This window comes from Carcharhinus amblyrhynchos, chromosome 16, assembly GCF_965287045.1.
Source record: "Carcharhinus amblyrhynchos chromosome 16, sCarAmb.v2.hapA, whole genome shotgun sequence".
NCBI lineage: Eukaryota > Metazoa > Chordata > Chondrichthyes > Carcharhiniformes > Carcharhinidae > Carcharhinus > Carcharhinus amblyrhynchos.
This window is the reverse complement of record NC_137339.1, coordinates 37,731,413-37,875,591: the sequence shown is the minus strand read 5'-3', so window position 1 is coordinate 37,875,591 and position 144,179 is coordinate 37,731,413. Positions and strand designations below refer to the sequence as shown.

The 144,179-nt window shown below is 42.2% G+C and overlaps 2 protein-coding genes across 4 annotated transcripts; one reads left to right on the top strand and one right to left on the bottom strand.

The window, feature by feature from the left end:
- Nucleotides 1-21,088: 21,088 nt before the first annotated feature.
- Nucleotides 21,089-41,943, bottom strand: cyp24a1 (cytochrome P450, family 24, subfamily A, polypeptide 1). 3 transcript variants are annotated; one of them, XM_080204446.1, is made up of 12 exons: nucleotides 41,249-41,943; nucleotides 40,744-40,934; nucleotides 40,258-40,351; nucleotides 39,170-39,266; nucleotides 37,378-37,469; nucleotides 36,425-36,536; nucleotides 30,119-30,264; nucleotides 28,549-28,715; nucleotides 27,186-27,264; nucleotides 25,808-26,005; nucleotides 25,586-25,697; nucleotides 21,089-22,861 (listed from the first exon to the last, which is right to left on the bottom strand). In XM_080204446.1, exons 1-11 carry the CDS (start codon nucleotides 41,468-41,470, stop codon nucleotides 25,587-25,589), a joined length of 1,509 nt encoding a protein of 502 aa, XP_080060572.1. In that variant the 5' UTR covers nucleotides 41,471-41,943; the 3' UTR covers nucleotides 21,089-22,861; nucleotide 25,586. The 3 variants fall into 3 exon arrangements, with proteins under 3 accessions (XP_080060572.1, XP_080060570.1, XP_080060571.1); XM_080204444.1 differs by having other exon boundaries at nucleotides 41,528-41,943; XM_080204445.1 differs by having other exon boundaries at nucleotides 41,590-41,609.
- A 12,437-nt stretch (nucleotides 41,944-54,380) lies between these two features.
- Nucleotides 54,381-121,613, top strand: zfp64 (zinc finger protein 64 homolog (mouse)). The gene is made up of 6 exons (XM_080205004.1): nucleotides 54,381-54,546; nucleotides 75,298-75,531; nucleotides 95,574-95,744; nucleotides 99,560-99,622; nucleotides 102,887-103,138; nucleotides 115,054-121,613. Exons 1-6 carry the CDS (start codon nucleotides 54,504-54,506, stop codon nucleotides 116,673-116,675), a joined length of 2,385 nt encoding a protein of 794 aa, XP_080061130.1. The 5' UTR covers nucleotides 54,381-54,503; the 3' UTR covers nucleotides 116,676-121,613.
- The last annotated feature ends 22,566 nt before the right edge of the window (nucleotides 121,614-144,179 follow it).

Below are 144,179 nucleotides of genomic sequence, written 5' to 3'. Positions count from 1 at the left end.
ACAATGTAACTCAATCAGCACCACTGATTCATTCATTCAATCAGCACACAGCTGATACATTCATTAACCTTCTGTAATGTACTCAATCTCCAGTTGAATGGCTGAATCATTCTACTTTGACCTGCTTTCAATGGGAGAATAACAGCAGAAAAGATTTTGCTGTCTCCTGACCGTGGAAACAAGGTGGCATCGCCTTAAGATAGTATGGAATGACTTACAGCCCTGTTTCCTTAGCTGCCACAATCTTCCTAAGGGCCTACTGCATAGCATCCCAACACTGACTCGACCAGGAGACACATTTAATTTGCAACTTGGGGTTCTAAGGCCTTTGTGGATAGTACTGGAAGGAATGGACACTTTACACATATCCTGATATCAGCTCATTGTCTAACCAAAGATGAATTTTCCTGTAATTATGTGGAATTCAGTGGAGCAGGGTGTTCACTCACAAAACTAGTCAAGGCTATTGCTGCTCAGAGTACATGGGCTGGCCTGTATTGAAGTATTCTGAACTGTTCCAGCACATTTGCCCTCTGTCCATAACCTGCCAATCAGACGCAAAGGGTGTTCAAAATGGAGTGACATCCTGTCAATAAATCCAGGCATCTACATTCACTATTGTCTGAAGTCTGCATCTCACCCCCTCTCTCCGTACAGGTATGAGACAGGAGTGTGATGGAATATTCTCCACTTACCTGGATGAGTGCAGGCTCCAACAACACTCTAGATGTTGGACACCATCCAGGACAAAGCAGCTCCATGACTGGTACGCCATTCACCATTTTAAACTTTTGATTTCTCCCCCACCAGCGCAAGTAGCAGCAGTGTGTGTCATTTACCGGATGCAGTGCAGCAGCTCACCGAGGCTCCTTCCACAGCACCTTCCAAACATGTGAACGTTACTATCCAACTGGCTAGAAGGAAATGGGAATGCAGATGCATTCACCACTGTTCCCCTCTACCCAATACACCATCTTGACCTGAAATCATATCACTGCTCCCTCAGTGTCACTGGGTCAAAACTTGGAACCCTCTCCCTAACTGCACTGTGGGTGTACCTACATCTCAGAGACTGCAGCGTTTCAAGAAGGTAGCTCACCACCACCTTGTCAAAGACAACAAGGGATGGACAATAAATGCCGACTTAGCTAGTGGCACCCATATCCCATAAAAGAATATTTGTAAAGTGCTCAAGTTGTCAGCATGACATTTTTGGGTCTTGAGGTGGAGGTCAACAACTTCAGACTGTAATTTCTCTTTTCCATTTGTTTCATTTACTTTGCATGAGTCAGCCGCTATCTTATTCATCTTTCTTTGTTCTCAGACAGGAGCCATTCATTATCTGACATTCATATCTCCTCTGCACCCATATTTTGTTTCTGCTTGCTCTGTCCCGCCAACTGTTCTGTCACTTAATGTCTCCCATCTTCTACCCTTTCATGGCAACGTGTTCTTTTTTTTACCCAGGCTTCAACCATGTAAAAGCTTTCCAGTTTTGATGGAATATTAATTCTGTTTCTCTCTCCACCGATCTTGCCAGATCTGCTGAGTATTTCCAGAGTTTCCTGGGTTTATGGTTGATTTCCTCCATTGTTAAAGCTACTATTACAAAATGTGATTTTCTCTTTTGACCAGAAAACAAGAATAATCCTGTTACAGTTTTTCTTAACTCTGATTACACCTCTGTGAAAGACTTGAGACACTCTTCTAAATGAACGATGCTATATAAATGCAAGTTGTTGCCATTAGCTGACAGTCGGTCTCCCTATCCCGTACATTTCATTCCACTGATTTAAGGAATTTTCTGATGTATCACCATTAGTTTGGTCCATATATTTAAGAGTTTTTTCTCTCATTTCTGCTAAAATCCTGATTGCTCTTCTTCATTCCTATGAGTTTGCTGTGTTCAAATGGAGATGAATTTTTCTTTATTCATTCATGGGACATGGGCATCGCCGGCTAGCCAACATTTATTGCCCATCGCTAGTTGCCTGGGGGCAATTGAAAATCAATCACATTGCTGTGGGACTGGAATCACGTGTAGGCCAGACAAGGTAAGATGGCAGATTTCCTTCCCTCAAGAACCAGATAGGTTTTTCCAACAATCGGCAAGGGCTTCACGGTCATCTGTAGATTCTGAAATTCCAGATTTTTTTTTAATTGAATTCAAATTCCACCATCTACTGTGGCGGGATTTGAATCTGGATCCCAAGAACATTAGCTGAGATTCTGGATTAATAGTCTAGTGATAATACCACGAGGCTATTGCCTTCCATCACACAATCTCCTACTCTTAATCATTCTTTCCCAAGGCTTTCAAAACAAAATTGCCATTGCTCCCTAAATCTTTCCTTATGTCGATCACCTTCAGCTTTTAAAAAGCCAAGGTTGGCATTGCCAAATCAGCACTGTCTGATTTCTGTTGTCTTTTCTTTAACTGTCTCCAAATTTCATGCTGTCCTGCACTCTGGGCCTTGGCCTCTTCACCTTGGTTTCTCAATAAAAAAGTTAATGAGTTTTTTTCATGTTCACTTAATTGTCCTGTCGAGTTTCTGTATGTATAGCAGTATCAGATAAACCAGTAACCAAGAGACTGATTTTACATCAAATAACAGTCTTTCAAACTGTTTCTCTTATTACACACACTCTGTTTCATTTTGTTTTAAAGGTAACATATTTTAAAACTTGCGGTGTTAAAGGAAGCATAGAGTTCATTGAGTTCATCCTGACTATTTGGAAATGCATTTTTGCATCATCCATCACTTTTAGTTTGCTCCTCCCTAGAATAAACCTAACAGCCTCACTCTTTATCCTGCACTTCAATACTCGTCTTTCTGCAGTTTGTATAATCAGAACTTTGTCAAATTCTCTTTTGGAGGTCACCATAGAGAAAGCAGTAACTGCACAGGACAGCATTCTTCTCCACAAATTCTTTATTGTGCTTATTTCTTCCTAGCTGTGTTCATGGTTTTAAAGTTTACCAACATATCAACTTTATTTTAGATTTTGGGGGTTAAATCAAAGAGCAACTTTCTCTTCTCGCTGATGCCTTGAAGCGAAAAGGGCATTTGTCACAGAATCCTAGATTAAAGACGGGGGGGGGGGGGCGCGGGGGGGCGGGCTGCATGGTGTGTGTGGAGGAAAGACAGAGAGAGAGCAAAGAAAGGGGAAGAGAAAAAGGCTATAAGAGTTAGGGGTAAAGAGAGTGCTTGGTAAAGGATGTGGTAAAGGGAAAGTAAACTGGCTAAGGGAGACATAGTATTATCAAAAAATCCAACATCCACATTCCACATCAGCAGTCTGTTGGTCAGATGAAGGGTTGCAAACATTCTTCTTACCTTCAAATCTCCTATCTTTGTCATCCACCCCTGATTCAAGACTATGTGCCCAGACAACATCTTGGCTTTAGCTGTGCCCTTAATCAAGTTGCTTCAATGCAGCTACGGCACTGATATCTATCCAGCAATGTGGAAAATTGCCCCATGTGTCCAGTCCATACAAAGCAGGGCAAATCCAATCTGGCCACTTAACATCCCAGCTGCTCAACCATCAGCAAAGTGATGGAACCTGTCATCAACAGTGAAATCAGGAGGTACTTACTCAGCAGCAACCTGTCCACTGATGTTCACTTCAGGCTGTGCTAGGGTCACTGGGCTCCAGATCTCATTAAAGCCTTGGTTCAAACATGAACATAATAACTGAGTTCCAAAGGTGAAGTCAGGGTAACTGCTCTTAACATCAAGGCAGCAATTGACTAAATGTGGCATCAACGAGTCCCAGCAAAATTGAAAATCATTGGGAACAAGGGGGAAAAATCTTCACTGGTTGAAGTCATATTTAGCACAAAGGAAGATTGCTGTGATTGTTGGAAGCCAAGCATTTAGCCTCTCACCATTCAGGAGTGGAGATAGGGACACCTCTACTGAGATAAATACAGTGTGAGGCTTGGGGCCTTCACTTACCTTCCGTGTTGAAGACAGATGGTCCTGTGAGAGACACCTCCACTGGGGCTGGGGATAAATGCAGCATGAGTCTTGGGGCCTTTATTTACCTTCTGGGAGTGGAGATAGCTGGACCTGCGAGGGACAACTCTACTGGGGCAGAGGATAAATACAGCACAAGGCTCGGGGTCTTCACTCACCTTCTGGGAGTGGAGACAGCCAGCACTATGAGGGACACACTGTATGGAAGAAGAGGATAAATACAGCACGAGACTTGGGAACAGAGGATAAATACAGCACGAGACTTGGGAACAGAGGATAAATACAGCACGAGGCTTGAGGCCTTCACTCACCTTCTCGGGACCAGAGACAGCCAGCACTGTGACGGACACACTGTACTGGGCAGAGGGCTGAGTTTGAAAAACAATCAGGAGTGACTTGACAGGAAAACAGTAATTTCATTGACTGGCAAGTAACTGTTAATTTGAATGACCTAAGTTGCTTCCACATCATCGGTAAAAGGAAAAATATTATACAGATTAGAAGGTAAAAACCAGTTAAATATAAAAACAAGAAAAACTAATTAAATAAAAGAGGGATGGAGGGCCAACCAATGTGTTGTACCTGCATGATGTGGGAGCTGGTGGACCCCATTGTGGTACCTCGTGACTACATCTGTAGTAAGTGTTGGTTGCTCGAGGAACTATGGCTCAGAGTTGATGAGCTGGAGTCTGAGCTCCAGATACTGCGACACATCAGGGAATGGAAGAGGTACCTAGATGCTGTGTTTCAGGAGGTAGTCACACCCCTTAGTTTAACTACCTTTATTTCAGCCAATGGTCAGGGACAGGAGGGTGTGACTATGAGTGAGGCAGGTAGAGGGACCCAAGAGGCAGTGTTGCAGGAGCCTCGGCCCTTGACCTTGTCCAACAGGTTTGGAATTCTTGCTCCCTGTGTGGATGACAGCAGAAACTGTAGGGAGGATGAATAAACTGACCACAGTACCGCGATAAAGGGAGCCATTCCAGTGGTGAAATAGAAGAGATATGTATTTGTAATTGGGAATAGTATAGGTAGGGACATAGGTACTGTTCTCTGTGACCAGAATCAAGTATCCCAAAGGTTGGGTTGCCTACCTGATACCCGGGTTTGAGAAATCTCAACTGGGCTGCAGAGCAACTTAGAATGGGGGGGTAAAGATCCAGTTGTCATAGTCCACGTAAGTACCAATGACATAGATAGAACAGGGATAGGAGTTCTGCTGAGGCAATATGATCAGCTAGGGGTAAATTAAAAGCACAGAACCAGAAAGGTAATAATCTGGTTTACTACCTCAGCCACAAGTTAACTGGCACAGAGTCAATCAGATTAAAGAGGTAAATGCGTGGCTCAAAGGTTGGTGTGGGAGAAATGGGTTCAAATTCATGCAACATTGGCACCAGTACTGGGAAGGCGGGAGCTGTTTGGATGGGATGGCCTTCACCTGAATCATGCTGGGGCCAGAGTCCTGGTTATTCACATAACTAGGGCTGTAGATAGGGTTTTAAACTCAATAGTGGATTGGGGAAAATTAGAAAATCAAAATTAAAGGAGAATTTAGGAGGGCAGGTTAGTGATGAGGCAGATTCTTACCAGAAAACAAATGGAAGGGAATGTCATTTTGCAACAAGGCGTTATACAAGAGTAAGGAAATTTGATAATAGAACAAGCAATGCGCAAAGCACTTGGAACAAAATTAATCAGTTAATAGCATAAACAGACAAAGGGGTATGAATTGGGGGCAAGGATTACAAGGAGACCAAGTCGGAGAACTGAATATCCAATGGTACTCAGTATTTTGAACAGATAGGAAGAAAGGAAAAGGAGGTGGTGTAGCTTTGCTAATGAAGGAAGGGATCAGTCCTATAGTGAGAAATGATATAAGCACTGGAGATCAAGATGTGTAATCAGTCTGGGCAGAAATAAGAAATAGCTAATTCAATACATTCCTGGTGGAAGTAGACTTTAGGTCTCTAAACAATAGTTCCACAGTGGGGCACAGTATAAACCAAGAAATACAGGGAGCTTGAAAGAAAGGTAAGGCAATAATCATGGTTGATTTTAATATGCACATAGCCTAGATTAATCAAATTGGCAACGGTAACCTTGAGGGAGAGTTCATTGAATGTACTGGGGATTGCTTCTTGGAACAATATGTTGTGGAACCATCCAGGGTGCAGGCTATTCTGGATTTGTGTAATGAGTAGAGATTAATGAATATCCTCATAGTTAAGAATTCTTTTGGGAAGCGTGATCATAGTTTAATAGAATTCAAAATTCAGTTTGAAGGTGAGAAACTGGAGTTCCACACTTGCATTCTGGAATTAAACAAAGGTAATTAGTAGCATGAGGACAAACTTGGCCCTAATGGACTGGACGGGGAGGCTAAACAGTAGGACAGTTGATGAGCAATGGCATTTGTTTAAGGAGGTATTCAATTCCTCTCAACTGAAATACATTCCAGAGTGGAAGAAAGATTGTAAGGGGGGGAGAAACATCCACAACCAAGCAAAGAAATTAAAGACAACATAAAGACAAAAACCAAGGTATACCATATTGAATAGACCAGTGGCAGGCTGGAAAACTGGGAAACTTTTAAATATCAACAAAGATCACTAAAAAAGTAATAAAAAGAGCAAAGGTAAATTATGAAAGAAATCTAGCACAAACTATAAAAAAGGATAGCAAAACTTCTATAAGTATATAAAAGGCTAGCCTCAAGAGAGTAACTAATGTAAATGTTGTTCCCTTAGGAAATTAATAGTGGGGAACACAGGAATGGTTGTGATACTAAATCAATATTTTGTCTCAGTTTTCATGGTGGGGGGGGCATTGGTACTATCCCAGTAGTAACAGGTAATACTAATAAAGAGATAATAGAAAAGGAGGCATTTACAACAATCATTATCAATAGGGAAATAGTACTCAGTAAACTTTTGGGATTGAAGGCAGATAAGCCCCCAGGGCCTGATGGTCTCCATCAAAGGATAATAAAGGAAGTGGCAGCAGAAATGATGGATGCAATGGTTATAATGTTCCAAAATTCCCTGAATACGGGAGATGTTCCAGTGGGTTGGAAAAATGAATACCCTTATTCAAAAAGGGAGGGAGGCAGAAAGTAGGAAACAGTAGACCAGTTAGTTTAACATCTGATGTTGGGAAATTGGAAGTAATAACAGGATACTTGGAAAGCCAAAACGCAATCCATCTGAGTCAGCATAGTTTTATGAAGGGTAATTCATGTTTGACTGATTTGCTAGAGTTATTTGAAGATGCAACAAGCCAAGTGCATAATAAAGATTCTGTAGATGTAGTACATCTGGACTTCAGGAAAGCGTTTGATAAGGTGCCGCATAGAAGTTTACTACACAAGGTAAGATCACAAGGGGGTAAGGGTAATTTATTATCTTGGATAGAAAACTGGCCACATGACAGAAGACAAAGAGTCAGGATAAATAGGTATTTTTTTTGTTGGCAAGATGTAACTGGTAGGGTGCCACAGAGTTCAATCCTCAGGCCCCAGCTATTTACAATCTATATTAATGACTTGATACAGTGATAGAAGATACTATAGCCAAATCTGCAGATTACACAAAAGTAGGTGTGATAGTCAGTTACAATGAGGAAATAAGAAATTTACAAATGGATACAGATAGGTGGAGTGAGTAGGACGTTGTGGCAGATGGAAATTAAAAATGGATAAGTGCAAGGTTATCCATTTTGGATGGAAAAATGGAAAGACAGCTTATTATCTAAATGGAGAGAGTTTTTGGGTGCTTCGGTGCAGAGGGACCTGGGTGTCCTCGTGCATGAGTTTCAGAAAACTGGTATGCAGATATTGCAGATAATAAAGAGAGCAAATGGAATTTTAGCATTTATAGCTAAACAAATAAAATACAAAAATATGAATGTGTTGCTGCAACTGTAGAAGGCATTAGTGGGACTGTAGCTGGAATACTGTGTACAGTTTTGATCCCCTTAATTGAGGAAGATAGAGTGGTCTTAGAAGCAGTTCATTGAAGTTTCACTAGATTTATTCAAGGGATGAAGGGTTTGTCTTATGAAGAGAGATTGACCAGTTGAAGCCTACACTCTCTTGAGTTCAGAAGAATGAAAGGAGATCAAATTGAGGTATACAAGATGATAAAATATATTGACAAAGTAGAAAGAATGGATGCTTCCTCTGGTGGGGCAATCTAGAAAAAGAGGTCATAGCTTGAGAATAAGGAGTGGCAGATTTAATGCAGAGATGAGGAGAAACTACTTCTCTCAGAGGATGGGTGAATCTGTGGAGTTCCTTGTTTCAGAGTGCAGTGATGCCAGGATATTGCATAAATTTAAGGAGGAGACAGACAGATTATTAATCAGTAATGTGTTGAGGGTGTCTGGAAAATAGGCAGGAAAGTGGAGTTGAAGCTGAGGTGAGATTAGTCATGATTGTGTTGAATGGTGGCTCAAGGAGCTGAAGTGCCTACTTCTGCTACTAGTTTCTAATTATTGTTTAAATCCCAGAATATCACTACAGAAGTTCCTTGTCCCAACCACCTTCAGCTGCTTTATCAGTGATCTTTCCTCCAACATAAGATCAGAAGTAGGGATGTTTGCTCTAGTTGCACATTGTTCAGCACCATTCAAACTCACCTCACGTTGAAGGAGTCTGTACTCATATGCAGCAATCCTGAACAACATTCAGGCTATAGCTGAAAAATTCCAGGAAATGACCATCTCCTATAAGAGAGAATTAAATCATCTCCACTTGATGTTTAATGACATTATGATCACTGGATCTCCCACCGTCAATATCCTGAATGTAAATTCTGGAAACCCTCCAAAACCTGTCATCTATAAGGTACAAGTCAGCAGTATGGTGGAATACTCTTCACTTGCCTGGATGAGTGCAGTATCAAAGAACCTGTCAGAAGCTCGACACCATCCAGGGCAAAGCATATCAACACCCCATTCACCACCCTAAATATCTACCCTTTCCATCACAAGTGCCGCGTGGCAGCAGCGTGCAGGAACTAAAAAATGCACTGTGACAATTTACCTGGCATCCTTTGGCAGTACATTCCATGTCCCCAACCTCTATCACCTAGAAGGAACAGCGCAGCAGAAACCTGGAAACACCAGCTCCTGGAAATTCCCCTACCAAGTCACCCATCGTCCTAATTAATAGACCTATATTGTCATTTCTTTCCTGTTGCTGGGTTGAAACCATGGAACATCCTTCCTAACAGTATTGTGGGTATACATACACCAGTGAATAGCAACATTTCAAGAAAGCAACCCACTACCACTCACATGCATTGAATGAATAAAAGAAAATAGATATTTTAAACAGATGTTTATTATGTAAATTATTTTGCAAACTAATCCCAAAGAAAACATGTTTGACGTTGCAAAATTGCCTTCTGATGATGAAGAACTTAAGTATTTTATCAAGGCGACAAATTATGTAGAAATGTGATGTTCACTAATAATTGCAGATCCATTGCATATTATTGCATCAAGAACACATCAGCAACTTTGAGCCACTGAGTTCTTTTGCTGATGTATACAAAATGCTACTGAGTAGAAAAAATATGGCAAAAGCTCAAAGGAAGAAGAGGAGTGACTGTAGATAACCAATTACCAGCTCACTTCCAAATGCGATAAGGTTGTTGACCTGATTGTGATTATTTGAGAACATCATGAGATTTTTGGAAGAGCTGTCCTGTCCCTGAATTCTGTAAGCTATTTTTTTCATAACTGCACTTCACCTGTCTGCACTCTTTAACATCTGGAGAACTTGCTACCCCTGTTATGACAAATGTTTTCAGTGCCTAACTTAAGTCCAGAAAGATCCTAGGCTTCACATCTAATTGTTGAATCTGTTGATCTCAGATGGTTATGAGGCCATTTAGCTTTGTCTATAATCTGCTATCTTTACTGTCTAACATGCAGGTAGCCCTGTGTGTAGCTTGACTGGGTTTGTGCCTTGTTCTAAGGTATGTTTGATTCTATTCCCTTCTACATTCCAGACTGAACTGGGTTGATCTCCCAAATTGCTAATGATGGAGAATTAAGAAATGCGATTGGGTATGACATTACAGATTATGATGGTATACAACTCTGCTGTTGTTGTGGGCTCATACTGCATCACAAATAACTGGTTCTGTGCTATAACATTTATTCTTAGTCAATCTGACTTAGCACTACAAAGTGCATAAAGGAGCTTGTTCTTGATGTGAAGATAAAACTACTTTGTTCCAAAGGATAAGATGACTACTTATATTAGTTTAATATCAGCTCTATTGAGTACAGACATACCTGGAACAACTGGATTGGTGCACAAGTAGATTATACCCTTTTGTTAGTTCCGTCAGGCCCTGGTGCAGGCCTTGATTGGCGTCCCTTCAGGTTTTGGTCAGAATGAGTAACTCTGGATGATGAGCATTGAAATCTCCCATCCAGCGTTCATTTAGTGCTCTTGCTTCTTCTGGCAGTTCTTTTTCCAAGTGATGCTCCATATGATCAAGTATTGATTAATCAGATGAGGGTGAGATGGGCATGGGGAGGCATGCGGAATGAGATAGTTAGGAGGGCATCTTTTCTTGCCTTGTTTGATATGATGTCAAGAGAATCCATGGGATCTGTAATCAATGTTGAGTATTCCCAAAGGCATGTCAAACCAATTATATACCACGATGCCTCCAGCTCTGGTGGATCTATTCTGACAATGATGCAGGACATATTCGTGACTGGTAATGGAGAAACTGAAATGTTGGTTAATACCTATGATTAGAGATGGCCTTGCTGTTCTTTGATTTGGGCACGCCAATGGCCTTTGATCTGGAAGCAGTATGGTAAGGAAAATTTATAATTTCTTTAAAATGTCTGTGGAATCTAAGTGATTTTAAGAATGTTCAAATAGGACTTTTGAAGAGTTTACATTAAGGTGAAGAGGTCCATTGCAATGCTTTTTACAATACATACTAGTCTACATGGCTAGATGAACCCTGACCTGGAAGTAGTACTAACAGGAAGGAAGTTAACAAAGATGCACATGACCAGACACAAAGTAAAGTTACAAACAGGAGAGAGTTGGAGGTTGAAGGCAATAAGTATATAGGTTCAAACACAAAGAGAAAACAGACTGAGCAGAAAGGGGAACATAAAATTTGTGTGAAGAGAAACCAGCAAAACTCTACAAAAATGTTACTTTTCTGTTTGGCAGTAAGAAGAAAACCAGAATTCTGGAAGATCTTACAGAAGCAATGTATGAGTGACATAAAAGAGACTGAATCCTAAAAAGCTCAGGCATGTGAAAGAGCTGGGAGTTTGTATCAGATAATCAGGTCTGTAACTATAGGTTACGTTATTGAAAAGAAATTCTGGAAAGCCATCAAGAGTAACATGACCTGAGTGAGACAGGGTTGGTGTGTCAATGCTAACTGTATCTAGGGTTTGAAGATAGAATACACACACAATTGACCTGATTTATTTAATTTCAGAATTTACCATGGCAGGGTTTAAAGCCTTTGTCTCTGGATCATAAGTCCATTAGCAGAACCATTAGACTCCTGTAACTCTTGTTCAAATTGTGATGTGGGAATTCTACACCCAGCTAAACAGGCAGACAAATTGTGATGTGGGAATTCTACACCCAGCTAAACAGGCAGACAAATTGTGATGTGGGAATTCTACACCCAGCTAAACAGGCAGACAAATTGTGATGTGGAAATTCTACACCCAGCTAAACAGGCAGACAAATTGTGATGTGGGAATTCTACACCCAGCTAAACAGGCAGATAACTTTTCAGTTTAACACTGCCTCCAAAATACACCTGTTGGAATTTTACAGCCTCGCCTGATCCCGCAATGGAGAATGCCATTCTGTGAGCCTCATCTGCCCCAAGTCTGGGGTGGGTAAGATGGTAAAATTCCAGCCACTATCTCCAACAGTGCAGCACTCCTTTGATTTTGTAATAATAGCTTAGATCATGTACTTAAACTAAAGCAGGTGCAGAAGAAGAAAGTCCTGGAGTAGGTCCTAATATATCACTCAGATGTAACATTTCTGCTACTGATTCAAACTAATATGACTTAACATGACGAGTCATCCTGAGTACTCTGTAACATTGTCTGACATGTTTATGAGTTTGAAAGGTGTGTACTTTCACCATAATTGTTAGAAGAACATGTCATGATAATTTAGATTTCATACACAAGGGCTACCAATAGGACATTGCAAATTCACGTCCCTCTTTATGAATTCAACACAGTCATAAATTCTTTCCTACCTAAGTTTAAGGGGTGCTTACTAAGAAAAATCACTGATAAGCTGCAGTACTATGATATCGTTTCATATCTTTATTTACAGGATACTTGTAATGTAGGAGGGATGAGCACGTCATGGAGTTTGAGCTCTTAGATAAACCAAACCAGTTTCAGTTTATTCTGTTAATTTTATAGTTCAACAAGGACAAGGTCATTCAAGGAACTTAAATGTCCATTGCTGTCTTACATTATAACCATGGGAACATTGAACTTTTACCATTGTTTGAACCCCATGACATGTATTTGGGTTTCCCAATAACATTTTTTTTTGCAAAGACTGAAGTTCTCCTGTAGTAGTCTCTAGGAAAACATACAACTGCAGTCATATAACAGCAGTTTTTAAAACATGATAACATGTTATTTTGTCACGGTTCTGAAGTATAATACTTTCATCACCTTTGTTAACGTCTGCTTTCCTTACCCATCATTTCAGGAGAAAAGTGGATTTCAGTTCCCTGCTTTTGATATGACTCCTCTTCATCCAGTCAGTAGCATATGAGTAAGAGTAACCTAACAATTTCACTGTCGTTAGGCCTCTCTTTGTTGGTGAGTATCAAGTCATCTCTGCTCCAAGACCTCCATTTCTCCAACCTGGGAATGGGTTATTTCTCAGTAGGAATTTGAACACGCAGAGTTTCATGCTACAGAGTTTGATGTACTGATTCAGAATACTAAACCACTGTCTGTGTGATGATTTGGGAGATAAATTGTTTTCCCCCTCTCAACTGAGTATCAAGTCTGGTTGGGTTTTATTCTATAATTGCCAGCCACCCTCTGGCACTTTGTACAAATAATGAGCGGTCTGGGCAGAATAGGCGTGGTGAAACTATTTCCATTGATAGAAGTATCAAGAACCAAAGGATCCTGATTTAAAGTGATTGGCAAAAGGATCAATGACGCCACGAGGAAATAATTTTTTATGCAGCGAGTGGTTGGGGTCTGGAATGCGTTGGCTGAGAGTGTAGTGGAGATAGGTTCAATCGATGCTTTCAGAAGAGAACTGGATCATTATCTCAAGGAAAAAGTTAAAGGGCTGTGTGAAAAAGGCAGGAGAATGGTGCTGATGTAAAGCCTTCCCAGAATTAAGATAGTCAGTGTTCCTGAATTTAGTAGTAACATTTTGCATGTTTGTAGTGTCACGTGCTTACAGCAATGATCTCCTCAAGCATTTAATGATCTATTGGCCCCAATATTCTTTGGACATGATTCCAGTGGCTATGGAGAAATTGTGTCCAACTATATCATGCAGTGCTGATCCCACCAGCAAGACTGACATATCATCAGTATTTCTAAGCAGGAACTTGCACCACTTTGGGTACACCCAATGTTCATTTGCCTATGCTGCCTGAAACTTTCAGTGTCCATCTATATGCAAGTGCCACCTCCACCCCCATCACCTTGTCCAAACCTACCATGGTAATAATCCTATCAGCTGCTTAAACAGAGGGGTCAGTTGTGCGTTTTTTTTAATTTAAAACTTAGCAAGCAACTATGCCATCTGCCTGGCATGGGCATCTAATATATTCTTGTGGAGCTCGATGTACCTCCAATCTCATAGGCTACCAGCTATCATTTTGTTAGATTCTATTGGAGAACAAAGGAGGGAACAGATGTGTTAAGTTTGTAACACAAGTGGAACCAGTATGAATATAGAGAGTTCAAATGGGAAGTGAGGAAGGAAGAGCAAGAAGCAAAGAGAGAACAGACTGACACCTAACGCGGAAAGGACTCAAAAAATCTTCTCTATAAATAGTTACAGGATGGGGATAGGGTCAATTAGAGATCAAAAAGGGGATCTTCACCTGGAATCTCAGGATATGACTGAGGTACTAAATGAGTTTTTCCAAGAAAGAAGATGCTGCCAAAACGATAGTGAAAGAGGAGGTAATTGAAATGCTGGATAGACTAAAAATTGACAAAGAGGATGTTTCAAAAGGCTGGCAGTACTTGAAATTATTAAGTGGCTAGGACCGGATGGAATGCTGAGGAAAGTGAGGGTGGGAAGTTAGCGAGATGGTGGCATGGTGGTAATGTCACTGGACAAGTAACTTGTTAATATACAAATTTAATAACATAAGTAATTTTCTTATTCAAAGCAAATCATCTCAAGTTGACTAAGATCTTTGATAAGTTATCCAAAAGGGTTGCTGTTTGGTGAAGGGGCAGCTAACTTGAAGCCCATGAAACATAGGGACAGTAGTAGTAAGGATACTGTTCTTTTCTGATGCTCTGGGGACATCTGTTCAAATCACACAGCAAAGTGGTGGAATCTTAATTGCACTCTGAAATGGCCCGATAAGCTGTTCATTTCAAGGGCAATTAGGGATGGGTAACAAATGCTGGTCTTCTATATCCCATGAAAGAATAAGAAAAATATTGCTGTGTTTCTGGTCATAATTATGCAGTTCTCCTTCTAGACAGGTGTGGTGGGAAGCAGTGGGAATTTGCAAGGATCACACCCTTGTTCAAAAAATGGTGTCGGGTAAGCCCAGCTATCACAAACCAAACAGTTTAACGCTGGTGATGGGAAAACTTTTCACAGTGATAACCCGGGACAAAATTACTAGTCACTTTGATGAGTGTAAATGAATTTGAGCTAGCATGGATTTATTAAAAGCAAATCATCTCAAGTTGATTAAGGTCTTTGATGAAGTAATCAAAATGGTTCATGAGGGTAAAGTGTATGATGCAGTGTATTTGGCCTTCTAAAAGCTGTTTGAAGAAGGGCCAGATAACAGGCATATCAGCAAGCTCAAAGCCCATGGAGCAAATGGATAGTGGCAGCAAGGATAAAAAATTAGCTGAGTGATAGGAAACAGAATTATGGCAAGTTGTTATTTTTGAGACTAGAGGAAAGTATTCAGTGGGCTTCCTGAGAGGCTGGTACAAGGACCAATCCTTTTTTAAAATATATTAATGATTTAAACTTGGATGTTGTGAGAAAGATTGAGACAGACTCGAAAGAGACATAGACAGGCTGGTGGAATAGGTGAACAACTTGGCAAATTAATATAAATGCAGAAAATCGTGAACTGATGCACGGTAGGAAGAATGGGAAGAGGCACGAGTTGGATTGCTCTTGCAGAGAGCCAGCACAAATATGATGGGTTGAATAGCCTCTGTCTGGGCTGTGATGATTCTATGAATCTATGACTTACGTGTGGTCTTAGCTGATGAGTGGACTATGTAATAGTGGTGGACCTCACTGCCAAACTACATCCAATTGCCCAATCTCCATATAGACATATTTTCCAGAAAGGACCACTAAATCATGATCAGAAATGCCAATAATCGCTGATGTTCTCTATCCCTTGCCTAACTATAGTGCCTGCTGCCATGGAACATGCCACTTCATACAGAGTGGCAGACCAGACAGGGAACTTCCTAGCATGTATGGTTTAATTCATGACTGGACAATGCACTTACCAGTTGAACAGTCACGGCAGTTAACTTCAAATAATGTAGAAGTTACCCGATAGTTAAGGTAACTTGGTGTGGCCAACGTTCTGAACAACTAGGCCCGACACAGAATTGGACAATCAAAATTAAACAGCAGTCAGTTCTGATGGGAATTCAGATGGGCCAAGTTTAAACACAACCACAGGTCGGAGGTGAGCAAGGTAAGCCTGGACTTATCCTGGAGTTGGAACCAGAAGTGCTCAGCCTTGACAAAATAAGGCCAGTATTTGTGTGTTCCCCAGTTTTGGACACACTCTCTGGCACCTGAGATTCTCATCGTACCTAATATGGAAAGACTACGTGCACCCCATGCACCTGACAATGGACACCTCAGAGACCTGCTGCCTTCCATTTCTGGAATCAGCAAATCCACAGAGTGCCATGATGCTCCCCCAACCTTACCCACCCTTTCGCACCCCGTCCCCCACCCCCCCAGCCCCCATCCCCCAAAACCTAGTAACCTCATATAAGAACAAAGAACAACACAGCAAGGGAAACAGGCCCTTCGGCCCATCGAGCCCGCGCCGCCATTTTAACAGTATAAGTGCCCTCCTCTACCCATGACCTTTGTCTACACCTATTGGGGAAGATTGAGGGAAGACTAATTTAGGTACGATTTGTTACACCAATCAGCCTAAGAGCATGTTTTTGGGATGTGGGAGGAAACTGGATCACCCAGAGAAAACCCACGCAATCATGGGGAGAACATGCAAACTCCCGCAGACACCAGCCCAAATCCATGTATCTGCATAGCAAACAATGATAGTCACTGAGCTGTCATGTTGCCCGCCAGATGGTCCAGTTTAAGCGTACACTAACGAAGTGAAGCACTAGGCAACTCTCAAAGCAACATCCAAGAGCAGCCCTCGCACTACCCACCGCGTGTAGGCCCCTTGTTGGTCAACAAGGCGGATATGCTGAAGTAAATGTGAGGTAATCCATTTTGATAGGAATTACAACAGACTATTATTTAAATAGTAAAAAAACTACAGCATGTTGCTGTGCAGAAGGACCTGGGTGTCCTAATGTATGAATCGCAAAAAGTTGGTTTGCAGGTGCAGCATGTAATTAAGAAGGCAAATGGAATTTTGTCCTTCATTGCTCGAGGGATGGAGTTTAAAAACAGCGAGGTTATGTTGCAGCTGTGTAAGATGCTGTGAGGCCATACCTGAGTACGATGTACAGTTTTGGTCTCCTTACTTGAGAAAGGATATACTGGCACTGGAGGGGGTACAGAGGAGATTCACTAGGTTGATTCCAGAGTTGATAGGGTTGGCCAATGAGGAGAGACTGAGTAGACTGGGTCTATACCCATTGGAATTCGGAAGCGTGAGAGGAGATCTTATAGAAACATATAAGATTACGAAGGGAATAGATAAGATAGAAGCAAGGAAGTTGTTTCCACTGGCGGGTGAAAGTAGAACTGGGAGGCATGGCCTCAAAATAAGGGGGAGCAGATTTAGGACTTAGTTGAGGAGGAACTTCTTCATACAAAGGGTTGTGAATCTGTGGAATTTCTTGCCCAGCGAAGCAGTTGCGGCTACCTCGTTGAATATTTTTAAGGCAAGGATAGATAAATTTTTGAACAGTAAAGGAATTAAGGGTTATGGTGAGTGGGTGGGTAAGTGGATCTGAGTCCACGAAAAGAACAGCTATGATCTTATTGAATGGCGGAGCAGATTCGAAGGGCCAGATGGCTACTCCTGCTCCTAGTTCTTATGTTCTTATGTAAGCCAGAGAACCTTCCAAATGGACATGAAGCGGGGGAAACACCTGGAGACTACCCCCAGTGAAGACTCGACCACCAATGAAGACTCAACCTACAGTGAAGGCTAAGTTGAGACTCAGTGACAACAGAAGAGGACACGCGAGTCCAACCTTCGCAAAGGAGACCTTGAATTTGAGAGATGACAATGTTCAGTGGTCTGGACTCGGCAGCTAGGTCAAGTTCATCGACTTGGGTAGTGTCAGAAATCTCAGACAGATAGCATAAAATATTGTTATTGTGGGAATTGAGTTGTTTTCATAAGCATTTGAATAATAAGGATTTGTTAAACCACAAATCGACTCCTGTTCTTTGTTTGTCTCAAGAGTAAGGCCATTTGGGTAAATGAGTTTTAATGCAAACTAGTCGAATGTCTTATTTGGGTGGCATAGTTGCACAGTGGTTAGCGGTTCGATTTATGGCCTGGTTCACTATCTGTGCGGAGTCTGCACATTCTCCCCGTGTCTGCGTGCATTTTCTCCGGGTGCTCTGGTTTCCTCCCACAATCTAAAAGATGTGCTGGTTAGGCGGATTGGCCATGCTATATTCTCCCTTAGTGTATCCAAACAGGCACCGGGGTGTGGTGTCTAGGGGATTTAATTTCAGTGTTAATGTAAGCCTACTTGTGACACTAATAAATAAACTTTAATCATTTGGTGTGGCTAGATGGTCTTGATTAAAAAGTGATCAAAAGCTGCTCAGAAGCCGAACCCCGCCGTGGAAAGGAAGTGGAGAATTCAAAAGTCAAAGAAAATAATACAAAGTTGAGGGGAGAGTTGCAGAATATGAAGTAGGAAATAGGAAAAAAATGAGAGTGATGATGATAGAGCAGGAGCAGAGAGGTCAGGCAAATCTGGGTGCACATGGGCCAGTTTCAGACCCAATGCGAAAAGGCATAGAAGGAAGTGCAGTGTGTTACCCGCGACTGGGATGCTACCCAAAAAAGCTGTGCCCGAGCTGACGAAAAATTTCCAGGCTGCAGCTAAAGGCCTGCACCATGCAGACAAATGTAACAATGGCCACAGTGCGGACCAGTCAAAATGGCAGCGTGAGATCGATAAATTAAAATTCCAGCTGTCATTATTAGAAATGGATGATATGCGTGTTCGAGACAGTCGAGTCAGAATGAGATAGTGATTATGGGAAATGGTGAGATATGGAGAAGGAAACCCGTAGGTACACCAAGCATGGCAAAGACTGGGAACCTCAACCCACCTTCCCAGAGGAATTACAACTATTGCCCCCTCCCACCACCCTGCCCCCCTCCCCCCCCACCACTGACCTTTCCTTCCTGATGAATCCTTTGATGACCAGCTGTCAGGACGGTCAGAGTTGTTCCAATCATATTAGCGATGTAACCCCATTCAGGGTAGCACATTTGGCTGTGATAGCGAAAAAGATCCCCACGATTGAGCTCACTGCTGACGACCATACATCCATTGAGAATACTGACCAACAAAGGGTTCTATGCGGGCTTGACTTGTGGAAGAAATAAAATTAATGTTAATGTGCTTGAGTGCCGTGGTCCTTTCTGCCTTACCTGATCCTCAGAACATTGAGGAGGGACTTCTACAGGACATGATAGCAGTGACCCAAATAACGGTTGATTACAATAGGGCAGACCTGATGTGGGGGTAAAACAAATGCAGGCAGGAAAAAAGAACACTTAACAGCTATCCATCAATAGACTCATTTCACTGGAGCCTTTGGGGATATGTCTACATCAACAGGGATGAAATAGAAATGATCGAAAGCTTCAAGGTTCTAGGCATCCAGATCACCAACCTCACATTAAGTTTGTCTTTCTCTAAACCCTAGCTATGATTGTAACACTATATTCTGCACTCTCTCCTTTCCTTCTCTGTGTACAGTATGCTTTGTCTATATAGCATGCAAGAAACAATGCTTTTCACTGTATACTAATAGATGTGGCAATAATAAATCAAATCAAATCAAATAATTATGGAGGATTCCTGCCTCCATGTGCTCCTCCCTCAGGAAGAATCAGAGGTCAGTCCCAGGAAAACCCTAGACAACAGCAGGTGAGCTGTTACAATTGTGGCCTGAAACTGCAGAGAAGCCCACCTGCATTTGAAGGGACAGGCACTGGAACAGGGCTATTGGCCCCTGCCACGAGAGGGACCAATAAGAGAGACCAGAAGCCTCTTCTCCCTGTAGCGTCAGCTGGACACAGGTCCGAGGATATGGTGGTGTTAGACCTCACCAATTTGAGTATGTAACGCGAAGTGGGATAGTGTAAGACAACCCCTAGTGAACAGCAAGGCAGGAAGCCACCCTGTTGAATTCCTGTGGCATACAGGGGGCTTCCACACAATCCTGAACACATCCAGAGAAATTGGTACATCATGGTGCACAAGAAAACTGATCATTTCAAGTGACTTTATAGAGCAATTGCAGGAGGGATCCAATTAGAGTTTGGGTTGGGAGACATAAGACGGGATTTTATGACCTTGCTTGGCTGAGATAGTAAGATCCCACCTGAGGCCAATGGAGATTTCTGTTTGGCAAGCCTCACCTGCCATGATTTCAGGGTGGGCAAGGAGGCAAAACTCCAGCCATGTGAGTGGACCTCCACTCAGAGGTAGCACTACTGAAAGGGCGACATGATAGCACAGTGGTTAGCACTGCTGCCTCACAGCGCCAGGCACTCAAGTTCAATTCCAGCCTTGGGTTACTGTCCATGTGGGGTTTGTACGTTCTCCCTGTATCTGCATGGGTTTCCTCCAGGTGCTCCAGTTTCCTCCCATAATCCAAAGATATGCAAGTTAGGTGGATTGACCATGCAGCGGGATGTTCTGGCCATTCCCGTTGGCAGGATAATCCAGTCCCAATGATGGTAAGCCCCTGCTCTGGGTTCCCTGACAGTGGAGGGAATGAACAATGGGAAACCCCTTTGACTGCAGAAGGACCAGAAAATCCTGCCGCCAGCCAATGGCGGACCATCTCCACCAATGCAAAACATGCGCAGGGATAGATAGAAAATCCCACCCGATGGGTTGAATGGCCTTCTTCTATGCTGTAACCATTCTATGATTCTGTGAACTCCTGGCCACCAGAAGAATTGCATCTCTGACCCCTAACTGTCATTCATCTAGTCAAAAGCAGATCCATCTGATGTCAAACAGAAAAATGTTGAATCTGAATGAAAAACAGAAAATGGTGGAAAATCTCAGCAGATCTGACAGCATCTGTGGAGAGAGAATAGAGCCAATGTTCCTCTCTCCACAGATGCTGTCAGACCTGCTGAGATTTTCCACCATTTTCTGTTTTTGTTCCAGATTCCAGCATCCACTGTACTTTGACTAAATCTTGAACATGCACTGTTTTCCTGCAGCTTTATGAGAGGAAATATAAAAGAAATTTTGAAGAAAATCAGGAACATATCTTGTGCAAGTGACTTGATATTGTCCTAACATCAGAAATATTTTGAACGGTTTGGTAAATGCAGTTGAATAAAAAATATATATATTACTTTAATGCATTTTATTATTGTTTAATAGCAAAGACTTTTACAGATCAAAAAATAAAAATCTCTTCAGCTGTACAGAGTTGACCAATACATTGCCAAAACCCTGAGTTTTTAACTGTTAAGTTTTCTGTCAGCAAAACAAACAATTGAAGTGTACATTGTTATTTTTGTCTTGGGCAGGTGGTTCAATAACTGACAGTTCTTCAATAACTAGAAAGATTAAAACATAATTCTAAACCTTGATTTGTCGCATGAATGTAATTCAAAGAGAAATAATATTCTAAGCCGTACCATTTTTCTATAGCAAAGTTTTTGCTGTAGATATACTGTTCAGTGCAACAAACAGTCAGTGGAGATTTATTCTGGACGGTGTTGCATGGAGTGTCTATTGTATGCCCCATCACATGTTCAATTCTATTGGGTGGTATTTGATGGTCCTGGGAGGCAAGTTGGAAAGTAGAAGAGAGCCGTACAGCAAACGATGAGAGCGGTGACTGTAGCCTTCCTGACTCCTCTTGATTAAGTCCGGAGTGGGAAGGGCTTACCAGCCAGAAGTTAATTGAAGTGGTCACCAAAGACCCAGTTAAGGGTTTTAATCTAATGTTGCTGGTTGTAGAATCTAGCAGCAGGCAGGATATGTGTCATGTGGGACAACTGAGAGGTAGACCTGCTTGGGCCCATGGGCACATAGGAAATACCGCTTTCCTGGGCATCCTGATCCCAACAGAGGGACCTGTCAGTGGATGGAGGGACTCTTGGGAAGCCTGCCCCCGATAGCAACTCCCTTACATCTCCTCTCCAGGACATCCTAAGTGCCCCAGTGATCACGCTCCATCCATCGTGGCTTACAGGCTCTAACAATGGTCCTTCTAGTAGGCCCCTCTGCAGGACCAGAAGTGGCCACTGCTCCCGATGGCACTGTCAGTAATGGAGAGTCACATTCTTGGGATCGGGACATCCATCTTACACCAGGGAAATTATCCGTGGTGCTGTCATGAACCTCAGCAGCATCCAATGGATAATTTAAGCCAAATGGGCTTCCAAAATGGGTTTCTCCCAGCTCCACCAGCATCCCCACCCCCCAGCCATTGTAATGGGCCCATTTCCAGAACTATTAAATTCTGCCTTTTGACTGCAATGTGATTGAACGTTGGGCAGAGAGTACAACAGACAGCCAATGTGATACATTCCATTTTACACTACCAAGACAAATTTCAACACAAATTATATTTTACCATGAACCCCTCCCCATTAATCTGGGAGGGAGAAAAGATCCCAGGAGTTTTCCCCGTGTTCAGAATCCCAAATTTCCCAGATAACTTTTTTCAAAGTTGGCTAGATTATCTGCCTCCAGCTGACAATAGGGAGAAGCCCAAGCAGCATTAGCAGCCCTCACCTCATTTCTGGCAATAACAGAGCACTTCTGCAGTTCCATATGGGAGAACACTAGAACAGCCAAGCATTTCCAGAGCATCAGAGGTCCTTCTGTTTTTTTGTAACATCTATTGGAAAAGTGGCACTAGAGCCAATCATAATATAAATCCTGATTTTAAAGTATATTAAGCATCAAATGCTGCATGTTATAGTGCTTATAGTTTTTCATTCACAGGCAGGGGCCATTGCCCAGTGAATAGGTCTGACAGAATAACTTGCCGCATTACTCAATTTCTTATCAGACCAGCCTTACGGCTGAAAAAGCTGTAATCCTTTGTGGGTCAGTGAATGTGTTGTAATCTTTCCATTCCCACAACATTCTTTTGGCCTTGCAGTGCCTTTTTGACTGATTGTAAAACGCTGACGTTAGCAAAGGTGTAGACTGGGCTGTGCTCTCGAAGAATCACTGTGCTCCTGAAAAGAAAAAGTATGTGATCTGATGCAACAGCTGTACTAATAACAGATTATTAGAACGACATGATACTAGTTTTCTACATTGAAATATTCAGTGCTTTCTATCTATGCTCTTTTATCAGACTAAGACACAATGAGCTGCTTTCAAGCAGGAGGGCTAGAATGTAGGTGAGGGTCCACGTGCACACCCCCACCCTACAGCTCACCCCCACAATATGCTGTAGAGCAGGTGCTGAAATTGACAGCCTGCCCACGATATTCAAATAGGTATTCAAGGAAGGAATTAGGCATGTTATCAAGCCAACTGACCCTGGTAATACACTGTCCACGCCATAAAGGTTTCAGCAAGGAGCAACTGAAAGTCTGATCTTTAAAAATTGTACACTTCAAAAGAACAGATGTAATGGGGGTTCAATCTTCAAGGGCTGCACTCCTCAAGATTGGACCCTACTTTCTTGCGAACCCTACTCACATCCCACAGCCTTAAACTCAATCCTGCTCAAAATCCCACATTTACTGGTTCCATGGATTCCTGGATTTTCTTTCATTTCATCTTGCAGTCCCAGCAATGGCCACCATCGCTCTCTTGGCACTGCCAGAATTGATGCTGTCGACCACAGGCAGGCCTCAAAGGGCAAGATGGCCTCCCCAGTGAAGGGTGTAAGCCCCACATTGCTCTTGTTAAGTCAGTCCGCAGCAAGTTATGGCTGTGTGACAGTCCGGCGTGGACTGGGATGGTCCAACCTGGAGGGGGACAGTCCGACATGGAGCAGGTAGGCTGTACACCACCTTTACCTCCAAGATCAGAGAGGAATGTGGGGGAAGGGGGTGAACCATTCGCCAACCCACACTCCTTTATAATATCCCCCCCACCCCCAGTGCACTTTTTATAGTCCATTTGCCTTTTGTCCATTTCTCTTGTCACAGCAAGTTCTGCACCCTACGTAGGAAAACCTGCACTCTCAGTGCTGCTCTGTGAAAACTACTTCTAATTTTAGATAAGCAAGTAAGTTTACACAACCTTTGGAATCCACCACTGTTTTTTTATGTATGCAGGATGACTCAGAGTTATTTAACAAAAACCCTCTGGTAATAAAAACTACTAAATTTGTTATAGGGAGAGTCACATTTTGAATTTATTTGCCTGCACAATGGACCTTGTTTCTTGGAATGGCGGCATGTTAGACTTCCCTCAGCCATTCCTCACATTGTGGAAGTCAATTTCAATTTTTGCCACTTGGGCAGTAACCTGGCACAGCAGCAGGTCACCTGCCCATTGCGAAAACACAGAAAAGTGGGTCAGGGTTTTCCTAGGCTTGGAGTGGATGGCTCCTAGATGGAGTTTCCCAACAGCAGGACCTGACACAGATCCACCGAACAGAGGAGAGCAGACAATTTCACTCATTAAAAGGTCAGATTAAGACTGCTTTTCCTGGGCTGTCGGTGTTTTGACAGCAGTGAGGTAGCATTCCCCTCAGGTTTGCGATGCCTCTAGCTTCATGGACAAGACCTTCTTTGTGATCATCTTTGACGGGGGGGGCGGGGGGGGCGCGTGAGAGAAGGATGGTGAGGGGGGGGGGACAGTGGTGGAAAGGGGACAGGATAGGTAGGGGTGACATTGGAACTGGAGCTTTGTCCCACAAAATGGGGGATTCAGACAGAGAAGGCTCTGGAGGAGCTGAACTTCTGATGTTAAATTTTTCATTTACCTCTCTCAGGGCACCTCACTATTGAGGTGTTCTCTCAATCCAGAACTGTCTGACCAAACCCACCCCTCTCAGTGGGCTGCTATGGCTCCAGAGATCCCAATCCTCTGACTGAGCCAAGGGCATCTACATCCTGCCCACTGCTCTTAAATGGATGAGAAGCTTGGAGGCAGTGAATGAGTGGTCAGTTGCAGGGAATTTGTTGCACCACTGTCACTGCCGGCAAACATGCACTTAGGACACCCAATTTCTCCTGATGTTGAGGTCCCAAAGCCCATATTCCTTAGGATTTGGAGTAAATAATTCAACATCATTGGCCTGTTCCTCTATTTAATGGAATCATGACTGCTCACAAATGAGACAAGGATTGCGAAGGTCGCACAACAATTTGTATTCAGCTCACACCTTGGATGAAGGAAAAGCATCCTGAGGTGGTTCACAATAGTGTTATCAAACACAATTTGACACAGAGGCATATAAAAGGATATTATAATTGGTAACGAAAAGCTTAATCAAGAAACAAATGTTTTGAGGAGAAACTTAAAGGTAGAAAGGAGAATGAGTGGGCAATTTGCTTTGCCACAGATGATGAAATTAAAAATTACCTCCAGCGATTTTGTGATAAAATTTGACAGAACAGGGCAGAGAAGGAAAGAAAAATATTCAGAATAAAAATCAGTTCCGTCCTTGTATAATCCAGCTGTCTATTTAGGTGCAACATCAGGTATTCAAAGGTACAAAGGTGTGTGGCTTAGATGCATTGGCTATGCTAAATTGACCCTCAGTGTCCTGGGATGCATAGGTTAGAGGGATTAGTGGGGTAGACGTGGGATTACAAGGCATGGGTGGGATTGTTGGCAGTGCAGACTCAGTGGGGCGAATGGTCTCCTTCTGCACTGTAGGGTTTCTATCCTTTCTATTGGTACACAGTATGTAAGGAGAGGCAAAGGAGAAAACTGAAGGAAAAGGGTAACATACATTATTATGTATATGACATTTTAGAACAGTGTAAACATACCTTAACGTATCTGGAAGGCAACTGGGATTTCACGATTAGGCACCAATATCCCTGAATGCAATGTTTCCACTGGATCTACATCAGTAGCCACTATTTTGTACTTTTGAACCAACTGCAGTAAAAGAAAAAACGCTGAGTTAGAAATAGCTGTGACTCCGGTTAAGAGTTGCACTTGTACTTTGTTGGCACCAATAATGATGATGCCCAGCCCACATGACTTACCCAGCAGAGGGCCAACTGTAACTGTAGTTCAGCTAGTCGCCGACCTATACACATCCTTTTCCCAACACCAAATGGCACGTGTGCAAAGGGATTGATCGTATGCTTATCCTGCAGCCAGCGTTCAGGTTTAAACTGCATTCCCTCATCAAAATATTCTTCATTCCACCCCAATGCATGACTGTTTATCATTAAAATAGTCTATGGGGAAAAGAAAACAAGTAATTTCCCCTTATATTTGGTGTAAAAGTATAATTCTGAAAACACATTTTTTAAACTCTGACTTAAGGTTCACATTTCCATGACATAAGTAATGAAATACTGTCACATTTTCATAAATAGTTAGCTCTTCTCCAGTAATATTGTTCATGGACATTTAGAAAGAAAATTTGATGGTCTCTCTCTACATGTGATTGCCTCTCTCTTTACCTCTCACTATCTAATTCTTTCAGTTTATGTCGATCTGTCTGCTTTAGATACATTTAGATAATAAACATGATTTTGGCTTTGAAAATATTATAAATAGTGACATGTGGTGAGTTCCCCCCTTCCCCTCATGACATGTTTTCCAGCAGTGGAAGTGGCTCACCATTGCAACCAGCAGAACCTTCTGGTCCTGCCAATATCTACAGTGTTTTGTATTGCTCTCCCATCCTGCTACCGGGGAATCTGCCAGGAGGGCACAGGGATGGGGTGGGGGGACTTAGCTTTCAATGGGACCAGAAGATCCTGCTGGCAGGATGGGTCTTAAATCCTGCCCATGACGCTAGTTTGATTATTTAACAGAAGCTACTGCTCAGTCACATGCTTCATCTCTCAAAGAAGTACTCAACATAAATTGCGGTCAAGTGACAACTTGGCTTACGTGGCACCACTCTTGGCTCAGAAATCATTGTGGCAAGTTTATTTGAACATATAATTTAGTGTGATCACTGAAATAAGAGCTATTCAGCCTGAGTTGCCTGTACATTGGATGAGATAATAAAACTAGATTCCTTTAGCTTATTCCAGTTCAGGTGACTGTTAAAGGTCCTATATTTCTGTTTGCAGAAGAGCAACAAGATCTTTGATGTCCTGGCCAATATATGTACCTTAACCAGCAACACCAAAAACAAGTCAACTGGTAATTAATTTTACTGTTGTTTGTGCAACACGGTACGCCTAAAATACCTGCTCTGTTATGCCTACATAACAATTGTAGAGTTTCCAGCTTAATTCATTGTCTGGTTGTTTTTGAGATGTAGTAACATTCTGTCTCTTGTCATTACAATAATATGGAAACTCCTCAAAACTGGGATTATGAACGAGTTAAAATGTCAGTGAGTTAACAGCAAAACAGGCTATATTTTGGTTTGTGTCTGGGATGTTGCTTGATACTTACTCCCTTAGGTAGCAAATAGTCACCGAGAACAGTTTCTTCATCCAGGGTGCGACTTGTGAAGGGCACAGAAGGAGTAATCCTAAACAGGTAATTGACATTAGTTGTCATTCTACGTGAGGCATTTAGTTACAGTCGTATATTTAACAAGATTGTGATATTCTCAATAAAAAACGCTTGTTATTTGTAAAAACATGCATTAGATTAATTGGAATCAAGTAAGATTGCATAAGATAAAAAGGCGTGCTAAGTCAAAGTATGATAAAGATATTACATACATAATAGTTCTGAGAAAAAATGAATCTAAATGATCACAGCAGAGCAAACAATAGTGTCATAAAACATGTTGTACATTCTGCACTCTCTCTTTTAATTCTCTATGTATGGTGTGCTTTGTCTGTATAGTGTGCAAGAAACAATAGTTTTCACTGTATACCAGTAGATGTGACAATAATAAATCAAATCAGTTACTTCAGTTCTGGTTTGGTAAAATAATGCTCTACAGAATAGATCCTACACTTTACCAGATAAGATTACCAATTCATGTTTCATTCTTAAAATGATCCAAAGCTATAAGCTGAAAGTTTACCAGTTCGACTGTAATTCAGTGGTGTAATTTATTGTACTTGCTGTAGCATGATAGAATGCATTGTAGAGTGTTTGCTTTCAGGATTCTGCACAAGTTTCCAAACTTGATCAAACTATGTAAGAAAAGTATTGAATGCCTGCTAGATCAAGGAAAGCTGCTATGGTGTACATATCCTTCTAGTTGTGAACAGCTGCCTACTTTTTAACTGGTATTAGATATATATAAATATAGAAAATAGGAGCAGGAGTAGGTCACTTGGCCCATTGAGCCTGCTCTGCCACTCAATGTAATCATGGCTGGTCTTTTATCTCAACACCATACTCCTGCTCTCTCCTTAACCCTTGAAACCTTTGGTGTTTAGAAATCTATTTCTTCCTTCAATACATTCAGCCTGCACAACATTATATGGTTGAGCATTCCACCGGTTCACCACCCTGAGTGGTGAAGTTTTTCCTCATCTCAGTTCTAAATGATCTACCCCATATCCTGAGACATGGCCTCTTGTTCTAGATGCCCTCCACCCCTCCCCTTCCTCACCCCCAGTCTGTCTTGCCCTGTCCGAATTTTATGTGTTTCAATGAGATTCCCTCTCCTTCTTCTAAACACCAGTGAACACAGGCCTAGTTGACCCAATCTTTCTTCATACGACAACCAAATCTGATGTAAATAGATCAAACAAATAATGTGGGATCGGAAATTTCAACGTGAAGGACTGAAATATAAACAAAAATACAAAAATGCTGGAAAGGAAATTAACAGCAATCTGGCCAAGCAAACCTCATAGACTCCTTTAGGCAAGCCTTCAGGTAGGGCATTTTCTTAATATCGTCTGCAGTTGGGGCCCGGTCTTTGGACAGCACACGACATATTTCTTCACTAAGTTTGTTTTGTGCCTTGGGATTGCGTGAGAGATTAAAAATAGCCCAAAGCATACTGTTGGCAGTCTGTAATATAAAATAGCATAAAATTTTAATAGACCTTTTGCAGAGCTTTCATTTGATGACCTTCACTTAGATAACAGTTACTCTTGACAGCATTAATAAGAAGTTGCTTCTTTGTCTAGAATCCATGACCCATTTTATGTAACATATGTGTAAGGACTAACAGAAGAAAAACCTCCATGAACATCCCATCCCATAGGAGAGGCCAGCACATGAATGCAAAAGACACACTCATGCATCTCAATTTTCAGGGTCAAAACAGTAGTTTCAAGAGGAAATCTTAAATAGAATGTCACTCATTCATGTCAAAGACCTACCCAGCGCAATTTTTGAAAGAGCTTCAACTTAGGCGGTCAGCAGGCTAAAACTTCATTAAAATAAGAGTCCTGAAATGTGTCTGTGTTTGTCTTTCTGAGGAGTGCACTTTGTGTCTCAACCTAGTGGAATTGAGCAATCAGAGACCGAACCAGAGACCGATTGTTAGAAGCTGCCCTGAAAACATTCAAGATAGGATTCAAAGGGCTTCCTATGGGAAATGAATGTTCCTTCTCAAAAATCAACCTATCCACTGCTTGTCCCTCCATTCACTCTGCCCTTCCACCGATTTCCCATTTTGCTCCCTCCGAACTCCCAACCCCAAGGTTCTGTAAGTTCAACTGTTGGATTCCTCACCTCCATCTTCCAAGTAGCAAATTATGGGATGGCATGGTAGCACAGTGGTTAGCATGGCTGCCTCACAGTGCCAGGAACCCAGGTTTGATTCCCGGCTTGGCTCACTGTCTGTGTGGAGTTTGCACATTCTCCCCGTGTCTGTGTGGGTTTCCTCCAGGTGCTCTGGCTTCCTCCCAAAGTCTAAAAATGTGCAGGTTAGGTTGATTGGCCATGCTAAATTGCTCCTTAGTGTTGTCAGAGGGATTAGTAGGGTAAATACGTGGGGTTAAGGGGATGGGGCTTTGATGAGATTGTTTTCGGTGCAGGCTTGATGAGCCAACTGGCCTCCTTCTGCATTGTAGATATTCTATTCCATCTATCAATGCTCATTTAGCACCTCCAGCTCAGTGATATTAATTTCATGAGATCTGACCATGAAAATAGATCAGGCCTCCTGCCAGTGACATTGGGCAGGTGATGTAATGGACGTACCCACTGTCAGCCAAATTTCCACTTAGAACAATTACCCCACCACCTTTGTCTATGCAGCCTTACCTTAGCATCAAACTACCTAGATCATGTATTCAAATATCAGGAAAGAGCATGAAATCATTCTGACTCCAAGGTGAGAATGCTAACAGTGTGCCAAGTTGATGTTTAGTAGCTAAGTTTGTCACCAAGTGATTTCTCTATATTTAGCTCTGAGCTTTCTGATATTCTCAACAGCAGCAAATAGATTTCAGTCAGGATATTACCGTTTCTACTCCTCCAATCTGAAGCTCCGTGATTGCAGCGTATAACTCTTTTCTTGATAGTTCACTGCCATTGTAGATTTCAGAGAGAAAGTCATTGGCCGGACAGGCTGAGTGTCTATTTAATCTTCCATCAATGTGGCATTTTGCTAAAATAATGTACACAAGCAAAACTTAGATTATAATCAAGAATCCAGAATAGCAAAACACACAAATTCAGATCACTGTGCCAAACTTCAGATGTTATAGTTGTTTTCAGTTAAAAGTTACCAGGAATAAATATTTCTTGAGAGTTTCTCTTTGTCTTCAGGTACAATGCCCTAAGAGTGCGTTGGTGACCATGGATTTTGTTTTAGAGACATGGTTCAACATTGTTGATATGTTCATCCAATTTGGAGCCTCCTTTTAAAAAAATGTTTTTTGTGTACCTCAATCTCTTTTACCATTGAGCTTTCATATTGGCACCAGACTTTCTACTTCATAAGTTCTTATAATGTGTCCAAGATGTCTCTTTTCCGAAACCTGTCCCAGGTTGTCCTTTGACACACTATTTACCTTTGTTCTGCCACTAACACATTCTGATCTCTCAATTTGCCACTAATGGCACCTTTCTTAGCCATGATCACCACTACTTACATTCCCTTTATCTTTTTGTCTATGATGTACTTGTCGATCTCTCCCTTGCCTCCACCTATCGCTAGCCCTCTATCCAGCCTCCACAGGTCCAGCCATCCTCTCCCCCCATCCACAACACTACAAATCTCAACCTATTTCCAGTTGTCTTCAGCTTTGATGAAGAGTCACCCAGACTCAAAACATTAGCTCTGTTCTCCCTCCCTAGATGCTGTCAGACCTGCTGAGATTTTCCAGCATTTTCTATTTTATTTCTGAATCCAGTATCTGCAGTAATTTGCTTTTGTCTCTTTCCTGAACTTGGTCAGGACAGTTTTTTCAGTCTTACATTTTGCTAGTGCCTCGAGACCATCAAATTCTTTATATATTTATCATTAGGAAAATCTAAACTCTTTCCTTTTCAGTTCCCTTGGTAAGATCAATTTTAAAAACGGGCTTATTCCAGGGATTCTATGATTTATATGTGTTTGAATATCACTTCACAGAGATAAAAGATGATGCTGTAGTTTGATCATTTTCATGAGTTATGCTAAATGCACAATTGCACACAATGTCATTGGTTAGTTTTCTCGGGAAAGCAGATTGACTAGTTTGTTAAATGTATTATTATTTATAAGATAGATTTCAAGAATTCAAAATTTTGAGGAATCTTGGATTCAGACAATTTGAGCAGAATTTTACGGTCCTGCCCAACACAGGAACTGTAGCAGGACACCGGACCATGCAAGGGTCCATTGGCCACGGGGCTTTGGGGACGAGCGCAGCCCAAAAATCCCACCCTCTGTGTGAGTGACCTACAACTGTATATTTTCTATTCTTGTTTATTGCTTTTTTGCCTTCCTGATCTTGCTAACTGTTTAATATTTACTAGGGCTGAAAAACAAGACATACTTTGAACTGTTTCACTCAAACAGTTTTGTTCGATATATAATTATCTTAACAAGTAATAAATGCCCTGAAAAAAAAGCAGTTGTTTGATACAGCTGTGGGAGAGTCCAAAGCTAGGGACCATAAATTTAAGATAGTTACCAATCAATCTAATAAGGAACTCAGGAAAATTATTTTTTAGGAGTGTGGTTAGAAGGTCAAATCTGATAAATTGTTGAGTAGCTGTGGTGAATAAAATAGTTGCATATAAGGGGAAGCTTGATAACAAAAGGAGGGGTAAAAGGAAGCAAAGGATATATTAATGAATGGTTGGGTGAACTATTTTACCAGAAGCCTCAGGTGGAACACTGGGGAGGCAGTGGCGTAGTCACTGGACTAATAATCCAGAGACCCAGGCTAATACTCTGGGAACCTGGGTTCAAATCCCACCATGTCAGATGTTGAAGTTTGAATTCAATAAAAATCTGGAATTAAAAGTCCAATGACGAACATTAAACTAATGTTGATTGTTGTCAAAACCCATTTGGTTCACTAATTTCCTTTAGGGAAGGAAATATGTTGTCCTTACTGGGTCTGACCTACACGTGACTGCAGATCCACAACAATGCAGTTGACTCTTAAGTACTCTCACAGATGTTCAATAAATGCTAGCCAGCCAGACATCCACATCCTGTGAATGAATTTTTTAAAGAGCCATATCAATCTGATGGGTCAATCAGCCTATTTGTGTTCTGTAACTTCTATACAATTATGTGCAGCTATGGTGATTGGATATTTTGGATATGTGGATTTCTTGATTTTAGTTGCCCCATGGGGATAAAAGTTCTCCTTGAACAAAGGTTAACACTATACCCATGGGTGAATTATATTTAACATCCCACTGTTGTGCCAACCTGAGCTGTTCACATTCACTACCTATTGATTGTATCATAACTAGGAGGCACAAAACAGAATGTATTTTCTACATTGTTTTCAAATTGTTCCTTTTGGAGCTGCCTTAGGCAGAATCCCCTGATGAAGGAGCAGCACTCCGAAAGCTCGTGATTCCAAGTTGGACTTTAACCTGGTGTTGTGAGACTTCTTACTGTGCTCACCCCAGTCCAATGCCAGCATCTCCACATCATGTGAAGCACAGGCCAGGTTATTATGGTGCTGCTGAAGTAAATGGTAATTTAGATGGCCTACCCACCCCATCCGGCAGCTGGAGGCACGCTGTGGCATGGCAGTGAAATTCTGACCATAATGGAGGCCTCAGATTAGCCGCAATTCACCAACTTCAATATCATAAGTTTAAATATTTCAGGAACCATGTTTTTGGACGCTCTCCTCAAATAATGCATCATCACGTCTGTGCCTTCTATATTTTGATTTCCCATGAGGCTTTCACTTGTTAATAGCCCAGATTCTCTTCATTCCTCAGAGGGTTATACCTTGTAGACACTCCAGAAGATGTGCTGGGGAACCCTTTGGGAAGACCCCTACACATGAACTACATGGAAATTGCCCAGAAAGTTGCAGTTAGAACCATCTGAAATTCTAATTTAAAGTCAGAGATTTTGAATGGTTATGACTTATCAGAATAGTTCCCCAAGAAAGGTTGGGAGGATTAAAACCAGTTCTAATTCCTAGCTAACTATGGTACTGATCAGCTGCCCAATCCAAATTGGTCCCCCCCCGCTAACATACCCCTCCTGCTCCACACAAACCCCCACCCACTCGACCACAGTCTCTGACCACCTGACTACCACCAAATCACCCACAACTAACCCCAGAATACCTCCCAGTCATCTGACAAACTTCACCATACCTTGACTTCCCCTCCTCCCCTCACTGGATCCTCCCAAACCTGACTACACTCCCCTATCCCCTGACTACCCTCCCTACCTGACCACCTGACTACCCCCCTACACCCCAATGTCCGAACACAGCACAAGCCCCTCTGACCACCCCACTCCAGTTTTTGCAGCTTTTTCTGCTTTTACCTCAGATTACCAGCATCTGTGGTATTTTGCTTTTATTTATACCAGGGATGTTGTGCATTCCAGCGCTTTGGTTGCAAAGGCCACGCAATTGCTAGTTTTCGCATCCGATAGATATAAGGTTAGAGCCATTCTCAAGAGATTAGTTTTTGGGTGCTATGTTAGCTTTCTTGAAGCTGTTGTTCAGAATTTATTAAGTTTTTTTAGTTTTTTTTAGTTTGACATGAATGCTATAGACTCTTAGCAGATTGGTTTCAGAAATTAATGTTAAAAATAAGTTTACCCTATCATTTTTACAGAATTTGAGTGAAAGGAATATGGGCAAGGAAGATGAGAAAGCAAAACAAATGCTCTCTGATGAGTTAATAACAGTCACTATGCGCACAAGTCATGTTGAAAGTGCTTTATCTTTGCTAATCTACTTCAGCTATTTTCACTACTGAAATGGGAAAGTGGGTGTGTCAGTCAATAGTGCCTTGAATGAATAAGCTGTGTGCGCAACAGAGCTGCATATCCCTGCCAGTTCAGTGACCTCAGTCAATGTCTCATGTTAACCTCAGACAGTTATAAACACTTGGCTCTAATGCCAACTCCAGGTCATTCAGTTTACAAGTATGGATCTGATCCTAATGCTTGCCAGTCCAGTGAAATGCAACAGGTTCAGTATTCAATCACATGATCTAAAAAGCCACTTTAAATGTCCTTTTTTTTAGGCTGAATAAAACGAATACTTATTTCTCAAAATATGGTTAGGTAAAATAGTTATTAATTTGGACAGTAATTGCTACTCTGATTCTTTAACAACATATCAATTCAAATGATATTGATTTTCAAAAGGCCTTTGTAGCAGAGATCATGGCATAGAAAATTAAGAAGACTACAGTCAGGGAAATAGTGAAGAGGGGCAGAAATTAAGTTGTGGATGTAAAATTACATTCCTGGTACTGGAAAATGTGACAAGGGGTATTGCACAGAAATCTGAAATGGGCCATGCCTGTTTAGTACATATAATAAAAATTCTAAACTTTGGAAACAGAGAAAGAAGATTGGAATTTACTGCATGCATCAAATTGAAGTATAGAAAACTGTGACAATGACTATGAAAGGTTGTAGTGGAGACAAAAACGTCATCAAGAATACAAATAGGTGAGCTTGAATGTACAGAAAAGTAAGTAAGGATTGGGAAAGGATGTACCATTTTAAAAGTTAAAATTTTAAATAATGTAGAGGAACAGGTGATGTTGGTTTGCATTGATCATAGTCATTCAGATGAGTAGCAGAAGTGGAAAAGGTCATTAAACAAAATGGCAACTGCAATCATGGTTTTGTATCCAGAGGCACAGGGCTGGATTCAGAGCAGTGTTAGACTTCCATCTATGCCGTGTTATCAGCAGATGACCATTATTGTGGTCATATGGTCATTCCTTCACCGTTGTCGGGTTAAAATCCTGGAGTGCCTTCCTAACAGCACGCTGGGTATACCCATACCACATGGACTGCAGCAGTTCAAGAAGGCAATTCACTAACATCTTCTCATGGGCAATTAGGAATGGACAACAAATCATGGCCTAGCCAGCAATGCCCACATCCCACAAATGTTATGTTAGAAAATTCTCTGTTTTTCTTGTTTAAGCTTCTATATTCTTTAGGAATTAGTCATATGTTAAATTACATACTTCTGTTCAACTTCTGAAAACTGGGTTATATCCAACACTGTTTGATTAAATAGAGGTGTCTCCCTGGTTGACAATAAGATCCTACATGTGAACTTGGATTGGGTAATCTGGATTTCTCAGCAACTCCATTTCTATGGGCATTTCCATTTCTGGTATCAACCGCTCTAATGGCTTTTCAGAGTGAGGTTGTTGGATAATGCCAGTTGTACTGAGTTTGGTATAGTCTGGTGGCTACTGATTATCTTCATGGAGAACTGGACTGAAAATCTGAGAAGGTCCTTTTCGTTTTGGACCTTACATCGGTACAGGCTTATGTATAGGGAACTGGGACCAACTGCTACAGAATAATGGTGTTATGGAGTAATGAACCTCCAAAACAATGCAACCCTGTCCATTGCATATCCAACTAAATCATGGCATGCAAGTGTGCAGCTTATGTTGGGTGGAGCTTCGAATAGTCCAATGAGAATGGAATAATAGATAAATAAAAATTGGAATCTAGAACCGCTGCTCTCAAATAACACTTCAACACTACAATGACTTCAGCTATTCATAGAGCAACAGATATTAAACCAACAGTCCTTCACACTCTAACAAATACTAAACTTTCAGTTCACAGAGAAATACTGCTTAGTAACCAGTTTGGTAAATGAGAATCAGTGAGGAAACAAGGACTACTTTCTGTTCGAATTTTTTTTTGCAAGGATGCAAAACATGAACCCTTTCCTACCATACTTAATAAAATTACCAACAATGCATTTGGGTTGACAGTGCCTCAAACTTCCAAAAGTTGTCTGCAAGATGGTGCCCATAAGAAAGCAGGGTGATCCTCATCTAATCAATCTGTATTAAAACTTGAACAGAAAATCCCAAGGTGAAGGGTCATTATAATCCCCTCTTTTTAAGAGTACTGACATTTCAAATTCAATGAACCCAAAGAGTCAGGAATTCCCTTAAAAATGTACTGGAGTTTAAATTTTAGGCATTCATAGCTGTTCAACAATTTCACAATTGAAGAATTACAATTACTCCATGATCTCTAGGACTAAAACATTCACCTTCCAGAACCATTTTGTGAATGTTGTTTCTGCAATAGTTGTCATTACTAATAACCTCTTTAGTTGGGCATGTACCTGTTTTGAATATATTGTCCCAAGCTTCTGTGTGGTCCTTCCATGTCTTTGTATTAAAGCTTTTATGGAGCCCAACTGGTGTCACCATCATCTTACCAAATGTATTCATCATCTGAGATATACAGGACGTAAAAAGAATGTCTGGTCATGTGCAGATTATACACAGGGAAACAAATGCATCCTTTAAAAATAAAATTAACTCCTCTTCATTGTTATATTCCGTTCTTTCTGTTTTAAATCTGATATTCCTGCTTTTAAAATTAATTATTTATTTGAATCAAAAAATCTACAAGGTATTTCCTCCAGTAAGAAAGATGTGGGTGAAGAATTTATTCTGAAAGATGTATCTGGCCAACAGAGATTTGGGCTTTCAGTCATTTTTTTCACATCCCACTTTTTCATGGGGTGCTCATTAATCTCTATTCCTGCACAGTTAGCTGGACGGCTGGTTTGTAATGCAGAGCAACATCAACAGCATGGGTTCAATTCCCGTACGGGCTGATATTGTTCATGAAGGCCTCACTTTCTCAACCTTGCCCCTTGCCTGAGGTGTGGTGATGCTCAGGTTAAATCACCACCAGTCAGCTTTCTGCCTCAAAAAGGGGGAGGGCAGCATTATCTCTTATAATTCAACATGAAACAGAGAACACTAAAAACATCAGCATTTATAAAGAGAAAAAAGGAATAAATGTGGGCCTTTTGCTAGAATCTGTGTTTATTTAGATTTTCATCATTTTTTTCCTTTTTTTAATCATTGTAATTGATAGCTAGCTATTACCCAAAAATAATTATACAGACTCTTGCAGAAAATTCCTCTTGTTACTCAGCAAGATATGAATTCAGTAATATGAATACTAGATTGCACTGTGTAATTAGCGATCATTTTACAGAACCAAATCTTTTTTGGACTAACAGATGATCTGCACTAAATTCATTCATCGCCGTGTACTTACAATTTTAATTGCCTCGATGAAATTCAAAGATTCTTCAACTACATTTTGTTCCAGAAGGCCAAATCTTTTATCATACAACACCAAGCATATTGCTGCAATTAGAAAGTTACTGATAAGTGCACAATCAATTGCCAAACACACATAACATGTGAAATTGTATCTATGTGCTTTAATAAAGAATTAAAAGTAATTATTTTCAAATAAATATAAAATTTAAATATAAACAACTTATTACAGAATAATTAAGGATGCTACGTGGGTACTTGCATTTTAAAATGCTTTTCCTTAGGTCTTTGGGGTGGAATTTTCTAATTTTGTTTTCTAAATGGGGAAGTGCTTAGGAAATCAGAAGCACGAAGGACTTGGGAGTCCTTGTTCAAGATTCTCTTAAGATTAACGTGCAGTTTCAATCGGCAGTTAGGAAGGCAAATGCAATGGTAGCATTCATGTCAAGAGGGCTGGAATACAAGAGCAGGGATGTACCTCTGAGGTATAAAAGGCTCTGGGTCAGACCCTATTTGGAGTATTGTGACCATTTTTGTGCCCCGTATCTAAGGAAGGATGTGCTGGCCTTGGAAAGGGTCCAGAGGAGGTTCACAAGAATGATCCCTAGAATGAAAATCTTGTCGTATGAGGAACAGTTGAGGAAGCTGGGTCTGTACTCATTGGAGTTTAGAAGGATGAGGAGGGACCTAATTGAAACTTACAGGATACTGCAAGGCTTGGATAAAGTGGACCTAGAGAGCATGTTTCCACTAGTAGGAAAAACTAGAATCAGAAGGCACAACCTCAGGCTAAAGGGACAATCCTTTAAAACAGATGACGAGGAATTTCTTCAGCCAGGGAGTGGTGAATCTGTGGAACTCTTTGCCACAGAAGGCTGTGGAGACCAGGTCATTGGGTATGTTTAAGGCAGAGATAGATAAGTTTTTGATTAATAAGGGGATCAGGGATTATGGGGAAAAGGCTGGAAGATGGGGATGAGAAAAATATCAGTCATGATTGAATGGCAGAGCAGACTCGATGGGCTGAGTGGCCTAATTCTGCTCCTATGTCTTATGGAATAAAAAGTAGGGGTTAAAATCTTCCCAGAGAATTTGGCAACGAGACGAGGAAAAGTTGGAAAATGAGTCAATGTTTTTTTTCTTAAATTTGACTATCATCTCTGGCAATTTTTATTAGTTTGTTCCAGAGAGGCATTGGTTGAGAAATCCTTTCTACTGAGAAATAGGGAATGAAAAGGGGAACCTAAAGCTTGGGGGCGAGGAGGGAATTATTAACAAATAGAGGGGGGAATGTCCATGTCAAACACTTCCTTCTTTGTAACACATCTTTCTAAATATAGTCAAATCTTCACAAATGTGATACGTGTCCTTATGCACATTTTCTTTATTATTTGATTCTGATTGAATGGTTAGAATTGAAGAATGCAAGTCATCAAATTTACTTTAGCTCCAAGAAGAAAAACTTGAATTAAGCAACAGTTTAACCCCTTGCTGACATTTTTGAGAAAGCATTATGTGGGTCAGTGATAGTCACATCAACATTAACGTTAAACATTTTGTATGTACTTCAACGGGAACCTTCTTGATGTTTTCATGTAATTTACTGAAAGACATCTTTCCAAAGAGTTAGAATATTTAAATAATCTTGACCCAATGAATCTACTCCAATTTTTAAACTGGATTTTATTCTAAACTTAGTGAACCGAACTGCTAATGAGAATTTGCAACACTATTCATTTATCTTCAATATCCCCGAGTTTTGTCGTAACGCTTTCACAAGAACCTACTTTCAAAGGACCATTTATTCAGTTCCTGGTATAAATCGTCAATCTTTCCTGTCTCGTCACGGAGTTTCTCCATTCTGCTGATGAAATCTTCGAGAACCTGAGGAACATTCAGAAAAATGGAGTAAACACGTGTCCTGGATTGCACCGACTCCAATGGGGAGTACCAGGAACTTGGCAATCTGACCTTTGCATTTCTGTTTTCTTCACTTGTCTAATCGCGGCACCGCATATCTCGCTGTTCCGCGAACACAAGATAATCAGAACAGCTTTATTTACCTATGGAGAACCGATACCGTCTTATGCAGGCTAGGAGAATGAGTCTCTCCCTCCCCCGGGTGTATCAGTATTTGTAAGGGATCTTCCGTGTCACCCATTTTTCAAACCCACTGTCTAAGAAGCTGCTGAACAGACCCTCCGCCCATCGGTTTGAGTTTTTTCCTTCCCTGGTTGAAAGCTAATTTCTTCGCAATGTTTAACCATTCTTCCTCCACTGCTGCGCCGGTATTTCCTTGGCAAGGTCCAGCTATGTTTGCGAAGCTTATTATGGGTGCTTTCCAAGCAAGGCGAAGCACAGATCAGAGACGTTGGGTTCGGCTGCACCGAAAGCAACCGCCCTCCTGTAAACAGGGGACTGAGGAATGCCACCGATTGCACCGTGACCTGTTTACATTGGTAGCAAGGCTCGGCTTCGATTGCACGCTATATGGTTCATTAATATTTCCTGACCCAATATTTCAAACTGCGCGTTGAAAAGAAAATCGCGCTTTATTTTCAAGGTGTGAGCTTTCTGCATGATCTTGCAGAACCCTGTGAGATGGACAGCTCTCTGGTTCCTAAATTACAAACAAACTCGCTAAAGAAAGCGCCGTAACAGGGAAAATTACAATGTAACCCCTGCCACTATCATGACAAAGATTTTCGTGGTACCTTTGCGCTGTTCCTTTCCGCAGAATGTCCCTTCCCGGAATGTCCTTACTCCACAATGTCCCTTCCCCCGAATGTTCTTAGCCCAGAATGTCCCTTCCCCACACTGTCCTTACTCCACAATGTCCCTTCCCCAGAATGTCCCTTCCCCAGAATGTCCTTACCCCGTTGATTTTTCCATCCAGTTTCACCACTTCTGTTGGCTTCATCAACTTTTTCTGAAATATGCTCCGTACCCTTTGCCAATCTTTTCCTTCCCTGGTGTCAAGACAACGAAAAAAAAGAAGCACTCAACTTTGATGCCATGGATCTGACCGCCCGCCACTGGGATTGATGGGCACCGCTGTGTTAAACCTGGCAGACACTTTACTCATCGTTTTGGTCCGAAAACCCTTAACTCCCATAGAACTCTCTCTGATTGCGGCGACTTATTTACACTGTTCGTGCTCGTGATCGCAGCCTGATGCTCAACATCTGTGAATATAGCAATAGCCTTGCAGCAAGTTTGTAACAATTCCAAAATTCTGCCATGTGCAATTTCTCAATGAAATGCACTGCACGGGAGGAATCGGACTATCATTCGTATGTGAATATTTCCACGGGTTATTGCTATCGGCACAGCTGACATGGGCTTTGCCTTTGGTACTCACAGTATGAGCAGTCCATACGCCTCGTCTCTGTAGTCCCGGTAAGCTTTCCACGGTTTAATCTCCAGACGCTGCGGGTAATTGCTCTCTTTACGGTAAAGAGCTTCGAGCAGGCACGGAGCCCCGATGTGTACGGTTTCAAATGGCCCCAATTTCATCTTAAAAATCTTCCCAAATTTCTTGTGAAATTCGACCTGTGAAAGAAGAACATACGCTTAAAGATAACGACGGGGGGAGGAGGGGGACACATCTGGATGACCACTTGGTGCCCAGAGTTTGGGTCCCCATCGTTCCTGTAGTTATATATAAAAAGAAAAAAAAGCTTCGGATAATTGAGCTAGGAATTTTACTGCATTATTTTCTGAAATGGCAAATAAAAAATACTTTAGGTCAGATGAGCTAGGGATTTTGCTGCATTATTTTCTGAAATGGCAAATCACACAGATTCTTATTGCAAATTGAGCTATGGATGAAGCTAGACTTGTTTTGGTCCCAGCCTTGGATTTACCAGTGTTTTGTGCTGTTTTTGGAGCCCTCCTCTCCGGATGATCTCCAGCAGGCTGCCTAGCACGGGCCAGCTGGTGGGACCTGGGATGGAGCTGTGGCCACACGGAGCCATGGCTTTGTCTGCCACACTGCCAGCTGTCGAAAGCGGAGTGCGGTGTCGCAACTTGTCCCCTTGTCTCAGAAACTGCAGGAGCCGGCTGCCGTTCTTGCTCTGCACCCGCATTTTGGAAAAAAAATCTCAACAAGTTCTCAGCCCCCTCTGTGTATACTGGTTTCTTACCGAATATATATAGATACAGAGGCTTGTGTTGATCCCAGCCCCTGGCCAATCAGAAGAGGTACCTGGTTGGTGTGGCTGACAAGCCCATGGTTTAGTTTGTTCTGTCGCAAACACGTGGAGAGTCAGAGCAGATTCTAGGAATCAGGTAATGACGAGCCGCAAAGCACAACTCAACAACACTGCACATTGCAGCCCCAATTCATCCTGGGCCAATCCCACATCGTTAGGGCAAGAGCTGCAGTGAAAACCTGATTGAGGAATAACACATCTGCAAACAAAATCAGGATGAAAGAACAGACTTTTACAAATTGTTGCATTTTCTTATTTTAAAATCTGGAGCCAACTTGAACATTTGGGGTACTGACAGATCTCACATCCAGTCACTGATTTCTTTTCCACGAACCCTAAAATTTACACCCAAATGGTCCGCTCATATTCAGTAACATTCCCTTTCATTTCTTTCTGCGGCCCCATTCGCTCTCAGGCAATTCCTCTGACTATGTCTCAGTGAATGGTTTGCGCGGATGCCAGCATTCTGGAAATATTCGGGAGGGTGAGCTGTGATCAGCCAGGGTGCAAATCCAATTCAAACGCGTGCGTTTATTTTTCAATCGGGATATCAAAATAGGATAATGTCCCGCCCGGCACATCTCCGCCCTATAATCTCAGATGTGAGGCAGACATTGTGGGATGAACTCTGTAGCAGGATTTGACCAGGATCTAGGCTGGCGTTGATGATAAATGAAAGAAGAGCCTCATCCAGCTGTTGAGCCGGACAAAGAAGATCCCAGGGCACGTTTTCTGGAGGAGTGGTGATGCTGTGCCGGAGTTGGGGTTATTTCTCCTTTCAGCAGCACCTCCAGAACAGACGAACTGGCCACTTATCTCACTGCCGAGAGGCTTGCCACTGCATTTGTTTAAACTTGTTATTATTTGACTTCGGGATGTATGATGTGCTTTGTGAACGAATTCACTTTCCTCATCAAAATGAGTCAGGTTTACGCTTCCACATTTGATTATCTTGTTTCTTTCCTTTCTCCTTGCTATTGTTTCGTCTGCTACTGCACCCCCGCCCCATACAACTCTTGGTCTTCCTATCTTCATTTTCGAATCTAATGCTGCGTTTAGCATCCTTCCCTCCAAAAGCTATAATGTTGACCTGTCCAGCCAGTGAGATTAAGTGCATCTTTCTCTTGGTGTGTATGGACGAGGGAGGGTGTAATATCTCAGAAAGCCCTACTGAAAAGGAATGGTATTCATTGTTCAACACGTACACAAGTCCCAGCTTTCTTTTAATTTAAACAATTCATCCAAATACATTACAATTTATCCAAATTTATCCATTATAAATTACAATACATTATAATTTCACAATGATATAATATTAAATGTCAACACAAATATGCCTTCCTTGTACAGCAAGAAACAAACTCCCAATGAAAATGGAGTCCATTGTAAGTTGCTATCTGTCACCTTTTTGGGTTACGCCTTCTGGGATTTTGCCTTCTAGGATACTTGACTCCCAACTGGTACAACAATTCTCACACAAGTCCCAACTGGGACAATAGTTCTACAGGCCCTTCCCGGTAGCTGCCCAGTTCCACTTGATCAGGCCATTGTCTATTATCAAGGGAACTCTTATTCAACAAGCTCCACAGGGCGATCAGTTAAAGATCACCCATGGAAGTCATAGGGATTATCACATGGGGGAAGACAGTAAGAGTTATCTAAAGTCTGTTCTTATTCTATTAGAATCAGATAACTAAGGGCCTCATTTTAATCTCACCATACATTTATCAATTGATTTAATCTGTAAGTGTGAGCACCATTTACTACATAGACAAGACTTTCATCGCCAGCATATAGCAGCTGCTGATACGATAGCTTCTTCTCATGCCTATCTGATATTTTATTTTGTTTCTCAGAATAGTTTTACACATTTTAGTTAGGCACGGTCACACTTAACCAGTAACTGAAAGAGCGCTTCGACAGATGGAAATTAAGGTGTAGTAAATTTTGTAAATTGTTGTAATTATATCCTTTATTAAAAAGCTTTGCCTATAGCATGTAGCATGCATTAATTTTTAATATAGCTGATTAAATGTAGCCTTCCCTCAGAAGGTTGCACATTCAAGTCTCACTCTCGGATTTGAGGACAAAAACCAAGGCTGACATTCCAGAGCACTGCTGAAGAGGTGCTGCACTGTTGGGGGTGCCATCTTTCAGATCCCCCTCTGCCTTTTATCATACAAGATTCCCCAGCACTACTTTGAAGAAACATTGGAGTTACCCTGGTGTCGTGGCCAATATTTGTCTCTCAATAACATTTCCTCACAAGAATTAGGAGACTTTGCTGATTTCATTCCCCCTCTTTAGTGTATTGAGGCCAATTATAGCCTTCCTACTACTCAGTTAACTAAGCACAGACTGGAACAAATCTGGGACTTAGAACAAATAGTTCTGTGTCACAGTGGATAATATATATGGCCTATATCATCTTGAGAACTCTTTTAGAGTATAAAACTAATGAGGAAGTATGACAACATTGTGAGCTAAATTTGGATATGAAGTACTCATTTTTAAGTATTATTTGGGTGACAATCAGGAGCACAAGGAGAACAGAAGGATCAAGAAGGGGAGGAACAGAAAGTACAATAGAAAGTGGAGGAACGGGAAGAGGAGAAGTATAACAAAGACAGTTCCTTTCTATCCATGTTCTACATGATCATGTCACTCATGAACAATGCTGGTAACTCAGTCACATCTCCCCATTTATTAACAGTCCCACAACAACACAAAAATAAACACAATCAGAAAACATACTTTGCGATCCAATTTTGAAGATTCAATCATTACATAATGTATAAAAATTAAACTTGTCACCCTGGCACATTCCCTCTTCTATGGTTTTTGCCTTTCTTAGCTCACCTTATGAGGCACTTATTCAGTGATTGCACGATGGCTGATGGAAGGCTGTTGAAGAATGACATTGAGCAGATTTGTGCCTAGAAGTCTGGATTCTGATGACATGATCTTGTCCTGGGCTGCAGCAGTCTTGGCTGGCTAACTGACAGGCATTGGCAAGGCCATTGTCGGAGCTGGTAGGATGGAAGTGGAAATGCTGTCATTTTGAAAGAGGAAAGCAGTGTTCCATGGAGTCACAGTCAATCTCCTGACTTGGTGGCTAAGCAATCCTACTGACCAATTGGAGAAGAGGTTGATGGACTACTGTATCATCCTGGATGCTGTCCTTTTGAACAATGGTATTCTGAGCACCAATTGCAAAGGTCTGAATTTCTGCTGCAACACTCAGACTTTCGATGGGAATTTTATGTATGCAATGGAATCTGTGACACTAGCCGTCAGACGTTACACCACAATGGATTCACTGATGTGCTGATGGAAATGATCTCCAATTCCATTTGGAAAGAATGGGCACCAAAGTAGGTATTAAGTTGGTGCTGGATCTCTCCATGCTCCTTGACATTGTACCAAGTCTTTCTGGCAGGCTTTCCAGTCTACCAAGCACTTGTTTACATACACCCATCAGTTATTTTTTATAATCTGACTAATCAAAGCTGTCACTGCAGAGCAGAACAAGTGTATGACCTTGCCCTCTGATGAGTTAGCTCCTGTGCTATCCTTTCCCCCAGATCTGGCACAAATACACTGCTACTGGTGTCTCACCACGTACAGATTCCTCCTCCATCTAGGCCTCTAAAATACATGCAATGTTGATCTCTGAACTGGTGGCTGTGAGGGGAAGATCAAGTGATATTGTCCCTTCATCTTCATCATCTCCTCCCTCTTTCCTCTCTGGTAAAGGTTCCAGTTTTTGGATATCTGAAAAGGGACAAAGTTTGGGTGGTTGTGAGGAGTGAGTAGAAAGTAAGAATGCATGTTTACACAATCTGTAGCTTGTGAAGTGAAAATACTGAGGGATCAGGGAGAAGTGGAAGAAATGAGGATGATTTAGCATGTGGTTCACTCCATTGTTGATTCCTTCAGCTCCATCAGTGGCCACAGACTTACTAATGCCTCTTCCCATGATGACCAGCACTGTCTCTCTCTGAGGGTTGAAACATGTCCTCTTTCCTGCTGATTCCTGTTATACACCACTGTCTCCTGAAAAAAGATCTATGTCAGTGAATGTCCTGAAATATGGCTGGATAATATAGCTGTCATTGTTGAATAACAGTCAGTGTATGCAGGCTGTGTCTTGTGAGTGTGAAGCAAGTAATAGCACTAATTGTGCCAGATGAGGTATTGCATGGTTTGGAGTCGAAGGGTTGAATTTTGATTGTTAGGGATTGCCAGTAGATGATCGATGGGAGTATGGTCAATTGGATTGATGTAGTAACTCCATTGGTAGCTTATGTCAATTGATGAATGAACTCTATTATCTTGGCAGTTAATGCCAGTTTGTTAAGCTTCTTCCTGTACTGTTTCCATGTTCTTGAAGCTACACTCTGGGCATTGAACTCCACCATTACTTCTTCCCATTGTCTTCTGGCCTTATTTCTGGAGCTCCTACTCAACTGCAGAAACAGCATTTCTCTCCTTTCTATGTCTTTCACCACAACCTCTAGTGTATCGTCAGAAACTGTGAGTGCACAGTATTTTGCATTTTCAGTCGTTCTTCATAGTATTGGTTCACTTATTGGAAGTCCCGCAGCCCTTCTTGCAGCTACACTGAGCCTGCCATTTAAGAGATGCAGGCTGATCATAACTCATAAAATCATCTGCTGATACATGCAAGCAGTGAACAGTATGTAGAGCATTGACTGCACATTTAAAACAGCAGGTGATATAAATTTAACATGGTGTACAATGAATAAACTGGGATTAATTCCCTTTTGTAATTCTCACAATCATTTTTGGATGTTATTCAATTTAACCCTCATTACATTTTATTTCCACTTAAACATGAAAATGTCTTGAGAAGGTGTTGATTTGTAAGGTCATTAATGGGGAGTATATGCTAGTTACTAAATGACAACAAAAATCCATGACAGTTGTGTGCTTTGACCCTTTCCCTCTGGCAAGACAAAGTGGATTAACAGGTTTAGGAGACGTTCAGTCAGGTCAAAATAGAGTCACTGAGTTCTTTCCAGTAAATTCTACTATCAGAAAATCTCTTTGCCAAGAGAGGTTTGTGAAATTCATGCCAGCGTCATTACCAAATTCGTAATGAACCAGATTGCCCTGCGCAGCCTAGACTTACTTTATTTACTCATCAAATTCAATCAACAGAATTGGGATCTTTAGATTTGACCCACTAACTGCCGGTGAATTATAAATTTCTGATACATAAAAAAGTATTTCTGGTGCATTGAAGGTTCAACCTGGTGGATTTGATTTCTACTTTATTTCCCTTTTTAGTGCTGTGTCAGAAGTATGATAAACAATTAGGTTGAATTTTCAATTGCCCATCGGGTGCATTTGTATGCAGTCAGGATTGGAAAATTGAGCACTTGGGGTGGCATGACTTGTTTACTGACACCTCACTATTACAGCTAGATTTCAAAGGTAGAGTCGGAGTAATTGTTCATTGAGTGTGTTGTGAGCATGGGGAGATGGTGGTATAGTGGTAAAGGTCATAGGGCTGGTCAGACTGAGGGTCAAATCCTAGGATGGCAACTACTGGAATTTGAACTCAAATAAGAAATCTGGAATGTAAAGCTAATCTCAGTAATTAGTTACCATGAAATTATCATCAATTGTCATAAAAGCCTGTTTGGTTCACTACTCCCTTTACGGGAGGAAATCTGTCCCTTAACTGGTCTGGCCTACATGTGACTCCAGGTGTCTAGTAAGGGCAACATGGAGGATCTGACTCTGAGGTACCTTGGGCTTAGCTGTCAGGAACAAAGCAGGAAGCCAGCAGTGCCGAGACTGTAGTGAAAAGTTGTATACAAGGGGAAAGTAAAATTCAGGTGCTCATGCAGTCTTACTAAGTTATCATCATTTGAGCTGAAAGGCTTGACTTTGTGAAGAGAGAATGTTTGGACTCTTGAAAAGAATGCGAGACTGCTGCCATCCAAGCTTATCTCTACTAGCTATGCCTGCTTGGTTTGGCTCGCCGGAGCTCTTCTTCCAGATAGAGGTAAGAGTACAGCTCTCCTCTCTGCCACAGCCTCATTGAAGACCTCAAGGGAGGGATCAGAAAAATGTGGGTCTGCCCAAGGACTGCCACTTGAATCACTCACTGCAGGTCCTCTGCCCACTCATTTCCAAACCATCCATTCATTTATGGCTCCCATCTCCTGGCCAGCACCCCTAATTGGGCATCAAATTGGCCCAGAGCTAGTTAATGCATGGAACTTGTAATAAGTCTTCAGGAGCAGAAGTCCCTTCACTAAAATGCCTTTATTTACAACTGTTAACAGTAGTAACTGTAACTAGTAGTTAGCAGTCTTTCTCCGGGGGTGTCAGAGGAACTGATTGGTAAAGACTCCCTGATTGGCCCATCAATTGGATCTTTAATGAGGGAGTTCATATTCCAATAGGCCAACCTCAATGGCGTGATTGAAGTCATTACAGCACTCAAAATTTGTGATGCTGATGCTGAGGCAATGCGGGGTTGTAACCAGGAAATGTTCCTGGTTTTGAGTTCTTGGTGGCGTGGCACTGTGGTTAGCACTGCTGTCTTACAGTACCAGGGACCTGGGTTCAATTCCTGGCTTGGGTCACTATCTGTGTGGAGTACGCATGTTCTCCTCGTGTCTGCATGGGTTTCCTCTGGGTGCTCTGGTTTCCTTCCACAGTCTGAAAGACATGCTGGTTAGGGTGCATTGGCTATGCTAAATTCTCCCTCAGTGTACTGGAACAGGTGCTGGAGTGTGGCGACTGGGGGATTTTCACAGTAACTTCATTGCGGTGTTAATGTAACCCTACTTGTTACTAATAAACAAACTTTAACTTTAGTTGAACTTGGAATGACAATTCAGCCCTTGGAATTTGACAACTGTTACGAGTGGTCCCTGGGTGAGTTTCCCCAAATTTGTAACCTGGTTGAGGTCTCTTAATTTGTTCCTGTCCAGGTGGGATATCTCCAGATTGTTATGCTCCAAGGTGAAGAGGGATGAACTGGTTCCCTTTCTTTATTCAACTCCCTCTGCCTGTCGCTGAAAAGAGGGTTCCACCCTTTGCTGATCTCTGTTCCTAGTCCCAATATTTATGTTGTAAAGGGAAGAAATTTAATGAAGCTTTCTTGAGTTAAAGATAGTGACTTCATTAACCATCAAAAACAAGAAAATGATAAAACACATGCATATACATTTACACAGGTTAGAAGTGTGAATTGAGCTCAAAGTTATGTAAGTAAAGAAAAGCTTTGTGAAATAGTCCTTGACTTGTGAGGAGTAGATGATTGCACATTGCAGTGTTGCGATTCAAGATTCAGGCACACTGACTACAGCAGGTGAATAGTCAGTTTTGAGATTCCAGTGTTCTACAGTCTGATGGAGAATCTTCCGTTTTCTTTTCAGCTGTGATCTTTGCTGATTGAGCTTACTTCAACGATTAGAGAGAGATAGAAATATACCTGCAAATGGCTTTTGCAGGAGTGCTGCAGCTGCTGGCTTTCTTTTTCAACATTCTGACACCCCTCAGCACTGACACACACACACACACACACACAAACTTAGGACAGCCTTTCAGCTGGCCTTTATCCCTGCCTTTACAAAATCCACAATCCACCTGCGACGTTACACACAAGGTATGTCTTGTTGAGGTGATATTCATTTCCCATTATCCCCCTTTGTTTCCACCAGAGATGGCAATTAATTTCTGGATGCTTTAGAAGTACGTTGTCTCTCAGAGTATCACCCACCAACAAATCAGCTAGTAGCTGACTTTACATCCTCAGCTATCTTCAGTTTGTATGTCCATTATAAAAATCTCACAGATTTTATTTATAGTTCAATATTTCCAGACTGAATTCAAAGTTTTTCCTTCATTATTATGGCACAATGCATAAGATATATCCAATAAGAAAGATGATTCAATGGTGTTTTTCAGTTTATGTAAGTAATCCCAGAAGGGAGTGCCCACAATTTCATAAGAGTTATCAGGAAACTACAAGACACATATAACAAGCACATAATTAGCCACAAAACTTTCCTTAGAGCAACCTATATTTAAATATTTTCACAACAGAATATTCAAAGACACTTCATGGGAAAGGGTGTGGATACCAAGCAAATGGATCCCAAGCAAATTAGAAAAGAGATTGCAGAGGATCAGGACAATGTGGGAGTACTGGTATTCTTCACTGATGGCGAAATGAAGGAAGAGAAAAGATGTGAGCCTGTTTGAAAGAATAGAGGAAGTACGCAAAGATGGAGGGCTGGAGAATATTTCAGTATTAGACTAGAATGAGACCACAAAGGATTTTAAGAACCAGAAGAATAATCTTAAAGCTGACATAATACAGCACATAAATTCAGTGGAGGCTAGTGGGAATGATGGTGTGGTGCAGATATTTGTGGTGGATAGGATGTACACTTGAGATACTCAATGTCATACTGTTTAAACATGAAATTGTAGATGATGTGAGACCACCCTTGATCATTCCATGCTATTATCATCCTATCAAATATTTCTTTCCTCTCCAGGTTTCTTAAATACTCTGTCACAACCCAGCTATTTTTCTTCATTCATTCATTAGATGTAGAGATCACTAGAAATGTTTGTATTTATTAAATGCCCCTCATTTCCCAAGAGCAGGTGGTGGGGAGCCATCTTTTTGTATCACTGCAGGCCAGTACTGTTAGTGAGGGAGTTCCAGAAATCTGTTTGTAAAACAATAAAGGCTGGTGTGTGATTTGGATGGAAACTTGCAGGTTTTGATGTTCTCATGTGGGCTTGGTATATGTTTTTAAAGAAGTCTCATGAGGTTTCAATACTACAATCTGCCTTGTATATGTTACACACTGCAGCTATGCTGCATTGGCTGTAAAGGCAGTAAATGGTTAAGGTTTGGCAATGCGTAACTTACAAGCATTAAGAAAAATGACTCATTGGCCTCATTCAGTTTATGAAAATAATTCCATGAAAGCAAAGATTACCAGGAAACTACAAGACGCATATAACAAACTTATAATTACCCACAAAACTTCCCCTACAGCAAGTTACACTTATACAATGCATTTTCATAATGGGATATCACAGGATCACAGAATTGTTACAGTGCAGAAGGAGGCCATTTGGCCTACTTTGTCTGCACTGGCTCTCCAAATGAATACCATGATTTAGTGCCATCCCCATCCCTTTTCCCTGTACTCTATGCATTGCTTCTATTCAAGTAATCATGTCTAATGCCCTGTTGAATGCCTTAACTCTACTGACACCCTCTATATTCTTCAAGGGATCCACTTGATCCCAGCTGCCCATGCATGTCATATGCCTCCTCTTTCTTCTTGACCAATATCCTGAATCATCCAGATTCCCTACTTCTACAAGCCTTGCCCTTCACTCTAAAAGGAATTTGCTTACCCTGAATTTTGCGTAACACGCTTTTGAAAGCCATTCATGTAGCTTTCAGCCTCCCAAATGTATCAGTGACTCCAGTCACCACTCTTTAAAAAAAAGCTCAAGTTTCTGCAGCTGGCATCATTTCCTGCACATATTTAGGACACCGGTAGAGTCTGGGACTTTGCACGTATTACAGGACATGCATATTCCAAGGCACTTCACAGGAGAGGGAGTGGAAACCAAACAGCAAGTGTTTTAAAAGGTAGGGAAACTTCTTGAAAAGATGTAAATATGTAACAAAAAATTGTGGAGGAATTTGAAAGATAGAGGTTGCAAAGGCTTAAGAAGGAAATGTGAGAGTGATGATGACCCTCATTTGAATATGAGCTACATTTGAATGAGTGGAAGAAGTATGCTACGACACAGGACTGGAGAATATTGCAGTATTAGACTAGAATGAGACCACAGATGTGATCTTACTGGCATGTCACGCCAGTTGATCAGTGTGGTGAGCAGGTAAAATCACTCAGAAGGTGAAAAATTAGGTTTGTGCCCTGTTTTTTGCCTCTTGTGATATTACTGGTCCTGTTCTGCAGGTGTAATTAGTCGTGCACCCGAGAAGGGAGCGAGCCTGATTTAACTATTTATTATCTCATTCCAATATTATTAGTGAGCCTGGGATGCAATTGTCCAGGCTCTTAGCAACATTGCCAGTGGAAGTCCTCACAGGCGAAGATCGCGCATAGTCCTCAGCAACGGGGACCAGATGTGATGCCTCACCAGTGGTATGGGAGCCCATTAAACCCACCCATGTGATCAGGGGCATGGGCAGGCAGTGCCAACCTGGTATCCTGGCAGTGCCCACCAGGCACCTTGGCACTGTCAGCCTGGCACCCTCCAAGTTTATTGAATACATTGTTAATACCCAGCTTTTTTTCTTCATTCATTCATGGGATGTGGTATGGCCAGCAAAGCCAACGTTTATTACCCATTCCTAATTGCCCTTGAGCAATTGTTGGCTATCTGCTTGCTTGAATTGCTGCAAACAATGTGTTGAAGGTTGTCATGACCAGTGAGGATACATTGAATGGCTCCCCTCTTTGCCCTTTCCTCATTTGACCTCAATAGGTTTTTTAATTTTAATAAGGTATACTTGCTAATTTTATGGGTATGTGTCATGATCATAAAAGGACAATAGGTCAGGTTTTATGAATTTACCAAAACAAAGGTTACACTTAAACTAATCTAAGTAAAATAATAAAATAGTGTTTTACACATACGCAGAATTAAAATTAATACATATAAATATAGATTACAGAGTGGGGAAGAATAGGTTGGCCACAATGGATTCTGTAAAAGAAGTAATGGAGTATAGAGTCTGTAATTTAGTGACTTGGCTGGTTTCAGACAGAATTCAATGTTCTTGATGCTTCTAATTTAAGGATGTTGATGACTGAGTTGATTGTTCTTTGGGAGATGGTAGAGCTGGACTGGACTCTTTTAAGAAATCTCTACCTGCAATAGGGTATTCCTGGATAATCACAGTTGCTAAACATGACACGAAGATTACCAGATGGAATAAAGGGATGTCAAAGAACAAAATCAGCCCGGGAAACAGGCCCTTCGGCCCAACGAGCCCGTGCTGCCATCTCAACACCACCAGTCCCCCTCTCCACCCACGACCCCTGTCTAATGTTTTATGTCATTTAGATCTTTCCCTAAGCTGTTTGTCCCCAGTTCTGCTGAGTAAAGATCTGCTTAAAATCAGAGTTGGCTTGTCATGTGATCTTTCTTCTCCAACTGGCAGAGGGATCTAAAAGAAGACCTTGTCTGTGTATTCTAAAGGTGACTTGATCAGCTAAGGTCCAGAAGCAAACTCAGCCTTTGCCCAAGTGATTAGTCTAAAAGTGATTGCTGACCTCCATTGCTACCTGAACCTTGAAGTACCAAACCTAAGTCAACATTCTCATTCCTAAGTGCATCCATGGCCTTCCTACCCCCACTCCCTAAGTTTCCCTGCTACCAAATCCAGAGTCTTAATCACTACTTCTCCTTTTACCTTTAACAACTACTTCAATACTTACATATTCACCCATAAATCCTTAATCTTGTTTTCTGTACGGCACCAGGTTTGATTCTGACCTCTGGAGACTGTCTGTATGGAGTTTGCACATTCTCCACGTGTGTTTCCTCCGGGTGCTCCTGTTTTCTCCCACAGTCCAAAGATGTGCAGGTTAAATGGATTAGCCATGATGAATGCATGGTGTTGTAGGGATGGGGGGAAGGTGGGGCGCATGGGTAGAATGTTCTTTTGGAGAGTCGATGCAGACTTGACGTGCCAAAGACCTCCTTCTGCACTTTAGGGTTTTATGGATTCTAACCTATTCCTCCCTAGTGAAATGCAGTGAAACATTTTTCCACTTTTTTTGTAATTGTAGTTTACTTAGATTAAAAGGAGTTTGATTATCGTTCAAGGTTCAAAAGAAGAACCACCAGCCTAAACAAATGAGATTAAAAAAAAATTTCAATAACAACATTTTCATGCAATCCTGGTCAAGGTCTGGAACTTAAATTTGACGATGGGTATCCTCAATTTTCAGTGCAGTCTAGAACCACAGAATTCGAACAGTGGAGAAAGAGGTCATTTGGCCCATTGACTCCCAAGAGTATTAGGCCCTCCCCTCCACACTATCCCCGTAATGCCGCACATTAACCATGGTTAACCCACCTAACCTGCACACCTTTGTGACAGTAAGGGGCAGTTTAGCATGGTCAGTCCACCCAACTTGCACATCTTTGAACACTTAAGGGCTAATTTACCATGGTCAATCCATCTAATCTGCTCATCTTTGGATTGTGGGAAGAAACCAGAGCATCAGGTGGGAAACACAAACAGACACGGGGAGAATGTGCAAATGCTACACTCTGTAATGGAACCCGGGACCCTGGCACTGTGAGGTAGCTCTGCCAACTCGTTGTGCCACTGTGCTAAAGTCAAGACTACTAGAAAGTTTGAGAGGTCACTTCCTCTCCCCTTCACCCCAATATTTACACTTGTTGGTTGGACAACTTTCAGATAGTAGTTGAGAAAGATTGCAGCTGGAGATAGTGATGCCATTAAATGTATGAAATCAATGTGTTTTTACAGTTAAAAAAAAACTTCGGGGATAGATTTAACGTAGAAAACCCAATAGCACAAACATTTGAAGGGGTGCAGTGCATGAGGTGCACATAACCTCTCTTGGGGTTGGGGGGGGGGGGGAGAGGTGAAGGATGTGCCAGGTCTCCAGCCCTTCGCCTGCACTGGGATTCTCCAAGCCCAGGCGGAAGTGTTGCACAGTCGCTTCCGCCGCGCTGAGCGGCTGGCCCGGGCACACTAACAACCCCCCTTCATTTTGTTTGTTTGTCAATAATATTGTATTTGTGGGAGGGAGTGAGGGGAGGAAGTCGACCCCCGCCCCGGGCTCTGGTTCCTTCACCCTCCCTCGCTGGCTGCGCCATGAACGCGGGCGGACAGAGCGACGCCTTCGCCCCGGTGCCGTGTGAGTATGCCGCAATTCTACTTATGCAGGGGTCGGGGCGGCCGAGGGGACCTGGGCCCAGAGCTGCGCCGATGCGTGGCTGGCCCTGGGCGGGCCCCGCAACCTGGGTAACGAATTACCCGGGAGCCTGGCCGTCAGGGGACGGGCAGGGAGGGGAGGCTCAATACTCAGGTTCCGGGGCTTCCAGTGTATGTGATATACAAAGTCAGGGGCTCCCCCAGGTTCATTCACGCATACAGGAGGGTAAATTAGGTCTCCCCCCCTCCCCCCAAGTTTGATACATTTAAAAGTGAAACCCTAGAATTAATGGTAACCTTTTTTTCTTTTCAGCAACTTGCAAGTTGGTGCACCAGAAGCACTAAAAGGAATATGAGGCATTAAAATAAATTTCTGATTAAAAGATGCACAGTTGGTATTACAATGATTTCAGGTGCCCTTCAGACCAATCCTGCCTTGACTGCAAACTTAAGACCACAAAATTCAATGGCATAGGACCCCAATTTTCAGTGCCCACAGGAGCCATTTCAGTTCCAGAATGATGTCCCCCGCCACGTGCATGCACCTTTTGATGCATCATGTTGAGCAGATCGTTGGTGCAGACACAGGAACATGTGCCAAGAGTATGCAGATTGTGACCTCGGTCAGCATGTAACACTGATTTGACTCTAGCCTGAATTTGTGCCCCGCTTACTTCAGCTAATGCCCTCTCTTAACCTTGCACAGTTGAACATCAGTACAAGCGCCACTTCGCTGGTGCTATTTTAAGGGATCAACACTTTCAGGTTAGTTGCGGATGGATTTCTTCAAGCACTAGTTGGAACTTTATACTGCTTCTTAAAATTGGTGAAGTCTACAGGGTGTGGAGTGTTGCATGGTGAAGGCCTTCAGGGATTCTACTTTAATCACTTGCTCCTAGTCACTGGTTGCTGTAGCTTCTATTCCCCTTGGATCTGCAGCATGGGTGAAGAATGTGTAGATGTGATCCTGAAACGGGCAAGCTGCAATCTACTGACAATATGGCTCATGACTCTGGTGCTCAACCCATACATACTACATATACGAGCAGCATGTGTATAATAAGAGCTGTGTTGCCACACCAAATGTGATTGAGCAGACATTTGTGTTACTTAGGCAATGCTTTCTGTTGCCTGGACTATTCTGTAGGAACCCTACAGTACTTCCCAGGGTATATAGATGTAAACTGGTACGATATAATTGGGATTATGGGGACGTGGCTCCAGGGTGACCAGGGATGGGAACTGAATGTCCCAGGCTATTCAGTATTTAGAAAGGAGAAGCATAAAGAAAAAGGTGTGGCATTGCTGGTTAAAGAGGAAATTAACACAATAGTGAGAAAGGATATTAGCTCTGACAATGTGGATGAGTAGAGTTGAGAAATACCAAAGGGAAAAAAATATTATTGGGTGTCATATATAGATCCCCAAATTACAGTGGTGATGTTGAGAATGGCATTAAACACAAAATTAGGGATGCATGTGATAAGGGAATATTGGTGGTCTTAATCTGCGCATAGATTGGGCAAATCAGATTAGCCACAATGCCTTAGAGGAGGAATTCCTGGAATGTATACAGGATGATTTTGTTGACTGATATGTGGAGGAAACAACTAGAGAGCAGGCCATCTTAGACTGGATACTGTGTAATGAGTCATAGAGGTTTACAGCATGGAAGCAGGCCCTTTGGCCCAACTTGTCCATGCCGCCCTTTCTTTTAAACCCCTAAACTAATCCCAATTGCCCACAATTGGCCCATATCCCTGTATACATCGTGCCCATGTAACTACCTAAATGCTTTTTAAAAGACAAAATTGTACCCACCTCTACTACTATCTCTGGAAGCTTGTTCCAGACACCACCCTCGGTGTGAAAAAAATTGCCCCTCGGGACACTTTTGTATCTCTCTCCACTCACCTTAAACCTGTGCCCTCTATGGGAGAAGATATTGACTATCCAGCTGATCTATGCCGCTCATTATTTATAGACCCCTATAAGATCACCCCTCAGCCTCCTATGTTCCAGAGAAAAAGTCCCAGTCTATCTAGCCTCTCCTTATAACTCAATCCATCAAGTCCCGGTAGCATCCTAGTAAATCTTTTCTGCACTCCTAGTTTAATAATACTTTTTCTATAATAGGGTGGCCAGAATTGCATACGTATTCCAAGTGTGGCCTTACCAATGTCTTGTACAACTTCAACAAGACATTCCACTCGTGTATTCAATGTTCTGACTGATGAAACCAGTGAGAAGGGAGTCATTGCCAATCTAGCTGTGCAAGACCCCTTGGGGATGAGTGGCCATAACATGATCGAATTTTTTACCAAGATGGAGAGTGAAGTGGTTGATTCAGAGACTAGGGTGCTGAATCTTAATAAAGGAAACTGTGAAGCCATGAGGCGTGATTTGACCTTGATAGTTTGGGGAGAGTTACTTAACAGAGATGACAATGGATAGGCAAATCAAATTAGCCACAATGCCGTAAAAGAGGAATTCCTGGAGTGTATACAGGATGTGTTTCTTGACCATTATGTGGAGGAACCAATTAGAGAGCAGGTCGTCTTAGACGGGGTACTGTATAATGAGAAGGGAATCATTGTCAATCTAGTTGTGCGAGACCCTTTGGTGATGAGTGACAAACATTCAAGGAATGCATGGGGGTGCTGCAGCAACTGTTTATTTCTATCTGGCACAAAAGCAAAACGGGTAAGAGCACCAATCCATGGCTTACAAAAGAAATTAGAGATCATATCCGATCCAAGGAAGAAACATATAGATTGGTCAAGAAAAATAATAGGCGTGAGCATTGGGAGCAGTTTAGAATTCAGCAAAGAAGGACCAAGGGATTGATCAAGAAGGGAAAAATACAATACAGAAGTAAGCTTGCAGGGAACATAAGACTAACACGAAGGGCCCGATTTTACCATCAAGTTGCACCCGTTTTCAGGCACGAAAACTTGGTAAAGTTGGGCGTGAGGCAAGTCGTGCTGCCACTCTGCCTCTGTTCAGTGAGAGGGGAAGGGGGAGGTCTGCTTCCACTCTGCCTGTGATCAGTGAGGGGAAAGGGGGAGTCTGCTGCCACTCTGCCTATGATCCTGTGAGGAAGAAGGGATCCACTGCCACTCTGCCTGAAATCAGTTTTGAGGGGGGAATAGGGGGGTTCTACTGCCACTCTGCTTCAGATCGGTCTGGGTGGAGGGGCTGTAGGGGGATAAGGGGGTCAGTAATGTTGGAGTGTGGCAAAGTCCGCAGGGGCCTGGGGAGGCATTATCTGGCCCAGGTGGGTTGTGTCAGGGGAGCATTATTCTATCATTTTATTTTCTGCGCATGCACAGTTGGAGATGCTGATTGGAGCTGCAGGGTTTCAGGTGAGTTAAGTGCCGCCCACAGGCTTGGGCAGCACGATTCAAATCTCTATTTTTTCTGGCAGAGTGCGTTTGGTGGCGACTGAGAACGGGTCTAAAAGTCGGATCTGAAACACTCTCAGTTTCAAGTCCACCCAGCACTTAGGGTCCTATTTTACCATTTTGATTTTAAGAGTTTTTATAGATACATGAAGAGAAAGAGATTGGTGAAGACAAATGTATGTCCTCTACAGACAGAAACAGGGGAATGTATAATAGGGGACAAAGAAATGACTGAGCAACTGAATATATACTCTGGTCCTGCCTCCAAAAAGAGGACACAAATCACTTACCAGAAATGTTGGAGGATGCAAGAATTAGTGAGAGGGAAGAACTGAGGGAGATCAATATTAGTAGAAAAAGGGTGCTGGGCAGATTGATGGGATTGAAGGTGGATAAATCCCCAGGGCCTGATAATCTACATGCCAGAGTACTTAAGGAAGTGGCTTTAGAAATAGTGGATGCTTTGGTGATCATCTTCCAGGATTCCATAGACTCTGGAACATTCCTTGCAGATTGCAGTCACTCCAATATTCAAAAAGGGAGATAGAGAGAAAACAGGGAATTCTGGACCAGTAAGCCTAACATCGGTACTGGGGAAAATTCTCAAATCTATTATCAAAGACTTTATAGCAGAGAATTTAGAAAACAGGATCAGCCAGAGTCAGCATGGATTTATGAAGGGGAAATCATGCTTGACAAATCTGCTGGAATTCTTTGAAGATGTAACTCGTAGAGTTGACAAGAGGGAGCCAGTCAATGTGGTATATTTGGACTTTCAGAAAGTCCTATGTAAAAGATGATCATGCAAGATCAAAGCACGTGGGACTGGGGGAAATGTATTGAGATGGATAAAAAACTGATTGGCAGAGAGGAAATAAAAGAGTAGGAATTAATGGATGCTTTTCAAATTTGCAGACAGTAATTAGTGGGGTGCCAGAGAGATTGGTGCTGGGACCCCAGCTATTCACGATATATATTAATGATTTGGATGAGGGCACAAAATGTAACATTTCAAAGGTTGCAGACGATACCAAGTTAGCTGGGAAGTTGAACTGTGACGAGGATGCAGAGATCCTTCAGTATGATCTGGATAGGTTGGGTGAGTGGGCAAATCAATTGGCAGATGCAGTATAATTTGGGTAATGTGAGGTTATTCACTTTGGAAGCAAAAACAAGAAGGCAGATTATTACCTGAATGGCTGCAAATTGGAAGAGGGGATTGTGCAGCAAGACCTGCATGTCCTTGTGCACCAGTCGCTGAAGGTAAGCACGGAGGTGCAGTAGGCGGGAAAGAAGGCAAATGGTATGTTGGCCTTCATTACAAGAGGTTTTGAGTATAGGAGTAGGGATGTGTTGTTGCAATTATACAGGGTCTTGATGAGGCCACACCTAGAGTATTGTGTGCAGTTTTGGTCTCCTTTTCTGAGGAAGGATGTTCTTGCTCTTGAGGGAGTGCAGCAAAGATTTACCAAGCTGATTCCGGGGATGGGGGGACTGATGTATGAGGAGAGATTGACTAGGTTAGGGTTGTTTTCGCTGAAGTTCAGATGAATGAGGGGGGATCTCATAGAGACTTATAAAATTCTAACAGGACTAGACAGGGTGAATGCAGGGAGGATGTTCCCGATCATTGAGAAGTCCAGTACCAGGGATCACAGTCTAAGGGTACCAGTTAAACCATTTAGAACAAAGGTGAGGAGACATTTTTTCACCCAATAAGTACTGATCCTGTGGCATTTGTTGCCACAGGAAGTGCCAAAACATTGAATGTATTCAAGAGGCAGCTGGATATAGCACTTGGGGTGAATGGGATTAAAAATTATGGGGAGAGAGCAGGATTAGGCTATTGAGTTGGATGGTCAGGTATGATCACGATGAATGACGGAGCAGGCTCGCAGGGCCAAATGGCCTCCTGCTCCTGTCTTCTATATTTCTATATGTTACGATTTGACATGGCCATCAGTATCCTGCACAACTTTGCCACTATGAGAGCACAGCCTTGCCACTAGACATACAGCAAGTTGAGATGGAGGAAACAGAGGAGATACAGTCTCTTGCCAGTTGAGCCGTCCCTGACCAGGTCATCCAACTGTGGTACCCCTGAATGCAATCCCAATTCCTCATGAAGCCCCAATCACGTACCTTCTCTCTCATACTGACCATCAGAATATGTCCTTGGCCATAATGCCAAAATAAAAGTACCACAAAGCAAACATTCTACAAACCATTCAAAACTGAACTATTGCTTTCCCATGGTTCCTGTCTTTTTAGTTCCTTTGCCTGTCCTAGAGCTTCTACACAGTTATCCCAGTGGTTGCAGCCTGGCTGGAGGAATGCTGCAGACTTCCAGTGGTGGAGATTGTAGAATGTTTTGCAGAATGACCTCTCAGAGAGCTGGTCCCCAGCTTTGGCCTGCACCATCTTAGCATGGAAGGCAATGCTGTGGACTAGCTGACTGGTTGGCTGATGAGTTGGAAGTCGTGAGAGGATCAACACGTCATTGTGAGGGAGGGCAGCTGGTCTATGCTCCTCGGAACTACTGTCACTTCCCCCATGGGGTGTCTCAGCAAATCTAGTTATGTGTTGGAGGGCAGTTTACTGGAGTCCAATGCCCTTTGCCATTAGAGATCAGTGCTCAGCCATCTGGACGTTGATGACAGCAGAATGAGGTTGGAGGACTCCAGTGTGAGCATTGACTGCAGTACTTGGATGTTGCGTGGGTTCTGCTTGTGTGATGGAAGTTGGGCAGCTATTAGAGATTGCAGCAGTGCTGGGATCTGCGAGTATTCCCATGGAGTTGACTATCACATTCACACTGGAAAACTCTGCGCAAAACCCATGCACAAAGTTGGTTGCCAGACCTTCCAAGCTTGAAAGTGACCACAAGCTCTCCAGATGGCCTGCAAATTCAACGAGTATTTCTGTGTACATACCCATCAGTCTTTTGCTCCACGCTGTTGCACCAGAGTCTTCATCTGAATCCTGTGCAGCTGAACTCTTGTGTGGTCTCCTCCTCTAGCAAGCTGGCACCTGTGCCACCCTTAGCCATTACACTGGCTGCAGGCTATGCCTGTCTGTTGTCTCTCAATATGTAAAACTCCTCAAAATTGTACACAAAGTTAGAACCTGCGTTGGTTCTGCACGTTTGAGAGCGAGCAATGGTGTTTCTTTATCATCGCGTTTTTTTCAGCCATCTCTGTTTCACCACTGGTTGCAGGAAAAGCAGTTTCGTAGAATCCCTACAGTGCAGAAGGAGGCCATTTGGCCCATTTTCGATAAATGAAAGGAAAAGGGAATTGAAGTGGAGGGCATGGGGAATGAAAACCAAGAAATGTATGCTTAAACCATTTGTAGCTTGTAAATCAGAAGAGATTGTAGGAGGAACTGAGATATGGCAAGGAGACTTCAGTAAGAGCATAACATGATTTTCAATGCTTTCATCCTCCGTTGGTCATGGACTTGGTCATGGCTGCTCCAGTGCTGGCAATCACCATGTCCTCCATGTCCTGCTTTAATTGTTGGTTGAGGGGTGAATATTAGCTTAGGCATTGGGAATACTCCACTTCATGTAGTACTGTGGAAGCTTCTGCATCCATCTGAGAGGGCAGAAGGGGCCTGGGTTTCATAAAGCATCTAAAAGATGGTACTTCTGACAGCGCTGCACTCCTTCGGTACCAAAATGAAATGTCAGTCTGGGTTATGTGATGAAACCTCTGGCATTTGAACCTATGACCTCTTGATTCAGCAGCAATAATGCTACCAGTGAGCTGAACACTATCCAATATCTTGTTGAAGCGTATTTGCAATGTCTCAGAAAATTACAGTAGTATCACCTCCCAAATGTTTATGGATTTATTGCTGAACTTTGTGTTGTATTAACACAAATCAGTTTGTGGAAAATCTTAGTTCACCATGTACTTTAAACAGAGACGATAAGAGTCAGTTGTCTCATCACAAGTCCATTAAGCAAGGGTAGCCTTCATCATTTTGAGAAGAGCAAATGTGCAATTCACGGGTGCACTCCTGAACATAAGATGCGTGGAACACTTTATTGGAGTGAATTGCACTGCTGTATCTAAGATAATTTTTTTTTCTGTGGGCTTTTTATACAATCATTATTAAAACAATATCACAAATTTTAAGTTTAACGTGAACTGCAATGCAGTAGTTGAGATTAGTTTTCATTTCAGCTAATCCAGCCGAAGCACTTTACATGGGATGTACCATTTTAATTTTTTGACTGTATGAGTATGTGGCTATGAAAGTTGTCCCATAAGACTATTATTCAAAAGCATCATTGGGGATTGTCTAATCTTTCATTAGTTGTCATTGTATCTGGCTTACTGGGCAGGTGGGCAGGAGAGGGCAATTAAAGCTGTGATTTTCTTATTTAATTATCTATTTTTTGGTAAGCAGCAACATTAATTCCACTTTGGTCCTTGTAAAATAATCAATTAAAATGTGCCATGATTTAAGTTTTGCAATTGTATCGTAATTATAGTTTTGGGGAAGTTCAGCAAAATATTTATATTGGCTAATTTGGTCCATATTTCATTTTGGGACTGGACACCTCTGTTGTTACCTTCTTGCTGAAATAGTCTTTTTTTGTTTTTGACATACAGCTACCACCAAAACAATGATTTATGTATGTAAAGAAAGAGGATTATTATGAGTAATGGAAAATAGCTGCAACTGCTAATTTAACTATTTCTTGCATGCATTAAAGTCTTCTTGTCCAATGGACAGCATTTTTAGTAGTTTACAAAAATCTATAGCAATGAAATCACCAATATGCTCCATATATGCAAGTTGCCGTAACCAAGACAGAGTAAATTCAATTCAAGTAAGTGCAATGTGTTGCACAATGGCAGTTAAAGGGGAAGATGTTCTTACCCATTTTGACCTTATTAGATTTATTATTGTCACATGTCACTTGTAGGGCGGAGCTGTACAATAAATGGTAGAACCATCAGGAGTATAGACGCACAGAGGGACCTGGGTGTGCAAGTCCACAGATCCTTAAAGGTGGCAGCACAGGTGGAGAGGGTGATAGAGAAGGCATATGGCATGCTTGCCTTTATTGGACGGGGCATAGAGTATAAAAGTTGGCATATGATGTTGCAGCTATACAGAACATTGGTTAGGCCACATTTGGAATACTGCGTCCAGTTCTGGTCGCCACACTACCAGAAGGACGTGGAGGCTTTGGAGAGAGTACAGAAAAGGTTTACCAGGATGTTGCCTGGTATGGAGGGTCTTAGCTATGAGGAGAGATTGGGTAAATTGGGGTTGTTCTCCCTGGAAAGTAGGAGGATGAGGGGCGACCTAATAGAGGTGTGTAAAATTATGAAGGGCATCGCTACCGTGAACAGTGGGAAGTTTTTTCCCAGGTTTGAGGTGACGAACAGAAGGGGTCACAAGTTCAAGGTGATGGGGGGCAAGGTTCAACACAGATGTCAGGAGAACGTATTTTACACAGAGGGTGGTGGGGGCCTGGAATGCACTGCCAAGCAAGGTGGTAGAGGCGGACACGCTGGGATCGATTAAGACTTATTGAGGTAGCCACATGAACAGACTGGGAATAGAGGGATACAAATGAATGGTCTAGTTGGGCTCACGAGCGGCGTGGGCTTAGAGGGTCGAAGGGCCTGTTCCTGTGCTGTATTGTTCTTTGTTCTTTATTCTTTGTTCTATGTATTATTATGCAATAAAACATATTGTTTCTTGCATGGTCTGCAGACAAAGCATACCATTCATGGAGTTAATAGGAGAGCAGGAAGGAGAGGGTGTAGAATATATAGGTAAAATCATAGCTTGGGTGTAGAGAGAGATTAACTTAATGTGAAGTGAGTCCATTCAAAAGTCTGATGGCAGCAGGGAAGAAGCTGTTTTTGAGTCGGTTGGTACGTGATAAGAGTTTGAAATAGGACATTATCAGAGGGTTTGGAAGAGTTGGAGTACAGTTTTAAAAGCAAAGAACGAGAGTAAAAGATGGAATTATGCTGGGGACAGCTCGCAAGAAGTCGCCTCGATCCAGCACCATCTTGAATGACCCTGTAAATGGGGTCAGACTAATTGGGGAAAGTGTTCCAGAAACAGAGAGTTCAAGCAGGTTGTAGAAGATAACTATGGCTGAGAGGGAAGGTGAGGCAATGAAAGGATTTAATCATGAGAATTTTAACAAAAACCAGTGCAGCTTATTCTTAAGGATTAAATGAAAACAGAAAATGCTGGAAATGATCAGCGGCATCCCTTTTGCAGAGAGGAACAGAATGAAAGTTTCAGCCTGATGATCTTTAATCAGATGAAAGATCATTAACCTGAAATATTAACCCTGTTGATGATACCTGATTTGCTGAGTATTTTCTGTTTTATATTTCCAGTATCCGCAGTGTTTTGCATTTGAATTAATTTTAAGGCTGCTCAGCTGAAACTATGCAGCACCATGGTCAGGAAGAGCACTGTGTTCAGATCTGGCCACCAAGACACAAGAGAAAAACCCATGAGCCTGGAGGTGGTACAGAAATGGGCCATTCAGCTGATTCTTAAAGTCCACATACAGAATGATGAGGAAAAGTTAGAAAATTGCAGACTCGAAGGGTTTGTGGAGACACAGTTCTCGACATCTAAAAGTCGCGAGTGAAACACAGTTCCAAGATTCCTGCCTCCAATTCCATTGTGTGGGAATTTTATGGTCCCATGATAAACAAGTCCAAACTGAGCAATCCTGGCTTTGCCTATTCTATTTTAGACCACCTAATATTTCAATAGAGTTTGGCCTGTTAGTTAGAAAACATGGCTCATGGCACCTCAGAGGTCTCATGAATCATGAGGGAAGCCTGTTGTGGAGTTGGAAACCTTTTAAGAGGCAAGTTTAAAAGATCTTGCTAGCTTTAACTGTTATAATTATTTGTAAGTTAATTATGTTTTGAAGCAGTGATTGATGATATGCCTTTGTCCTGAAAAGGCATTTAAATTGATCAGCAATGTTTAAGTCCAAACTGAGACTTAATGGGATTGAGGGTTATAGATAGGCCTAGTAGGTAGGGATACGATCAGTGCAACTTGTGGGCTGAAGGGCCTGTTTGTGCTGTAGTATTCTTTGTTCTATGTTAAGTGTTACATGTATTTGAGTACTTCATCTGATGGATAAATAATCTTCCACATTCAATCTTCAGATTGATTTAGAGACTGTTGAACCTTTGACGCGCTCTTCCAGTCCCATTCTGGGCAGAACTCATGAGCCCAATAATAACATTGGGAAATGTTTGAAAGGTTCATGAAACTGTCAAAATAAACAAACATCCATTCAAACTCCCCTGGAAAAAAGTCTTAATCTTATTAAATGCATATTAAACAGTAAAACAGGTATCAAAATCCACTTCAAAGAAACAAGAAGAACAGGAAGTTACCCGATTTGCAATTCTGTCTCAAGAGTGAAAATCCAGGCTAAAGCTTGGAAAGGAGGCATGTGAGAGAGAATGTTTTAGAAGTTAAAAAAAAATTGAAATTGAGAAGGTAAACCTGAAGTTGTTTTAAGTTGACTGCAGGAAAAGGGGGCACAGGCACAAAATGACAAAAAAACAAATTTAGGATTCACAAAAATAAGCTATTAATATCTTGAATGGTTGGTTGTATTGTATTGTGGAGTTAAATACTCTGGAATTATTTGAGAGAAACTTTAGATTGAAAGAACAACAAGAGGTTGAGATGGAAGTTGAATGAGCAGGTCAGTTAACCACGCTCACTTGTACCAATTGCACAGACGGTGTTGTGCTGTATGCAAGAACACATAAAGCTCTTGGGCTTTCATGCCTTTGTCTTCTTAAAATGCACAGTAGCTTGATCAGTATTTAAAAGAGAAAAAGGTGGGTTAAAGTACTGTGAACAAATAAAACTCGTGCCTTCAGCACTGATCATCCCTTGGTCATTTCTAAATTCACTGCTGCTGTAATAACATGTGCACAGTCTTGTGCCCCCTTGCCTGAACCTTCATGTTGCATCAGACCTATATTCAGTACGCTATTTGATCTGTTAATTTTCTCAAGTTCTTATTCACTTTTGTTGATTGTCTTTCTTGAGATGCATAAAGATGAAAAATTAACCTGAGGTCCCATATGCTGTGTTGGAATGGGTTTAGGTGTGTTAAAGATCCTGTGAAATGTTGTAAAGCAAAGCAGTACATTTTTCCAATAATCTTTCCCTAAATTTTTCACTTATCACCAAAAAAAACCATTTATTTTATAGCTGTTTGTGGAACCTTTGGCAATACTGTTATTTAAACTGAGTTTAAGAGGAGTAATTTTTTGTGAAACACTTTACAATGCAGCACTTTTACATGAAAAATACTGTAGAGCTCCAGAGCCTTTTTTTTGTTTTCTTTGCATATCTGCACAACTGACTTATAAAGCCAGAATAAGAATTGCAGCCTACTAACTCTTTAAAAGCACACCAAATTCCATCCCATGTTGCATGGAGACACCTCTAAGGAAGATTAATGGCTCCCTCTGCAGTTGGAATCAGTACTTGCACAATAATAATAGATGGAACCAGTTGAAAACTCACAATTAGTTTTAATACAAGTGTGTACATTGAATGTAGAGTGGAATCCATATCTCATTTACTGTGATTGCAAAGTGACATTTATAATCTAATTAAAAATATGTATTTTACAACTCCAAAGATGTGCAGAGCATTTGATTGGACAGCTGAATGTTATCTTCTTCTTTCTCAAAGTCCACGATCCAGAAGGATTTGCTAGATAGTGATAGTGATTGGGAATTCTAGTTAATTTTTCCCATCCATAGATAAGGAGACCAGAGACATTAAGCTCACTTAGTTGGACTTCAGTAGTGCCAACAAGATGTTTTGTGAGAATAGTAACTGAGGCCTGATTCTCCACCCTCGTCAGTGGCTGAGGTTCTCTGGTCCCTTGCTGCTGAATAGAAATTAGCCTGAGTGTCAGATTCTCCGTTCTTGCTGGCAGTGGTAGTGGGGTGTGCAAAACCAGAGAATTCCAGCTAGTGTCTTTCTTCTGTTTTATTGTTACACACCCTGCACAACAGATGACACACATTGGCGAAGAACCACAATGCAAAATAATCATTTGCATTTTTTGGGAATTGTAATGAGAGTGTTGCAACTCTTATTTTCAAACATAGTTTTAGATGTACTGCTACGTGGATATCTAAATTGTGATGTATGGAATTAAAAACCACTCTGAGCCAGGAAAATATAAGCCTTAAAGCCCAGGCAGTTTCACCTCCCTCCTCCCTCCTGCCCACCCCCATCCGGAATTTGGGGGTCACTTACAAGTTCAGCATTTGTTGCCCATCCCCAATTGGCCATTTGAATGGGTAGTTAAGATTCAATCGCATTGCCGTGGGTTGGGAGTTGCACACAGGCCAGACCCAAATAAGGATGGCACATTGATGTGGATTGTTTCTGGGACATTGACTAAATTTAAGGAGGAAATAGGCAGATTTTTAATTAGTAATGGTTTGAAGGGTTATGGAGAATGGGCAGCAAAGTGGAGTTGAGGCAGAGATGAGATGAGCCATGTTCATACTGAATGGCGGAGCAGGCTCGAGGGGTTGAATTTGCCTACACCTGCTCCTAATTCTTTCCTTTAGGGAGGGAAATATGTGAATCAGATGGTTTTTTTGTGACATTCAACCAATGGTTTCATGATCACCATTACTGCTAATTCTAGATTTATTAATTGATTATAAATTCCACCAGCTGCCAATGTGTGGATTTGAACCCATGTCCACAGAAGATTGGCTTGGGACTCTGGATTGTTAGTGCAGTAACATTGCCACTATGTCACCAACTCCCCCAAATTTTATTGTGGTGCATTTGAATATGCAGTTCTTGAATTTTGGGGAGTTGGAGATTTGGAAAGGCTGTGTATTTTCTAAAGTTCATGTCTCACTAATGGATAAATTGTAACTTAGAAAACATCCTGGACCTATTTGCGAGGTTTTCAACAAGTCGACTTAGATCCATTCAAGAAAGTCATGAATGATGTTGAGAGTTGAAATTCTGTGTGGGCAATGTATTTGGAATTCAGCAAAATTCTGAAATACTGAATTTCAGCAAAATACTGAAACGCCCCCGCAATTAGTCCACAGGTAGAAAAGCAAGAACAGCAGGCAAGCTTCTGAGGAGATTGATAACTGGCCAAAAGGTCGACAACAGTCACTGCACTCCAAAAAAAGTAGTTAATTGGCTATAAAGCATTTCACAATGTCCTGAGGTTGTGAAAGGTGCTATATAAATGCAAGTTTTTAAAAAAAATTTCCAAGTTGTGGTTAGAAAGCAAATACATGAGTTGCTGTTTTATGAGTTGAGGGGAGAAGAATGTTTTTAAAAATGCTACACAGGGTAGAAATTTCTCTTGTGCAATAACATGCAAAGAAAGGACTGTATTGGTTGGGCCACCTGTTATTCAACCTGCCAACTTGAAGTGAGGGGAACTGAATATGGGTGCAGCTGATGCAATACTATCAGTTTTTCACTGATGTCCAACACAGTTTGCTCCATCGCGGTCTCTGTCCTTCTCATTTCTCACCATTGAAATACTTCTTAGTGTATCTGCTATGTCAGAAGCAGGGATGTACAACCAAAAAATACTGATTAACTGCAACTTTGCTCCTATGGACTCCATTCTGTAGCAAATTTTGTGTTGAACTCACAGCTCCATCTATGGGACTTTGTTTGTTGCCATATCAGTAGAGTACCCAATTTTGATGCACAAGTACTTCTTCTAACATCCAGAAATAGCTGTTAGCGTTCCCCAGATATTTCCATCATGGCAGATAGAACATTCCACGGATGATAAATTAGGAGTGTTTCAAAAATAAGGAACAAATAAAACACTCACAATTGGACCTAGAAGGTGGACCGATATCTGGGAAATGGAATTTTACATGGACAAATGCAAGGTAACAAGACTAGGAAAGGAAAATAAGTTTTGGGAATATACACTAAATACTTTTATTCTATACATTGTAATGAAGGATGAGAGGGATCTGGAGGTCTGTTGGGTGCTCATTGAAACCAAAAGCGCAGTTTTTAATAAAAGCAAACTATAACTTTGGATGTTATAGCCAGAGAAATAAAGTGTAAATCTCAGAATTAATGACAAGTTCACACAAGAAATGTCCTGTTCACACCTTCAGAACTACATATGCTTCTGATTGCCAGATACAAAAGCCTGAGATCACATGCCAACCAACTCCAGAACAGCTTCTTTCCTGCTGCCATTGGACTTTTGAATGGACCCATCTTATATTAAGTTGATCTTTCTCTACACCCCAGCTATGACTGTAACACTACATTCTGCATCCTCCCCTCTCCTTCTCCCCCATGTACTCCATGAACAGAATAAATCAAATGAAATCAGAATAAATCAAATGAAATCAAAAGATATCCCATGTTAGAAGCAGTGCAGAATATACATACTACTTGCATATTGTCAACTAAGTGCTAGATGGTCAACAGATGTGTGTAGCAAGGCCATGCCAAGGTCCATCCTGTGTTGGTTTTTTTGTTAGCAGAATATTCTGGATGGTTTGGAAGTAAAAGCGGTTAGTTATTACCACAACAATTTGAACACTTATTCAGATGTATTGCAGGAAAAGCAAGCAAAGTGTTATCTAGCTTCGAGTAGTCTGAGCTGTGAGGAGAGATGGAATACTCAGGATTTGTTTACTGTGAAGAAGAGGGAACACAGGGAGATATTGTACTGAAATGTTCATGATCCTTATAGGAATAAGTAAATTAAGTCCCAGAACAAGACTTTTTGAGGCAAGGGGACACAGGCTTAGGGTGAAAAGAAAGTTGTACAGGAAACGTAGATTGAATTAATTTATACAAAGTCTGAATGAATACTGAAGCGGTGAATTTATGAAATGGACTGGCTTTGGAGAGAGTAAGTGGAAGCATTACAGGAAGAACTGGATAAATACTTGAAGAAGTGGGTACGAAAGTAATATTTGTTCTTGGCACCAGCCAGATGAATTGCTGTTTATTCTGGTCCTGTGTTTTCAATATTCCTGAGTAAATTGAGATATTTGTAAATTAATGGATTGTTGACTTAATTATTTTTGTGGTCTCAGGTTTCCTGGTACCTGTACAGGTGATTCCCAAAGAGATAAAACTAGGACAATACGTTCTCAAGGTTCAGAGGTATATATGATTGGGAGGAGATTCAGAAGAGTTGAAGCTGTGTTCAGCATCTCTAGATCATATACAAGGAGGGAAATGAGAAATGCTAAATACTCTAATGAAACTGAAATCCAAGTGAAGTATGTATACACCTAAAGGCTTGCTTATGAATAGATGGAATTAAAACTTGTTTTTTTTATGTGGAATGTAACTCCTCAATGCAAGAATTCCAGCAGCATCTCTCAGAATGTTGGAGTTAGAGGATATACTGTTTTATAACAATGGAGTTGTTTTAAAAATTATTAAATGTCACATGAAGCAAGTCTGATGCTCAAAGTAAGCACACATTATTGTACAATATTTTAAAACATTAACAGTTTTAATCGTAAGGATCTAATTTAACTGTCACAAACAGGTTTTCAATGTTTTCCCAGTTCAAAGTTGAGTAAATTTGTTTGGTTAAAATGTTGAAGCAGCTACAACTCTGATTTTCACTTCTAATTGTGCCATGCAGAAGGTTAATACACAAGAAGAGAGCGCATGAATTTGAGAGTAATATATTAGCATAGATAGAGAATATGTTAACAGAAAGGAAGCAAAGAGCACACATAAATGGGATATTTTCAAGTTGGCAGGCTATAACTAGAGGAATGCTGCAAGGATTGGTGTCGGGCCTCAGATATTTACAGTTTATATTAGTGTCTTAAATGATGAGACAGAGATTAATGTCAAAACAAGCTCAGATGCAAACTGTGAGGAGGAACAAAGAACAAAGAGCAACCCAGCACGGGAAACAGGCCCTTCGGCCCAACGAGCCTGCGCCGCCGCATCACCCTACACCTATTCTACCCTGCGTGTCTACGAATGGAACCCCTAACTTAGCCAGATTCAGGGGAGAATAGTGTCAATTTGGTAAAACCAATCAGCCTAAGAGCTGGGGTGTGGGAGGAAACCGGAGCACCCGGAGGAAACCCACGCAACCACAGGGAGAATGCGCAAACTCCCACAGACACAGGCCCAAATCCATGTATCTGCACAGCTAGCAGTGCTAGTCACCGAGCTGTTGCGGCGCCCGTCTACCGGTCCAGGATCAAGCACACACACCAACACGAAGTACTAGGCCACTCCCGGAACTTCCAAGAGCAGCCCACGCACGACCCACCGTGTGCATGCCCCTCGTTTGACACGAGGTGGACCTCCACCTGCGGAATAAAAAGACAAAAACGTTAATCTTACAAGTCTGCTTTTCCGGTGTCTCCCGAGGTTCTAACCTTATTTAATAGCCCCTACCATAACCCTCCATCCTCATTTCACTCATGTGTCTATCTAACTGAACCTTAAACGAGTCCAACGTTCCTGCCTCCACCACCCTACTCGGTAGCGCGTTCCATACCCCCACAACTCTCTGCGTAAAGAACCTTCCTCTCACTTCCAAATTATACCTCTCCCCCCTCATCCTTAAATCATGACCTCTCGTATTTGTACCCAGTCTAGGGAGCAGTCTCTCACTATTAACTCTATCTATTCCCTTCAGTATCTTATATACCTCTATCATGTCCCCCCTCAATCTCCGTCTTTCCAAGGAGAATAGTCCCAGTTTCTCCAACCTTTCCTCGTAACCCAGCCCCTCCATGCCAGGCAACATCCTGGTAAACCTCCTCTGCACCCTTTCCAGAGACTCCAAAGAATCTGCAAAGAAATACAGATAGGTTAATTGAATAGGTAACAAGGTGACAAGGGACGATCATAATGTTAGAAAAATGTTGTAATCAATTATTAAGGAAGTAATAGCAGCAAATTTGGAAAATCAGAATCTAATCACGCAGAGTCACATGGGTTCATGAACGGGAAATCATATCTGATTAAATTAGTAAACATTTTTGAGGACATCTCAACCAGAATGGATAGAGGGGAACCAATAAATGTGTTGTGTTTAGACTTCCAGAAGGCATTCGACAAAGTATCTCACAAAAGGTTAAGTCATAAGGAACAGCTTGGCATTGGCATTGGAGATAGTATATTGGCATGGATAAAGAATTGGCTATTAGGCAGGAAACAGTGAATGGCGATAAGGGGTTCTTTTTCAGGTTGACAACCTGTAGTCAGTTGGGTTCCACAGGAGTCTGTACTGGAACTGGAGCTGTTTACGATATATATTAATGACTTAGAGGAAGTGACTGTACTGTCGGCAAACTTGCAGGCGACATAAAAATAGGTGGAAAGGCAATTTAAAAGAAGGATATAGCCTACAAAAAGATATTGATAGTTAATTAAATAGGCACAAAGTTGGTAAATGGAGTATAATGTGGAAAAATGTGAAGTTCATTTTGGAAGGGGGAACAAAAAAGTATTTAAATGGAAGAAAAAATGCAGAAAGCAGCAATGCAATGGGACTTGGAGATACTTGTGCACGAAACACAGAAAGCTAGGACATAGGTGCAACAGGTAATCAGGAAGGCTAATGGAATGTTAGCCCTTAATTAAAGGTGGTTGGATTATAAGAGTAAGTGAGTCTTGCTGCAAATATACAAGGTACAGACCATATCTGGAGTACTGTGAGCAGTTTTGATTCCCTTATTTAAGGAAAGGTATTTTTTCATTGGAGGCAGTTCAGAGAATGTTAACTAGGATGATCCCTGGAATGGACAGATTGCCTTTTAAGGAAAAGTTAAACAGGTTGGACTTATTGGAACTTAGAGGAATGAGAGGTGATCTCATTGAAACGTATTGGATTCTTTAGGGGCTTGACAGGGTAAATGCTAAGATGCTTTCCCTCATGGGAGAGTCTGGGAACAGAGGGCATAGTCTCAGAATAAATCGGCGCCAATTTAAGACTGACATGAGGAGGAATTTTTTTCTGAGGGTTTTGGAGCTCCTTGCCACAGGAAGTTGTGGGGACAGAGTCCGAAGGGGTGGTTCTCTTAAAAAAAAATTTTAAGTGTCAATTTTGCATAAAACCTGGAATAAATCCACTGACACTTTTCAGCGGGAGTTTCAAAGTGAATCTCCCACATTCTGCACTGCAGAGTGCATTGGCATGAATCACTCCAGAAATCAGTGGGCAGGGCCTATTCTTGTTGGAGAGGCTGGCAGCACAGTGCTGAACGAGCCACTGTGCTTGTGCTGATCTGTCAGTGCTAAGATTGGCACATGTGCAGTGACCCCACACTGCCAGCCTCCAATTGATGACCAGCTCGATTGCTGGCTAGCCCTGTGAACCCGCATTGTTGGCCATGTGATTTCCCCCTTCCTCCATGACCCGTCCGCTGGCCTCCTGGAAATGTCAGCCCCCCCCCCCCCCCCCCCCCCCCCCCGCCCAATCTCCCTCTCCACTCCCTGCAACCGCACCTCCCCCCACCCCAATGGCCAGTCCCAATCACTGGCCTCTTTCCCTTTGTCACTCAGCCAAATGCAGAGTGGCAGCAGTAGCCCCCCCCCCCCTCAATTGCCCCTTTGGCACTGCCCCATGCCAGGTTGGCACTGTCAAGGTGCCAGTGCCCAGGGGGCAACTGCTGCTGAAATCTAACCTTCTGGGGGGGCTTCGATTGTTCTCCCTCCACAGAAGTGGAGTTGGGCCATCAGCTCTCCTCAAGTGGGGAGCTATAGTAAACCCCACTGGAGTGAAATACTCCTGGAGGGGCAGGGAGAGGCTAGCAGGCCCAGAGACTTCAATCCCAGGCTCACTAATGATATTAAAATGAGCCTTTGCTTAAGTTATTCAGTTTCTGACGCAAAGCTGACAGGGCCGGAAATCCGACGTCGGGAGACACGCGGAGTTCATGGCGCCTAGCAGGGACCCCACAAAACAGCCTCCTGGCCTGCTTCAGTACAAAAGCAGCATGATGGGAAAATTGCTCCCCCCCCCGCCCCGCCTTGTGTACATTTAAGGCTGAGATAGATAGATTTTTGATCAGTAAGGTAATCAAGGATTAAATGAAAAATAGGAAAGTGGATGCGAGGTATGTCGGATCAGCCATGGTCCTATTGAATTAATTACAAGGATGATACCAGAGCTCTGACAAATTATTCATCAGGAAAGACTCAATGGAATGGGATTCTTAATTTTCCCTGCAAAGCCAAGGCTAAGGGATGATCTGGTAAAGATTTTTAACATTGTGAAAGGGTCTGACTGTGTAGATGGAGGGGAAATGTTGCCCTCGGCTATACAGAGAATGAAGATTCTAGGGTTAATTTGTGGTGTGTACTGAGGAAGCTGTGAAGCTCTGTATGTCCCTTTCTCAATTTTTCTACCTTTTGCTATTCTTTTAAGGTCTCCTTTTGAATCCAGTTTTTTTGACCGAGCTTTTGGCCGGCCCTCCTGATATTACCTCCTTTGGCTCAGTGTCCATTTTATTTTTCATTACATCTCCTTGGGACACTCCTGCACATTAAAGGCACTGTACGTAAATTACTGTTAATCCAAGCTGGGAATATGAGCACCACAGTTCACCTTAGCATCCGCAAGTTAAAGATGGTAAGTGTAACTATGAGTTTCTCTTTCCAATAATCCTGTTGGGAAGCATGATTGAGAACAGCATTAGTCTTGGCTATGTTGCATTGAGTGATGAAATAGGCTGTAAACAGTCAGTGTGGAGTGATAACACAAGAAGTACTGACCCTTCAAAGAGTAAAGTGGGATGAGGAGGTTGTCGGGCCTGTTCATTAGATTGGTTCTATATTATGTCCCCTATTGTGTACAGTACTAATTAATTTTCTGAGAACATAAGAACATAAGAAATAGGAGCAGGAGTAGGCCATCCAGCCCTTCGAGTCTGCCCCGCCATTCAATAAGATCATGGCTGATCTGTCGCTGCTCAGTTCCACTTTCCCGCCCTCTCCCCATAACCCTTAATCCCCTCTCTTATCAAGAACCCATCAACCCGCGTCTTAAAAATATTTAGCGAGGCAGCCTCCACCACTTCAACGGGCAGAGAATTCCAGAGATTCACCACCCTTTGAGTGAAGAAGTTCCTCCTCAACTCCGTTCTAAACCGCCCCCCTTTTATCTTGAGGGAATGTTCTGCATAGATACTCCCAGTCTTCAGGACTGCTCTTCCCCAGTTTTCTTTCCCCAGGTACAGAAGAGAGCAGATTTTCTGAAAGCGGAGACAAAAGCTGTTCTTCATTATGCTGCATTCTAATTTCTTCTTTCTTTGTAGTTTCTCCAGGGGCCACGGTGTTGGTAGAAGTAAGTGCAGATATCCACATCTGCGGTATCTGCAAACAACAGTACAACACTCTAGATACTTTCGTAGCCCACAAGCAAAATGGCTGCCACCTCGGGACAACTGCAGGCACCGGTTCCGTTCAGTTTGTGGCAGAGGCAACAACACCGGCTACCCAGACTCAGACTGCTACAAGTATGATTACCACACAGACACAGACCATCCCAGGTACGGAATGGGGGGAGGGCGATGGCAAACCTTTTTAGCACGTTTATTTACAAGAGAAATGATTGTTGCATGGTGATTGTCATTAAAACAATATTAGCAATGTTTATGTGGAGTGCAATCACTGCTGAATTGTAATTACTATGTGAATCGAATAAGGCAATTAGGTAAACTAATAAAGATCAGCTTTCCATGTAAATTAAAGTAAGGGTGAAACGTTAATACATATCTAGATTTTTTAAAATGCATAATCAATCTTTGTTCCTTGATCTACCATGTTTGGGGATGAAAATTAACTTCTGAAAAGGGAGGTTTTCAGCAAGGAAAAATACATTTTGACATCCAAGATTTTCCATGTAATATCTGGAATCACACCTAAAATATCTCAGCCTTGGAATAAGATTTTTGTTGTATGGTTTTTATTGGTGCATTCATTTTCTGATTATACATAAAGTATACAACAGTTGATATTTTGTTGCTTTAAATTACTGCTCTACAAAGTGGCAGGGAGGTGCAGCTTCAGTGCTGGTCAAGATGACAAAGTACAGCTTCATGTTATAGCAACAGTGATAGATTGAGTGCAACCTACAAGTATTTTGATGTGGCTCTGGTTACTTGGAATGAGCTGACAGGAAGAAGCTACGTATTATGCACCCCAAATCAATTGTGCAAGTTCCTGTCAAGCAACAGATGTAGAGCAATAGATGTCTGGCTGTGAGTTTCAAAACAACTAATTTAAATAGTTTTGAGATCCTAAACTGCCAAGATCAACGAACACCCCAAAACCACGTTATGACAATAGACTTGCTGGAAGTAGTTTGCTATCCACTGTATTTCACTTTTTGTTATCCTAATTGGGAGCAATTGACAATTGTCAAAACAGTGTTATGTTGTAGATGAAAAAGCAAAGAAGGTTACTCATAACTTAGTGATTGTACGCTTTACATTATGTTGTACATCTAATGAAGAAAGTTAACATAGCTGCATTAGTTGATCTTGACTCATACAGCGGCTGGGTACAAGCATTGGCCTCAACACCCCTGGGTTGGTAAGATTGGAGATTTAGTCAGGATTCTCTTTCTAGATCAGTCGCTCTGGTTAAATGGATATATAGTTAAATGTTAATGAAGGCAGGATTGATACAGTAACTCACTGGACAGAAACAAAGTGGAAAACATTTGGTGGGAATAGGAGTGGATGTCTTTTTATCTACTTTCAGAACAAATACAATATAAAGCTCTTTGTGCTATGCCCTCCACTCCCCCCTTTAACATACTTCTCTTCAAAGGTCACCTCATTCCACCAATGTAAATTTTTCTGTTTCCCTTACCAATTATTGTTGCGTGTTCTGACGGTAGCATTCATCAAAAACCATTTGATCATTTTCTCACTCAGGGTTGCTTCTGATAGCTGTCTCTGTAGAAAGCTGGTATCTGGTCACTGTACTGGTAGCATTAGGGAGACACAAGATGTATTGGAAAGATTTGCGCTGATAATCAACTCAAGATCCTAACCACTTGTATGAAAAAGTTTTTACTCATATCAATCATTACTTCTTCTGGTAATTACATTACATTTAGTTCTCAATCATTCCATCAATGAGAACAATTTCTCACTATTTTTGTTCAGACCCCTCAATTTTGAACGCCACCAACAAATTTCCTCTCAATCTCCTCTACTGTAAGGAGCGCAGCCCCAACTTCTTCAGTCTATCCATTTATCTGAAGTTCCTCATCACTGGAACCATTCTTGTAAAACATTTCTGCACCGTCTCTAACACTTTCATATGCTTTCTAAAGTGTAGCATCCAGAATTGAACACGTACTCAAGTTGAAGCTGAACCTGTGTTTAATGAAGGTTCATCATAACTTCCTTCCTTTTATAAATAGAAGTACTGGGCTCCCATTTTAATCACTTTCTCCTCCTGCCCTGTCACCTTCAATAATTTATAGGGTCATAAAATTATAGAAGTTTACAGCATGGAAACAGGCCCTTTGGCCCAACTTGTCCATGCTACTCTCTTTTTAACTACTAAGCTAGTCCTAATTGCCTGTGTTTGGCCCGGATCCCTCTTTATCCATTTTATCCATGTAACTGTCTATACACTTGTTAAAAAACAAAATTGTTCGCGCCTCTCCTACCATCTCTGGCAACTTGTTCTAGACACTCACCATCCTCTGCATGGAAAAGTTACACCTCTGGACCCTCTTATATCTCTCTTTTCTCTTCTTAAACCTATGCCCTCTAGTTTCAGACTCCCCTACCTTTGGAAAATGATGTTGTGCACGTATACCCTAGATCTCTCAGTTTATACACCACTATTAGAATTGTACACTTTAGATTATATTACCTCCCCTCAGTCTTCCTATAGGTGTATCCCTTAACCCTTCTCTGCACTAAATTTCAACTGCCAGCTGTCTGCCAATTCTATCAGCCTGTCTATATACTCTTGAAGTCTATCACTATCCTCCCTACAGTTCTCTATACTTCCAAGTTTATGTCATCTGTAAGTCTAGCTCGTTAATATCAAGAAAAGCAGTGGTTCTAGTATCCACTGGGGAACCCCACTGCATAACTTCCTCCAGATGAAGACAGGAGACAACTGTTCACCACTAGCTGTTTCCTGTCACTCAGCCAGCTTTGAATCCAAGCTATCACAATCTGTTCTATTCCATGGGCTTCAACTTGGCTGACATGCGTATTCGGTGGCATCTTGCTCTTTGGAAGTCTATGTGCACCATAGCCAGATTATTGCCCTCTCTGTTACATAAGGTAAGCTGTACCACAGTTCTGGGTGGCATATAATTTGAATAGTTACAGTACTGGGTATTCAGCAAAGTATATTTTTAAAAAGACAATGTAACTTATATTTACAGAGCACTTTGTGTTTTTATTAATATAACCTACATGTGTTCTTAGCATTAATGTATTATTTGGTAATGTTGCCAACACACACAGTATGTGCTTAGAAAATTATGACTGTTGCATGATTGCCAAGCTGCAGTGCATTGAGAGGCAGAGGTTATGTCATCTTGGTGTAAACAGAATTTCAGACTTTTTACAAGTGTCATTAGATCTTCGAAATCCAAGAATAGCCTTTTAGCTACTTTCATTTTTTTATATAAAAATGCACTGGGAATTGAGAGGGAATATTATCCCATATTTTGCCATTTTGCAATAAAAACAAAGTGCCATGTTTGGCATCTGTGGCCATAACACTTTGTGTAATTTATTTAAACAGATCCAAAATGGAAGATAATCATTGTGATGTGGTTATTGCAGAAGATTAAGCATGCATAAATTTCTGTTATGTATTAAACTGTGCATTTCTATCTATTTGGCATTATTGCACAGTATATGTTAAAGTGAAATAACATAAATGTTTTACCTAAATAATAGATGTTTGAGAGTATTTCTAAAATAGAAATCTAATTCAGAGAGTGAGTTGGTGTCATGAAGCATATGACAGTCCGCTGGATGAGATTACATCTTTGAAATTCCTTCTTGGTATCTATTAACATCTCATAACCGCTCTCATTTTACGTGGTGAGTTATTATGTCTTTGGTAGTTTTTCTGACATTTAACCACCAAGCAAGTAGGAACATAAAGTTTAAAGTTTATTTATTATTTATTAGTGTCACAAGTTACTGTGAAAATCCTCTTGTCGCCACATTCCAGCGCCTGTTCAGGTACACTGAGGGAGAATTTAGCATGGTCAATGCACCTAACCAGCGCGTCTTACGGACTATGGAAGGAAACCGGTGCGTCAGGAGGAAACCCACTCAGACACGGGGAGAATATGCAGACTTCACACAAACAGTGACCCAAGCCGGGAAACAAACCCAGATCCCTGGCACTGTGAAGTAGCAGTGCTGGCTAGTGTGCCATTAGTAGCAGAAATAGGCAAATTCAGCCCTTTGAACTTGGTCCGCTATTCTGGTCGCAAATCCAACTCCCCACCTGTTCCCCATATACCCTTGTCCTTTTTTAAAATTTGAAATATATCTGTCTCCTTCTTGAAACCATTCAATGATTCAGACTCCTGTAGATCTTGGTGGAATTTGTTTATAGTGCTTTCGGTTATTTCACATTTGTTTTACAAGTTTAACTGTCCTCCTTTCTGTGATTTGAAATCTAGTGAAGTAAAGACCTCATCTTCCTCAGTTAAGATTTCTCCCATGCTAACTGATTCGAGGTATAATTATTTGCAGCACAAATAAAATGCTGCACATGTACCAAAACATTTATTTTAATATTATGTATTGCTTGTTTGACGTTGCATAATAAAGTATTCCTTTGAGAGGCAGTATTGTACCACATTGTGCAATTTGCCTATATAATGATCTTTCATGTAATCAGCCAATTTATTTTATTTGAAAATGATTCATTCATTTTTATGTGCTGGCAAGTTGGCAACTGAAATATGTAAGTATACACTTAAATAAATTTAAAAAAACAGTTTTTGATTAAATTAACGTTGTTAATGATGCAGGTGGTATTACTAGGACAGTCCAAATTACTAATACTGTGTAGGTCAAAATCATTTGCTGTGCATCCTTCCTCTCTTTCCCATAGTGGAAATGGATTGATAAGCCCTCAGAGCTACAGCCAGACTAAAGGCTCTTTTTTATGCTGTGGTGGTAGCACCAGGTTTATAGAATTTGTCCAGCCAAATGTAAAACCTGTGGGAGTAGTTAAGACCAACACCTCAGAGGATTCACTAAAAATAGATCTTTTCAGTGGCCCATATTAGTGAGTCCAAGTGGTTGAACAATGGAGCTCACACAGTATCACTTTCCACAGTAAAAATTCCCCTCAGTTACAACTATTCTTGGTAACTGGAGTAAAAAGTGAAGCTCAGGGGAGGGGGTGAGGGGTGGTAGGGGAACCCACAGGGATAGAGGTGTGCAAAGTTATGTCATAGGAGAAATGTTCTCCACAAACCACTTTTATTGGCTCCAGCAGAATTGTTTCACCTTGTTAGAACACAAATTCACAAAATTCCTAATGGCACAACCCAAACCACAGCCCAAAATGATTGGGAGATTGATGGAGCCTGTTAAAAGTGTTATTGACTGCAGTGTCTGACCGTAACTTATGCTAGGCTGGGGAGATTCCAGTGTAGTCAGTAGTGCTGATTTTTAAGATCTCTGCTCGTCAGAGGAAGGACATGGTAGTTTTCTATCTATTGCTAACTGTTCCATATCGACTATCAGTGAATTGCTGTTGGTTATGAGGGAAATTTAAGTGATAGCTGTGTTACTATTAGTTCTCGGTGCAATTTCACGAATTCTTATTAGTTACTGGTGGAATTAAAGTTCTTCCCAACTCGGGTTTCCCTGCTGTAAATCCCTAAGCTTCCTTTTTCCATCCTGCTTTTGAGTGACTTGCTATTTATTCATGAAAAACAACAAAAGCCTACGTGGGGTAGTTTATTTGACCTTTAGTCTAATAAAACACCCTAAGGCACTACAGCGGGAACATTATAGGGCAAGCTATGACACCAAGCCACTTAAAGTGATAGTAGGTCAGATGATCAAAAGCTTCTTCAAAGAGGTAGGTTTTAGGAAGTGTCTTAAAGGAATATAGTGCAGTAGAGCAGTGGTGAGGTGAAGAGAGGGTATTCCAGAGTGGAAATATGGGCAACCGAAGGCATAGCCACCAGAGGTGGAACAATTAAAATCAGGGATGCAGAAGAGGCCAGAATTTGCTGAGCACAAATATCTCAAGAGGATTATGGGGCTGGAGAAGATTACGGGCAGAGGGAGGGCGAGGCCAAGGAAGGAATTGATATTGAGGATGAAAATTTTAAAACCAAATCACTGCTTGACCGGAAGCTGATGTAGGTCCGCAAGCATAGGGGTAAAAGGGGAAAGGGATACAATGCGAGTGAAGACAAGGGCAGCAGGGTTTTGTATAACGTAATGTTTACAGCGGGTAGCATGTGGGAGACCAGCCAGGAGCGCATTAGAATAATCCGGTCTAGATGAAATGATGGCATGAATGAGAGTTTCACCAACAGCTGAGCTTAGACGGGTGATGTTGGGCGTTGTTATGGAGGTAGAAGCTTTGGGGGGGTTTCCTAATGTTCAGCACTAGTGTTGGGAGTTGATGGCCTAGTGGTATTGTCGCGAGATTATCAATCCAGAAACTCAGCTAATGTTCTGGGGACCCGGGTTAGAATCTCACCATGGCAGATGGTGGAATTTGAATGAATTAAAAATATCTGGAAATTAGAATCTACCGATGACCGTGAAATCATTGCCGATTGTTTTAAAAATCCATTTGGTTCACTAATGTCCTTCAGGGAGGGAAATCTGCCATCCTTGCCTGGTCTGGTCTACATGTGACTGCAGAGCCACAGCAATGTGGTTGACTCTCAACTTGCTCTCCAAGGGCAACTAGGGATGGACAATAAATGCTGGCCATAAAAAACAAAATTTTGCTGGTTACCTGTTCCCTGGTACATCTCTATGGCAACACCTCTACCAATCAGAATCCACTTATCAACCAATCAGCACTCTCCTCATACAGTATAATTTGTTGTTCCCTTTATCATTGGTATTCTTGTGAATCTGACCTAATGATTTCAAGACAAAAAGTTTTGACAGCATGTTTTTATTGTTTGACAGCAATGCTCAAGCTGTGTACTTATAAACAGAAACAGAAAAGCTGAACGTACTCAGCAGGTCAGACAGCATTTTTGGAGAGAAAAACAGAGTTAACTTTTGAAGTCTGTGATCTTCCATCAGACTTGAAATATTAGCTCTCTTTCTCTTTTAACAGATGCAGCTGCTGAACATTTCCAGCTGTTTCTGTTTTTATTTTACATTTCTATGGTCTACAGTATTTTGCTTTAATATCATTTTCTATTTGCATGGCCTGGCAAAATTAGTCTTTTTAAATTATCCCAGCTGATACCACTGGACCCAGAGCAGGACCCTGGCTGAATTGATCATAAATGTTATCTTGTTGTTTTAAAGATGTGGATGAACAGGGTCACAATACTGCTGATTAACTTTTAGCTGAACAATTAATTTTTTTAATCAGGAAAAAATTACCTGTAATATAATCCCCCTTCACTCCCACTACACCTTTGCAAGTCTATACAGATTAATAAAGATTACACAAGTTACAAAATATATCTTGTACTCTAATGTTTTCAGTAAGTACACAGACCATTTAAACCAATAGGTGAAATGCGGTCCGACACACCACACTCTGAAACCTAGTGACAGGTGCTACTCCATTCAACTTCTGTGGATTTCTCATCAAATCCCTCCCTCCCTCCCCAGATGCTCGTGTCACTGTAAGCTAACTGGCTTCACTGAAGTGTTTCTAAGCTCCACTCTCAGAAAAAAAACCTGTCTTGGACTGTTCTCCCCAAAAAAACACTTTCGCTTGGATGCTTTTACCAAAGATCCACTTCCAGGATTTCAGTCTCTTCTTTTCAGTATTCCTCTATATATGTCAACAGAATGTTACTGTTTCATCGGCTGTCTTAAGATATCACCAAACTCTGAATTACCTTGCATGCCTGGCTTATCTTCTAGCTAGCTTTAAATCTGTTTCTTGGAGCTGTTTCTTTAACTGAGAACATTTTCTCTGCTTTTTATTTTAACTTCACCGAACAGGACCTTGTTCAACTTCTTGTTCTTTGTTCTTTAACTTTACTGTCTGCCTGAGACATACTTTAGTCCCAACTCCTGGTTTCTGGACTTTCTTTTGTTCTTTTGGGAAGTCTGCTCCCTGCAGCTCCCATGTCCTGTCCAGTTCTCCTGATTAAAACTAACTCAAAAGTTTTTTTCTGCCTCAGGGTGGCCCCTGGTTGCTAAGCAACAGCCTACTTTTCCTTTAATTCCTGTTTTGTTTCACATCATAATCTTTTATGGCCATTCAGGCAACTGAACCAAACCCTTTCAAGTGCAGAAACACATAATTAAAACTATACCTTCTTTCTAATATCTACAATTGTAGATTATTTCAAATTACTTCTGTTTCCTCACCGTTGTAATCAATAATGTTAGTTGTAAATTTGCTATTTTTACTTACTAGCTGGCTTCATTTTATATTTGCAATGCACTGTAATTTCTATTGCTGTATTCCAGATATTTCATTCACATTTTACAGCAGTCCTGTTTGCTGTTGCAAAGGCAGTGATGCACAATCCTTGACAACCCATGCAAGGAATTCTGTGCATTCTCACTTAATAGAGGGCTTTTGTTTATGGCAGGCAGGCCTAGTACTGTACCTAGTCCTGGCCTATGCTCAGCTACGTCTCGTTCCAACATTGTTACCTTTACTTGCTCTTCCTCTCTTGAACTGTGTATTGTTCTCTTCCTCTCTAAATGATTACAGTGTTTTGTCTCTGATGTTGGCTGTCTCGGGCATTGTGTGTATTGAGTTGTGCAGTGCTAGGTTTGTGGAGCTTAAAGCCACCGTCTCAACTTTGGAAAGACTTCTAAAAGAAGATTGATGAAAGTACGCTTCTGTCTAGCTGAATACTGTCAGTTTAGGATTGTTACAATATTTTCCCAGTTTCAGTGGCATCAACTGCTCTCAAGTGTCTTTCTTTTACAGGAGTTATCTTGCACTGCCATTTATCTATTTTAAGGCTGTATAATCAAGCGATGTGACAATAAAGTTGTCTTGTGATCAGGACTTGTGGCTTTTGTGCATATATGAGCACATGGTGAGATGAGATTTGATATGAATTGTTAAGCTGATTTATTTCCTATTCTAATGCAACACTTGTAATTAGACCTATTTCCATTAATGCAAGGACAGTTTTTGCATGATGTAAAATGGTGAAGTTACCATACCACCCTGTGTCAGTGGGTCATCTTGCTTGCCTTGAAATATCATTTTCTAAATTCCTTTACAATGTATTCCATTCTTCTTGCAACCTTTTGTTGCCTGCACATCACTCTTTCCACTAAAGTCATTCTTGGATTTGATGGTGTTTTTATGTCTCTGTGAGGGCGGGGGGTTGGGGGGGGGGGTGGTGAATTCTGACCTCTTTAATGTGGATGATGTGGATTGTTTTTAGGTTGGAAATCCAGATGCATGAGTAGCAGGCTTTTCTTTTCCAGAAGGCATCCAATAAGGATACTGTCTCCTGGATTGCCCTCCCCCACCTCAAATGGTCTGGGAAAATATTTCAGGCTGGATGCAGAAAGAAATCAACAACTTTCCAATACAATGAACCTGAGGCGTTTATTGATTACCCATCGTAACAAACTGTCTATTATTTGACAGTCTATGAGAAAACACATCAAGTTCTCTCATGAACACTCTGACTTACTGCCTTAATCACAAACCTTTCTTTAATTTTCAGAAATCTATCATGTCTGACAACATTTTTTTTATATATATATTGTTGGATCGAGGGATGGAGGAAGGAAGCCAGTTGTGGGGAGGGAAGCAGGTTTGCTTGGTGGACAGGAGGGAGCGCTGCTGCTCCTCTTGGTCGTTAGTAGTGATAGGATAAACTTGCCTGCAGTCATTCTTTTGGGTACAGACAGCAACCAGTTTGTGCATGACAGTGGCCCTTGGGCAAAAATGATTAGTAAAGCTATTTTGAGTGGTAACGGTTGAATGTTTGGCTAAGACATCAGGAGAAATTTCCTGCCTTCATCGTTCCTTTATATCCAGCTGAAAAGGTCAATGTGACTTTGTATAGGAAATCATTAGCTCGGACTTGCATTGTACAATTCCATGGCAAGCTGCATTGGAACATCAGTACAAGTGCTGCCATAGCATTTTATTTAATATTTGTTGGTTGTATTGTATCAAAAAAGTAAAAACCTTTCCCAGATGGCATGGTAGGTAAAGACACTGCTTATGAGAACACAAGGAAAAACGAGTGGGAGGGGACCATGTGCCACATCGAGTTGCTTCACCACTCAGTGAGATCATGGCTAAAATTCAACATCCACATTCACACTCTCTCCCCTTATCTTTAGGACCCAAATATCTTGAATTTATAGATTCTCTCAGCATCCAGAGTCCTTGGGGTTAGAGAATTCCAGAAATTTGCCATGCTCTGAGCAAGAGCTTGGGAGATGAGTGGGAAGCAACTTATGACATGAGGGAAGCTTTGAGTTACAGGTTTGTGGAGATAAGCTGCAAGCTGGGGAGGCAGTGTGACCAGGAGGACCAAGGAGCAGAAGAAGCCACACCAAAATGGTGCCGGTCAGGTCACACAACCCTGCGTCATACTCAGGGCAAAACAGCATTAAAACAAAACTCCTGATGCTAAATGAAAATACCAACACAATATCTGACTGATAAAAAGAAACAACTTAAAACAAGGTGACTTAGAACAAGAGCTCACTGTAGTAGACACTCATACGGGGAGATGATGGCCTCGAGGTATTGTCACGGGAATAGTAATCAAGATATCCAGGGTAATACGCTGGGGATCCAGGTTTGAATCCCACTACATCATATGGGGAAATTTGAACTCAGTGTTGATTGTCGTTAAAAACCCATCTGGCTCAATAATTTATTGCAGAGCCACAGCAGTGTGGTTGACTCTTAAATGCCCCGTGAAATGGCCTAGCAGTGAAATAGCACTCAGTGCGAGGGCAATTAGGAATGGGCAATAAATGCTGGCCTAGCCGGCAAAGCCCACACCCCATGAATAAAAAGAAAATCTGTTCTCACATTTGAAGAATGGCCCCTGGTGAGTTATCTGGAACTGTAATCTTGTCAGAATTATTGCCTTCAGGAGAAAAAGTTTGTGACATTGTCACGTGGATATAAACATTAGCTACATCTTGCATTTCTGTGGCAGCCTCTGTTCAGTGGGATAGCTCAGAGCACATGACAGGCTGGTGGTATATAAGTGAAAAGGAAGTTGGAAAAGGTCAGGTTCATTGGAAGCATGCTCATGACAAAGAGTATTAAGAATGCTTTCTGAGCCAAGGTTTGAGTTGGCTGGCAGAACAGAAATCAGAGCGCAGAGTTATCGTGCTAGAGGAGTGACTGGATAATGGAAGGGACAATGATGTTTAATGAACAAGTTCCCTCCCATGATTTTGCTAAAAGAAGTGACTATGCTTTGGGTCTTGGGTTTTTCTTTGATTGCTGATTAAATTATTTACTAGTTGCTGTACATAGCTAATCCTGGAATTGACGTTTGTTTTTATTGTCAATGATCCCGAACAAGACAGTTTCTTCTTTTTTGCTGGTAAATTTATTGCTTGGTTCCTGGTTTTAATGTTTACAAAAACAGTTGACATTAATCACAAGTTAGCATTGCCTCCATCAATTTGTTTTGGAAATGGGTTTCAGTGCTAAGATGTTGTTTTCCATTAAGCTGATGGAATATACAGTTGACACTTGGGACCCTTGGGTTGCATGTCATGCATACAAGATAAACAGGATGGTCAAGGTTGATTAGCTTGAGAAGATCAGTAATGAAAGTCTGCACATCCTCGGGTGTCCAGGAAATTCTTCCTGAATCTTAAATCTATGTGTCAGCTACTTAATTTGGAACATGTCGCCAAATTTCTATTAAATACAAGTCCAGAGGAATTGTTGTTATATTTTTCATTTTCAGCAACACAACAAAATGATGACATTTGTCAGCTGTCAGAATGTCACAGAGATTCAAAATTGACATGAGCACATGCACATGTCATTCCACAGAAAATAATGAATTTACCTCCCAACTGTCTTCATCCATCATGAGTGAATTGATCATTTGCTTAGAATAATCCTTCATTTGACTAACTTGAACCTTTTGTCATAACTTCATTTCCGCTCCCCACCCCCCAAAAAAATTTAGAAAATATCTTGAAAGTGTCTGTACAGTCTATCCATTCTATATTTCAAGCTATGTATTTCTTCACACTCTAGCCAATTTTATCCATATTTCTCAATTTATCAAATGAAATGATGTGGTAATGAAATAAATGCAGTGTAAATAATTTTACACATTAAAGCCTGATACAACATTACAGTGAAACACTTCTTATGAAATGAGTGGACCACTGATTTATTTTCACGTTTGGCCTCAGTATCCCTAGGCCAGTGAGGTTGCTATCCAGCAAACCTCCTACAAGTGTTAATCATATTTAAAGATAGGATCAGGGTCAATTGTGAGGTTCAGTGTGGCTGTTAAATTTCGAGACTCACAACCTAGGCCTATAATAAATAACCTTTCAGGTGAGAGCTTCTGGCAACTATAGATTGATAACTGGATGTGAATTATCACTGAGTGAGGGTTAAAATTGAGAGGTGTGTGTGTATGTAAGTAAAATACACACACACACGTATAAAAGCAATGGAACAGACTAAATGTCATGGGCTTAGTGTATTTTGAGGATTGAGATAATTTGCACAAATGATTGATTTCAGTCTCATAAGTATCCAAAATCTCATAACACACTTTCAGCCATCTGCTATCGTAATTTTGTCCTAAAGCATGCACAAAATAAATGCATCTGCTTTTGCTTCTCCAGAAGATTTAATAGGTTTATTGCACTACCCCACATGGAACTCAGCAATTTTAACCTCGGAGATCCCTGCTGAGTTATCTGAATTTGGGTGATCTCAAGGCAACACTTGGGATACTTTAAGTTTGTGCTTGAACAAAAGAGTGGGGAAATCACTTCAGCTTCCATTGCCAGATTGTTATCCGGTGATCATTGTTGGGAAATGTGTACATTTCTGCTCTTCCGAGTGAAGACAGGATGGTGATTAGGTATGATCACCCATTAAGGCTGAATAGCTTGTTGACACTTGCTGTCTAGGCTGATGTGTGAATAATGTGCATCCGTGTGAGGTTATCATCATCTGTGAAACCATAGCTGAGCATGTTTCATTGCCTTCAGAAGGGGAGAGAGAATTGAAAGAAGAGCAGGGAGATGGGGAAGGAACATCACTGGATGACGCGTATATTTTTAGGTAATCTTATACAGGTCTATTACATGAACAATTAATTGTACCATGGTATGTATTTGATGTCAGGACTTAAGGTTTGGTTAGAAGAAAATGTAGAAAATCCTTGATGAGCCTGACATTTGTTGCTTCAATAGCAAAGCACAAAATGTGCTTCTTGTCATTTAGTTTGATTTGATTTGGGAGTATCTCTGTAAATGGAGTCAGGTATTTGAAACTTGCCATTTGATAGCTTTCTATCTAACAATGCATTTTGCTCCATTACCATGTTAATCAACGAAAATAGATCTGAGGTTTGGAAATGGCTCTGTGGTATGAAACATTATTCGAATCAGAGTTCAGTGCATTCTGATAAGATTGCTTTTGTTTTGCAGAAAATATAATTGAGCTTGAGAGAACTGATCACGACAGAGATATGAATTTTGTCAGCCGAATTTAGAGGCTGCTTCATCTGGTAGCAACAAGACCGCACCAGGAGTCCAGACATAAGACACTTGCTAAATTTACACTGAACGATTTGTTTTATCGGTTTGGTTTTGCTACAAACAAGGAATCAGTTGTAATCTGTGGTGCACACCAAGTGTAGAAAATGTGTAATTTTTATCATTCATATACAAACAGTATAATATTCAATGCACATAATTGCAAGATGCTGCACAATAGTGGGAAGTATAAATACCACAATATATAATGGATAGTGAAGAAATAGCTAACAATGGATCGGAGTATGATAAAGAACAAAGAACAACCCAGCACGGGAAACAGGCCCTTCGGCCCAACAAGCCCGCACTGCTGCATCACCCTACACCTATTCTACCCTGCGTATCTACAAATAGAACCTATATATAATATATATATATATATATATATAAATAGATGCTAGGTTTGACATTTAATAAAATCAATAATGTGGTCCCAGCACTTAGCATCTAGTTTTTTAGTTTATTAGTGTCACAAGTAGGCTTGCATTAACACTGCAATGAAGTTACTGTGAAAATCCCCAGTCGCCACATTCCAGCACCTGTCACGTACACTGAGGGAGAATTTAGCATGGCCAATGCAACTAACCAGTCGGTCTTTCAGACTGTAACTTCACAGTAACTTTGTACCTAGATCCATTGTTAGGTGTTTATTCACCATCCATACGAGAGCACTCTCATCCTGCTGGCGGGGGTATTCGCAGACATCGTCAACCTCTCTTTACACCAATCTGAGGTCCCTATCTGTTTCAAGGAGACAACCATCATTCTGGTGCCAAAGAAAAGCTTGGCAGTGTGCCTTAATGACTATCACCCAGTGGTTCTGACATCCATCATTATGAAGTGCTTCAAAAGGTTAGTCGTGGCATGAAATAATTCCAGCCTCCCAGTTTGCCTGGATCCTTACAATTCATCTACAGCCACAACAGGTCCATTGCAGATGCCATCTCCCTCATCCTGCACTCAACCCTGGAACACCTAAACAACCAAACCACATATGTCAGACTCCTATTTATCAACTACAACTCAGCCTTCAACATCATTATTCCTATGAAATTCACCTCCAAATCTGTGGCCTGGGGCTTGGCTCATCCCTCTGCGACTGGATCCTGAACTTCTTAACCCACAGACTGCAATCAGTAAGGATAGGCAACAATACCTCCACCACGATCATCCTTAACATCTGTGCCCCACAAGGCTGTGTCCTTAGCCCCTTACTATACTCCTTATATAGACTGTCTTTGTAATCTCTTCAGCTCTTCACAAACTCTATATTTCCATTTTTTAGCCATTATCACTGGCAAACAAATCTTCAACAGTCCAAGAGCCATTTCGGAATTTCTCTTTAAGCCCTCCATTGTCTAAACCATTCTCTTAAGAACATCTGTGAACATCCTATCCTCTCCTTCGACTGGATGTATTTTTTTTATGTGCCTGTGAGTCGTAATGGGATGCTAGGCCCGATTTTACCAATCGGGGGTTAAGGGCTGGATCTGGACATAAAATGGATCCAAGCCCGGAATCTTCGTTCCAGCATGTCCATACGCTCCTTGCCGGCTCTGATCCAGTCCGCGCTGTGGGTGGGGCTTAGCGCTGCCAGAACGATTGGAGCTCTCAACAGCGCATGCACAGTTCGAAAAAAATCTCAAACAGTGCGCCCGGGCGTGAAAAACAAAACCAGCAGAGAAAGCCGGGGGTGGGGAATGAGCCACAATCGGACCCCCCTGGAAGGCAGGTGCCCCCGGCAGACATCCTTCGATCAGACCCCCCTGCCATCCGATCAGAACTCTCCTGGGAAACAATCCACACCCCACTCCCCCCCGATCAGACCCACCTGGGAAGTAGCCCTCCCCGCCCTCTGCAATGGGACCCCTCCGGAGGCAGTCCCCCCCCCTCAAACTCCAGTGATCCACCGCCCCCTCCCCGGGAGGAAGACGCCCCCCTCAGCATAGCACACCCCCAACCTACCTCGATTGCTGATCTCCCTCCACCATCCTTCTGACCAGCATTTGTTGATGTGGAGATGCTGGTGTTGGACTGGGGTAAATACAGTAAGAAATCTCACAACACCAGGTTAAAGTCCTGTTGGAAAGTCCTTTTGGACTTTAACCTGGTGTTGTGAGACTTCTTACTGCACTCGTTGGACAGCCTGCAGCACCTTCCTGGCCTTCCGCTGGCATCTGTCGGAGGAGGGGGGTGGGCTCAGATGGATGTCTGGTTGGGGGTGGTGGAGATTCTCCCAAGTCCATCCTCCACAGCACCCCCCCCCCCCCCCCCCCCCACACCCCACCCCATCCATCCCACCCAACCAGAGAGCCATCTGAGCCTGCCCCCTTCTCCGGCAGACCCCAGCAGATGGCCAGGAAGGTGCTGCAGGCTGTCCAATGAGTGCAGTAAGAAGTCTCACAACACCAGGTTAAAGTCCAACAGGACTTTAACCTGGTGTTGTGAGACTTCTTACTGTGTTTACCCCAGTCCAACGCCAGCATCTCCACATCAATGAGTGCAGGTCAGAAGGATGGTGGAGGGAGATCAGCAATCGAGTTAGGTTGCGGGATGTGCTCTGCTGAGAGGGGGGGGAGCCTGCGGCCCAGAGGGGGGTCTGTCTCCCAGGGGGTTCGGATCGCGAGCAGGGGGGGTCTGCGAAAGGTGTTCAAGGAGGATGGGCTTTGGAGATTCCCCTGCAGAATAGGAATCCACTTCGGATTTTTATTCTGCAAGTTGATAACAGTGCGGATCTGGAACGGACCCGAAGACGATAAAGTGGGATTTGGCAGTAGAGTTGGGCGCGTGGTTCATTAAGTCGATTTAAATGCAAGCTAATACATTTAAATCATCGGGCTGCCCGATTGGGCGTGGGATGGGTGTTGGTAAAGGCACAATCTGCTTGGTTTTAGGTGTGGATCGCATTACAGGCCCGACGCCTGAATTTACTGTGAATTTTTGGTACAATTGGGCCCGCTATCTCCATTAAAAACATTAAAAAAGACAAATTCATGCTGTCATTTATTCTGAATAAGCGGGTCACAGACATGTAAGAACGTAGCTTCTTTTCTCAGTTTGTGTTGACTTAGTCAATCCCAGGACATTACAGTTGGCATTATGTATCCCTTGGGTTTTGTAGGGAAATAGTTTTAAGGTTCAAGGTACACGGTACTATTGAGTAATTGTGCTAGAACAGGTTATGGTGGATGTCAAAACTGACTCGTTTGTGGGATGCTGTTATGAAACATATTGTCGAGACTCACAAATTAATGAATAGTAGGTGTTTGGTTGAGGTATTTAGCCAGTGTGCATGACCTGTATCCTAGCAGGTACTCAAGCAAGGCGAGAAGGAAGGACAAAGAATTTGTGAGGAAAGCAGAAGGAAAAGATGTTTTGACTTCGCCTTCAACAATTTTCCTTTTCTTTATATTCTTCAGCAAATATAGTCCTCAACAAGCAGTCCCTTAGCAACCAGGCTACTAACAATGAAGAGGTAGTTTGACGTTAAAGCAGTCCCACGAAACCAAATTACAAACCAAATTGGCTGGCGTATTTTCCTTATATTTGCAACCATGGCAACCAATACAAAAGGATTTTTTTAAGCTCCTTTGAGGTTGTCATGCTTCATAATATGTAATTGAGTCAGGTCATCTTCACCCACAGTAAGTTTTTCTCACTTTCTGAATGTTTTTCTGACTCTTAATTTACAGAGTTTGAACAATAATTGCTTTGAGAGGAATTGCTATCCCTTAGACCTGATATTAAACCTAGGTTTGTTTCATTTACTGACTAAGGTAAATATAAGAGATCATATATCAGCAGGGAATTTTTATTATTCAGTTGTGGTAAGGTCATCATTTACTGCCTACCCCAGTTGTTCTTGAATGCGGTAGCGTGCTATTGCCTTCTCGAATTGCTGCAGTTACTGAGATGAAGGTGCTCCTGTTGAGTAGAGAATTTCAGTATTTTGCCCCAGTTGTGATGAAGGAAGGATCGGGTATTTTCAGCTCCGGATTGTGTCTGGCTTTGAGGTGATGATGCTTCCATGCACCTGGTGCCCTTGTTTTAATAGATAATTGTAGTTGCCACTGTGAGACGTGTTAATAAAGAAGGCTTAACGTGTTGCTGCAGTGCATCTTGTAAATAATTCCTAATTTGTAAGTTTGTATGATGCATATTGCAGCCCTAATTGCTAGTGGTGGAAAGGGTGAAAGGTTAAGATGGTGGGTAGGGTGCCAATCACTCGGGCTTCTTCCCTGAATGGTGTCAAGCTTCTTGAGGTATTGTTAGAGCTGCACTCCTCCAGGCAAGTTGGGACCATTCCATTGAACTTCTGACTTGTGTCTTGTAGATGGTGTCAGGAGGCGAGTCATCAGCCCCGGTCTGCTCTAGTGGCCATAGTATTTATGCGGTTAGTCCAGTTAAGTTCCTGGTAATCGATGACCCAGAGGATGTTGATGGGGGCGATTTGACTTTCTTAATACCATTGAATGTCAAGAGGATGTGGTTAAAGTTTAAAAGAAAGTGAAGAATTATGTTTTTCTTGTGTACTGGCCTATATTCTTCCCTCTACTAACACCATAAAATAAATTAGTTGTTTGTTTGCTATTTGTTGAGGTGTACAGATTGCTTTGTATTTGCTAACATAATGGCCTAGAATTTGCTGTACTAGTACCAGTAAGTACGTTAACATTTGTCATTATTCCTGGGCAAAAGTGACAACAGCTTCTTCTACATCAACACACGCGCAGTTAAATCAGAAATCTGAAAGTTGCTGTCTCATTTCTGCAATCTTCACTGATGGAATCTGCACAGAAGTCATTGTCATGGCACAAACAGTGGCAGATCACCTGCTGTTTTTACTTGGGGCCGAAAAAAACTGGGGCTTCAATCAGTAGTAACTGACTTTTTAAATTGTGGATAAAATTACAGCTGAAGAACTGCTGTAACCCTGAGAAAACTAATTTGATAGGTGTGGAGTCTCATTACATCAGGAGAAAATTAATGTGGAATACTTTTTGAAAAAAATAATTCAGCTGTTTTGATCTTTTATACTCACAGAATTCCTACAGTGCAGGAGGAGGCCATTTGGCCCTTTAAAATATTTATAGGATCAAGAGAAATCAGAATGTACTAACTCTCCAAAAGAGCATCTTACCCAAGCTTACCCCTCCTCTGCCCTATCTTTGTAACATATGCACATTTGTCATGGCTAATCCACCTAACCTATACATTTTTGGACACTAAGGGGCAATTTAGCATGGCCAATCCACCTAACCTGAACATCTTTGGACCATGGGAGGAAACAGATCACCCCAGAGGAATCTCACACAGACACTGGGAGAACATGCAAATTCCACACAGTCACCCAAGGCTGGAATTGAACCTGGGTCCCTGGCACTGAGAGACAGCAAAGCTAACCATTGTGTCGCCGTGCCACTCAAATGCAAATATTCTAATCCCATGTGCATGTCTCGATCTCTCTTTTGCTTTTTGTATGATGATTTAAATGTAATTTATTTTTCCTGTTTCTTATTTCCTGCTCTGCTGTCTGCATGTGTCAGTGAGGATTCCTCATAAAGCTGATATCAAAAGAGCAGAAATTTTGGCTGAGAAACTCGCTAAAAGTATTTTGAAAACTGCACAGGAGGTGGACAGCAAAACATTGTCTTTGTCTCAATAAAATCTAGGCTGTTAGTAGTGACTGACCTTCAGAATTAATCCATTGGTTGTAAAACGCTTTGAGGTTTTCTAATAACATATAAATAAATATATTTGTAATCCCAATTATGCAGAAAATTTGATGGGAAAGTATATGTGTTCAGTTTGACTTGATAATTCAGTCAAAATGAACCTAGACTTGTACAGGGCAGCTACTGAAAGACATAAGCAATTTGTCTAGCTCTTAGGCGCTTGCTCTTACTCTGCAGTACACCATCACCTGCTTCTGCTCTGTTTGTCATTCAATGTACCCTCTTTAGCCTATCTTATTCCAATCAAATGGATGTGCAACTGTTGCTACTTGCCATGGGAGGAAGTTGTGACACAAAGTGCTGTGAGACCCTGGGTTCTGGGATTCCATTAGAACCTTCAGGCTGGTCCTTAGGGGTTTCCCTATAAAACAGGAGCTGAACTGATATTGGATGCAAGATGCTGCCTCAGACAGAGTTGCATCACTAAAAATAGAATCATGGGTGCATGCATGCATCTTACTGCTCTCCAAGCATGTAGTATATTTTAATATTTGCATGTGAGTGGGTAAGTAAGGCAAAGTAGACTGTTGGGCTTGGAGAGCAGTAACATGCATGCGTGCACTCATGATTCTCCGCACACACAATTACTGATCTTTGTTAGTCTATCAGGAGTAGTTATTTGCCAATGGAAGCAAAGGTTTTCTCAATAAGGAGAGAGAGGAAAGGTCAGAGGAAAAATCAGCCGGCGCTTCTCTTTGGTTTCGCCTCTTACAGGTCTGGGAGCAGCAATGTACAAGAGGACATATAACAAAAGGGACAGAATGTCCAAAGAAGGTGGATTCATGTTTTTTCCTGATATCTTGAATGTTAGTATTCACTCAATTTGTAAAATGAAGCCCTGTTTTTATAAACAGAGCTGTTAAAGAAATGGAGAACAGATTAATGTACAACAGATTAATATTCCTTCTATTTGCACAGTTTCCAACCGGTTGTCCGAATTTGGTTTTGAACAAGGATATCAAATGTATCTACCCAGTGCGAGCAATGCAGGTCAAGTTTCTAATCCATCCCTGGGACCTACCAGACCCGCTCCAAAAAAATCAAAATCCAATTCATCATCTCAGAAGAAACTAACTTGCTGCTATCCAGGTATGTATGGAACCCTTTAACTGGTTAACCATCTTCAGGAGTTCCAGTACTCAGAACTAGACTTTCATCTTGTAGAATTCCAGTTCTGATGATTATATGTGGACTGAATAATAGGGGATAACTGACAAGTCGATTTAGATGCTGGCTGTGTGGCTAAAACCATTGCCTCTGTGACAATAGTGTCACAGAGTCATAGTGTCAGAGGCTAGGAATCCTGCAGTATGTAACTCTGACTAACCAAAGCCTATCCACCATCCACAAGGCACAAATCAGGAGTGTGACAGAACATTCTCCGCCTTGTCTGGATCAGTGCAACTTCAACAACAGTCAAGAAGCATGACACCATCCACGACAAAGCAGCCGGCTTGATTAGCATCCCATCCACCAACATTGACTCCTTCCATCATGGATGCATGGTGACAGTAGAGTGTACCATCTACAAGAAGCACTGTAGGAACTCACCAAGCTTCATTAGATAACACTTTTCCAAACCTATAACCACTACCATCCAAAGCAGCAGATGCATTGGGAATACCACCTGGAGGTTCTTCTTCAAGTCACTCACCATCCTGACTTGGAAATATATTGCTGTTCCTTCACTGTTGCTGGATCAAAATCCTGGCACTCCCTCTCTAATATAATTGTGAATGTACCGTCACTACATGGCCTGCAGTGGTTCAAGAAGGTGGCTCACCAACATCTTCTTGAGGACAATTAGGGTTGGGCAATAAATGCTGACCTGACCAGTGAGACCCATATCCCATGAACTAATTTAAAACATTAAGAAATCTCTATACATCACAATGCAATTTTGCCTCCTGTTGAACACGAGATTAAGAAATGGAAGCTGTACAGTGGCAGATGATGGAAAGTAATTCTGCACAAATACACTTTATGTATACATTAATGAATGAGTTGCGGATGGAATGTGTCTTATTAAGTTTATTTTTTGTATCTACAGTTCTGCACTGATTTTTTTTAAACCTTTAATTCTTATTTAAAATTGATATTTGAACATATAAAGATATCATAGTAAACAAGCACTGTATAAAATATCGTTGATCTTGGCCATCTTTACGTGGTAATGCAGGTTTCATTTGGGTCCTTAAACTTTGATTGTCCTCCTGCTTGAGGTACCATGGGAACAGACACAAAAACTGGAGTAGGCTACTTGACATCTCCAGCCTGCCCTGCCATCCAAACTGCTCTTCTACCTCAACTCCATCTTACTATGCTATTGTCGTATTCCTGAATTAATACCCAAAAGTCTATCGGCCTCTGTTGTCTTGAATATATCTAATGATTGGCCATCCGCAGCTCTCTGGGCTAGAGAATTTCAAGTCTTGAGTGAAAAGATTTAGAACATAGAACATTACAGCGCAGAACAGGCCCTTCGGCCCACGATGTTGCGCCGACCAATTTCTCCTTATCTCACCTCTGATTGTTTATTCTGAGACTGTGACCACATCCCACCCCCTCTGTTCTACTCTCTGCATCCAAGGGAAACATTTTCTCGGTATCTGTCAAACCCTTATAGGATTTTATGCTTCAATTGGATCACCACTCATTTTTCTAAACTGCGGGAAATAAATGCCTAGCCTGCTAAATCTCAGAGGACAATACTTTCATCCCAAAAACCAGTCTGATGAACCTTCGTTGCACTCCTTCTAGTGTAAGTGTATCCTTCCTTAGACGAGGAGTCCAAGTTGCACCCAATACTCCACAGGTAGAATTTTGAGGATGATAAGCAATATGGTGCTCATCATCTCGTGGCCTAACGCACATCCCACTGAGTCTCTAACTCCCACTGCTATTTAATGCTCATTTGAGCATTGATTGGGCAGTGGGCTGGTCTTCCATCTTGCCCTTGAAAGACATCCCACCCATAAGAGCTTTCGGACAATCTAATTGGCTGACAACTCTTCAACCTGATCAGGCACAGTACAGCAGAGGCCAGAAATGGTGCTGCAGTGCAGTGCCTGGGTCTGCATCTGAGAACTTGGAAGAGGCAAGTCCTGGATGTCTGGGGGTGGCAGGGTAGGGGACTCCCAGGAGGTTTAGGAGGGTGGTGATCATGCCCTCAGGGAATAGGTCAGGGTGTTGTGGTAGGGGGATGGGGGGGGCGCAGAGAGCTCCAATAGCCAGGGGGAGAGAGCACCCCAACTCTGAGGAGAGGAAGGCCCCATCCCCACTTTGCGCCCGAAATTAAGAAAGGCAGGAATGTCTGTTTCCCACCCTCTCCCCACCCTGCCAGTCTAAGAATTGAGGCTGGCTGCTATAAAACCCTAAAGTGGCCACTTATTAGGTGAATGAGTGGATTTCCCACTCGAGGCCCTGCCCAGCCAAGCATGAAATTGTGTCTGAGTTTGGGTGCATGGGTTCTTAGAGGAATCCCATCCATACAATCTTCCACCCGCTCCAGAATCTGCCTTGGGGGGAGCATAGAATTCTGCACCAGGTGTGACCACTTCAAGCCCTGCATAATTATAGTAAAACACCTTCACTTCTATACACTAATCTCTTTGCACAAAAAGCTAACATATCTGACTTCCTAATTACTTCCTGCACCTGCATGTTAATTTTCTGTGATTCATGTGCAAGGACGCCCAGGTTCCTCTGAATGCAAATATTTCCCAGCTTTTCACTGTACAAAAAAATGTTCTGCTTTTTATTTACCAAAGTGGATAACTTCACACTTCACCACATCATGTTCCATCTGCCCTGTTCTTGCCCACTCACCCCTCTATCTATAAAGCTCTGCAGTTTGTCTCTGCAACCCCCACCCCTCCTCCCCTGCCTTACATCCTCACCTTACTTTGTGCCATGGAATTGGATGCAATGGAATTGAACCTTTATCCCATTCATGTCCCTGTAGAGGCAGAGAGGGTAGATTGTTATGAGGGGCCTCTGACCTTGTGCAAGATTCAAAACTCTCTTCACAGCACACTGTGTCTTTCCAACTTCTCAACTTGGATACCTAGTAAAATGGTCAAGAGGTTGAAGCTGTACAGTAGCAGCTCATGGAAAATATGCACTCCAGACATTGTTTGACTCTCTTTTGTTGAGATTAGTTCATGTTCGACATTGTGCTCAATATACTAATTTGTAAACATCATTGTTCATGCAGCAGTTGGATTATTCTGACAGTATTAGTAACTACCACTTAGCCAAAATTGTTTTATCCTAACTGGATTTTTTAAAAATCTGGTCCTGAAATTGTAACTGTAGCCTGGACACTTTTTCAGTGAAACAGCCAGAAGGTGGCTGAAGCCAGGACCTAATCCGTTATTGCCAGACTTTCTGTCTTTATAAATGACCCAGTGAAATTTCAATAGAGGTAAAGAAGACAACGCTTTTCCTGTTCCCTACCAGCATCAAGGGGACATAAGGGCAGAATTTGAAGGCTAAATCTTGACCACATGTGCCTTCAGTGAAAGTCTTGCCAACTGAGAACTGGAGTGTGTCTACTAAGAACCTTTCACTAGACCCAAGAATATTTCAAAGCGAGGTTACCATAAAGTAGAAGTTTGCTTGTTCAAGGAAGAGAAAAAGAAAGTAGATTACTTTTCGTTGAGCTCTTCCCTGTCTTGCTTTTGCCTTTGAAGAGTCATGGCACCAATCAGAGTTTCCTTTGCAATGAATTGGGATAGGTGGTATTGATGTTTGCATACATATGTAGATCACTTGCTCCAGTACACTGAGCAAGAGTCAACTGCTGAATCCTCAGGAAACCCTGAGAGGATTGTTCCATGTAATGTGGAGAAGTTTTATACACCCTACAAAAATACAATATAATGTATTTTCTTTGCCACTAGGTTGTGCATTTAAAACATCCCATGGAAATAAAGACTTAGATCGACATTTAAGAACTCACACAGGTAAGACCTGTTTGTAGTAGCACTACTACCTAAATACTCACAAATTCAAATACATTTTGTGAATTTCTCTCCAAGCCAAATCCAACTGGTAAGGAGTCAAAACCCATAGTTTTATTATCAACCTTTAATTTGAGTCTGTGTACAGAGGAAAAATTTGGAACACATTTCAAAGTTCACTGTTGATTCTGCCAATACTTGTCTTTCTAAATAAAAATTAGAAACCCTGTCCTATAACATCTGCATTTTCATACACTTTGTGGCCCCTCTCTGTCCTTCCAGCAGATATTAGAGTCATAGAAACCCTATTGTATAGAAGGAGGCTGTTCGGCCCATAGAATCTACACCAACAACAATCCCACCCCAGGCCCTATCCCCACAAGCCCACACATTTACTCTGTTGATTCCTCTAACCTACACATCCGGGACACCAAGGGATAATTTAAGAACATAAGAACATAAGAAATAGGAGCAGGAGTAGGCCATCTAGCCCTTCGAGCCTGCCCCGCCATTCAATAAGATCATGGCTGATCTGTTGTGGCTCAGTTCCACTTTCCCGCCCTCTCCCCATAACCCTTAATCCCCTCTCTTATCAAGAACCCATCAACCCGCTTCTTAAAAATATTTAGCGAGGCAGCCTCCACCACTTCAACGGGCAGAGAATTCCAGAGATTCACCACCCTTTGAGTGAAGAAGTTCCTCCTCAACTCCGTTCTAAACCGCCTCCCCTTTATCTTGAGGCTGTGCCCCCTAGTCCTACTGTCTTTTTTGAGCGGGAAGAGTCTCTCCACCTCTATCCTATCCATCCCATTCATCATCTTATACGTCTCAATGAGATCTCCCCTCATTCTTCTAAACTCTAACGAGTACAAGCCTAGTTTATTCAGCCTCTCCTCATAGCTCAATCCCCTCAACTCCGGTATCAGCCTAGTAAACCTCCTCTGCACTCCCTCCAGGGCCAAAATATCCTTGCGCAGGTGCGGCGCCCAAAACTGCACACAGTACTCCAGCTGCGGCCTCACCAATGCCCTATACAGCTGCAGCAAGACCTCCCTACTTTTATATTCAATCCCCCTCGCTATGAAGGCCCGCATCCCATTCGCCTTCCTGACCACCTGCTGCACCTGCAAGCTGGGTTTTTGCGACTCATGCACAAGGACCCCGAGGTCCCTCTGCACCTTCGCCTGCTGCAGTTTTTCGCCACGTAAGTAATAGTCCTTCCTACCATTCTTCCTACCAAAGTGGACCACCTCACACTTGCCAACATTAAATTCCATTTGCCATTTCCTGGCCCATTCGCCCAGCCTATCTAGATCCTTCTGCAGACTCTCCACACCCTCCGCACAATTTGCCTTTCCCCCAATCTTGGTGTCATCAGCAAATTTCGACACCCTGCACTCGGTTCCCTCCTCCAGATCATCTATATAAATGGTAAATAGCTGAGGCCCCAGCACCGACCCCTGGGGCACCCCACTAGTCACCAACCGCCAATCCGAATAGCACCCATTGACCCCCACTCTCTGCCTCCTATTTGACAACCAATCCTCTATCCACGCTAACACCCTACCCCCAACTCCATGTCCCCTGACCTTCTGCAATAACCTCTTGTGAGGTACCTTGTCAAATGCCTTCTGAAAATCCAGAAAGACCACATCCACCAGCTCTCCTCTATCCACTGCCCTAGACACATCCTCATAGAACTCCAGTAAATTTGTCAGACACGACTTCCCTTTAATGAAACCGTGTTGCGTCCGCCCTATCAAGCAATTCCCTTCAAGATGCCTCGCAATTTCCTCCTTAATGACGGATTCTAACATTTTACCTAGTATGGCCAATCGACCTAACCTGCACATTTTTGGAGTGTGGGAGGAAACCGAAGCACCCGGAAGAAACCACCCAGCCACAGGGAGAATGTGCAAACTCCAAATAGATGGTGACCCAAACTGGGAATCGAACCCAGGTCCCTGGAGCTGTGAGGCAGCAGTGCTAACCACTGTGCCACCGTGCTGCACTGTGTTGACTCCAGTTGGTTGAGAAACCATCTCATAAGCTTTGCCAACTCTGTTGACCAGTGCTAGACCTTGGACAATGATTGTTAGTAGGCTGTTCAATTACTGGGGGCTATCATGCCTGAGCCCAGTTCTGCCGTCCTCACTTAGCACCTACCTATTTTCATTATGCGGAAGTTGTCTCTGAATTGCAGTCATGATTGAGAACTCATGCTGACTGTCATATCCCTAAGTCAGGAACACTGAAGTTAATTGAAGGACTCCTACCTACGGATCAGATAGTGTTTAGTTAGCTGATTCTATCTAGAAATCAAACTGGGCACCCTCAACCTTAAATGACCCGGAAACCTGATGCCTTTTCCATCTCTGAATCACTGGAGTCAACATTCCTGGTTTTAGCTAGAAAGCTTTTTCTAACACTGGGGATGTGTTTTTTAAATGGCACGACATACTTTACTCCATTATACCGTTTTTTGTTGGTCATCTGAGGTTGGGAATAGGTTACCACACGTGAGGTGGTTTTGCAATGGAATGCATACCTAACTTTCCTTGTGAAATTTTGCTGCAGCTGTCCCCACATTATCCAGGAAAGTCCTCTCCCTTCAAGTGTCCATGTACTGACCGCCCCCCGCCCCGCGCCCCCCCCCCCCCCCGGAAGCAGGCCCAAGTGTGAATTCACAGTAAAAAGTGGAGAATTTGAATCTGTTCAGTTTGTACTTGCTTCAGCTCTACTCAGCCCTAACTATCCCATGCATGGGTAGAGGGAGTGGATGATCCACGCATTTTTCTTCTGTCTATTTCTCATTTTCAAAATGTCACTAAACTGTTCCTTCAAGTTTATTGCGGCTTATTCTCGTAATGCTCAAAGTGACTGCTATTGCATTCTTACCACGCGTATTTTCTGAATCTGAAATCAGGTTGCTGCAGCCAAGGTGAAAATATTCTTGAGGGAAAATCCACTTTTTTCAAGCAGTGCTCTTAAGCTCCTGTTGTGCATTGATTGTCTCAAACTGTGCCCTAACTAAGGCTGGTCAGTTAATTAGTGGTCATAAATACCAATTTTGACTTGATTCTGATAGTTAACTGAATGTTTACCTCCACCAAGTGAAATGACTTCCTGTAATTCAAGTAGCGCACATTTATAGAGGAAAATGCAAGGTCGGGAAAGACCAGTAGTGCAGTCCAGCGGCTCAGGCCCAAATAGTCCATCAACACAGGCCCAAAATTTTTTTTCCAGGATGTTTTGTTTTTCTTGCAGGTGAAAAGCCCTTCAAATGTGACATTTGCAACAAGAGGTTCAGTCGTCTGGATAAGCTAAAGATGCACAATCGTTCACATACTGGAGAGAAGCCACATAAATGCCAGCACTGTAACTATGCAGCAGCAGACAGCAGCAGCCTGAAGAAGCACCTCCGGATCCATTCTGATGAGCGTCCGTTTAAGTGTCAGATATGCCCTTATGCTAGCCACAGCTCGAGCCAGCTCATTATTCATCTCCGTTCTCACACTGGTAAGACTGCTTACTTGAGGTGCAGTCCAGATTGAAATGACATACATGAAGAGATTGTTATAAGAACATAATAAGAACATAAGAAATAGGAGCAGGAGTAGGCCATCTAGCCCTTCGAGCCTGCCCCGCCATTCGATAAGATCATGGCTGATCTGTTGTGGCTCAGTTCCACATTCCCGCTCTCTCCCCATAACCCTTAATCCCCTCTCTTATCAAAAACCCATCAACCCGTGTCTTAAAAATATTTAGCGAGGTAGCCTCCACCACTTCAACGGGCAGAGAATTCCAGAGATTCACCACCCTTTGAGTGAAGAAGTTCTTCCTCAACTCCGTTCTAAACCGCCCCCCCCCTTTATCTTGAGGCTGTGCCCCCTAGTCCTACTGTCCTTTCTGAGCGGGAAGAGTCTCTCCACCTCTATCCTATCCATCCCATTCATCATCTTATATGTCTCAATGAGATCTCCCCTCATTCTTCTAAACTCTAACGAGTACAAGCCTAGTTTATTCAGCCTCTCCTCATAGCTCAACCCCTTCAACTCCGGCATCAGCCTAGTAAACCTCCTCTGCACTCCCTCCAAGGCCAAAATATCCTTGCGTAAGTACGGCGCCCAAAACTGCACACAGTACTCTAGCTGCGGCCTCACCAATGCCCTATACAGCCTCAGCAAGACCTCCCTACTTTTATATTCAATCCCCCTCGCTATGAAGGCCAGCATCCCATTGGCCTTCCTGACCACCTGCTGCACCTGCGGGCTGGGTTTTTGCGACTCATGCACAAGGACCCCGAGGTCCCTCTGCACCGTCGCCTGCTGCAGTTTTTCGCCACGTAAGTAATAATCCTTCCTACCGTTATTCCTACCAAAGTGGATCACCTCGCACTTGCCAACATTAAATTCCATTTGCCATTTCCTGGCCCATTCGCCCAGCCTATCTAGATCCTTCTGTAGGCTCTCCACACCCTCCGCGCAATTTGCCGTTCCACCAATCTTGGTGTCATCAGCAAATTTCGACACCATACACTTGGTTCCCTCCTCCAGATCACCCATACAAATGGTAAATAGCTGAGGCCCCAGCACCGACCCCTGGGGCACTCATACAGGCTAACTCCTCTCAAGTGGTTTTTAGCTTTCTCTTAATTTGTTTTTACCTCTATTCTCTCCATACCTAATTTGATTCTGATTTACAGTGTTTCCTTTCAAACACATGGTACTTTGCACACTCTAAGGTAAATAAGGGTCAATAATCGTCTGAAGTTACAAGTGTTCTCAATTTCTAGAGGGCTCATACACTTTCTAACCTTTTCAGATAACAAACATATCTAAAACAACAATTTCACTTGTAATACAAATTTCACTGTAAAATTAAATCAACTAATTCCTTCCAGCATTATCTTCATGCATCTTCCTACATGACAATAACTTTTTAAATTCATTTTACAGGATGTGGGTGTCACTGGCTGAGCCACCATTTATTATTGCCCATGCTGAACTGCCCTTCAGAGGGCATTTGAGAGTCAACCATATTGCTGTGCTCTGGAGTCAAAAGTAGGCCAGACTGGGTCAGAATGGCAGATTTCCTTCTCTAAAGGGCATTTGTGAACGAGATGGATTTTTACAATTAACAACAATGGTTTCATGGTCATCATTAGACTTTTAATTACAATTTTTTTACTGAATTCAAATTTCACCAGCTGTCATGGTGGGATTTGAACCCAGGTCCCCAGAGCATTACCCTGGACCTCTGGATGACTCATCCAGTGACAATACCACTGCGTCACTGCCTCCCCATTAATGACCATATTTCAAAAATATTTAATTGTCTGTAAAGCCCTGCAACCATGTATGTCATAATCTAAGTGCAAAGAAGCCTTCAAATCATCTATGTACACCTACCACAAGAGCTTTGCATTCTAGGAATCTTGGCTCAATTTTACAACCAGATGAATAGAAACCAAGTTAGTGTTTTTAGAGATGTACTGCTAATCCAAGGCTAGTAGTGGGTTATAATATTTCATGAATCTAGATACTTAGAAGTCTGATTACTTTTAGTAATGTTTCAGTTCAGCGTGTTCAAACTAGTACATGAGCACTATTTAATAATGAGCTTTAGTGTCACTCATGAATTAAAGACGTGCATGAACTCAAACAAGTCAAATATACCCCAGCATACGTACCTTTCTTCTCTGTCTTCTGAATGGGGATGGAAGGTGTAGGCACTTTCGGTACAGTAGCTGCTCCATTAGCATCAAAGGATTTCTTTGGCTGATGCTCAGGCTGTAGACTAAAAGGACTAGAAGGAACAGTGCTTGGGTTTGTAGTTGGGAGAACCACTGGTTTGATGGGGTGCTGCACTGGGGCAGCTCCACCAGGAGTCTCTGTTCTGGGCAGTCTGTAGTCTCTGTCATTGTGTCTGTTTGTCTGGGACAAAATATTCTGGGAGAGCATACTACTGGCACCACTGGAATGCTTGTCTTCCATTCCACTTGTAAACCCACTGAATTGAAAGAAAATAGAATAAAGCAGCTTGTTATTGTAACTCATTGATTCAAGCCTGCACATTGAACCATGACACATCCTAACACTCTGGGACATTAATCAAATGCATACAATGAGTTTCGTTGTTTCCTGCCTCGTCTTTAGGGAAGGCACCCAACCTGAGAGAGAATAATGCCCTAATAACCTAGCTGAGTTAAGTTACTGGTTTCACTTGGACACAGGTGAGACTGAAAGGTTAGAGCTGAAGTAACACCCTCAGCCTGGTTCATCAAAAAACATTGACTTCAAATGATTCAGAGCCATGGACCGGGATTTTCCTGTCCCGTCTGCCACAGGAATCATAACGAGCAGGACACAGACCATGCAAAAGTCTGTCTTCCTCAGGCAGGATTTTCCGACTGTGGGGTGAGAGTGACCAGTAGAATCCCACCCTTGGTCACAAACCCATTTAACATGATGGGCCTGATGTGGAATCCTGACATTTTGTTGACAGTTAGTGTAGGCCACATTCAGCAAAATAAAAATAAACATTGTTAGTCATACTGGAATGACTGCTTAGTCAAGGTGCAAGCCAGATTGAAATACATGTATAAAGAGATTGTTATGAGTTGAAAAAATACAGTAGTACAGTAAAGCAGCTAAATTTACATAGATTTTATTTGCTTCCACTGTAGACAGCCCTTAAATTGAACTATTGCATTAATATTTGGAGAGATTGACTGGGCTGAGGCTATTTTGAAGCTCTCCTCTTTTCTGCATCTTCAGATCACCAGCTCTGAGAAGTCTCCTTTGCGTGCTGAAAAACTCAAGCTTCTTCAGTCTTTTCTCACACTGTGGACAATGGAGATCCACCTCTTTCCATGGCAACCAAAACTGGATGCAGTGTTCAAAGTGCAGTCTGACTAGAGCACTATAAGGGTTTAACTTTAACTCAAACAGAAAATGCTGGAAAATCTCAGCAGGTCTGACTCCACCTGAGGAAGGAGAACAAAGCTAACATTTCGAGTCTGGATGACTCATTTAAATTAGACCTTTCATATTAATTATTCTATACTCTCCTGATCCAGTACTACAGAAATATACAAACCATAAACCACAAAAAGATATTACAAACTATGAATGATAGAAGTAGTAAATGCTTATCTGACCTTACCTACTACTAAGCAATCAGTTCTCTCCCTTATAGTTTCTACTGCTGCAGCAGGGCAAGACCACTCTCTTAAGATTTCAGGAGTTAGAAAGCAAAGAAAAAAATGCAATGAGTTCCCCTCTGCACCAAATTCCCACTGCATTCCAAGTTCCTGATACCCACGCCTTTTCTGGTTGTGTCTCACTCAGAATGTGTAAATACTCTCCCACTGCTTCTGTAAAAAGCTCACTTTGATTGCTGCTCTGCATTGGTTGATCCTGTTTACCACTGGATTTACAAAGGTGCTAGGTTAATCGTCAACTGTTCCAACAACATTTGCAGTAAATTATATGGCACCTTTTTTTTGGTCCCCATATTGTCTGGTGCATTTCATTTGCTTTCAATTTTATACATCATTGTTGGATTCACCCACATATCTTTGTTCTGCTCATTCTGGAAGTTCTGAGCTTCCTCTTCTGGGTAGCACTGTTTCTCCCAATTTGCTAGTTTCTGTACATCTAACCATTTTCTACTGACTTTCTGATTCAAGTTGGTTTGTACAAATTACTAACCACAGTTGTTGCAGTATTGAGTCATGAGACAAATGGCCTTGATTTTACTGGTACACGCATCCTGAAATCAGCTGGGGGCGAGGCACACAGAGTAGCATTCTCATTGGCCTTGGGCGCAGTCTTATGAGCCTCGGGCTGGTGTGCCGGTAAAGTTCTAGCTAAATGACTCTTTACTTTCCACACTTTGACATAACTCCTTCAAGACATTTCCTCAGCTTCAACTAGAGTTTCCTCTGAATACTTCAATTTGTCCACAATTCAACTTGTCAGCACACCTGTCAGAAACAAGTAGGATAGTTGAAATTCAGAGCAAATGGGTTTTGATGATCATGTTCTGTTATCATTTCAGTGACATCAACCAAGGAGCTCACTGATTGTTCAAACCACATGCTACTCAGCAGTACACAGTCTGAATTAGTATTATGGAACCAATAGAACCATTTATTTGGCATTTTCAGGACAGCAAGATAAGCAGAGTTGCTGTCCCTGCATGTCACTGCTAATATTTCTCCTTTCAATAATGTCCTTTTACTTCCTTTCTGAAATTGTTTCTTTTCCTCATTTTCATGGGACTGCATTCTTACTTTCTGTGTTTTCTCCAATTCTTGCAATTCCTGATTTAAAATCCTCATTCTTGGGTTCACATTCCTCTGAGGGCTCACCCCTCCCCATTTTTGTCCTACAACAACCTTCTGCCTTCTTCTGATTCTGATCTGCTGCACATCCCTGATTTTCATCGTCCCAGCATTGGTAACCTTGTCTTCAGCTGTGTAGATCCCAAGTTCTGGAATTCTGTCCTTAAAACTCCCCACTTCTCTATGCCCCCACTTCTCCTTTAAGACACTCCTTGAAACCTGCATCTTTGATTAAGTTTTTGGTCACTGAGTAAAGGCATGCCTGATTCATAACTTTAAATGTGGACTCCTTTTTTATATTCGTTTGTAGATTGTGGGCTTCACTGGTTGGGCCAGCATTTATTTCCCATTCCAAATTGCCCTTGAGAAGATGGTTGTGAGTTGCCTTCTTGAACCACTTCAGTCCATATGATGTAGGTACACCCACAGTGCTAATAGGGAGGGGATTCCAGGATTTTGGTGCAGCAACAGTGAAGAAACAATGATGTATTTGCTAGTCAGGGCAGTGAGTAACTTGAAGGGGAACCTCCAGGTGGTGGTGTTCCCTGCCCTTGTCCTCCTAGATGATAGTGGTTGTGGGTTTTGAAGGGGTTGTCTTAGGATCCTCGGTAAGTTCCTGTAGTGCATCTTGTAGGTGGTACATGCGGCTACTACTCGGTGTTTGTGGTGGAGAGAGTGAATGTTTGTGGATGGGATGCCAATCAAGTGAGCTGCTTTGTCCTGGATGATGTCAAGTGTTGTTAGATCTGCAACTATCCAGCAAGTGGAGAGTATTCCATCACACCTGACTAGTACCTTGTAGATAGTGGACAGGCAATGGGGAAGCAGGAGATGAGTTATTCACCGCAAGATTCCTGGCTTGTGACCTTCTGTTATAGCCGCAGTATTTATATGGCTAATGCAGTTCGGTTTCTGATAAATGCTAACCCTCAGGATGCCATTCTCATTCATTGCACTGTTAATTTCACAATCTTTGATCTGTTTGATTAAGCAACCATCGGCTGCCCTGTTCATTGGGTCTCGGATGCCCTTTTTATCTTACTGTCCTACTATCAGCATATATTTTCAGTGACTTAGTGAGACTAGGTGGGTGAGCTGAACGTAGCAGGAGAAAGTCCAAAGTGGCAGAAGGGTTAGATGCCTTTCTGCTGAATCTTCCTTATTATTCTTTTGCTGTAAAGTTTAAGTTTAAGTAAACACAGCCTAAGCTCAGTCAAAGTTTGTGGGTTTATTGAGGGAAGTTTATAGGTTGGAAGGTGCTTTGAAATTTCTGGCTTCAGTTGTTTTAAAAGTGGAATGTACCATGTTTTACAATATTGTTTTAATACTTTTGAAGTGTGATGCATGAAAGACAGTCTTCATATCTGTACAATAAATTTGATAATGGCAGTCCCATAAAGAAGTGAGTTATAAATCGTGTTATATAAAAACTGGGGTGAAGCCAGTATGCTGTGACTGAATAGCGAAGCAAACTTGTCATAGAGTTCCTACAGTGCAGAAGGAGGCCATTCAGCCCATCGAGTCTGCACCAAACACAATCCTAGCCTGGCACTATTCCTATAACTCTACATATTTACCCTGCTAATCCCCTGACACCAGGGTCAATCAACCTAACCTTTCAACTGTGGGAGAAAACCAGAGCACCCAGAGGAACCCACACAGACATGGGGAGAATGTGCAGACTCCACTCAGACAGTGGCCTGAGGCCTGGTTCTGTAAGGCAGTGGTGCTAACCACTGCGCCACCGTGCCGCCCTTCGTCCTTGGAATTTTGCTCAGGACAGACCTCGGACATCCCTAATTTAATTTGGGACCTGTGCCAAGTCAGCAACCAGAACAATGAAAGGAGTAGTGTTAGCTCCAGGTTGCCTGGGAAGACCATCAGTCAGGGTTCCAGTTCCTGATTTCTCTTGAGGGAAAGTGCAGGAAGTATACACTTTTGAGAGACTAAGGGTGGAAACAGGCTTGGCTGGGATGTCTCACAGTCACTTGGTCTGCCAGCACTTGTGTTAAAGCTCATATATGAATTAATACTTGCTTGACGAAAGGACTTGAGGGCATGCTGCATATAATGCTGTGTTACAGCATAGCGTCAGTACCTCTAGGAGGTGAAGTCAAAGAAACAATGGAAAAGCGTAAGAAGCTCCTGGGGGTTACATTTTCCCAGTACATTAGTGCACACACCTGAGAATCTAGGGGTTTGAAATGTTTCTGATTTGCCATTAATTGAGTGGATGTTAACGTTTGTCCATGGGTTTAATTGAGTAATGAGTTCTATAACACTCTTTATCAAGCAAACTGTTCTTTGCATTTAAAAGAGCAATTAATAAGGAACGTGCAAATTCATGCAAGCTTCATTTTGTTTCTATATAATTTCTCGCACTGAAAACTGTTTAATTTGAGGTGATGGCAAAATGTCAGCGGTGATCATTAGGGTGGTTTTGCACAAAGGACAAGTTTTTTAATGAACTTGGCAACAAGAGCATCACAAAGTCTGTCAGTGCTCAAAATGTATGAGGAACCACAGAGGCATTAACTGGATGAGATCATGATCTGATATGCTCAAGGACCAAGATGCTTCCAATTACATGATGTAGCGCAAGTACTTGCATTGATTTCCCTACCCGGACCTGACCAAGGAACAAAATATAAAGTAGCTACGCTGTGTCAAACATGTATTAGTGTTTCGGTGTAACTAGAGGAAAATGTCAGTGAATGCAAAAGTAGTTGTAATGATGCACTTCAGGGCAGAACTTCGGATCATGCAGAGCATAAATCGAGGAATTTTCAGTTTGCCAATGCATCACAGAATGCAAAGAATCCCTTCCTTGTACACCAGATTCAGTTGTAACATGCCACGTGACTTAAAGACCAGATCTGATCTATTGTGTTGCATTCTCCACACACAAGATGCCTTGTGTGAAGATGCAGGCAGTAACCTTGCCTTTTATCAACAGAAGTCATCATTTCTTCCAAATGTATGGACGGATTCTGGGAGATTTGGGCTTTCTGCTCCATAATATCGGATTATTGCTGAACCATCATATTCTGCAAGAAAGGGGCTAAAACAAATATGTTTGGAAGGAATCAAATATAACAGCAGATCCTTGCATTGTTAAAACATTCCCAGTGTTTTGACCATTATGGTTGTGCCTTGTGAAATGAGCTGGAGAGAACTAGTTAAAAATGTTACGTAGTGCTGTCATTAAAAGGCTGGCACATACTTGATGCAAACAAGCTGCAGCTAGGTTCCGCACTATTTATGTCTACATGAAGTCCCTGCACCATGCCAGGCAGTGACCTTATCAGACTTTTGCCCTTTCTCGTGAGCCATGTATGGCTTTCCTCTGCTTTGTTTTGAATGGACAATTAAATATTGTTTTCCAATTATTATGCACTGAGTAAATTGGTTCTTATGTTAAAGTTTGCAGCAATATGTGTTCATGCTCAGCATATGGCTGTATCACTGTAAAAGTCCATTTGTGAACTACGTTTATTGCAGTGCATCCTTGTGTTTTGTGAGCTAATGATTAGTGTTACTTTCAGTGCATTACTCCATGTCATGACCAATTGATAGTATGTGTGAAGCATTCCTGTGAGATGCCCTGACAATGTTGCCAGCATGGTCTGGGCATATTCCAGGAGACATTGGCAAAAGCAACACCATCTCCCAGAGCCCATTCTTACATTATGATGAAGTGACAACCTCTATTGATAAAAGACAAGGATACTGCCTGTGCCTCCACACCAGCTGGCAAATGACAGGTAGTAACTTGAGCTATGTACACATCACTGTGTTTCTTACTCCCACTACAACTGGAGGCCAAGTCCAAAGTTGAGCCCTTGATCATTCTGTGCAGAAACTGTTGTTACAGGATCTCTGAAACTCATCTTTCATGCATGCCCATGGCATATTTCCATCCTGGCCTGCTTTATTTCCTGAACTGTGGATCCCATACCTTAATGTAAGTTTGAGAAATGTTGTAGCTGTGCACATTGCCCACGTATCTGTTCCGTAGTTGTTATTGTTACTGCTTGTTATTACTGCAGGTAAGCCTTTGGCATTCTGAAGTTCAGGAGACCTCTGCTAACCAGTATTGCTTGATAAATCTAAGATCAGGTGGATACAAGTTCAATACAGGCCAGCCCATGTCACCTGGTGCAAATAAGGCCGGTTCCTTCATTTCACCCATGACCACAACCATGCTGCGTGGCCACACAACAAAGGCCCATCTGTTCTTCGTCCATCACGTCTGCCTTTCTTTCTCTATCATTAGTAATTCATACTATGTTGTTTTATCAAACACTCTAATACCTGCCAAATTGTGTGTCTGAACTGCCTCTAATTCGCGCGGTTATAGGTGTCAGAATGCTGAGATGAGAGTTCCTCCTTCTTGGTTTATTGCATTCCAGTTTAAAAAGAAATGACATTGGGAAGTGCAAATGGACATTGTTAACCGTTGTTACAATAACAGCACTAATAGTTTAGAAATGTGAAAATATTAAGTTAAAGTTTATTTATTACATTCGCATTGCAATGAAGCTACATTGAAAATCCCCTAGTTATAATTAGATCAAAGGGGGAAAGAAGCTGAGTAGCACATTGAAGCTTTTCACGATCAGCATTCTGCTCAGTGCTACTTTGCTGTGCTCCTGACTGGAACTTTGCTCAGGACATGCAGTCCATTTTTAAATCTGCCACAAGTGAGCTGTTTAGAATTAGGACAACAATCAGCTGCAGTTGTAGGTTATTCTCCCTTCACCATCCCCCTCTCCCAATCGTTTCCCCTTCTCTTTGCTGACCTTGCCAAGAGTATCTTACCCCAAGCAGCTTTTCTTTATGTCTGACCATGGACAAGTTGTTTTATTGTAGTGGGAATCCCAGCCAGGCACAATTCTGTTCTCGGCATCCATATACGTACACATTCCAGCAGATTTCACTCCATAGTGGGCACCATAGCTGATCTTGCGTCTGCACAGACTGGGGAATGGAGGGCCTGCTGCCGCGCCCTCATTGCTGCTCGGCTGGGCTTTGCTCCCAACTTGCCTTCAATCTGAAACTCCTGACCTTTTGGCTCAGTATCATACTGGGCAGGGCATTTACCAGTACGACATTGGAGTGCCTTAATTGTAAATAATTCTGCACTGGTAAACAAAGAACTCTGTTAGGATGTCAGTTGGACTGTGATCACTCGCTGGCAATTCTGAAAAGCCACACGGGAAGCAAATAATTATACGGCAGATATGAGGTTGCGCTGTGACAAAGCAGCAGGCTATGTTTGTGCAAACAGCCATTTCCCAGGAGTAACATGCTGAAGGCACTGAGTGAAATGCCAGGGCATATGCCTCCAGTTGTTACTTATATAGTGTAAAATATTTTAGACAGACTGTTTATGTGCAAAGCCACAGCTGGAGTTTGTCAGTGCTGAAGAATGTTTATGCTGCCACTGTACCCTAACGAGGACCCATGTGCCCAAATTTCAAGCACACTTGTAAATTATATTGCGGGTATAATAATGAGGCAATTAGTTTAGTCATGCATCGCAATCATTAAAGAATCCATTATCTGACTAAATAAATGCAAATAGTATCAGCTGTTTCTATTGTGCAAATTGTGTTCTCTCAGGATTTGCAGGACTTCATCTGACAACATTAAAGATGCGCAGGATTTCTGTAATAATAAAAAAGATAGGAAAATATATCCTGAGAAACAATAGATGAAGTATTTAGTACAAAACAGTGAGCAAAAGCTACAAAAAAGAATCCGCCATTCCAGAAGCTGACTATTCTGTGTCTCATTTTAAAAAGAAATATGAATGCACTCTATTTGCTGCAAAAGGCCTTTATAACTTGTGACAACAGATTTGCTGATGTGTAAATTTATTTTTAAGAGCCGGAAAGCTCAATATTTTGCAGCTGTTGTTCTATGAGATTGTTATCTCTTTCAGATCTATTCATTTGAATTAAAATTGTGTTGCTTTTAGCTAGCCTTTCCTGTTCTCACTGCTGAGTGCTCTCGTGTTTCTCATCTTTTGGTTTTTATTTTGTATGGTTTCTTTGCTTATGTACTGAGATATTCCACCTTGCTGTTCCCCGAACCAAAAAGCCTTCACAAACTGCCATCCCTGTCTGTTCTGTTCTCGGTGACAATCCAACCATTTTTTTCTAATCTTCAGTTACAATGTTCACTGTGCACCAAGTCTTCCTGCTGTGGGTATTTGGACACTTTTGGATGATTTGACATTGTGAGGGTTGCTAACGTTTGTGATACAACATGCATGAAACAAAAAGAAAGAGAATAATACATTCCTTGGTTTTGAAAGATATTGGGTGGGATTTTTTGGTCACACTCGCCCCAAAAACCGGAAGATTCTGCCTGAGGTTCAATGGACCTTTGCATGGTCTGCCCCCCCATTATTAGCCCAGAATAATCAATTGAATTGGTCACATCCAATCTCTTAATGGTAATGAGAATTGACATATTGAAATAAGTAAACCTTTTCTTTGTCAACTAGCTCTGAACAGAGCCTAAAATTGAGAAGAATAATTCAAAGTAAAATATCTCTCACAGATTGCCACATTCCCTCTGTGATAAAACTATTTATCTTGCAAGTGCTGAATAATGAAAGCAACAAATCTGAAAGTCTTCAGAATGGTGTAGAGTTAACTGTAATAAAAATAAATTGTATTTATATAGCACCTTTAACATAATCCACAGGGCATTCAAATTAAAATCTGACACCACACCACGTATAATGATATTAGAGCAGATGACTAAACATTTGGTTAAAGAGGTAAGTTCTAAGGAGTGTCACTAAAGGGGCGAAGAGGTTTACAGAGAGAATTCCAAAGCGTAAGGCCATGCCAGCTAAACATGTAATTATCAGCATGGAGTGATTAAAATTTGGGATGGTCAAGAGGCCAGGATTAAAGGAGGGCAGAAATTTCTAGAGGGTTTTAGGACTGGTAAAGATTAGAAAGATTAGGACGTGTAAGACCATCGCAGAATTTGAAAGCGAGGATGAGAATTTCAGTTGTAAAATGCACAATTTTTAATCTTGTATTTACAACCTTGCTTTCCTCAGGTGATGCTCCTTTCCAATGTCAGCTGTGTAATGCCAAGTTTAAAATCAACTCGGATCTAAAGAGACATATGCGCATCCACTCTGGTGAAAAGCCCTACCAATGTGGCTTCTGTAATTACCGCTGTGCTATGAAGGGCAACCTCCGATCTCACATTCGCGTAAAGCACAGCATGGAGAACACTTTCAAGTGTCCACAGTGCGATTTCCAATGTGGAAACAAGTCTACACTGCGGCAGCACACAAGGACCCATCAACCAGATAAGCCGATAAAATGCTTGCAGTGCAGCTACTCCTGTGCTAGTAAAGGATCTTTGAAGGTGCATGAAAGAATTCATTCTGAAGATAGACCTTTCAGGTGCAAATTTTGCGCCTTTGATTCAAAGCAACGTAGCAACCTTCTTATGCACCTAAAAAAACATCATATAGGTAAGGATAAGGTGAGTGCAGGGAAGAAAGATGTTGATGGTCAAAAGCAAGGCAGTTCACGGTTAGTGGTCAAACTGGATGCCAAAAAGCCTTTTAGGTGTGACTTGTGCGATGCAAGTTTTGTCAGAGAAGATTCACTGCGCAGCCATAAGAATCAACATCGTGATTTATCCCACAGCAGTGATAACAATGCATTGGCAGTTTTACAGCTGCAGATTCATCATGAGGACCAAACCAATGTTCCTTCGATGTCTAATCACCTTCAGCCAAGGTCAGTCACGTCCTTTAACAAAGGAGATGTGAAGATTATAGTTAACCACCAGCTGAATCCAGCCGACAGCATTGTTCAAGAAACCGTGAATGAACATCATACAATAAGAGATACTGTGGTGTCTGATTCAGGACACCAGAACCGGGATGATGTGACCTCTAGTAATCAATTGCAACTTTTACAGCAGGTTAGTTTGATTGCTCCAGCCCAGCAAACAATATCGCAGAATGAAACTGAAACAAGCTCATGTTTAGAGCAGGAGGCCACTTTACTTAGTCCTATCGATTCGAGTGCTACTGACAGTCTCCATCAGGCACTAATGCAAACCACAGCTGTTGCTAGCCAAGCATCTTCAAACAGCCAGTCATTCATCACTGCTTCTACAATCAACTGCTCAGATCTAGATGGCTTAAATGCCCTTATTCAGGAGGAAAGCAGAGAAGTCACTGTAGTTAGTGATGCTAACCAGACTGTTGCAACCTCTTCCTCATCCTCCGCGTCACCCATCTTCTCTTCCCCATCTCCTCAGTTGCAGGGACCTAAACAGACCTATCCTATTGTCCCAGCTGAGGCTCCATCCAGTGTCACCTGCTCAGTATTACAGATTCCATCTCATAGTTCTTCACCTACAGAATTCCCGTCACAGCCCGAGGAAACAAACAGCCTTTTGGTATCCAGCATTGGTATCAGCACTTCTGGAGTGATTATACAGAGTCTTCCAATGGTTGTTTCATCAACGCAGCAGCAGCCAACTGATGACCCGCTTTCTGAGCGGGTCTTCTACTCTGATTCCAGTGCTCCTACAACCTTAGTGCTACAGGATACCTCTCAGCTTTCTGACAGACAGACAATGCATCTTACCTCTAGTGGAGATGGCACACAATCCTCCTGTTCTGTAACTGAAACTCAAGGATGGGCAATGTGAACTTAATATGTTATTAATGTGGGTTCTGAATTGGATTCTGTTTGACTGAAATGCAGTGATAAAGCAGAATCTAATGTTTGTTGAATTCTGTAGACAACTATTGTACTCTTATTTGGGCATGATTGTCTTGCACAGTAGATCGTTAAGATGAAATCCTTGAAGAACAAATTATTTCATTAATAGTCATGTGATTTTGAATGAGCTTCACAGCTTTGATGATAGTTAACAAGATCAGATTCCAGTCTGAACCTTAACTAATGTTTGCAAATATTAACCATTCTATGCATGGGTGCTTCATGATCTTAAGTACCTTATGACAGGAGTGTATTGCAAACTAAGAGGATAAGCAAAATTATTAATGAATCACGTCCTGAATTATGAAGTCTCTCTTGGTTTTCCAATAATTGAATAGCTCGTTATTGAAACAAAACATTCTTATCGGGGAAGGAGAAAGATAGAGTGAGGGACCACAGAGTTGTGATTTCAGTTTGTATGAGTCATCTGGCCACAACTGAATCAGCAATGTTAGTTCCAATCCAGCTTGCTTTCTTCTGTAGGTAAAGATGTCTGTGTGGCTATCATACTTTAACCATACTACTAACACAAAAAGTTAGCCTGGCGATTCAGCGCATAATTAAGAAGGCAAATGGCATGCTAGAGTTTATTGCAAGGGACTGGAGTACAAGAATAAGGAAGCCTTGCTACAACAGTTTTGGTCTCCATATCCACAGAAGGATATCCTTGCCTTGGAGGTGGCATGGTGGATGTTTACTAGATTAATCCTTGGGATATGAGAGTTACCCGTAACACCATAAGACAAAGGAGCAGAATTAAGCCACTCAGCTCATTGGGTCTTCTCCGCCATTCATTCGTGGCCGATACTTTTCTCATCCACATTCCCTTGCCTATTCCCCAGAACCCCTGATCCCCTTATTAATCAAGAACCTACCTATCTTTGTTTTAAAGACACTCAGTGACGTGGCCTCTACAGCCTTCTGCCGTAAAAAGATTCACAGATTCACCACTCTCTGGCTGAAGAAATTCCTCCTCATCTCTCTTTCAAAGGATCATCCCTTTAGCCTGAAGTCGTGCCCTCTGGTTCTAGTTTTTCCTAGTCATGGAAACATCCTCTCCACATCCACTTTATCTAGGCCTCACAGCATCCTCATCCCGCCTCATCTTTCTAACTTCCAATGAGTACGGACACAATGTGCTCAACCGTTCCTAATACGACAAGCTCTTCATTCCAGCAATCATTCTTGTGAACTTCCCTTGGACCCTTTCCAAGGCCAATACACTCTTCCTTAGATATGTGGCCCAAAACTGTTCACAGTACTCCAAATAGGGTCTGACTAGAGCTTTGTACAGCCTCAGAAAGACATCCCTGCTCTTGTATTCTAGCTCTCTTGACATGAATGCTAGCATTGTATTTGCCTCCCTAACAGCCGACTGAATCTGTATGTTAACCTTAAGAGAATCTTGAACAAGGACTCCCAAGTCCCTTTGTCTTTCTAATTTCCTAAGCATTTTCCCATTTAGAAAATAGTCTATGCTTTCATTCCCTCCTTCCAAAGTGCATAACCTCACACTTTTCCACATTGTATTCCATCTGCCACTTCTTTGCCCACTCTCCTAACCTAACCAAGTCCTCTACAGCCCCCCTGCTTCCTCAATACCACCTGTGCCTCTACATATCTTTGTATCATCATTGTATCATAAGTATCAAACTTAGCAACAGTGCCTTCAGTTCCTTCTTCCAAATCGTTAATGTATATTGTGAAAAGGTTTCCCAGCTCCAACCCCTGAGGCACACAACCAGTAACCAGCTGCCATCCTGAAAAAGACCCCTTTATCCCCACTCTGCCAGTCAGCTAATCCTCTATCCATGCAGGGCTCTTAACTTATTTAACAGTCTCCTATGCGGCACCTTGTCAAAGGCCTTTTGGAAATCTAAATAAATCACATCCACTGGTTTTCCTTTATCTAACTTCCTTGTTATCTCCTCAAAGAACTCCAACAAATTTGTCAGACATGACCTCCCTTGACAAAGCTGTGCTGACGCAGTCCTACTTTATCATGCACTTCCAAGTATTCCGCAATGTCATTTTTAATAATGGACTCTAAAATTTTGCCAATGACTGAAGTCAGGTTAACTGGCCTATAATTACCGTCTGCTGCCTCTCCTTAAACAGAGGTATTGCATTAACTATTTTCCAATCCTCTGGGACCTTCCCTGCCTCCAATGATTACTGAAAGATCACCACCAATGCCTTCGCAATTTCCTCAGCTATTTCTTTTAGAATCCTGGGGTATATTCCATCCAGTCCAGGTGACTTATCTACCTTCAGACCTTTCAGTTTCTCCAGAACCTTCTCCTTAGTGATGGCCACTACATTCACCTGTGCCCCCTAATTCTCCTGGAGCTCTGGTGTCTTCCACCATGAAGACTAATGCAAAGTAACTATTCCGTTCTTCTGCCATTTCTTTGTTTCCTATTATTACTTCTTCAGCCTCATTTTCCAGTGGCCCAATGTACATTTTTGCCTCTCCCTTATCTTTCGTATATTGAAAAAAAACTCTCCCTATCTTCTTTTATATTACAGCTAGCTGACACTCATATTTAATTTTCTCATTTCTTATTGCTTTTTCAGTTGTCCTCTGCTTGCTTTTAAAGGCTTCCCAATCCTCTGGCTTCCCACTAATCCTCGTCACTTTGTATGCTTTTTCTTTTGCCTTTATGCTATCCTTGACTTCCTTCATCAGCCATGAATGCCTCGTCCTCCCCTTAGCATGTTTCCTCCTCCTTGGGATGAATTTCTGTTGTGCCTCCCGAATAACTCTCAAAACCTCCTGCCATTGCTGATCCACTGTCTTCCCTGTTAGGCTCCCTTTCCAATCAACTCTGGCCAGCTCCTCCCTCATGTCTTTGTAGTTACCTTTATTTAATTGTACTACTGTTACATCTGATTCCAACTTCTCTCAAACTGCTGGGTAAATTCTATCATATTGTGGTCACTGCTACCTAAGGGTTCCTTCACCTTAAGTTCCCTAATCAAGACTGCCTCATTATACATTACCAAATCCAGAATCCTGTTCCCTAGTAGGCTCTGTCATAAGTTTCTCCAAAAACCATTTCTTAGACATTCCACAAATTCCTTTTCTTGGGATCCACTAACTATCTGAATTTCCCAGTCCACCTGCATATTGAAGTCCCCCATGATTGTTGGAATATTGCCTTTTTTATCTGACTTTTCTATCTCCTGATTTATTTTCTGCCCTATATCCTGACTACTGCTCGGGGGCCTGTACAAAACTTCGATCAGGGTCTTTTTACCTTTGAGATTCCTCAACTCTGCCTACACAGATTCTATGCCTTCTGATCCTTTATCACTTCTTGCTATTGATTTAACTTAATTTCTAACTAACAATGCAACCCCTGCCCCTTTTGCCCATCTGCCTGTCCTTTTGATAGGACACATCCTTGGATATTTAGATCTCAGCCCTACTCCTCTTGCAGCCACGTCTCTGTGATGTCCACAACCTCGTACCGGCCAATTTCAATGTGCGTAACAAGCTCATTTACCTTGTTCCGTATACTGCATGCATTTAGGTATAACACCCACTGTTCTGCATTGACCACCTCCCATCTCATACTTGTCACCTTTTTTGCTCTGCCTGATTTAAACTCCTGCCATCTTCAATACTCTCTGCTCTATCATGTGGTCTTGAAACTTTACTAACCTCTCCTGAGCCCTCGGCTTCTTTAACTAATTGGAAGTCCTCAACATTAACCTGCACTTCTACCCTCTCTAACTTTGATTTTTTAATTTCCATACAACTGAACCCTCCCCCGACTATTTAGTTTAAAGCCCTATTTACCCTATGATGAGAAACTGAATAAATTGGATCTATGTTCTCTGGAAGGTTAGAAGAATGAGAGATTGTCCCATTGAAACACTTAGTACTGAGAAAAGAGTTTCTTCACTCAAGAGCCTATGAAACTGTTCACCCAGAGGCTTCTGGATGCTCTGTTGTTGAGTATATTCAGGTCAGAGGTGACAGATTTTAATTTCTCAGGGAATCCAGGGATATGAGAGCTGATAGGAAAGTGGAGTTGAGGTGGAAGGTCAATCATGATCGCACTGAGTGGTGAAGCAGGCTTGAGATCCGAATGGTCTACTCCTGTTCCTATTTCTTATGTTCTAATGAACTTACAGTTTACAGCCTAGGCTCACAGATGGAGGATGGTCATGTAGGCGAAGTACTGTAGAATGGTCTTCATCCAGCAAGAATTAGTTGCATCAGAAGGGGAGAGAAATGTGAGAAAGAACAGCAGTAGTCTTTGTCAGGCCTTGTCTAACATTTAACTGGCTGAAATAAAGCAAGCAGTACAAACTACACTGCCTAGAGGGAAGTAGCATTAAAGTATGACAGGGAAAAGTTATAAACTTTCCTCTTAATTATGTGTTTTCATCTTCAATGGAATCCAAGAATGCAGTTGCTCTCAGTCATCCTCAAGTGGATTTAATTCCAAACTGTAGTTATCTAACTCAGTAAATTACAGCAACGAAATATTTGACTGTCATTTAGACAAGAGATCACGTATTGAATTGATGAATAAACTGGTTTCATAAAATCAGTCAGCGTAACCAACTAACATTGTAATTTAATTGAGGAACATCTTGTATATTTTTAAGATGGTATTTTGCATAATTTCTTTGAACAAATCAGCAAAGTGCCACAGACAATAAAAGTTAGTCGGTAAAAAATATAATCTTATGGGGCTTGCCTTATCACTTAAGCATCCTTCCAAAATTAAGGGGTTCACCATCGTCATTATGAAGTGTTTTATCAAATGCAGTGAAGAGGGAAAGGAATCAATCCCCAGTGACTAGCTAGGATTGATCACTAAAGGCATATCATATTCATAACTTTAAACGCTGACAGTTTTGTATAGAATTTTCTGGAATTGCCCTTTTTGAAAATGAACATTAAAAGGCTGCTAAGAATTAGCTGACATTAAAATATTTTACATAGACTCAGAAGTATCTCATGCTTCCATAAAATTTCAAACTGAATGATCATGAGTAGCATGCCGCCATATCAAAAAGAAAATCAACTGTGGAATTCACGCACCTCATTATTTGTGGGCTTGCCGAAAACTCTGGATCAATAGATGCCCAAACCTATTGTGGCTAAGCTCGATATGTAATAGAAAGGGCTGCAAAAACCAGTTAAATAATAAATAGGTGTGAATGGTAACCACACATCACCCACTATGTAGCCATGGCTTCGAGCTCCAAAGCGTTCTGTGTGGATAATAGAAACATTGATCAAGAAAGGAGTAGTGGCCCCTGGGATAGTGGTATGTCTCCACTTTAATATGTGGGGGGCTGCAAGCACTAGGGAGAAACTACTCAGTCTGTAAAAAAAAACAGCAGCAGGCAAGGCAGCTACATCTATGTCTTAAAACTAAAGACGGCATCATCATAAGGTATACCAGGAGAGAAGACTTCATAATCTTCTCCCTCTCCTGAGAGAAGCAGGAGGAGTGGGAGTTGAGTTTTGCAGGCATGTGGGATTTCCAATGGTGCATGATGCCATCAGCTGCCCACTTGTGGTTCTACAGTCCCCACGTATTAAAATGGAGATGTACTGCATCCCCAAATGCCACCACTCCATGAAAGTGCAGGTGATATGCAACAATGTACAGATAATAAACCTGGTGCATGTCTGCAACGCTTTTGTCCTGCTTCAGTCAGTATCTTTTCAACCAGCGTGACAAATCAGATCTGGTTGCTTGGTGGTGGGGGCTTTTGACTCCCCTCTGCCACATGGCCATGTCTGGTCAAAACTTCTATGATAAAAGTCATGTTGCAAGAGGATGTGTGTCGATTCACATATTGTCTCAGTGTCTGCTTCCTGAATCCCATGCAAAAATTAATCCCTACAACAATGCTCAGTTTTCCTGAGGGTAGGAAGCAGTAGGAAAGAAATGAGCCTTGACTTCTATTAATGAGCACCGTCTGGTGAATTATATTGGCAAATTGACAGATCAGCATTGGACGAAACCGGGATTGGAATCAGCTGTCATAGTCAAGCTTCTCCTGCCATTGACAGACTGGTTGGTACGTGATCTCAGACTTTCGTATCTTTTTTCCAATGGAAGAAGATGGAAGAGAATATGTCCGGGTGCGTAGGATCCTTGGTTATGCAGCTGTTTTCCCGAGGCAGCAGGGAGTGTAGTCAGAGTCAATGGATGGGGGCTGTACCAACCAAATCAAAAACAGCTTCTTCCTGCTGCCATCAGACTTGTAAATGTACCTACCTTGCATTAAGTTGTTCTATCTCTACACCCTAGCTATGACCGTAACACTACATTCTTCACTCTCTCCTTCTCTATGAATGGTATGTTTTGTCAGTATAGCTTGCAAGGAACAATATTTTTCATTGTATACTGATGCATGTGACAATAATGATAAATCAAATCAATCTGGCCACACAAATGAAGAGAGGTTCACAGGTTCTGTGGAACTATATGCCAGCTTCAGTCACTGCCTTAAGTGGAGAAGCATGGCAAAAAGAAATATTTAGGACAAAGATGAATCTCACAGCAACATACAGCTAGAATCATAAGCTAGTGCAGCAGAGACTGAGGTCGTTCACCCGATAAGCTCCTTCCAAGAGCAATCCTGTTAGTCTGACTTCCCTATATCCCAGCAACTTTTTCTTTCCTTCAAGTATTCATCCAATAATCTTTTGAAGGCCTATCGCCACTCATTGCATAAAACCTGGGGACAATTCTCCCAGCCCGACGTGCTAAGTTTTTAACACGTTGGGCTGGGAGAATTGTGTGTACCTTAAATGGTGGGATTCATGCATGCATTCCCCACACATGCATCTCCAAGTGCCAGATATCCAGCCCGGTCAGGACCATGCTGGAAACTGGCGGGACCAGCAGGTAAATAGTCTTAAACTTATTTTAATGTAATTTAAATGTCATTATCGGGAGTCTCCAGGTCCAACAGCATCTCCCATCCCGCCAGAACAATTTCACTCTGTTGGGGTTCAGACTAACTCCCCCCTTTCGGGGAACTAGCAGCGTGACCCTGCTGGAGTGAAGCGAGGCGGGGGGGGGGGGAGGCAAGAAGGTCGTGCAGCAGGAGGTGGTGTCCCCTGGCATCCTGGCAGTGCCAGCCTGAGCCCCCTGGCTCTGTCCACCGGGCATGGAGCATGCCAAGGGAGCAGGGCCTGCTAGGGGCAGGGCCTAGGGACGGCGCTTAGACGTAATTGTGGGGGTGGGGGAATCCTGCTGTGACTCTGCCAATGGGATTGGTCGGGCTGGGGAGGAGTGGTCTGTAGCGGGGAGTCTGTCTTTCTGTGGGAGTTCTGACAAGGTGGAGAGGGTCTACCCCCAATAGGGGGTTCTGCAGAGGGGGTGAGATTGTCACTGCTGGGGGAGTGGAGATTGGGGCATTGTGGGACAGAGGGGGTTCGGGGCCGGCCTGCAAATGGATTGGGGGCCATTATTGGGCCGTGGGGGGAGGTGGAGGGGCAGCAGTATGAGGGTCTCAGGCTGGCCAGAGATTGAGCTGGTGCAGGCTGACAGTTCGGGGCCACTGCTCATGCTCAGAGGCCCAGAACTGTCAGATTCTGACATGAATAAGCCCCCCCCCCACCCCCCCGAGCTTTTAATAATATTCATGATTGTGACCTCTGCATTGCACAGAGTGTGGGAGATTCTAGTGTGAACTCCCACTAAAAAAAATCATGATTTACATCAACTTTCCAGCAAATTCAGCACTCAGAACTTTCTTGGGAGAATCGTCCACCCATATTTCATCTTGTTACTTCTACAAATCAATTCGACCACTTTGACATACTCTATTTCACAAAAAGAACAATTCTAACCTCCTTTACGTGCTAACAGGAACCATTTTTGCTGCTCAGCTCTGTGTGCTGTGAAGGACAAGAACATCAGAATAGGTGTTGCCTCACTGCTCTTTATAGCAGTAATATAACCTCATTTAACTTGTACTTTTATCAGTCTGCTAGTTTTCACTGCAACCAAGCACTGGGCTGATGATATAGCAGCTCTGTCCTGATCAGTGCACTTTGGGGCAATGCATTTAATGCACAGCGTCTCTAGGTTTGTTGCTCCACTGTCTGGATAGCTGAGTTGGTACCAACAGCATGGGGTTGGATCCCTGATTTGGCTGAGCTGGATCTGGGACCTGTCTCCTTGCCCATGGTGTAGATTGTGATGCTGTGGGTTAAACCTGCCTCTGGGCAGTTTGTTTTATTAATTTGTGGGACCTGGGCATCACTGGCTGGCCAGCATTTATTGGCCATCACTAGTTGCCTGAGGGCAGTTGAGAGTCAACTACATTGCTGTGGCCCTGGAGTCACACGTAGGCCAGACCAGGTAAAGATGGCAGATTTCCTTCCCTAAAGGATATTCGTGAATGAGATGGGTTTTTTTCCAACAATCACAATGGTTTCATGGTCATCAGTAGATTCTTAACTCTAGGTATTTATTTTTTGTTGAATTCAAATTCCAACATCTGCCATAGTGAGATTTGAACCTGAACATAAGCTGAGTTTCTGGATTAATTGTCTAGTGACAATACCACTAGGCCATCGCCTCCCTTTGTGTGCAGAATCCAGGGATCATAGAATTCCTACACAGCAGAAATAAACCATTCAGCCTATCAAATCTGCACCGATTCTCTGATAGAGTGTCTTACCCAGGCCCTCTTCCCCACCACCCCCCACCCCCCCACTTCACCCTACTCCCATGATAATCAGGGTACATCATCATCAAAAGATTGACAAAATCTTACGTATGGTAGACCTTATCAGTCTTACAGTGATATGTATTTATTATTGCAAAGGATATGTCATTTATATACCGCTCAAGTGAAGGACCTGGATGCTACTTCTGTAAACCCTTACCAAGGTCTCCAATACAATCAAGAAGGATGGATTTTGGAGGATACATTAGATTGAGTTGTCCTCCAAGGTTCCGTACGATTCTCCATTGACTGCACAAAGCACAGAAAGATTAGGTCAATGAAAATCTTTCAGACAGTTTCCCATCTCCAGTGGTGTTAAGTGAGTATGTGTTCTGGCATTGGCCCTTTCCTCTATTTTGTTCAGCATGATGCTTCAAGAGGCAAAGACAGTTGACAGGACAGTTGGATGTCGAGTAAACAGATGGCAGTCTCTTCAACCTTCGACAGCTGCTGGCGAATTTCAAAAGCACAGAAGTAGTTATTGTGGAACTTCTGTTTGCTGACAGCTTTCCCTAGTGGCACACATGGAGCAGGCAATGCTGTTTTTGTAACCTCTCTCTTTAAGGCAGCAAATGTCTTTGGTCTTAATGTTAACCTAAACACAGTCATGCCATAACAGCCACAACCAACTACAAGGAAATTATAATCTGCTGCAGATCAGCACTGACAGCAGCTTTCTCAATGCAGTAGAACAGTTTACCCATGCAGGACATATATCAAATGATGCCATTGTCAATCAGGATATGGACAACTGACTGTCCAAGTTGAAGAGCTCCCCGGTCACCCATTGAAAAGGTGGTGGTGGTGGAGGGGGGAGAGGAGGGTGATGGGGGAGGGGGGGTGGGCTGGTGTTTCGACACATCCTTCCCAAAGCTAAGGAAGGGGACAGTTGGCATCACCATCCTCTTGTATGGGTTCTGTGCAGAAAGCGAATGTGACTGCTGGAGCGCTTCCATCAACATCATCTCTGATTCATCATGGACATCAGACAGCAGCATTACATCACAAACAACAAAGACTTCAACAGAGCCAAAATACCCACCTGGGCAAGGCAAGCGTCATGCCAAAAGTAATGCTTTACATTATCTATATTTTGACAAGTGAACTGAGGTGCGCCTTTGCAAATGCTTCAAAGACTGCTCTCTCTAACTGACTAATCACTAATCACAGGGGCTGAAGGGTTCCGATGGCAACAGCTGGCAACGAACAATATGGAAAAGATCAGAAGCAAGACTGCTAAAGAAAGGAGCAGGAGTCTGCTAATACCAGGGCCGCTCCAAACCAGGAGTCTGCTAATACCAGGGCCGCTCCAAACCAGGAGTCTGCTAATACCAGGCTGCTCCAAACCAGGAGTCTGCTAATACCAGGCTGCTCCAAACCAGGAGTCTGCTAATACCAGGGCCGCTCCAAACCAGGAGTCTGCTAATACCAGGCCGCTCCAAACCAGGAGTCTGCTAATACCAGGGCCGCTCCAAACCAGGAGTCTGCTAATACCAGGGCCGCTCCAAACCAGGAGTCTGCTAATACCAGGGCCGCTCCACACCAGGAGTCTGCTAATACCAGGCCGCTCCAAACCAGGAGTCTGCTAATACCAGGGCCGCTCCAAACCAGGAGTCTGCTAATACCAGGGCCGCTCCAAACCAGGAGTCTGCTAATACCAGGGCCGCTCCAAACCAGGAGTCTGCTAATACCAGGGCCGCTCCAAACCAGGAGTCTGCTAAGACCAGGCCGCTCCAAAGCAGGAGTCCCTGTGCTCCAACTGCTTGAGAGACTGCAGATCAAGAGTAGTCACCCATGGTCATGCTGACTACCACAGAGGATAAGTCTTCCATTATCATCACCTGTGAAGAAGCTGCCATCATCGTCAAAGGAGGCAGATCGTATTCCACAATATTCTTCATTATCTGATAGAAATGCAGATATTTTCATGTATTCTGAATAAGCTCTCTATAGTGCTGCTATCCAGCTGCAGCTATGTTATTTTCATGCTTAATCAAGCATTTATTAGAGAAGCTTTGATACTGAACTGAGGTATTATTTCCAGATTCTAGTGTGTATGCCAGTTTGTAAATGTCTTTTTTTAGGTAGAAATAACTAGTTATAATTCAATCTAACATCTTATTCATCCTGAATAAAGAAGTCTTCCATATGAATTCTGATTGTTCTAAAATGTGAGGCACGAAGTTACCACACTTTAAATTCTTCCAAGACTTTCCAGAATAAAACTTTACTAACACGGGCAGGCAGCCGTGTGCAGTTCCAGTAAGTCAGTTTTATGGGTCATTTAACTGACTCATAGATTTTGAAATCTATGCAGCTCTGACTGACTGACATAACTGCAAGTTAAAAGCATTAGTCAGGTTAGCGTAACCTGCACAATTTTAACTATTCAGAGATAACTGTAACATTTTTTCTACCAGTATTAATAAATAATGTGATTGTTACTCTGGTATACGAAAAGATTTTATCAGCAAAAAAATTTTTACAACAGAATGTTGTCGTTCCCTTGTGGTAATGTTGAACTATCAAAGTTTGTGGCAGAGAAAGTCGCTGCCATGCAGCCCATCGCATCTGTGCTGGCTCATTACTAGAGCAATTTGAAGCTAATGCCATGATTTCCGTTGTCTCTCCAGAGAGCTCTGTATCTCTACTTCAATTAACATGGAACCATTGATTTTTACTGCATGAAAGAAGCACATCTGCCCATTGCATGTGTGCTGGCTGATTGAAAGTGAAGTATGAATCCAAATTTCCTTTCAAAGGCACAATGCTTTCTGCCTCTCTTTACAGAGAGAATTGTTGATCGCTGAAAGTAGTTGCCAGTACACATCAGGGAGTGTAAACTCACTCTGCACCTTCAGGAGAGAGCTGGTTGAGTGGAAGACATCTTAAGTTATTAGCAGGTAGATGAATGAACTGGAATTAATGACATCAGTGACCATGGTCTCCTGTGTAAGAAATCTCACAACACCACGTTAAAGTGCAACAGGTTGATTTGGAATCACAGCTTTCCGAGTGCTTCTCCTTCTTTGCTCCAAAAGCTCGTGATTCCAAATAAACCTGTTGGACGTGAACCTGCTGTGGTGAGACCTCTTATTGTGCCCACCCCAGTCCAATGCCGACATCTCCACCTCATGATGACCTCCGCAAGCTTGATTGATTGTCACCAGAGATCAAACAAAAATGTCTCAAAAGTTTGACCTTAATAAACTGGCCTATTTTCTTTCCTTTTTTTGTCTCTTCCGTCAGAATGTGTGACTGTGGTTGGGGAGGGCAGTGGTTGGTTGTTATGGGGTGCTGGTGTGACTAGGTTGATGGACCAGTTTGTCATCTCTCTGTCATTTTTGCGTGTTTCTATTTCAGTGAACCCTTGTGGCAAAACATTCATGCTCCAACAATTTTCTTGCATAGGAAGAAAAAAATCCTTTTGCCTCTCTCTTCATTCTCAGTCATTATTTGAGGCTGATGACCACTCTTCACTGACTCCCAGCATAATTCATGGAATTATAGAATCCCTACAGTGCAGAAGGGGGCTATTCAGCCCATCGAGCCTGCACTGACAACAGTCCCGCCCAGGCCTTATCCCCATAATCCCAAGTTTTTATCCTGCTAATCTTCCTGACACTAATGGACAATTTAGCATGGCCAATCCACATACCCCACATATCTTTGGAGTTTGGGAGGGAGGAAACTGGAAAACCCAGAGGAAACCCACGCAGACACAAGAGAATGTGCAAACCCCACACAGACAGTGGCCTGAGATCGGAATTGAACCCATGTCTCTGCCGCTGTGCGTCAGCAGTGCGAGCCACTATGCCATTGTGGTTAATTGCTGAATTTGGTTCTTCATGGACATGTTGGGCTATTATAGCTCTCTATGAACTTAATATCCTTTCTGTAAGGTGGCACTCAAAACTAACATTTCATTTTCATTTTGGCCAAATCTTTGTTTCGCATAATCTTATCATTTCTTTTGTCGTCATACTTTGGAGATTATATTTCATAAGTCATTGCGTTGTAAAAATGCTGCCTGATTGCTTAAGGTGTCCAATGTTGAGAGCTGGAAGGTTTGATGTCTGTCTGGAGATAGTGATCAAGGTGCTGATCTTGGCTGAAGTTGAGATATGGGTACAACAGTTCGATTCAGCGACTGTGTGTTAGGAGGCTGATGATTGGCCAGCCTGCTATGTAATAGCTACAGTTGGAAATCAGGAATGTATGGACGTTGAATATGGACTTGATCAGATTTCATTACAGATCAATAAATCAAATAAGATTTGGCAATGGCCTAGTGGTATTATTGCTAGACTATGATTCTAGAAACTCAGCTGATGTTCTGAGGACCCGGATTCAAATCCCACCATGGCAGATGGTGGAATCTGAACTCAATAAAAAAAATTCTGAATTTAAGAATCTACTGATGACCCTGAAACGATTGTTGGAAAAGCTCATTTGGTTCACTGATGTCCTATAGGGAAGGAAATCTGCCGTCCTTACCCAGACTCGCCTACATGTGACTCCAGAGCCACAGCAATGCGGTTTATTGTCAACTGCCCTCCAAGGGCAACTAGGGGTGGGTGATAAACGCTGGCCAGCCAGTGACACCCATGTTCCATGTATGAATAAAAAAAAAATGTCTTTTGCTGTTGGTAAGTTTGTTGATACTGTAAGTCTCATATTTGAGTGGCGGCAACTTAGATGTGTTATCATATACACATTTGGAACTATACCCATAAGGGTTAATGCTTGCCAGACTGAAAAGCAGAGCAAACTGGGAAGGAGAAATTTACCTGTGTATTTTCTAGGTGCACTCCCTCTTCAGAAGGATCATGATTCTATTTCACCCTGTGTGGCTTGGTAAAATTAATGAAAAGGAATATTGGGCAATTTCTTTCGTTGATGTAACTCTATGACACCAACCAATTTAATGCTTGGCACTACCTTGAAAATTTTGCCCAATATGTGTATTTTAAAAGACGTAACATGACGATCAGCAGTTTACAAAATTAGCTGAAGCAATCCACCAGATGAGACTCAAATAATTCTACGAAGCCCAGTTCTAAGATTGCACAGGGTTGCTTTTTTTTTATTGCTGGTGGGAGTTGCTGCCAATTTGCCTTTCCAGCTGCTTCAGTGGTGCTGACCCTACAAAATATATAATTGGATTATTTGAAGAAAAGATAATAATTTCATACGCTGTCAGAAATTTAGCAGACATGAAAGTAGTGCTGTTCATCCACCTGTCAGAGCCAGTGAAATCTGTAGCAACTGCTCACCCAAATAACCAAAGCTAAATATCATCCAAACACTTTTTTGAATCTTTTGTTACTGGAGATACCTTCCGAAATATCTTTGTTGCAAGTGGTTAGCACTGCTGCTTCACAGGTTCAAGGTGAGAGGGGAGAGATACAAAAGGGGCAATTATTTCACATGGACGTGTAGCACAGTGGTTAGCACTGCTGCTTCACAGCTCCAGGGACCTGGGTTCGATTCCTGGCTTGGGTCACTGTCTGTGTGGAGTTTGTACATTCTCCTTGTGTCTGCGTGGGTATCTTCTGGGTGCTCCGGTTTCCTCCCACAGTCCAAAGATGTGCGGGTTAGGTTGATTGGCAATGCTAAAATTGCCCCTTAGTGTCCTGAGATGCATAGGTTAGCGGGATTAGTGGGTAAAATATGTGGGGATGGGGCCTGGGTTGGACTGTGGTTGGTACAGACTCGATGGAGTGAATGGCCTCTTTCTGTACTGTAGGGATTCTATGAAAATAAATTTTAGGAGGAGATATTCCTTTATCTGCAACTTTGTTTCATTGTCACGGGCAGAATGTATGTATTCTTTTACCACACTGTAATCAGTACGCTTCTATGAGGTTAACACAGTGGGGTGTGTATTCCAATTACATAATTCAGCAGCAAACTTCTGTGAGTTTAAAATACCATGTGTCTCATGGTAGTGAGCCTACCTCTGGGCTAGAAGCTTCCTGTTCACATCCCACTTCAGGACTCAATAGCTACAGAAGATGCAGCTATAACTTAGTCAAAGAGGTTCATTACCAGTTGATAAACCCTTTTGGTACACCTGATGCAGAAGGCAATGTCAAATCACTGCATTACTTTGCCAAACATACTAATCTAATGACTCTCTGGTCACCAATGCCCTCTTGGGGCATGGTAACTAAAGGACGATTTATTTTTCACACTTGCCCCAAATTAACACAACATCACACACTCGGTCTCATGCATACACACACATGTACAAACATAGATTGGATACAGATAAAGATAGTGCACTTTTATAGCTTTTTTCAGTCTTGGATTTATGGTTTCCAGTCTCTCATATGTCAGGCTTAAGGGTTCTTTAATGGATTTGACTATTTAAATTTGAAATGAGGGTCTTATAAAGCAATAGGTTCACAACAGGCTATGAGGTTTCTTGTGGTCAAATATCTAGGAGATTGGTTCTCATTAACTTTGAAACTGGAACAGATTAAATATTTTGATTGCTTGGTGACTTGCAGAGTTTGCTTCTCAGATTGGCAGATGACTGACGGATCTGTTGAGTCCTGTGGTCATAAGAACGCAATCTCTGCGTCAACATGACAGCTGGGTTAACATTTCTGAGGCCCAGCCAACCTGGTTTGGACGGCATTAAGGTATAATGGCCATTGAATTTTGTTTTTCCCTTATATCCAGTATGGAACATAGAGACAGACTGTCTGGGAATCCCATAGTTTTTATATGTTGCTCCATCATCCTTAAACAAATGGATGTGCATCATAGAGTCACCATAGAGGTTTACAGCAGGGAAACAGACCCTTCGGTCCAACTTGCCCATGCCGCCCCTTTTTTTAACCCCTAAGCCTGTCCCAATTGCCTGTGTTTAGCCCATACCCCTCAATTCCCATCTTACCCATGGAATTGTCTAGACGCTTTTTAAAAGACAGAATTGTACCCACCTCTATTACTACCTCTGGCAGCTTGCTCCAGATACTCACCACCCTTTATGTGAAATAATTGCCCTTTTTACATCTCTCTCCTCTCACCTTGAACCTATGCCCTCTTGTTTTAGACTCCCCTACCTTTGGGAAAAGGCATTGACTATCTAGCTGAGTTATGTTCCGCATTATTTTATAGACCTCTATAAGATCACCCTTTAGCCTTGGACACTCCAGAGAAAAAAGTCCCAGTTTATCCAGCCTTCCTTATAACTCAAACCATCAAGTCCCTGTAGTATCCTAGTAAATCTTTTCTGCACCCTTTCTAGCTTAATAATATCCTTTCTATAATAAGGTGACCAGAACTGTACACAGTATTCTAAATGTGGCCTTACCAATGTCTTGTACAACTTCAACAAGACGTCCCAACTTCTGTATTCAATGTTCTGACCAATGAAACCAAGCATGCCGAATGCCTTCTTCACCACTCCACTTTCAAGGAACTATGAACCTATACCCCTCGATCTCTTTGTTCCATAACTCTCCCCAATGCCCTACCATTAATTGAGTAAATCCTGCCCTAGTTCCATCTACCCAAAGGCTTGCTGAAGTCCATGTAGTCAACATCAACTGCACTGCCCTCATTTACCTTCTTGGCTACTCTTTCAAAAAGCTCAGTCAATTTTGTGAGACATGATTTTCCACTCACAAAGCCATGCTGACTGTCCCTAATCAGTCCTTATTTCTCAACCACGTCCATATTTAGTTAGATATTAAATGCCAAAAGTCATGATTTGCAGCAGCCATATTAACAGCTTATTTAGTGTCCACTTTTTAAAAGGGTTTACTAAAAGGTCACAATATGACATGCCTCTACATGAAACAAGGGATATCACGTACAAGTTGCTACTGGCCAATCATTAGTAGTTTTGTTGCCATATAAATATTGCAAGCACAACTCTTCCTAACGGCTCTGTAATATAGGAAAAGTCACACTCCCCACTTCTTCTTCACAAACCTGCAAATTTTCACTTTTTCAAGCTTATTTCCAATATGCAAAATAACTGTTTGTCATTCACTCCAATTAACCATTTATCAGTGAGCTATGCAAATAAATGTTAACCATCCTCAGTATCTTTCCCAGCAATGTGGAATCATCAGTGCAAGGAATTATTCTCCTCACAGCCCCAAGCCATGTCCCAGGGCTACAGTTCAGGTTGTAAATTCCAATGAACTCTTACCCAATTGTAAGATGTGGAGATGCTGGCGTTGGACTGGGGTAAACACACCAGGTTAAAGTCCAACAGGTTTATTTGGAAGCAAAAGCCACTAGCTTCCGGAGTGCTGCTCCTTCATCAGGTGAGTGGAATTTCTGTTCACAAACAGGGCATATAAAGACACAAACTCAATTTACAAAATAATGGTTGGAATGCAAGTCTTTACAGGTAATCAAATCTTAAAGTTACAGACAATGTGAGTGGAGAGAGGGTTAAGCACAGGTTAAAGAGATGTGCATTGAGTCCAGCCAGGACAGTTAGTGAGATTTTGCAAGCCCAGGCAAGTCGTGGGGGCTACAGATAATGTGACATGAACCCAAGATCCCAGTTGAGGCCATCCTCATGAGCGTGGAACTTGGCTATCAATCTCTGCTCAGCGACTCTGCGCTGTCGTGTGTTGTGAAGGCCACCTTACCCGAAGATCAGAGGCCAAATGCCTGTGACCGCTGGAGTGTTCCCCAACAGGAAGAGAACACTCTTGCCTGGTGATTGTTGAGTGGTGTTCATTCATCCGTTATCATAGCGTCTGCATGGTCTCCCCAATGCACCATGCCTTGGGACAACCTTTCCTGCAGGATATCAGGTAGGCAACATCGGCTGAGTTGCAAGTGTATGTAATAGTGTACCTGGTGGATGGTGTTCTCACATGAGATGATGGCATCCGTGTCGATGATCTGGCACATCTTGCTGTGACGGGGTTGTGTGGTGTCATAGTCACTGTTCTCCTGAAGGCTGAGTAGTTTCCTGCAGATATTGGTCTGTTTGAGGTTGTACAGTTGTTTGAAGGCAAAAATGGGGTGTAGGGATTGGCTTGGCAAGATGCTTGTCTTCAAACAGGTCCCATATCCGTGCCTCTTGACTTCAAACAACCACACAACCTCAAACAGACCATTGTCCACAGCAAACTACCCAGCCTTCAGAAGAACAGTAACCACGACACCACACAACCCTCCCACAACAATCTCTGCATGACGTGCTGGATCATTGACACGGATGCCATGTGAGAACACCATCCACCAGGTACATGGTACATACACTTGCAACTCTGTCAATGTTGTCTACCTGATACACTGCAGGAAAGGATGTCCCAAGGCATGGTATGCTGGGGAGACCATGCAGACGCTACAACAACGGATGAATGAATACTGCTCGACAATCACCAGGCAAGACTGTTTTCTTCCTGTTGGGGAACACTTCAGCGGTCATGGGCATTTAGCCTCTGATCTTTGGGTAAGCGTTCTCCAAGTTGGCCTTCACAACACACAACAGCACAGAGTCGCTGAGCAGAGACTGATAGCCAAGTTTTGCATACATGAGGACGGCCTTAATCGGGATTTTGGATTCATGTCACACTATCTGTAACGCTCACGACTTGCCTGGACTTGCAAAATCTCACTAACTGTCCTTGCTGGACTCAATGCACATCTCTTTAACCTGTGCTTAATCCTCTCTCCACTCGCATTGTCTGTACCTTTAAGACTTGATTACCTGTAAAGACTCACATTCCAACCATTATTTTGTAAATTGAGTTTGTGTCTTTATATGCCCTGTTTGTGAACAGAAATCCCACTCACCTGATGAAGGAGCAGCGCTCCGAAAGCTAATGGCTTTTGCTCCCAAATAAACCTGTTGGACTTTAACCTGATGTTGTGAGACTTCTTAGATGTAGTAAGACCACTGGGTGGCGCCAATGGGTAGCTTCAACCTTCAGGTGCTGCAAAGCAGCTGAGAATTTCTGCAGAAAGTGATGGAACACTCTTTCAAGTTGCAGAACAGGAAATAATAACTCACAACCTTGCATTCATTGTAAGATAACTAATTTATCTATATATTTTGACTCCAGTAACTGGTTTAAGAAGTGGACACAGATGGCCACTGTTGTATTAATGTGTCATGATTAGATGACTGAGTTGCAGACAGCAAACCCCTGATTTCTACTGAATTATCCTGGTATTTCCCCAGCAGAAACCTTGATTACCCTGGCAAGTGATAAAGTAAAGTTTATTTATTAATCACACATAGGCTTACTTTATCGCTGCAATGAAGTTACGATGAAAACCCCCTAGTCGCCACACTGTTTGTGTGCACTGAGGGAAAATTTAGCAGGGCCAATGCACCTGGCCAGCACGTCTTTCAGACTGTGGAAGGAAACCCACGCAGGCACGGGGAGAATGTGCAGAGTCCACACAGACAGTGACCCAAACCAGGAATCGAACCTGGGTCCCCAGCACTGCAGCAGTGCTAACTACTGTGCCACCATGCCACCCATATAGAGCAACTTTGGTGAGGTTGGGCCCTGAAATCTCGCCAAATAGTAGTTCGTCATAGATGGGTCCAAGCTTTGACTGTAGGCAATGTTTTTCTTCCTTTGGAGAGAGGGATCTCACAGAAGAATTTAATCCAATTATTCCACCTGACCTATATGTTGAACACTTTCCAAAAATGGGTCACTGGATAATGATCGGGGTCTGCTGCATCAGCTAAACTTTCCTGGCTCACCTTTCCTCATTCCTCCAGGAATGTCAAAGCCAGTTATGGAATCTCTTTCAATGCAGATATTGAAATGCTAACTCAACATGGGGCAGGAATGTAGTCCACTCTGCTCATTATAACATTGCATTTACAAACTAAGCCATTTCGGGTACATACCATACTAATATTCATTAAAGATTCAACAAAACTAAAACGGTGTGAGTGTTTTAAGAAAAGTTGTGCATGAGTAAATATTAGGCCTAACATTTTCAAACTCTTCCAGGAATATTTCTGAACAGGAAATGCTAACAAATGATGTGAACTCAATCCATGATCATCCAAGCATATGAAATAGGAGGAGAAGGAGGCCACTCAGCCCCTCAAGCTGCTCTGCTATTCAATAAGATCATGGCTGACCTGAATGTGTTTCTAATTCCACATTTCCTATCTACACCTGATAACCTTACATTCTTGTAGGCAATCCACCCCCGCCTTTAAAACATTCAGTTAGTCCACCTCCACCACCTTCTGAGGCAGAAAGTTCCAAAGTGACACAACCTTCTGAGAGAAAAAAAAATTCTCCTCACCTCTGTCCTAAAAGTAATCTCTAAACTGTCTGTGCTTTATATGCTCTGTCTGAGGCCAGAACTCTCCATTCACCTGACGAAGAGGCAGTCCCCTCAAAAGCTTGTGAGTATATTATCAAATAAATAGGTTGGACTAAAACCTGGTGTTGTCAGACTTTTTACTAAAAGGGTGACACCTAATTTTAAAACACTGTGCCCTAGTTCTGGAATGCACCCACAAGGAGAAGGGCCTCTTTCTGCACTGTAGGATTCTATGATCTATGATCTATGATCTTATATACTTAAATCAAGAGTCCCTTCCCTCTTCTAAACGCTAGTGGAAACAAGCCCAGCCTGTCAAACCTATCCTCATAAGACAATCTGTTCCTTCCAGTCTGGTAAACCTCTTCTGAACTGCCTCCCATGTATTTATGTCCTTTTGTAAATAAGGAGATCAAAACTGCACACAATATTCGAGATGTGGTTTCACTAATGTCCTGTATAACTAACTGAAGCATAACATCCTTGTTCAATTCCTTGCACGTGTACACCTAGATTTCACAGCACCTCAGAATTCTGCAGCCATTCTCCATTTAAATAATCTTCATTTTTTTCATTCTTCCTGCCAAGGTGAGCAACTTCACATTTTCCCACATTACACTCCATCTGCCAGTGTTTTGCCCACTCACTCAAACTGTCTACATCCATCTGCAAACCTCTTATGTCTCCTTCACAACATGCTTTCTTACCTATCTTTGTGCCATCTGCAAAGTTAGCTCATCGAAGTCATTGATACAAATTGTAAAAAGCTCAGGCCCCAGCACAGACCCCATCCGGGACTCCACTCATCACGTCCTGTCAATCAGAAAAATACTCATTTATGGGCACTCCGTTTTCTGCCAGCCAGTCAATCTTCTACCCCATTGTTAACATGTTACCCCCAGACCATGTGCTTTTTTTTACTGCTATAATCTTTGATGTGGTATCTTATAAAATGCCTTCTGGAAATTCAAATACACTCTGTCAACCAGGTCCCTTTTATGCACAGCACATGTGACTCATTCAAAGAACCTCATAAATTGGTTAAACATGATTTCCCTTTCACAAAACTATGCTGAGTCTTCCTGATTACCTTGAGTTTTCCAAATTGCCCAGCTTTAACCACTTTCATGATTGATTTTACACCTTCTCCAAGACAGGGAGTCAAGCCAGCTGGCTTTCTGCCTGTCTCCCTGCATTCTTGAATTGACTGGCTGTACTTGCTACATTCCAGTTCTGTTGGAACCTTTCCAACAGAACCTAGTGAATATTGGACAACTAGCACCAACACATCTATTGCCTCATTAGCCACCTCTTTAAGACCTGAGGATGAAATCCATCAGGACCCAGAGATTTGTCAGTCCACAGCGCCGTCAGTTTGCTCAGTCCAGCTTCCCAGTGATTGCCATTTCACCAAGCTCTCCCCTCCCTGCTAGCTCCTGATTTACAGCTATTGCTGGAGTGTTTTTTGTATCATCTATTGGGAAGATATTTGTCCATTTCATCTGCCATTTCCAGGATGTTGCCTGGAATTGAGGGCATTAGCTGTAAGCAGAGGTTGGAGAAACTGGGTTTGTTCTCACTGGAATGATGGAAGTTGAGGGGCGATCTGATAGAGTTCTAGAAGATGATGAAGGGCATGGACAGAGTGGATAGTCAGAAGCTTTTTCCCGGGTTGAAGAATCAATTACTAGAGGGCATACATTTAAAATGCAAGGGGCAAAGTTTAAAGGAGATATATAAGGCAAGTTTTTTACACAGAGGCTGGTGGGTGCCTGGAACTCGCTGCCCGGAGGGGGGAGAGGGGGTTGCGGAAGGGGTGGAGGTAATGAAAGCAGATATGATAGTGACTTTTAAGAGGCATCTTGACGAATGCATGAATAGGATGGGAATAGAGGTCCCTGGTAGAGTAGGGGGTTTTGGTATCTGTTTTTTCCATTTCTAGCCATCTTCCTCTCATCCTCTCATTTTTTTCTCCTGATTCACCTTATAGTCATTCTCTGCCATTCTTTATATTCTGACCAAACATCTGATGTGCCACTCATCTCAGCAATTTTATGCTTTTTCCTTAAATTTGCTTTCCTTGCCTTTTTTAGTTAACAATGGATGATGGGTCCTCCCTTCAGAATTTTTCTGTGTAGTAGGAATATACTTACTGTGAGTATTCTGAAATAGCTCCTTAAATGTCTGAAATCAGGCCTAGTGGCATCCTATGAGCTGCCCCTCATTCGGCAGCACTCAAAACGGCAGATCTGCGAAGAAGAGGGAAATACCTCTAACATTTTTGTTTGAAAATGGTCAAATGCAGCTGTATTCACAAAGACAGTTCACTTCAAAATGGAGGAAACTCTAGTGCTCTGGAGATTGTGGTGGAGTGTGATACTGTTACAAACAAAAACAAACTGTTTACTCATTTGCTATCTCACCCTGGTCCACCTCTCAATTACCTCAATTCCCCCTCTAATGCATCAGGTGCCCTTTTTTACCTCCTCTTTCCTCATTGTCCAAGAAGCAAACACTCATCCCGGGTGAAACAGAGATATAAGTTTAAGTTCATTTGTTTGTCATAAGTGAGCTTACATTAACAACTGCAATGAAGTTACTTTGAAAATCCCCTAGTCACTACACTCTGGTGCCTGTTTAGGCACACTGAGGGAGAATTTAGCATGGCCAATGCACCTAACCAGCATGTCTTTCAGACTGTGGGAGGAAACCAGAGCACCCGAAGGAAACCCACGCAGACACGAGGAGAATGTGCAGACTCTGCACAGACAGTGACCCAAGCCGGGAATTGAACCCGTGTCCCTGGCGCTGTGGGGGCAGTAATGTTAACCACTGTGCTGCGCATTCTGTGTCAATTCTTTCAATTTAGTAAGCTGTATGCGCTTCTCATAATGTTGTCTGCTCCACATTGGAGAGACCAAACGCATACTTGGCAACTGCTTTGTTGAGCTCGGCTGTTCAGTCTGCAAGTATGACCCCAAACTTCCAGTTTCTTGACATCTTAACTCCCCACCTTGCTCCCATTCTGACATCTCTGTCTTCTGCCTCCTTCTGTAAAACTTAATGTAAGCTTGAGGAACAACACCTCCTCTTTTGATTCAGCACCTTACAGTCTTCTGGACTCAACACTGAGCTCAACAATTTCAGTCAAAATGAAACCTTTGCCTTCATTTTGTTACCTTTCTCTTGGCTGGCTTTGATTTTGCTCTCCAGTTGTATTTTATGTTTGCTTTTGGATAGCAGCTGTTCATTATTCTGCCCTTCAGACCTCCCCTGGACCCACCTTTAGTTTCTTTTCCTGTCCCATTACCAGAAGAAGCATTTCAATGAGTGCTTGAAACACCATAGCATATAACTGCTGGAACATGGGATTAGAACTGATAGGTGTTTGATGTCCTCTGCAGACATGAGGGCTGAAGAGCCTCCTTCAGTGCTGCCCAAACTCTATGACCCTATGACATTTTCTTTGGCCCTGCAACATCAATTCTTTTGTCATTCAATCCCTCCTGCCTTCCACCCTGTCACAGACCTAACCTATTGCCATTTTTCCCACAGTTCTGGCCCTCTTGCTTCATGAAGTGGAGATGCCGGCATTGGTCTGGGGTAAACACAGTAAGAAGTCTGACAACACCAGGTTTAAGTCCAACCGATTTATTTGATAGTAAACTCACAAGCTTTCGGGGTTTGTCCCTTCGTCAGGTGAATGGAGAGTTCTGGCCTCAGACTGTTATATGCTCTGTCTGAGGCCTGAACTGTCCATTCACCTGACGAAGGGACAAACCCCGAAAGCTTGTGAGTTTACTATCAAATAAACCCCTTGCTTCAAGCCAGGTTTTACATTTCTAATTGTTCCCTATCAGGAGGCAAGGTCAGCAACCTGAAATGTTATTTTCTACAGATGCTGCCAGGCCTGCTGGGAATTTCCAGCATTTTATTGTGTGTTTGTTGTCTTTTTAAAGGCCGATAATAATGATGTTCAAACTGCAAGCTAGTCACTGTACCTGAGCCCCGGTCATTCTGCCCCTTAAAAATGCAAGGCCAGTGAATGCTGTCTATTTACATTTCTTAATCACTTCTCTGATCTATTTATATCTATGTTTTAGCAGCTGGGTAAGAGCGGCAGACCATCAGCAGCCCAAGAGCCGGGATTGGATCAGGGCAATTCATAGCCCCAGGTTCGAGTCCAGACCTCTCCCCAACTCCCCTCCTGTTTGGGAGGCACGATGGCACAGTGCTTAGCGCTGCTGCCTCACAACAGCAGGGACCCAGGTTCAGTTCCCAGCTTGGGTTGCTGTCTGTGTGGAGTCTGCATATTCTCCCCATTTTCTCCGGTGCTCCGGTTTCCTCCCACAATCTGAAAAACATGCTGGTTATGTGCATTGGCCATGCCAAATTCTCCTCAATGTACAGCCCTGACTCCCTGTATCTTTTGCCCAACGGAAGAAGGTAGAAGAGAGTATGTCCGGGGTGTACAGGGTCACTTCCAGGAGTCATTGAAGTCCGGAGGATCGACAAATCTGTAAGAGACTTAAAAAGAGCATTATTAGAAAAGTTAGAAGAGTTAGATTTTAGTTTTAAGAGCTCAGAATGGGAATAAAAGATGGAATTCACCTTACTCCAGTGCCATCTCTGTATGATCTGTATGAAGTGGAGGTGGAACTAAAGTTTGAGTAGATTGATGAGTAGAGAAAATGCAGGTAGGGTTTGGGTGAAAAAGAAATTTGAATTGAAGTACCATTGGCAAAGGTGGTACATAATTGACCAATAACACATGTAGGAGACCCAGATTCAACTGATCTCAGTTGTTGGGATGATGCAATTGGTTGCACTGTCCATAGATTGGAGCAGAGAAATCTAATCTTACTTTCGGGAATTGCTTTTGAATATCAGATTTGGCTGTCACTGCTCGCCGTCAGGGATCACATATGAAGAATGGCCACTTGTGTAAAGATATCATATGTCAGAGAGTTAGGATAAAGACGGGGAGAAATTGTTTTGGGGAAGGTTGTGAAATTATAGAATGCGCGATTGGACTTAGTGATTGAAGAAGTTCTTGCCTATGGCGTTTTTCAGATATGCTTGCACTGTAACCTCACTGGAAATGTGGCAGGAGCCTTGGCTGCGATCCTCCCATCGCGACTCGCAACTTTTCTGTCAGGTCATGGTGGGAGACACACATCTCCAGCCTTGAACAGGGATTTAATTATGCACTGGGAATGCATGCACATCTCCCAGAGCCGGCGAACAGTCGACAATCAGACCACGCTGGAAACAGACAGGAAGGCAGGTATGTGATTTAAATCTTTTTTTAATATGTTTTAAATGTATTTATTAGTTAATTATTGGGACCTTTCAAGTCCTGATTGAATCTCCCACCCTGCCAGGAATACTTCATTCCGGCGGGGTTCAGAGTAGCTTCCCATGTTCAGGGAAGACCCTACCGGAATGAAGTGGGGACAATTGGGGCCCCCTGAGGGGTCAGGCATGGGGGGGGGGGTGTGCCCCCTGGTCATGGGCACCCTGGCAGTGCCAGCCTGTGCCCCAGCACTGTCCAATGGGCATCAGACAGTGCCATGGGGGTGCGGCCTATTGTGGGTGGAGCATAGGAGAGATCAGTAGAGGTGGGTGGTACTACTGCCACTCTGCATGGCGATTGGTCTGGTCTGGAGGAAGGGCAGCGATTGGGGTGGGCTGAGGTGTGTGGTCTGAGGGAGGCCTGCCTCCCGGGAGGGAGAGGGTCTGACCCTGGAGGGAATGGAGTGTGGTCAGTGGGGTGGGGGTGGGGGGAAGGTCTGTCGGGATGAGGCGAGTGGAGGAATCGCCACTGCTGAGGTGGGGGAGGTGGTGAGTTGTGCATTGGGGCCCTCTGGGACAGGGAGTCAGGGCTGGCCTGGCATTCTTGTGGGGGCAGCGATTGGGCCATTGGGGGGTGCTGGAGGGTCTGGTCAGCGATTGGGCAGGCCAGCAAATGGGGAGTCTGACAGGTCAGGACCACTGCGCGTGCACAGAATTCCAGAGCTGTCAAACTCTGGTGCGAATAAGCCCCACTCCCCTGGGTTTTTAACGATATTCACAACTGGACTTCCGCAATGCAGAGTGCGGAGATTCGAGTGAGAAGCTGAACTGACAGGAACAGTCGGGATTTAGAACAGTTCTCCCACCAATTCAGCACTTTTGTGAGGTTCGCAGCCCATGTTTCCATGTACACAAACTATCCACCAGCAAAGTTACAGCAGCTGAGCTTCCCAGGCCATGTGAATAAAGGGATAAGGAGACTGGATGGTCACATGGGATTTGGACTATAACTTATGAGGACCATAAACACCAACATAGACTGGCTGAATGGTGTAATTTTATGAAACGACGAGAGGATTATCACCATTCGTGAAAGTGTATCCAAGTGAGAGAATTAGAAGCTTCAGGAGAGGAGAGAAAATAGTCGGGGATGAAACAAAACAGGAGCACAGCGATTACAGTATTTCATTTGTTAAAAAAAACCTTTCTGCAATAAATTTTATTTTAATGTTTAAGAGTTGAGCTTTCTGCCGATGGTAAAATTATGTATGTTTTTTTTCAGATAGGGAACTAAAACACAGTGTTCATATTAATAGAATGAATATAAATATTTATTGACCTCAAGGCATTGTAGAAATGTTGGTTGTGATGCGCTGCAATGATAAGCTGTGGCTAGAATATAGAGACATGTAAAGAATATATATAGAGAGAGTTTGCGTGCATGTTAACATCAGTCAAAGAAGATTACCTTCCTAGATAATCATAGCTGTTAAAAGGATCTTGCTGTAGAATTACTGCCTGATCACTTTGTTTGCTTTTTCAGTCGTGACATTTCCTCACAAACTCCCTGGAAAAAATGTAAAGCCAGATAGTCACTTCCTTTTTTGTAACGCAGTAATTTAGTCAGCGATTGTAAAGTGCAAATTTCAGAGTCAGCAAACCATCTTCTAGCAGCACTTTTCTCTGTGTTTTATAATTACTCCCCCACACACTGTCCTTTTAGCATGAAAGCTTTGGCCTGGAGAAAACAAAAACACTTGGTCAGCTAAAAAAAATACATTTAATCAGAGACATTGTACCTTGCTATGTTTTTTCTAAAAGTTGTGTCTGCTTCCTGTTTAACCTCTCAAAGAGCAGGGTCCCCATAACTCGCTGAGTTTATCTAAATAAATCATTCAGCACCCAGACACTGGGACGCTTTTTTGCACAAATTTCAGCTGGAGGAAGTTTATTTTGCTGTAGTATCTCAGGGAAGATTCCCAGTATCCAATGAGGGAAAGTGAAAATAAGATTAATTGGAGCCAGTTGAACAACTTGTTGAAGCCTCAAGATGGAGTCAAATCCCTTTCTTTCAATCTTGAGTGCAATTAGCATTTCCAGCATAAAATGGCATTCACCTCCCAAA

Bases quoted from the DNA above. Each gene is read 5' to 3' on its own strand.
- cyp24a1 (XM_080204446.1), bottom strand. From the start codon at position 41,470: ATGCGGGTGCAGAGCAAGAACGGCAGCCGGCTCCTGCAGTTTCTGAGA. The intron at 39,267-40,257 runs GTAAGGACATTC...AATGTTCCTCAG, and splicing joins TGGATGGAAAAATCAACGGG to GTTCTCGAAGATTTCATCAG. The intron at 37,470-39,169 runs GTAGGTTCTTGT...TTCTAATTGCAG, and splicing joins GAATAAATGGTCCTTTGAAA to CAATATGCTTGGTGTTGTAT.
- zfp64 (XM_080205004.1), top strand. From the start codon at position 54,504: ATGAACGCGGGCGGACAGAGCGACGCCTTCGCCCCGGTGCCGT. The intron at 95,745-99,559 runs GTATGTATGGAA...CTTTGCCACTAG, and splicing joins ACTAACTTGCTGCTATCCAG to GTTGTGCATTTAAAACATCC. The intron at 103,139-115,053 runs GTAAGACTGCTT...TGCTTTCCTCAG, and splicing joins TCATCTCCGTTCTCACACTG to GTGATGCTCCTTTCCAATGT.